General features: G+C 38.6%; 2 protein-coding genes, 1 long non-coding RNA gene and 1 pseudogene across 5 annotated transcripts; 2 read left to right on the top strand and 2 right to left on the bottom strand.

The window, feature by feature from the left end:
• Positions 1-1494: 1494 nt before the first annotated feature.
• On the bottom strand, positions 1495-9382 carry Gpr75 (G protein-coupled receptor 75). The gene is given in 2 exon segments (NM_001109096.2): positions 1495-4210; positions 9213-9382. A coding segment is annotated over 1 exon segment (1623 nt). The 5' UTR covers positions 4112-4210; positions 9213-9382; the 3' UTR covers positions 1495-2488.
• A 1565-nt stretch (positions 9383-10947) lies between these two features.
• On the bottom strand, positions 10948-114582 carry Psme4 (proteasome activator subunit 4). 3 transcript variants are annotated; one of them, XM_087584143.1, is made up of 48 exons: positions 114085-114529; positions 96774-96914; positions 95955-96071; positions 90205-90270; positions 88356-88400; positions 86940-87089; positions 86341-86404; positions 85026-85100; positions 83612-83734; positions 81642-81734; positions 80536-80801; positions 79475-79661; positions 78320-78409; positions 76736-76800; positions 76317-76467; positions 74007-74105; positions 73716-73785; positions 70010-70077; positions 68868-69083; positions 67728-67885; positions 66042-66137; positions 58753-58808; positions 57102-57158; positions 56847-56902; positions 56666-56764; positions 55153-55215; positions 54934-55029; positions 53836-53967; positions 51738-51947; positions 50231-50367; positions 49045-49098; positions 48552-48681; positions 47010-47091; positions 45363-45516; positions 44841-44910; positions 43300-43425; positions 42611-42763; positions 38333-38437; positions 37800-37891; positions 34839-34970; positions 34269-34477; positions 32345-32430; positions 26820-26948; positions 22480-22635; positions 17625-17787; positions 15315-15448; positions 13734-13872; positions 10948-12455 (listed from the first exon to the last, which is right to left on the bottom strand). In XM_087584143.1, exons 1-47 carry the CDS (start codon positions 114324-114326, stop codon positions 13738-13740), a joined length of 5598 nt encoding a protein of 1865 aa, XP_087440269.1. In that variant the 5' UTR covers positions 114327-114529; the 3' UTR covers positions 10948-12455; positions 13734-13737.
• On the top strand, positions 10949-21259 carry LOC148001501 (uncharacterized). The gene is made up of 2 exons (XR_015637676.1): positions 10949-14370; positions 14492-21259. It is a non-coding gene; the product is annotated as an uncharacterized LOC148001501 (long non-coding RNA).
• A 3128-nt stretch (positions 114583-117710) lies between the features above and the next one.
• On the top strand, positions 117711-118007 carry LOC148001500 (large ribosomal subunit protein eL21 pseudogene; annotated as a pseudogene).
• Positions 118008-121896: the final 3889 nt, after the last annotated feature.

Here is a 121896-nt window from a genome sequence, read left to right as displayed (position 1 = left end):
TATGCATGTCTATGTATCACTGTGCATTATGGTGGGTCACATGGGAAATGAACCTGTGTCCTTTAAAAGAACAAGTGCTCTTAACCTCTTAGCCATCTCCCAAGACCCAGAGATGTACACTTTTAAAGTGTAAATGACCTTGTTGTTGAATACAAAATTATTTGCTTTACTGGACTAAATACTAGGTTTGCAATTAAGATACATTCTAATGGTAATTTGCCAAAGTTCTTTAAGTAATTTGGGGAGAGGATTTTAAATGTCTTAATTCTTTTTTGAAAGAGCTCTGTACTTTATCTCTCTTATGGGAGTATTGGTAAAAATGATGCTGTGTTGAATCTATAAAAACACAGTTGAAATAGGTAAGAGTGATTTCCAAAAAGAGTATCCAGCTACCAAAACAAAGGAGAATGGATATGCTATCAAACTTTATAGCAAGAATAAAGAAAGGAAGAGAAAAAGAGGAAGAGAAGGAGAGAAGTGAATTTGAAAATCTTGTCCTCACAGTTAAATCTCTGAAACCGACCTGACTGGGGTGCATCAGAAGGCATTGTGGCTACAGGAGGCTAGGCCAGTTCTGGCTAAGGAGCTACTCCATCTCTCAGCATCTCCTGTGATCCTGGAGTCTGGCAGAGCCTGGGAGAGGGTGCTCTGAGCTGAGCACCTTCTGTTCCTTGAACTTCTGAGCTTTGAGAATAATAGTTGGATACAACAGTTTGTAAAGGTACCCTATTTTGAATCTCATAGTATTCCAAAATTCTAGTGAGATCACATCCTAACTGCATGAGGAAAATGTTTTTACGTTGGGAGCCAGAGTACCTAAAAAAATTAGTTTTAGGAGTAATAATAATATAGTTGCTCATTTCCAGCTTAATGTTAATGAGAGAGTATTAAACAATTAGTTTTGGGGCTCGGGATGCAGCTCAGCAGTAAATTGGTTGCCTAACATGCGTGAGCCTGGGTTCAAGCTCCAGCCCCATTAAAAAATGGGGAAAAAAGCCAAAACCTAAAAACGTCACTCTGAAAATATTAATAGATCTATTAATATTTCAGAAATTATTTTCCATAGCAATATTTAAATAAAAAATGCTATTTCTGAATATCTATGTGAATGCTGTCAGGTAAACAAGGAAAGCCCAAACCAAACCTCTCAATTGCATCTCTAGGAAGCTAGTGTTGAATGCATGATCAAAATGTACCCTGTCTTCCACAGACAAACTGCTGAAGCTGACACACCATGTCTGCTCTCTTGGAATGGTGCCCCCTACTGTAGTACAATCTTCTACTAGTGTAGGCTTCTGGAGTAAGCAAGGTTCTTCTGAAACAGCAATTAACTGGTGATACCAAAAACACTTTGTAAAGCTAGATACTCAACTCACATAGAACAATGCTGTATAGGAAAAGTGACAAGAATTATAGCTCTGTATTGTTAGGTTACTGTCTCATAAGGGAAGTGAGAATTTTAATGAGGTCAGAGGTACAGGTAACACATTGCTATTTTCTGTTTTAACAGTAAGTTTTTTATTTAAACCACTTGCCACCAAAAAAGTACACTGTTTGCTGTTTCAGTACTTCAAAGACACTAATTCCATATTTTTATAAAAATAACACTTCAGAAAGATAATTTTTTTCAAACACCATTTTAAAAATGTAGCCAAATTACAGCAGTTGACAGAAACAAATGCAGTCCCACAGCCAAACATTAGACTGGAGCTTGGGAAGTCTTGTGGAAGGGTTGGAGAAAGGATAGAGGAACCTGGAGGGAACAGGTACTCCTTCAGAATACCAACTAACCTGGATCCTTGAAGGCTCCCAGGTACTGAACCACTAGCCAAAGAGGCTGGTCCTAGGCCCACCAGCACATTTGTAACAGAGGTGCAGCTTGGTCTTTATATGGGTCCCCCAATGAGTAGAGTGCTGACTGTCCCTGACTGTTTCCTGTCTGTGAATCCTGCTCCTAATTGGGCTAGCACGTCTGGCCTCAGTGGCAGAGGATGTACCTAGTCCTTCAGTGACTTGAGGAAGGTTGTTTCCCCAGGAGGGACCTCCTCCTCCTCAGAAATAAAGGGGAGGAGAAATTGGGAGAGGGACCATGAGAGGGAGTACTGGGAGGAGAGGTGGGGCTTCAATCGGGATGTAAAGTGAATAAATAAATAAATTAGTGGAAAGAAAGAAAATGTAGTCAATACATATCTAAAATCCCATAATACTGACTTAAAAGGGTGTCATTAATAGAATAGTCCCTGACATCTTTTTAGCAGTTTAGTATAAAGTATTGGGACATGGGTCAGAGTATAAATTGAACTAAACTTTTACACTAAATCTTAAAATGTCAAGAAACCATGAAGCCAACCCGGATACTAATACTTCAGGTGAAAGAAAGTCAAGTCTTCAGTTGATTCCAGGTTTTGTTTTGCCATGGAACTCAAGCTCTTTTAAAGGTTTGTTCAGTCCAGAGAGAAAACCATTCCCTCCAGATTCTCTGGCTGTATTAAACAGAAGGGATAGGGATCTGTTTTGCCGACGTGCTGTCATAGTCCTGCATCAAGTCATTGGTGGTGTAATAGTGCATGGCGATGTAGGAACTGGCGAAACCAAAAGAGTTCACTGGCTGCAGGTTTGCTGGGCTGCTCTCCTGCTGGGACGGGCTGCTGTTATAGATGCTATAGTAAGGTTCAATCCGAGTGTTGATGGGTGTCGAGCTGCTCTGCCCACAGGGGTGATGTCCAGCAGAGACTTTGGGACTTGCTACACTTTCTTTTGAATGACTTGGGCCACAAGCCTGGTCTACAAATTTCTTCTGTGGTTTTGGAGACAGCATGTAGGCAGAGTTTGTCTCATGATGGGAGGATTTGTTTCTATTGATTTCAAGGTTCCCTTTCCCCATGGCCCGAAGTCGAGTTTTCTGTTTGCAGCAGAGGAAGCCCAGGCCAGTGTATCGCAGGCACCAGAGCACTTTCCTTCTCAGCCCAGCACTGTTCCGAGAATATATAAAAGGATTTAATCCTGACTTGAAAAATATCAGAGTAAATCCAAACAACTCAAACTGGTAAAGGATGAAGCTGCCACTGTCAGACAGAACCACTTGCAGCAGGGAAATCCCCAGAGGAAGACAGCACACTAGAACCGACAACACGATGACCATGCAGGTGACCACAGCTTTGGAATCCTTGGCAGTAGAGAGGTTGACCGCTGATACCAGCTGGAGCCGACTGGCTGAGGGGATTGGCATCTGGTTGGCATTCTTAGTGTATCCATGAGTTTGATTGTGCTGCAGTTTGTTATAATTCTGGTTCCTATACAGAGCTGGCATGGTGCACTGGATGGGATCTCCATTTCCCTTCACAGAGGCCCCCATGAATGGCTGTGGTCTGGAAGCATCAACTGTGATCACAGGGGGGCACTTTTTTACTTGGGCATTCTTCCGAAGGGTTTGAGCAATCATGATATAAGAGACAGACACCACGGCCACACAGAAGGTAAAGTCAACAACATACAGAGACAGAATGGCCTTCCCTTCCCCGTCCATAAGACTGGACATGGGGAGACACAGGTGGGACTTACTGGTTCTCAGTGTAGCCAAGGTGGCAAGTGTAAAGCTGGTGGCCCAGAGAAGAAGGGTAAGGAGCAAGATGCAGGAAAAGGAAGCGGTGCAATTAGGCTGCTTCCCCATCACCATCCGGAGCCGGTGCAGGGCAATCACAGCTACCATCTTGAGGGACATGATGATGAAACCTGAGCTGGTAAGGTGGAAGGTGAAGCAGAAACTGTCTGGGATGCTCCTGGCTGAGCTGAAGAACAGCACAAAGGTGAACATGGGGGCTGTGGCCCCACAGATGAACAGATCACAGAAAGACAGGTTCAAGATCATGAAATCAAAGTTAGTTCTGAACTTTCTGAAGGCCGGGTCAAAGAAAGACAAGAAGACAATAAAATTTCCATAAGAGCCTAGACAGAAGATGATGGCAAGCAGGACCGTGCAGGTCACCAAGGTGGCTGTGTGGATAAAATCTCGAAGACCCTCCTGGAGAGAAGTGTTATTTCCTCCCTGCAGGGGAGGTGTGTATAGCAAGGTGGCATTGGGAACATTCTGAAGCGGGGCACTTGAATTCATCTTCAGAGAAGTGTCTCTTGTGTTTTAAAAACATCAGCAGGAAGAGAGTCAGGATCTCAGCTCACAGACGATGGGCATGTATGGCGGAGGAAGATAAGCCTGCACACACACAAACACACACCCAGAGGCAGAAACTGATTAATGAGCTAACAATTGAATTCTGTTTTACAAAATTGAAATTTTTCATCTCAATTGCTGTGAAAACCATGGTTAAAGGTCTAATACAGAAAAGGCATTGAAACCATGCACTGGAGACACACAGGAACATAACCTCTCCATTGGAAGTCAAAAGTCTCTTCCCGGAAGGAGCTCCATCTGTGTGGCTCCAGAGACTACAGCCAGGAACAGGGGGAACTCAATCCATCTGAGGCAGAAGCTGAGCAATGGTGAAGGGAGCTTTGGTGTGGAGAAGCTAGCCGGGTGAAAGACGAGGGGCATGGAGAAGAGTGAGCATGGAAATGGAGCGTAGGTCTCTGCAACAGAAGGCGGGCAAGCAAGACAATGTGCTTGAAATTTAAACAGGGGAGTGTTGATACATAATGTGTCCCTTCAGTAACTGCTCAGAAATCACTGACAAATCTCATTTTTCTCTAGGGAGAAATCTTTATTTCCCAGCACTTATTTCCTTTACTAGTTTGAAAGTTAAGTTTTTGGCCAATTGAAAACCCTTCTTTGGAAAAGAAAATTTAATGTAGGACTACATTTGAAAGAAGAAGAAATCAAGTAATAAAACGTGTCTGAGATTATATTTGTAATTTCTGAGGTGCAAAGCAACACTTTGGTGTTTTGGAGCGATAATGCAATGGTGCTGCACCTGTCTGGCTTACAGAATGTTTTTGTGTTTGATCTCTCTCTCTCTCTCTCTCTCTCTCTCTCTCTCTCTCTCTCTCTCTCACACACACACACACACACACACACACACACACACACACACACGCCCCACTATGGGAGTTAGAGACATGGTTTAGTGATTAAATCTATGTACTGCTCTTCCTCACCATCAAATTGGAGGTATAGATTCTGCATTTATTCACTAAACTTACACTTAACTACATGTGTGTCTTGCTCTAGCTGCTGAATGTACATAAGAAACACCTGGTACCTTAAAAGACTAACCTTCCTGCTTCTTTCTATCTACAGTCATTTTTCTCTCTTATGCAAGGAAATCTAATATACACTCACACAAATTTTCACTGTTCCCAAAACGCCAAAGATGTGTATGGCCTGCTGTCTATCCTCTCCCAAAGAAGAATCCAGCAAGATAGATGACATTTAGTGCTCTGCTCTTAACAACTGGAAAACACTTGCTTTTATCTAATATTGAAGGGACAACCAATGGCACTTAGGAGGTCCAGAGCCTGTGCTATCAGCTGGAGCTGGATCTCAGTGGCCTCCAGGTTCCAACCTTTTAGCTCAGGGGTAGCAGATTGGACCCAGTCAATAAGTGATTACTGCAGCTCTAAGCACCAACTAAGGACTATCTAGAACAGGTGTCTCTCAGCATTTAAACACAAGCACAGGCTTGGCAGTGAGAATCAGTCAGATCAGTTCTGGGAGAGGCATGTGACCACCTTGTCCCTCATTAAGACAGAAACAATCTAGGTTGCTGTTGCACTGGCTGCAGACTGCAGAACACACACTATGATGAATTTTTCCACTGCAACGTGACATTCACTTTTCTGTAAAATACATTTTTTTCTTTTTTCTTTTTTTCGGAACTGGGGACCGAACCCAGGGCCAAGCACTCTACCACTGAGCTAAATCCCCAACCCCTGTAAAATACACTTTTAAAACTAAGTTATATGGGAGATAAAAGTATAAATTCAGAACATTTGCTTATCAATGATTAGAGGTAAGTAATAATGGAGAGCTCTTACTATTTCTAGTTTAAGACTGCAAACCTGTTTGTGAACCCTTTTGGTATTGTTACAGTGCAAGAAGACACTAGGTTAAAAAAATGTTTCTTGGAGTTAATTTATGAAAAGGGAGAAGACAAAGGAGAGTAGCAGGGATTTGGTCCAGGGAAATGACAAGAGCTTAGAAAAACAAAGCAGGAGATAATGAAACGAAACTGTGGCAGTTACAGGACCCAAGCTACAGATGTAGGAGATGAGATGATGAGACACCAACAGTAATAAAGGAAAAGAGAGGAGGGAAGTAGGGAAGTGTGTGTGGGGGGCTGTGGGGGTGATTGAGTGGTGGCATAGGCTACTCAGGACACTGAGGCAGAAGGACTATAAGTTCAAAGCCAGCCTGGGCAACTTTGTGTGAACCTGTAGCAAAAGAAAAAGTGAAAGAAAGGCCAGGTGTTACAGCTAGTGGTGATGTACTTTTCTGACATACACGAGGTCTTTAGGTTCAATCCTGGGGTTGGAAAGATGATTTGGAATTACTGTGGGGGCAAAGTTGCATAATTTAAAAGTATAGAAATGCACGGTAGGAAATAAGAGCAATACAACAGAGAGCATCTATCTCCCTAAATGTTTCCATAGGAACTAAGCAGTTGTTCCCCAACACCCACATTCTTTAACTCCATTCCCCACACACATGCACACACACTTACATGGCCACACTCAAGAGAGGAATCCTTAGGTCAAAATTAAATTACAACAGCTCTCATTCATTGCATGGCTATTACATTCTATGTCTCATACTCAAACTTTATATAAGCTATCAAACTTTACTTCACCATCGAAAAAACCTCCGACCTATGAAACTGCTGTTCCCCAGTAAAAGTTCCTGGAACACAGAACTTCAAAACCAATAAAGGAACTGGAAAAAACTCAACCCAGAGTTCAATACTAATTCTTGGGATTTTAAAAGAAAGTTAAAAACAAAAATGTAAGCCAGGCATGGTGGCACACACCTTTAATTTCAACACTTGGGAAGTATAGGCAGGAAGATCTCCATAAATTAAAGGCCAGCCTGGTTTACAAATCGAGTTCTAGGACAGACAGGGCTGTGACACAGAGAAACCCTGTCTCAGAAAACAAAAGAACACAACCACAAAAAAAGAAATTGTGTGTGTGTGTGTGTGTGTGTGTGTGTGTGTGTGTGTGTGTGCGTGCATTCAGTCCTTTAGAGCAAAGTCAGTAGAGGTTAAATATTCCTAAACATTAAATGTTATTTCCAATGCATACATATGTTACTTTTTATTTCTGGGGTTATAGTCAGGTCCTGGAAGATGTAAAAAGTCATATCAGAATTACATTACCAGCCTTATACATATTCATGTCATATTGTATTCATTTGGTGTGTGTATACTCTACTGTTATACTATGCTTTCTAGTTCTATGTGAAGTTGATACAGGTTAGGGTCATTTTAGAGGAAGGAACCTCAACTGAGATAACGCCCCCACCAGACTGGCTTGTGGACAAGCTTACAGCACATTTTCTTGATCGATGACTGATATGAGATGGCCCAGCTCACTATGCATGGTTCTACTCCTGGGTCAGAGGTTCTGAGTACTATAAGACAACAATAGGAAGAACAAACCATAGAAAGCAAGCCTGTTAGAAGCAGTTCTCCATGGCATCTGCATCAGTTCCTGCATTGAATTCCTGCCATGACTTTCTTGTGTGATGTGTTGTAAGATAAAATATACCTCTCTCTCCAAATGGCTTTGCTCACAGTATTTTATTATAGCAATAGAAACCCAAGACAGGCAGACATGTGGAGTTGTGAGGATAATTTGTGGAAGTTGGCTTTCTGTTTCCATTATGTAGGATTGGTGGCAAAGGCCTTTTCTGTGGAGCCATCTCACTAGCTCAGAATGCCAGGTTTAAGTATATTTATTAATCATAGCAAGATAGAATGAGCAGAGTATAATGACACGTAACTGGGGAAGCTCAGTCATTAGGATCATGATTTCAAAACCAGGCAGGACTAGTCTGGACTACATACATATAGTGACACTTTTCCTTAAAATGAATTAATATACATCTGATTACAGTTAAGGAAGAATGTTGAGGTAACTGGAAGCAAGAACCAGGAACAGGCCTTTAATCTCAGTGCTCAGGAGACAGGAGACAGATTTCTGAGTTGGAGGCCAGCCTGATCAACATAGCAAGCTCCAGGCCAGCCAAGGCTACATAGTGACACTCTATTGCAAAACAAATAAACAAACGAAAAAATGTGTGAAAAGCTGAATGTGGTGGCACAAGCCTGTAATCCCAGCCTCTTATGATCATGAAGCAATATCACCTACTTGAAAGCCAGCCTGAGGGAAGGAGGGAGGGGGATCAGGATTAAGTGTAAGGGGAAAAGGGGGAGGGAGGGAGGCAGAGAGAGAGAGAGAGAGAGAGAGAGAGAGAGAGAGAGAGAGAGAGAGAGAGGAAGGACAGGAGTGTTAGGTCCCCAATACTGTGCCGTCTTTTTAATTGTTTTGTTTATTTCCATTCCAAATGTTGAAGGATTGAAGGAGCTGAAGGGGAAAACCAACAGAATCAACTAACCCAGATCCCTGGGAGCTCCTAGAAACTAAACTGTCTTGATTTTTGAAGCAAACATTAGGACATTTACAAGTTAACTCATGACCTGGATTATTTCATTATATGAAATAAACGCAAAGTTTCTTCATGGAAGGCATTTTTTGAGCGCAGCCCTCACACAGGACTAAGTTCTGTCCCATTCCCCCTGATTCGAATGGATCTAGAAAACCTCAGGGAGGTTAAATAACTTGCCCAAGGTCAGTGAGGTATTTCAAACCTCCCATTTCTTCCTAACCACCTGAACTAGCCACTGAGGCTAGTAGTAGCTGATGGGGTGGGGAAGATCTGGGTCTCTGGTGGAAGGATGAGGAGATTGTGAAGCACAGTGTCCTAAAAACTAAAGGAGTGGGAAACTGCAGGTTTATCCCTGATTGGTAATGGGTACGGTGCTTCCTAGAATTGGAGGAAACACAGGCCTATAGGCTAGTCTAGGGATGCCTGGATGTGGGTAGTGGGTTGTGGTCCATATAGAGCCTAGGAGCATACAACGGGCTGCCCAGGAACACAGGTGCGCATCCCACCAGGCCAGGCCAAGCTCAGCCTTCTCCCAGTTCCCGCTAGCCTCACAGCCCTGGTGGGATCCTCCCGGTCTGGGCTTGCGGCCTCTCACCTGCCAGCTGGCCGCAGCGCCGCCCTTCCTCCTCCATGTCGCAGCAGCGACCCTATCTGCGCCCGGTGGCCTGGATGCTCGACCCTATCTGCGCCCGGTGGCCTGGATGCTGCCGGGCTAGAGTCATCACCGTCATCGCCGCCGCCTCCACGCATCCCGGGAGCCTAGGCGAGCCGGGCCGGCGGCGCAGTCACAGAACCCGGGGCGCAGCCCCTCCCTCTGACCGTGGCCGCCCCGCCTGTCGTCACCCTCCCTGCCTGCGGGCCTCAGCCTGGTGGGTGTGCACTCAGACCTGCCAGGGCTGCCGGAGAACTGGCCGCTGATACACAGCTAGGAAAACATGAAAGCCGCCAGGCAGTTTGAGTAGGTCTCTCTGCAGGCCTCTAGAGACAGCTGAGTGTGCGCTGCGGAGAGCCTTCAAACTGCCCGGCCTCCTTGGCTTTCTCACTAGGCTGTCACTTCGAGTTTAGTAATTATAACAAATTGAATCAAATCAACTTCAACACACTTAGGTGTATTAGATAATAGTACGAGGTTGGTGCAAAGTTAAAAAAAAGGTACTATTAAATAACATGTTGAGTGTAAAAATCTTGGGAAGTGATAGTGTAATTCAGCTAGGCCTATTTTAGTAAACACCAACATAAAACATTAGATCAGTAGCTTCTCTTAAAGTCGACTTGTCTAAAATAACAAACTCTTTAACTTTAGTCGAAGTCGTTACATAACAAACATTTTTAAGTATGTTATGCTCAAACATACCCAGTTAACTCCTTCAGGATTTTAATCTGGTATCTGATAGACTTTTCTAATCTTATCTAATACTTAAGAGAATGGTATTCAAATGTCCCTTTTGGCTGGTACTAGAAATCCAAGACTTTGATTCCATCCAGGTGAAATACTTCGTGGCACCATTACTACTACAACCTCACTCTATTTTGTTGAGTTTTCCTTTATAAATACAAACTAGTAATGAGTTTCAAAGTAATTTAATTTTCCCATACTTTTTGCTAAGAAACATGCTGGAGGGCTTTGTGAAATCAGAACTGCTTAGAAAAAAAAATTCAAGAAAAACCCCAACTAATTTACACGTAAATCATGTTCTACTCCCCAGATACTTGTCAATATATCAGTTCTAAGATATGTTGTTGGGTAACATATCTAGGGCTGGGCCCTATAAACATTTGAAGAAAAAAAAGGACTAAGTTAAGCGTGGAAATTCTGACCCAAATTATATGTCTCTCCAAATAAACTAAATATTGCTTGTATAATTTCAAGCAGTGGTCTTCAGAAGTCAGGTATTTGGGTTTGTGCTAACAAAACTTTTTTCCCCTCCTGAAACAAGGGCTTCTCTTTGTAGTCCTGGCTATCTTGGAACTCACTCTGTAGACCAGGCTGGCCCTCAACTCAGAGATCCATCTGCCTCTGCCTCCCAAGTGCTGGGACTATAGGTGTGTGCACCATTTGCCTCCTGCTTGTTTTAACAGAATGTTGTGTGATGACAGAGAAGTTCCTCTGTACTATCAAATGTAATAACTGCTAGTCCCACATGGCTGATAACCACTTGAAGCATGCCTAGTGAGCATGGCTACTACGCTCAACAGAGCAGAGTTCATTCATTCATTCATTCTGGCCAACTGGGAAGACAATCACAGATCTAAACCTAACAAGGCAAAAAGAACCCACAAAGTTGCTGCTATCCCATCTGTCTTCTCTTAATGAGGATAAAAGTCAGGTATTAAAAACAATCCATTTTATTAGGTTTTAAAACTAGTTACACAATTGAAAGTCAATTAGGTACTACTCTGTACAGGGACTGTGCCTGGGTATGCTCACACTTCAATACTGTACTAAGCCCACTGTGTAGATTGAGACATTCAGCATGTAGATACTAAAAAATAAACTGTAGTATTCCTTTAAGGAAGATTGTAAAGGGTGTGTCACAAGATGACATTCATCAACTTTGAATTATTCCAACTAGAAGATATTTTACACTCTAAAGTTGTGACAGGCAAACATGTTACTTAAAAATGCACACAAAAAGGTACATAAAAATCCAGATATTCTAATGATAAATGAACTTAAAAAACCACCTATGTTTCAGCTTTTGTAACATGAGAAGATAAAGAATATAATTTAAAAACACACATCAGAAAAAAGAAAAAAGAAAAAAAAAGGCATTCTGTAGGTACAAAAGCAAAGAGCTGTGTGTGAATCTTTATAACCAGTTCCAGACAATGGTCTGTGTTAAGGGCTGCATCTGTACAAGTCTTGTCATTGTCATCTCTACAGTTTATACAATCTTTTACATCTACATAACATACCAAACAAGTCAAATATCAAGTCTTATTAATCTTAATGATTCTGTAGGCGGGCATACAGGTAGAAGGGAGAGAGGGAGAGGGGGGAAGAGAATGAGAAGATGGGAAGGGTAGGGACAGAGAGAGAGAGATAAAAAATTACAATCTTCCATTCATATGAAGTGTAATGTATTTCAAGGTGGGGTATAAAACAATATTTGTGAGGACTATAGGGTAAAAAACAATCAACCAGGGTGTTTATTGATGTTCTTTTTTATTTTTAAAATCACACACTGTATACACATACAAATCCGTCTAAAATTTATTCACCAAACCCCCAGTTTTTCAGCAATTAGTTCTTACTCAGCACCAAAAACTCCAGTCTGTGGAGAAAGACAGACTTCTGCAGTGTGGTTGAGCATTGTCAGGTCCTAGGTTAATTCCGAGACTTGCCCCCTTTGATCCTTTTCTCTTCATGGCTCTCTAGACACAGGCTGTCAAGACTTCAGATTCATGAGCCATGACTACCACGAAACTCAACAGCCTTTGGAGAAGAACTCAAAATAATGAGATGACTGAAATGAGAGACGCTACATGACTGGTGAGCACTCTCCATTCCGAGGACATTGTTATTTTTAATAAGTTTCTAGACTGTTTGGTCATAATGCCATGATCGCACTAGGTTATTTCTAGCCTGAGACTCTGTGACTTTGTCATACATCTCAAAGAAAAAAGTGATCAGTATTGTGGGAACACTTCAGGACAAGTTAGGGAATCAAGCGGCAGCTGAGAACCTGTGAACACAGACTAATGAGGCCAAACACAGAAGCCACCAAAATGATGAAAGCTCAACAGAAGCTGTGTTCTGAAACTTGCAGAGTCACCACGGATGATACCTGAGGATCGGAATTTTTGATGAAATGAGCCCAGAATGAGGAATAGTCATCTGCAGTAAGAAAAATAAAATAAAAAATTATGTTAGGTTAACGAGACACTCAGTTTTAGAATTCTACCATATAGATTTTGTTTATTCTCCTTACCCTTGTCTATACAAAGACTTCCTGGCCCTCTCTTTTTTTTTTTTTTTTTTTTTTTTTTTTTGGTTCTTTTTTTCGGAGCTGGGGACCGAACCCAGGGCCTTGCGCTTCCTAGGCAAGCGCTCTACCACTGAGCTAAATCCCCAACCCCCTGGCCCTCTCTTTTTATAGAAAGGTAATAAGCACTTGGGGATTTAGATGAGTTGTGCATGATAGGGAATGTCTTTCATACTTGAGAAAGGGGAGAGGTGGAGGCAGGAAGAACTCTGTTTGAGGCCACCTGTTCAACATGGTGACTTCTAGGATACCCAGGGCTACAAAGAGACAAAAACTCTATCTGAAAATTAATAAAAAACAAAACAAAACAAAACAAATGAACAGAAGAATCCAGATGGTGAGGTAGAGAGATGGCTCAGCAGTTAAGAGCACATGCATCTGTCCCCAGCACTCACATGGAGGCTTACAACTATCCGTCACTCAGCTCCCTCTTTTGGCCTCCAGAGGCATGGCATGCTCATGTGTACAACACATGCGTACAAGTCAAATTAAAAAATCCAGATGATGTGTTCTCATGATTGTAGAACCACGAGTTGCTAGTATAATCCCAAAGTCCCACTCAGGAGGCAAATTGGCCTGTGATTTCTCTTCTTTCACTTGACTATCTCAGGTTACTAATGCAAGTTATTTATTTTCCAACTGTCTCAATGCAGTCACATAAACTGCCTGTCTAATAGTGGAAACAAAAATCATGAGAAATCCTATAGGAGTTATTTCCATTGACCACAGAAAAAGCCATATTTACAACCAACCCAACAAAATCCTCTGAAGGTACAGTCACAGGCTACCATGTTTGTTTACCTCAGCACTGGAAATTAAATTAGGGTCTCATCTTTGCTAAATTTGGCCTCTTCCTGTAAACTATATATTCCCCAACCTCAAAAGTCATGTTTAAAAGCATTTAAGTGTAGTGACACATAGCTGCAATCCTAGTATTCATGAGGCTAAGGCAGGAGAATCATCCCAAATTCAAGGCTAGCCTGGTCTACATAGCTAGCCCTACCTTCAGAAGTCAAAACAAAGAACACTCTTCACTTTATCTAAGCAGTTACATCTAAAATGTCAGCAAACCTTAAAACCTTATAGATATTCTTTCCTTGGCTATGCTGGGAATGTCACACATAACTCACCCCTCTATGCATAATAGCATGGTGACACAAGGAGGTCAGTGAGGACAAGCAGCTGGTCATCAGTGAACTGCTGCTTGTGTTCTTGCCAGTTGTCATGATGTGTCCTTCGGAAATTGGATAAGGTCTTCTTGACAGTCATCTGTAATCAACCCACATACATTTTAACCTCTAACAACCAGAGTCACATGTGGGTTATCTTCAGTTATACTATATCCACCTAGACCTCAGCTCTTACGATGTTAGAAAACCAAGTCAATTTTCTGTCACCAAACCACTAACATTCTATTAAAATTATTAGCTTCACTTCAGGACAAACATTGTCGCATTGCTAGACCAATTCAATACGTATTCCCATACATCTACAAAGGTGACCTGTTTAGCTTTGGAGCATGGATGCTTACTACTAGATAAAACAACCACTATTTCTACTTTAATATTAGCTTTCAGTAAGATGGGAGACTTTCCAGGTACAAAATGCAAGAATAATAGTAGCACGAAACCTAACTTCCTAGTTAATGCTGTCAGGATTCTTCATGCTGGGTTTGGAAGAATAGTAGCTACAGAATTTTATTTTGTTGTACACAGGAGAAATGTCTCTAGCTTTAATAATTACAGAGTAAACTTGACCAGATCAGTGGTAGCTTTTTTTTTTTTTTTGGTTCTTTTTTTTTTTTTTTTTTTCGGAGCTGGGGACCGAACCCTGGGCCTTGCGCTTCCTAGGTAAGCGCTCTACCACTGAGCCAAATCCCCAGCCTCAGTGGTAGCTTTTTAAAAAAATAATATATTTATTTTTTTTAAATTTAGGTTTTTCTGTATTGCCCTAGCTGTCTTCGAACTGAAGAGATCCATCTTCCTCTGCCTCCTGCGTGCTGGAATTAAATGTATACAGGAAAGTATTTATCTCAAGTGATACAAGTAAACTGTCAGAGAATTATATGCTCTGGAGTGTACATTATTTTGGTAGATTGTCATGTGCTGTTTGATTTCATTAAGAAGTTGGAAGTGGAATTGTCCATAAGGATGTGGATGCTGTGTCTCTCTAAGGTCCCTAGTCTGGGAATGGTTTAGCCTCTTTAACTCTATGGCAGGAAGGAGAGAATGGCAAATCAGCTCAAGAGTAAAACCATGTTTGAGGACACCCGGAAGGCAAATTATTTCCAGCAGAGGCTGCTCTGTTTGTCCAACAGTGTAAAAGCACCTGCAGTGGGAAAACTGAGGAGGAGCCATGGGGAGTTCGCCTTGACTGTGAACTCTAGCTACTTGCCCAGTAACATTATGCTGCTATAAGCACTTGACTTGACGATATTATCTCGATCTGCTACTTGTTCTTTTACTTGAAAGGGCATACTCTACTCTACCAGAGATTCATTCTTATGGGGTGCTCCGCGCTAAAGGAGCTTTACCAGTGGATTTCTGCTAGATGTGCTGAGCCTCCAATTTGATGGTATTTTGTTGCCTGTCTATCTGATATGTGCTTATTACTTGCTATTTATCCTTTGGCTTGTTGTGTACTTAAATTCACTCATACCAAACTGAAGATATGACTATTATAGATCATTCTTGGGACCATATAGAACATACTTCAATAGGCTGAGGATCATTCAAATGTGCACTGAGATTCATAAGGAGCTGGGGCATCCAGGTAGGAACATCATAAGGGCTAGAAAGAACACATGCACCAAGTCCAAGCACACCAGCATGACGTTTGACCAACTCTGCAACAAAAATAACAATATGTCATTTACGGTAATAAATTTTCATTTATGCTAGATGTACTTTCAGTGTGCATATTTCCCATTTAATATAAATTTACAAGTGTATACATAAAAGCATGATTTCTGGGGCTGAACTAGAAACTGCAAATTCTGAAGATATTCTATAGCTGTCTTTTGGTGACTGTATAATTGTTTCTAGCCAGGAACAAGTCATTGTTAAAACCAACATAAATACAATTTTTTTGATCAGTTCATTCATACTAAGTCCTGATCCTGAAACAATTTAAGAGGTTAGGTAATATCTTCTCTATTGGACTGTCCCCATACAAAATGCATGACACCCCACCATGCATGATATGAACTGCAACACACGTCTACCTTACAGGGTCTGTTCCTTCCTTCCAGTAGAATAAGTTCAAGTGTTGTCAAATGCCCACATTCTTGTTTCCTTTTTTGCTCGGCCCCTTATCCCTTGCAGTGGTGCTGGGATTAATCAAGCTCTATCTGCTCCATGCAGGCCTCAGTCTCCATCTCCTTTTTGGCGGTGACTGGGGTTGAGCTCAGGATGTGATGCATATGAGCCAAAACCTTACTACGCTGAGCCACAGTCCTAGCTCCTCTCAGAGTTTCTTAACAAAGCATGATGTACACTCTTTTGTAAATATATTTTAGGTGTGTCCATGAACAGAAGGAGAAGGTAATAAAATGAGATTTTGGAGCACAAAAAATTACAAATAATGCCATTTGGTATAAAAAAAGACTTAAAACTAATTGGTACTAATATTTAATATATAAATACTACTTGCTATTAAGTAATTATGATACAACTGTGGCTCTAAAGTATAATAACTTCATATTCTAGGTACTCTGTACAAATTAAATTTCATACTAATTTTTTATTTCTCTGGGGTTAGATCAGATGTTTATCTGTTGTCCCACTTAAATTTCTCTTTAAACAAAACATGGTAGTCAGACCTTTCAGCATCTGGCTTATGCTCAATTACTTTAGAAGCTCCTACAATGACTCTTCATCGTTTTATTAACTGACTAATAAATACAGTCTACACTGGGTTCACATTTTGGACAATGGATCACACAAAAAGAAATTAACTTGGTAATACATTTCTTTGAGGAGATCTCCCTCATAGAGCCACACATGACTATTCAATATTCCCTTTTCTAGACAAGCAAGGGAACTCTGGTTCCCTAAAACATCATCTTTTTTGTGTGTGTGTGTGCATATATTTATGTTGCATACATGTGTGTGCACATGAGCGTAGAAGCAGAAGTCAACCTCAGATGTTGTTGTTCCGCAGGAGCCTTTCGTAAGTTATTCTATTTCATGTTCATGTGTATATGTTATGTATGTTCACATGCATGCAAGTACCCAGAGAAGCAGAAAGGAGTGCTGAATTCTGTGGAGCTAGCTCCAGATGTGGATGTTAGAAACCATAGTACAGTACGCTTAACCACCAAGACATCTCTACAGCCCTGTGCTCGGTTTTTTGAGTCAAGGTTTTTCACTAGGATCTAGGGATCTGTCTGTCGCCACTGCCCCAGTGCAGCAATTATGGGCGTCACACTTGGCTTTTCATATAGGTGCTGGGAGTCAAATTCATGGCCTAAGGTTTGTAGGGCAACAAGCACTTTAGTAAATGGGCTATCTGCACTTGTACGCACACAAGTCTGTGGCATGCAATTGGAGGTCAGAGGAAACTTGTAGGGTAGGTCTTGCCTTTTATCACAGACCCAGAAATTGAACCCAAGTCCTAGGTGCGACAGCAGGTGCCTTTACCCAATGGGCCAAATTACTGGTTGCATTCCCCCCCCCCCCCCGTTTTCGTGTGTTAATGCACAAATTGTAAATTCTCAAAATAGTTTAATCCTATTACAGATACTTTGATCAAATTTTGGATCTGCTTTTACACATTTATATTTATTTGGGGGAAGGGTTAAAGAAATGCCTTATTAAAAAGTTATTGTTGCAGTAGTAGATAGGTTTCTTTGTCAGTACAATTTTAGCCTTTAATTTCAGGGCCTATCTTCTTCAAGCCAACTCCTAACAAATAGGAACAATTATTCTCTGCATCTAGTAAAGACCTGAGCACAAACAAACACTTCAAATGCTTAAGCAAACTGCTTATTTCTTCAAAGGAATGGGGATTTTTAATATTACCTGCAGAAGGAATGGTATCTCCCACAGAACCAGGGTCTCGTTTTCTTTTCTTGGGTAGTTTAGTTTTGCAAAGTTGCTCAAAATGACTCTGCATAGCACTGTCCATGGTAAGGAAGTTACACTGTAACAAACCACTTAAGGTAGTAGCAGCCATTTCTCGAACCTGGAGGGATAATCATTTCTATTAGAACTGAGATCCTAAGTCTGAGGTAGTAAAGGATCTCAGAGAGGTGTGGAAAGCTGAGTGGGGACCTTCCCAGAAATGTATGTAAAGTTTACTTTTTCTTTCTTTTTCATGACAAATATATCACCAGATTCCCCACGTATCTGTGGCCTCAAACTAGATAAAAGCTACATAAGGATTATAATAGTATAACTACTATAAAGAAAATAAAATTTCTCCACAAATTAATAAATAAACAAAATAACAAAACCTAATGTTAAAAATATAAACAAAATCCCCAACATTTTTCTCTGTATTCCTTGAGAGATTCCTTGTTCTGTCATTTGGTTGCCCTGTTTTCTATAAATATATTGTGGTCCTGGGAATGAATTAAGAGCGTCTTATAAGCTAAGCAAGTATTCTACCACTGAGCCTTCCTTTTATCTTTGCATTTGGAAACAAGGTCTCACTAAGTTGCCTATGCTGGCCTTGTGGTACTAGAGATTAAACCCACAACCCGCCTAGCCTATGTTAGGCTAGTATTCTACCAGTTTCATCCCTAAGCCCTTTTGGTATTTAGGTAGGCAGGATTTTGTTAAGTTGCCCAGGCTGTCTTAGTGTGAACTTGGTGTGGTTCAGGCCGTCTAGGAACTTTCAATCCTCTTTCCTCAACCTTCAGAGTAACAGGGATTACTGCTGTGTGCCACCATATCTAGACAAAATAGTCTACTTCATTTGACTGATTTAGGACAACTCAATTTGAAAGACTCAGCAATTCTATAACTATCAATTTCTGTTCAAAGGGTAATACTTATAGTATACTATGATAAAGAATTGGAATGTGGGCAGTAGTCATACTGGCCAGCAGCAACACGTGCTTTACTTTGTGGATAAAGAGAACACATATTAAAAGTAAGCAAGCATGTCTTGTCATTAGCTTGCATTTCTCTGGTCATTATTTGTAGTTTGTATTGCTTTTATGTGACAACTAGTCTACAAGGCTTGATGATTTTTATATGTCAAAGCATTGTTTTCTAGTAAGTTTCTAATATTCTTGTAGAGAAATTTATCTATTTTGATGTCCTCTGAAAGCTTAAAAAGTCATCTCTTAGGTTCCAATTAATAGCCAAATCTGCATTTTAGATTCTTTAACTTCCTTAACTAGTAAAGATGTGACCTAAATCTATAATATTACATTGTGTTCTAAGAAGTTATCCATATGTGTGTGTATGTATGTATGTATGTATATGTACATATGTGTGTGTATATACATCTCCATCACCTCTGAGACCTGCAGTTCCTGCACTGTTCTACTCACTGAACTTTATCTTAGGAAAAATAAGGCTGTAGGGACTGCAAGGAGCAACAGGAGCCCAGTCTCTGGCAAGGCAAACAGTTTTATCCAGCTCCTTACCACACCCACCTCACCTTCCCTCTGTTTTTGGAGATGAGTTCTTACTATATAGTCAAGGTTGGCCATGTCTCACCTAGCTAGCTGCCCAAGAGCTAGGATTCCAAATATGCACCAATACATCCATTTCATTTCACTTTTTAGTTTCAAGGAGTTATTTCTCACTCCACGATTCTCATTCTCATCCATCTCAGTGATAGGATGCATTTTCACTACAGATCTTGCCTGCCTCCTCCCACCAGCCACACTTACCTACTCTCCTCTCTCAGTCTGCCAAGTCCACCCCTGACCTTATATAGACCCATCTTGGTAAACACTATGACAGACAATGAAAGCTCACCAGCAGCTTGAGCTTTGGCAACATAACCTGTTATTCCTCTTGAGTGAGTGTGTGTGTGTGTGTGTGTGTGTGTGTGTGTGTGTACACGTGCATTTATGTTCTCAAAGAGCACAGCAAACTCTTTCCTGAGGCCTGAAACTAGGGTATTCATACTCATCTTAACTCTCTGCATAGTAACTGCAGAGTCCAAAAAGGCTAATCCATGCAATACTCTTTGACTTTGTATGAGAGATTCCCCACAAATACGCATCTCTTGCCTCTAGATGAGATTTAAGATACAAGATTAGTACAAATATGAAATCCATACACAAGCTGGACCCTAGTGTTTGTTATAATCTCGTGGGTATTGTAGTCAATTCTTTCCTAAATGTGGGTTTCAGGACTAAACTCAGGATGCCAGACTTGGCAGTAAGTTCCTTTATTTGCTAAGCTATCTCCTGGCTCATACCAGTAATTTTCTTCCTTCCTTCTGTCTTTTTATTTCCCCTGTCCTTTCCTTTTCCTTCCTTTCCTTCTTTTTGGAGATAAGGTCTCACTATGTAGCCTTGAACTTACAGCAATTTGCTTGTTTCCAGAGCAAAGTGCTGGGATTAAAGGCATGCACCATCAGGCCCAGCTCTATGACAGCAAAGTTTTAATCACACAGCATTCTTATAGATTGGATGTTGGATGTCCTTCTAAAGTCCATGTGTTGGAGGCGTATTCTCCTGGGGCTGCCTGGAAGTGGTAGAGCTGAAGAGGCTGAGCACATGCTCTCAGAGGGGACGGTGGAGAAAGTCTCTCTTCTATCTTTTGTACACTTTGGGACAGAAGATGAATGATTTTGCTCCACCACATATTCATACCACGATATACTGCTTTACCATATGCCTGCAAGCAACGAGGTCAATCTGCTATGACTGAACCCTCCAAAACTAAATTTGAAGTACACAAACCTTTTCTCTTGCTGTGGTACTATCTTCAGGCATTGTTATGGTCAAAGAAAGCTGACTAATCCTCTAAAACTGGGGACTGAAAGAAAATGTTATTTTTCAATTTCCACTTTCCCATTTTTATTCCTTTAGTTTCTAAGAAGCACAAGAAATATAAGTATTTTCACTGAATTTGTTATAAGCAGTCTGTCAGTTCCCTTGGGTCTGGATAATATTTCCTTGCTGAACACAGAAAAGCTGGCCAGGCTTATTAGGGAAGAGGAGAAACCACCATCCCACTTCCCTTTAGATAAATCGGTTTTCAGTACTTAGAAACAGATACATAAACACTGAAAGTTCTCTATTACAAACAGGTTTTAAAGTCTATAAAGTAAGCAATATTTTTATGAAAGTCTGTGTATTTTCTTTTCCCAAGGTCAATTATAGTCTATGGCTGCACCATACTAATTGTGCCCAATCTCACTTGCCAAGGTCAATTGTTTGTATGTATGTATGTATGTATGTATGTATGTATGTATGTATGTATGTATGTATGTATTTATTGCAGCCTGCTTTTCCTATATTGGGCTAACTGAGTTAAGAGATTATCTTTTGGTACAATATAACTAAAACCTCTGCATTAGTAGAGGTAAGGGTAGTGGTCATATTTTAACTTTACTGGATAATAGTGTATTCTGTGCTCTTCAATATGCCTTCATGTATTTCAACTAGTTCCTTAAGAATCTTTACTCTTACATTCTGGTGTCCTAAGTGTGGGAAGGTTATAGGCTACCAAAGGAGAAACATCAACCCAGCCAAAAAAACCTTTTGACCTACAATCTGTCCTACCTGCAAGATATGGTGGGGCAATGGTAGCACAAAACATGTGGGTATAAACAACCAATGTCTGATCTGACTTAAGGCCCACTCTATGGGCCATATTCAACACTGTTTGGGTGACCAAGAACCAGAGACTAGATAACTCAAGAGACCTAGGGTAAAGCCAAACACTACTGGTTAAAACAAACAAACAATCAGCAAATTGACTCTTAATGATATTCTGCTATACTCATAGCTCAGTGAATAGATCAGTGATCACCAGAGAAGCCTCCTCCTACAGCAGATGCATCCCACCACAGCCAGTACTCAGCACAGAGAGGGAGGCTGTGGGGGGGGGGAGAAGAAAGAAGGTGAAAGACAGACCTCATAACACACAACTCTAAATGTGAAGGATGCCTTTATCAAATCCCTCCCTTCAGAAAATCCCACTGATGAGGAGGTGGAAAGAGTGTAAGAGTCAGGAGAGATGGAGGACTGCAAGAGAGAAGACCTCTGAACCAACCAGGCAAGGCTCATATGAACTCAAGAGACCAAGGCAGCAAGCACAAAGTGTGCAAGGCAACAGCAGGTCCTGTGCATTAATTCACTAGCAGGTCCTGTGCATTAATACTACAGCTACTTAGGTCTTCTCGAATGTGTGAACCAGTGGGTCTCTGATTCTTGTGCGAGCTCTTAGATCTCTTTTTCTTCTGTTGGCTTTCCTTGTCCAGATGATGTGATAGTTTTTGTTTTGTTTTATTATGTTTGGTTTTTATTTCTTAGCAGCCTATTCTTTCCTAAAGGGACAGAAAGGGAGAGGATCCAGAGGGGAGAAGAAGAGAGGAGGAAATGGGAAGAGTAGAGGGAAGGGAAACTATAATTAGTATGAGAAAATAATGTTTTCAATTAAAAGGAAAAAAAAAAAGAAGAAAGAGTAATTACAACTTTCCCTTTACAGGCAAGAAAGCCCAGGTTTACAAGTGATGTGCTGAGCAGCTGTGAGAAGACACATCAAGACCACATCTAATAACTTTTATCTGTGCTACAGCAAATCATGACTCTTCACACAAAAATTAAATGTTTGAATAAACACATCTCAGGAACTGTAGTCAAGGCAGGGCTTGAACTTATGGAAATGCTCCTGCCTCAACCTCATAATCATACATTTTTAAAGGTAACTCAATTTCCATTTGTTCTAACTTAAATTTTACCTCTAACTGTTCATCCTCCAAAAGGCGTATAATCAGCCATCTGATGTCTTTAACTGCATCTTCATTGTTTAGGAAAATAAAGAGGTTATAAAATACCATGGTCTGGAGGTAGGTCAGCACTGTATATCTTGCATGCCAAGAACTGCTTCTTGCTGTCTGTGAATGAGAAATACATGATAGAGTATATATGATAGAACTGACAAGAAAATGAGATGACAATGACATTATTTATATACAAGCAATACAATATTTGAACTTGTCTCTGCTTTCACAGGAATAGCTGAAATAAGCTTAATCTTCTATTTCCTTCTAAGCAATGAGAAGCATGGTCAAGTTCCCAAGGCGTCAGAATGCCTCAAAGTTCTATAGTGGGAACAAAAGATACTGGTAAAAGTCAAAATATTCTCTTGGGAGAGAAATAGTTATAATTAAGACAACTGAATCCTCCAAGTATCATATATTACTTTATTTTACTTTCCATAGTAGTAGATAGGGCATGGAAAACAAAAAGAATATGAACCATTCATGTCAGTATGTACTCCATCTCATGCAATGGACTTAAATAAAAAATGGTTGGTTCCTCCCATCACATCTGTGCCACTACTACATCAGAATGTCTTGCAGGCAGGTCTTCTGCTATAGGTCTCAGGGCTTGCAGTGACTGGGTGGTTCTGATGATTACTTTCCTCCTCTGGTAGTGTGCAGAGTGCTTTCCAAGTACCATGAACAAAGACAGTAGGGTTAAAGCTTCTGGTTAAAAACTGGATCTATCTCTTGACGTTGGCTGACAGAAGTGTGGTCTTCAGCAAGAGTCTCTTCCAATCAGATTGTGGAGATGAGCCAACATCTTTCTTTGGCAACAGCCTATCATGACTTAGGGGGAGGTGTCTATAAATCCTTTTGGCCAACAACTTAATAAATTGTAACCCATTCTTGGCTTTGCAGGTTTTAACTGGTTTAGCAGGTTAATTTATCTGGGGAATCGTCTCCATCATATATGATGACTCCATTTAAATACTTATACGCAAATATTTTAGAAAGCTTCTACAATGATAGGTTTTCATATGGCTTTTCAAAAGGCCTTAGTTATCTCTTCTCATAGTCTCTGACCCCCACATCCCCCTCCCAATTTAATCCTCCTAGTCTAGCTTTCCCTTTCTCTTTATAGTACTACATCCTATTTGCTCTTCCTTGCCTAGTCCCTTACCTAAACTCAAGAAACAGACAAGACAGGCATAGGCTCTAAGGGAAAACACACTATTACTCTGTTAAAGGAACAGGAATAAAACAAATCCTAATGATACAGCCATATCCATGGATCAGTGCACTGCTCAATCCTCATCAGAGAAGCTTCTTCTTGCAGTGGATCACACACCCACAACTGGACAATGTGCAGAAAGTGAGAGGCTTTGAAGCATCGAATCCTAAATGAGATTCATCCATCCATCCATCCTTCCTTCCTTCATCCCTCCCTCCTTCCTTCCTTCTCTTTCCTCCCTCCTTCCTTCCTTCCTTCTTTCCTCCCTCCCCCTCCACACCCCCCTCTCTCTCTTTCTTTCATCAAACACCTATTTCCAAGGCTCAGAGATGAAGAGATTTTAAGAGTGAGAGGTGGTAAATGGTTCCAAGGAAATGGAATCTTCCAGACACAATAGGACTGATGCACATATGAATTCAGAAAGAATGTTGTGACGGGATGTGTACATGTTCAAACCAGACAAAGTCCCAAAATGGAGTAGGGGAAGTGGGCACATAGACTAACCCCTATCTAAGATGCTATCGGCAGTTGATGCCTACTAGGAAAAAGAAAAACAGTTTTCCCTAATAGTGTCAGGGGTAATTGGCTAACACAAAATGGAGTCCTTTTTTTGGGGGGGGGGGTGGGTGAGGTGGGGTGGGTGGGTGGGCGGGTAGGCTTTTGTTTCTATTTTAGTTTGGTAAGTCTTATGTTTGTTATAATTTTTAGCTTTTGTTTTGTGGGTGGGAGGGATGTGAAATTGGGTAGGGAAGATATGGGAGGAGTTGGAGGAAAGGGATGAAAAACAAACAAACAAACGAACTAAGTATATAAAAACAATAAATGGTTAGCCTGTTCATATGTATTTGGACACCCACATACACTGGAAAAGAAAAAAAGAGGTCATGAATTTGAAAGAGAGCAAGGAGGGTTGTTATATAGTCAACTTTGCTGGGATAAAAGAGAAGAGAAAAATAGTGTAATTATAATTTCACAAATGAAAAATATTTTTAAAATGCTAGTTAGCTTTAGTATTTATTTAACACAGGGTAGAATAAAAAAAAATTTTAAGGGAAGAGACAACACTCTTTTTAACACAATGGCATTCTAGGCAGTGAGGATCTATACAAGACTTTCATGACAACTGGAGCTATATTGCTTTACTTCCTATCATGGAATATGTAAGGTACATAAGAAATATTTGAAAAGTGGGAAAGAGAAAGGAAAGGAGGGAGAAAAAGAGAAGACATCAGAATAAACAGGAAGGACATAAGGACAGGAAGCAGAAAAGTGAAGGATTAAGGGGCTCCTTGAGATTAGGTGGAAAAACAATTCCAACTTCTTGAGGAAACTGATGGGTGGGAAGATTAAATGAGTCTTCAGAAGTCATACAAGTGAGTAAAATACAAGTTCATAAGGCAATAAAGTTTGAATTCAGGTCTGTCGGCTTCCAAATCCAAGATCTGCAGAGTCAGCTGAAGAGCAAGTAGGTACAGAAGGAGAGGTCGCTGCAGTTTGTACAGATAGACAACATTACCCCTCTACTGACAGCCATTACAGAAGGAATTCTCAGCCCCCCTCCCAACCTGGAAGAAGTATTCATCATCTAATTCCTAAAGGAATACTGGTACGTTTCATATTGATTCTCTAGTCACTATAATTGTTTGTTTGTTTCTCAATTGGGAACAAGGTAGAAATAAGAAGCTGTGGTCAGTCATTACAGTTAAATAATGACTGATTAAATAATTAAATAAATAGAATGACTAAATCCCATGCCTCAAAAATATCACTTTAGATCGTTGGGAAATATTTTTCAGTGAAAACTGCAAGAACAGCCTTACTTTTTCTATAGTGTGTATGACTGGCTCTGCTCTGTGACTGTTTTGCAATGAAGTCTTAGTACCTGAACCGCTGTTAAGTGTCTGTCACAAACCAGGAAGGAAAATGGCAAGAGAGAATGACAGATCCTTTCTTCATTAACACCTGGTATTAATACATTTTAACACATCATCTCTTGAACTCGCCTAAATTCTAAGAAGTCTGTTGCAGGATATTAAATCATACTCTGAACCCCAAGATTGTGTTGTTTACTGGAAAAACCTGTTTCTAATTGCTCACACCCTTAATCCATTTGGCTGGAATACAGACACACCCTTAGCACACACCTTTAATTCCAAACAATGAAGGTAAAGTTAGTTTGTAGAAGGAAGCTTTCTTTTATAAGTGATGTTTAACTGAGTGGCAGACAAAGTGACAAATCAGAGAATGATTTGACAGAATAGGATATGCCCAACTCTCACAGGAACAGAGAAAAAGAGAGAACAGCACAATGAAGCAGCTTTACTTAGAGTTTGTACAGAGACAGGTTGCAGAGAGAGAGAACAAGCTAGACACAAATGAAGACAGAATGAGACAGAAAATGAAAAGGAGCCAGAAGATTAGAAGATTGCCCAACTTAGTGTGAGGCCAATCACAGAAACTCAGGAGAAGCAGAGAGAAGCCAGATTCAATCAGTCAGGTCGGAGAGGAGTTTTGAGTCAGAACAGCTGAGTTGAACCAGGCAGTGAGAAATCAGAAAGAATTAGGAAGGCATGAGCTTATTCAGCATTAAGTCTCAGAGGCTGAAAACATTCTAGGTCTAGATTGCACGGAGGCTAGAAGCTTCCAAGACTAGATCTAAGTTAGCAGACGGAGGCAGTGAGTCTCTGAGATGACAATTACCCCAGGTGAATAAAAGTTACTTTTACAGAATTTGGCAGCTGAACCAGGTATAAATCAAAGCCTGGTTTTGGTTTTTTGTTTTTGTTGTTGTTGTTTGGTCAAAGAAAACGAAAAAATTCAGAGGCCTGATACGATACCACACATTTGATCCCACATGTTTAATCCCAGCACTTGGGAGACAGAAGCAGGTAGATGTTTGTGAGTTACAGGCCAGCTCTGGTTGGTGAATTCTGGGCCAGTTAGGGCTACACACTGACTCTATCTCAAAAGAAAAAAATAGGAACAAAAATCAGGTATTGTGTATCTACAGTTCATTGTGAAATACTCGAGAGTGGCAAAGCAGGGCAGGCAGAGGATGTAAACGCTGTAGCCATGCACTTACCTGGCTTAGCACCTGAAGTATCAAAGGCACTTGCTGAGGGTAGAGCAACCCCTGAGACATTAGTGATAAACAGAGCTTTGCATCTCTTTTCAACTCATCATAACTATTGTCATTTTCCACTGGGGCGATCTACAAAACAAAACTAAATGATTACCACATCCTACATCTTACATGAGAGAAATCCCAGCACCCAGGAGGCCAGCCCAGGCTACAGTCAATACGAAGCCAATCATGTCTAAAGAGAGACTGTCTCAAAATGAAAACTTAAAACAAAACCACATTTTTACTTTTAACAACTTGAATGTGAAACTGCAAACAAATATATTAGAAATACAGTGCACACCTTATGAGCCAATCACTTCTTAAACAGTGACAAAATCATGGATAATCTTGTTTCATTTTTGCTTCCCACTGTCCCCTTTTATCAACTAAAACATCTGACACAAGCCCGTAGATATTCCCTTATGTCATCTTAAAAATATATAATCTAGAATGACACCATCATACATGAAATATTGTTATAGTCACAATAAAAGTACTTGACAGTAGCTAGAACTAAGCCCTAGCACTCGGGTCTCTGTGAGTCTGAAGAAAGCCTGGTCTACTCAGTGAGCTCCAGGCCAACCAGTGATACATGAAACTGCCTCAAATAAAAACAGCAAAATAACCACAAAAATTCTACAGTGCTTAAACTACCCCCACGGCAGCACTGGCACAGCAGATACTCCGGGCTCACCCAACATCATAATAATCATATGATGCTGTGTTTCTAAATGTCTGAAAATTCCTTGCTATCTGATTTTTAACATATGGAGAAAGAAACTGAGGTCTCGTTTAGCAATTTCCTCAGTCATGGTCTCCCCCTGATTGTATCTACTTGACGGTGTATTTTGGTTTCGGTAAGTTCTGTACCCTGGCCAATGGATTTAGGTTTCATTTTACTGAAATATAATATTGGGCACAGCATAAAAATTGTGTTCTTTTTTTCCACAATATTTTTTCTTATGCAATAGTCCATCATAAAAGCGAAATTTACAAAGTGGCACTATTATAGCTCATAATCTTCACTGCTATCCAAAATATTTTGTATATGAAAGCTTTTGCTTGCTTAAAATATTGAGCTCCTTCCTATACTGCAATGGTGAACAGTTACTTTCTTAAAGGGTACTTTTATTATTATAAACCCACTAATTTCAACAAATCTGGTAACTTTGTATTACTTTTGTACTCTTTAAAGTGATATTCGCTAATTAAACTCAAATTGGTGCCTTGATTTCAGATATGATATGCCAAAATAAGCTCATTTATCTTAGATGTTTCTTATTTCTCCAAGAAGCCCTGATTTTCATAAGAACTGTTACTAAGAAACCAATGTCCGGGTAACAGAAATACTGTTACCACTCTGTGAAGGTTTCTTCCTAAGTTTTTTAGGTTGAGAAAGCTGGGAAATAAACACATTCTTTAAAGACAGAAAAAGCTTATACCGGGGGTTGGGGATTTAGCTCAGTAGTAGAGCACTTGCCTAGCAAGCGCAAGGCCCTGGGTTCCATCCCCAGCTCCGAAAAAAAGAAAAAAAAGAAAAAAAAAAAAAAAAGAAAAAGCTTATACTGATATTTTTCTATTTAAATTTATAATTGTTTTAAAGCTACATTGATTGATTGATTGATTGATTGATTGATTGATTGATTGTGTGTGTGTGTGTGTGTGTGTGTGTGTATCTATGTGTGTAGGCTGTGGAGGTCAGAGGAAAGATTTTTGCAGGAGTTAATTCTCTCCTCCACCATAGAAGTTTGAACTCAGTTAATTAGGCTGGGTGCTGAGCCATCTCACCAGCCCCACTATTTAAATCTTTTAAGGTAAAATTTATAAAGAGGAGCTAAAGATATGGCTTAGTGGTTAAGAGCATGTGCTGCTCTTGCAGAAGACCCAGGTTTGATTCCCAGCATTCACAATGCAGTTATTTGTAACTCCAGTTCCAGGGCATTCAACACCCATTTTTTCCTGGTCTTTCTGGGCACAAGTCATGTAGATATACATGCAAACAGAAAATATACATAAAAAAAACAAATGCTTTAGTCAGACAATGGTGGTGTACCTTTAATCCCAGCACTTGAGAGTCAGAGATATCTGTGAGTTCAAGGTCAGACTGGTCTACAGTGTGAGTTCTGTGACAGCCAGGGCCACACACACAAAAAAGCCCATCTTGGGGGGTCGGGGGAATGTATGAAATAGGTGTAATTAGGAGACTGTCATAGACAGAGCTAGAGAGATGGCTCAGTGATTAAGAGCACTGACTGTTCTTCCCAAGGTCCTGAGTTAATTCCCAGCAACCACATATGGCTCACAATAATCTGTAATAGGATCTGATGCCCTCTTCTGGTGTGTCTGAAGACAGCTACAGTGTATTCATGTGCATAAAATAAATAAATATTAAAAAAAAGAGAATGTCACAGTAATGAAATAGTTCTGTCTTTGTGGAAGTACATATAACATTAATCTGTACAGGTGATACAATGACACAGAATTATGTAGTATGTCAGGTTCCTAATTATGATATTATACTACAGTTGCGGAATATGTTTAGTGTTAGAGAAAATGGAGTGAAAAGTACCATAAAATTTTATTTACTTCGTAACTTCCTGTGAATCCTTAATCAATAATTATTAATTATCCTTAATAGGTTTCTGAGAATAAAAATAAAAATTCATAAAAATCAGGTGATTCGATTTTTTCCTAACATGTAAAAGACAGTTTAATGCATATAAATATGTGTACATCAATGCCAATAAATTCCCGCTACTGCAGACACACCAATTTCCTTTTTAAGCATTGTCCTCTTTTACATTCTGGAGGGCTGTCAATCAAGAGACCCCAGGTTCAAGAGAGGCAAAGGGTCAGTGCCTATTCAGTATAACCTTGGATTTGGGCATGTGGATCTTGAAGAGGTCCAAGGAGCAATGCCCAAGAGTCGAATCCTATTCTTTCCTGTAATCTAGATTCTATAATCTAGAACCTTGGAGTTATGGCACCTACTCAGCTCTTCAATTGGTTGTATAAACCACCTGGACATTTTCTGGTAATATTAATTTACTACCTTTGCTTTACAAATCAGTAGATTTCTAATGCTTGAAATTAAAGAACCTTTATCAAATGGAAGACTAGGGTGGAGAGGTAGAAGGTGGCTAAGAGCGCTCGTGGCTCACCGAGAGTACCTGGGGTGGGTTCCCATCGCCCATTACAGGAAGCAGCCCACAGCCACCTGTAGCTCCAGGTCTAAGGGATCTTACACTCTCTTGAAAACACATCAAGCATGCACAATGTGCAAACTTGTGTGCAAACATATATGCACACAAAACACGCATACACATAAACACTTTTTAAAAATTAAAAAATGTAAGACTCTCTATGTTCCAGAACCAGACTCTATTGATTGTTGTAAGAGCAGATTTAAAAAAAAAAAACATCAGAATAGAAAAGTATGCTAATTTTTGAGACATAAATTCACTCTGTAGCCCAAGCTGGCTTTGAACTAGATCCCCCCTCCTCAGTCTCTCAAATGCTGGGGATTCAAGGCATTCATCAACGTACCTAACTAAGAATTTCTTGATTTCGATGGGCATGAAACTGCTTTATGTAGTACATAGGTTCACTTTATGTTAAATTTGTGTGTGCATGCATGCACACACCACAGTAAGCATGTGCAGGGTAGAGGACAACAACCTAGGGCTATCTGTCCTCTCCTTCCATCATAAGGTTTCTAAATTAACTTCAGGTTTTCAAGTTTGACAGCAGGTACCTTTACCACTGAGCCATTGTGATAGCTCTAGGGTTAACCAAAGTGTCAATGTACCATATCTGGTAATTTATTAAAAAACAAACACAACATGCAAGTGTGAAATGCATGTTATACAGAAGATGTTTATGAATGAGTAAGAACACAGTGAGAGGGGCAAATGATTATACCCCACTCTTGACCAGTTTTAGTGTTCTCCATATGCCTGACGCATTCACTGAACACTTTGCACGGGCAGGCAACTTTGTTTTTTACTTGATTTAGAATCCAATAGATCAGTGTATTTTTTTTTTAATCTTGTCTTTGCTAATTTAATTTAACTTAATTTGGTCTTTGCTAATAGCAATGTGAGTAGTAGAAAATTCAGATAAAATGATATTCATGTTCAATCACAGAACTCAATTTCAAGAATGAAAGATATGTAATATTAATCCACATAATCTTTACTCCACCCTAAGAATGTGAGTAGATGCTACTCTCAATTTGCACATGAGGAAAAAGAAGTTCTAAAGGCCAGCAATGGAGCCAAGACAGATTCCAAGCAGCTTGACTCCTATTCCTGCCTCTTCCCTAGTAAATGTTTGTAATAATAAAAATGATGATGATGATGATAAAAAATTAAAGATACTATATATAGCAAATGATTTATTAAATTACAATAGCTACATAAATAATACTAAAATAAAGTCTCATTTTAATCATTCATATTTTCTCAAAGGAAAACTAGCCAATGGTTAAAAAATGCTTGCTCAGCAAAACATTTGTGTACAACTGGGTGTGGTGGCTCATGCCAGTAATCTCAACATTTAGAAGGTGGAGACAGGAGGGTGAGCAGTTCAAGGTCACTTTCTGCTACACAGCAAGTCTGAAGCTAGCCTGGGCTACATAGGATCCTATATTAAAAGAGAGAAAGACAGACAAAGAAAAGGATCTCTCTCTCTCTCTCTCTCTCTCTCTCTCTCTCGGCTGGCTTTCACACTGTGGTGGTTTGAATGGAAATGTCCCACCTAGACTCATATTTGAGTGCCTGGTTCTCAGGGAGTGGTAATACTTAGGTTAGGTGGTATGGCTTTGGGGTAGGTATGGGCTTATGGAGGAAATGTATTATTAGGGGTGGGTTTCAAGGTCTCAGAAGCCCAAGCCAGGCCCAGTGGCACTCTTTCCTTCCTGCTGCCTACAGATCTAGAAGTAGAGCTCTCAGCTATCATGTATGCCAGTATGCTGCCATGCTCCCTACCGTGAGGATAATGGACTAAACTTTAGAAACTACAGGCAAACCCCAATGCTTTCTTTTATCAGAGCTGCCATGATCATGGTGTTCCTTCACAGCAAAATATCATTGATTAAGACAATTGTCTGTCTGTCTGTCTGTCTATCTATCTATCTATCTATCTATCTATCTATATGTTAATAGTAACTATATATTATATGTAAATCTGCACACATATTTTCAATGTTAACTACTATCACCAAAGAATTTTCTGTGACAACCTATCTTGAGATGAAATAAAAATTCAACCAGTGCAGAAAAACATAGAAAATATCTTTCCTTATCTTGACTGATATGGATTACTTTAAGAGTGGATTAGGAAAGTATCAGGATAAAAAAAGTATGCAAACTTTCCGAGTTTGAGACAGGAACTTACTCTGTAGCTCCAACACACCAACCACTGAATGATGGTTATGAATGACAGCCAGTGGGAACATTTTTCATTTCAACTTACAGTCTTACCTTAAAGAACAGAGGCAGAAGCTGAAGCTGCTCTTTGACTGCTGTAGAAAATGACCTTCCTGCACTTGCCATAAGCCATTTCAATACTATTTGGAAATAAATACACAGAATCAGCCGAGCTATTAAGTTAGGGAGCATGGATAATGATGCAATTCTAAAATCCCTAACAGCTACAGTATCTCAAGTCAGACTGATTCATTAGCAATTAATAGCATTTGTAGTAATCAAGTAATTGAGGGTACTAAGGGAAGAAAAAAAAAACCTATGAAATATGAATAGCCTACTAAGAACTTTTAATATATTTCAAACTAGTCAAGAATTCTGAGGCAGTTAAAATAACGACAGTGTAGCTTATAGTTAATTTTTTTTAAAAATTAGCTACTAAAAAGAATACTGAGTAGCCAAAATATATTGAAAATTCTAAGACTCATACTTGGTGATTTTAAAAACTTACTACAAATCCAAAGAAATCAATAGTACAGCACTGACATGAAGGCATGCATACAAACCAATAGAATACAACAAATGCAGAAATAAATCCTCACAATGTGTGCTGATTGGGAGCACCAAATCAATGTAATAAAAAAGTCTTCTACAAGCAATGCTGGGAAAAGTTACTGTCCACATTCTAAGCAATAAAGTTAGATTCTAACTTTATAGTCATATTCAAACTAACTCAAGGTGGACTAGAGACATAAATATGAGCCCAAAGTTTATTTTAGAAAGATAAACAAACAAACAAACAAACAAAAAACCAAACCTAAGCCAGCCAGGCATAACAGCAAATCTGGCACTAAAAAGGAAGAGGGACCCAACTAAGAAAGATCCTGTCTGGAAAAAAAAAATGAAACAAAACAAAACAAAACAAAAAACCAAAAAACAACAACAACAAAAAAACAAAAACCAACCAACTAACCAAACAAACAAACAAACAAAAAAACCAAAAAACAATAATAACAAAACCAATATTCGGATGGCAGAGGAGGGGAAGGAAAAGTGAAGAACATATATTCACAGCAGAAAATATAAGTTATTTACTTAAAATGTAATAATAGCAAGAACATATAAACAACTATAACTTGCAATCAACAAAATACATGATTTTAAAAAAAGTGAAGAAAAACCAGGTATGATGTTACACTTAGGAGACAGAGGATCTCTTGAGTGCAAAACCATACTTGGTTCCAGGATAGTCAGGACAACAAAGAGAAACACTGTCTCAAAGAGAAGAAGAAAATCTTTCTCTAAAGAAAGTAGACAAATGACCAATTAAGCACATAACAAGATGATAAGCATCATTTGTCATCAGTTAAACAAAAGTCAAAATTACAACTTTCTAAACCTATTAGGATTAAGTGGGAAAAAGGAGGAAGATCCTATACAAAAAGTATAGAGTAGACAGGGATAGGGGATAGCATTTCATAACAAGACTGTAAAACGGGTGGCCACTGAGAAAAACAACAGTTGGGCACACCTCACAAGTAAGCACAGACATCTACTCTTAGGCATACACACAAAAAAGTTGAAAAATTTAAATGTCAACCAACAGATGAATAAATAAAGAAAATGCAGTAAAATGAATTTCTTATTTATGGTTCAACATGTGGTGCTTTAAATAGAATGGCCCCAATTGGCCCACTGGGAGAGGCACTGTTAGGAAGTGAGACCACTAGGGGAGGGGTGGGCAACATCCCAAAACCCAAACAAACACCCCCCCAAAAAAAAACCAAAACCACCCAAACTCAAACAAGCTAATAGAAAAAATTAAAATTAGAAAACACATACTGTTTTATCATAGGAAAAATTGTGTGTGTGTGTGTGTGTGTGTGTGTATGTGTGTGTGTGCACGCATTGGGAAAACCCCCCAAATAAACTAAAAAGAGCTCTGTTTTCAAGTGAATTTCTACCAATTTTAAAGACTCACTGGTTTTTAAGAGTTTAATGCCCTGAGTCCGTTCATCTTCTTCACCAATGCCATTTTCTTCCATGACATGGTTCTGAATTTCTTCATCCACATCTGTGAGAGGTTTCAGTTTTTCTAGGACTCGCGCAGTAAACTCAGGGATACAAGGAGATGTTGTTGGAGCAGTATTTGGCAAAGAAACATCGATCATGAATATGTAGGTCAGAACACTGTTAAATAAAATAGAGAAGAGTAGGGAGTCTAACATGAAAATGAAAACTGAGGTTCAAAAGTTACAGCTCAGCCAAACCAAATTTTCAAAAGATAATTTCCAGGGAGGTTCTCTGATTGCTCCCAGTGTAAGACATGCTATCAAATTCTGAGGGGCAACCCTGTAGTATGACGGCTGCTCATTGGTGGCTTCTGAGCACAGTGATCCTAATTCATATTCAATGTCTTACTTTTCAGAACATAATAATGAACAAAACATGAGGACAACACCACCACACTCACTGGGAACAGTGAGTATGTACTATTAGTATTAAAACGTAGTACAAAGACTCAAGACTCCAAAACAAAAACTACACATACCTCCCTATCCTTTCTCTGACATTTTTGTAAACCTGGGTGAGTTTCGGTTCCAGGTACTTCAGAAGTCTGTGCAATAGTTCAGGGACTCTCCATTCTTGCTGGGCAAGGCCACCTTGTAGCACATAGAGTCGGCTACAATTAAAGGATAGAGACGTTATGTTACACACTGCTTTTCTATGCTGAGAGTATAAACAATTCCTATATTACATTTTAATTTTTTCCTGCTTTCTCTTAGATCACCACAAATAGCTTCTTCTCACTAAATATACCATCCACAATTCAAAATAATAACATCTTGAAGATTGCCTTCCACATCCTTTTTCTATCTTTTTTTAAATGTTTACCTTTTTATATTTACATTAACAATGTTTAAATCTATTTTTAGCGGTATTATATTTACTACTATTAAGTTTTGAAAGAGCATATTCATTGACCTTTCTTTTAAATATTTATTTATTTATTTATTTATTTATTTATTTAGTGTATGTGTGTGTGTGTGTGTGTGTGTGTGTGTGTGTGTGTGTGTGTGTGTAAGTAGGGTTGGGGCACATGCATGCTGCAGCATAAGGGTGTAGGTCAGAAAACAAGTCTGTTTTCTTTTGCAACCATGAAGAGTTACAAAAACCAAACTTACGGTATCAGGCTTGAGACAAGTGCCTTTACCAGCTCAGCTCACTAGCCCCCCCACCACTGTACGCCTTCGTGTGTGTGTGTGTGTGTGTGTGTGTGTGTGTGTGTGTGTGTGTGTGTGTGTGTGTCTATGTATGTCTCCTTTTATCATGTGGTCACCATGTGGGTTCCAGGAATTGCACTCAAAACTGTCACGCTTGCAGGCAAAAAACTATATCGCTCAGCCGTCTCACTGGCACTTGACCTAATGTTTTGAGAATAATAATTTAAGTGTTCTCACTAACGAACATTCCTTTATTATAATTTTTAATAGCTCTTGCTTTTCTCTACCTTCACAAACTCTGCCACTAAACTCTCCTTTATATCTGTTTTGTTTCTGTGGTGATACAGAGCATATGTTAGGCAAGAAATTGAGAACTAAACTACATTCCAGGCCCTCTTCTTTAGGTTTTTGGTAAAGGAAAATATGAAAAATAAGATTACGACAAAGAAGTCAGTATAGCACCTCAAAAGCTATGGCAGCACAGAAGGCTGTGTGTGTGACTTATGTTGGAGCTGATACAAAGTTACAAAATGAAAATACCAAATTTCATGGGGGAGAAAACTGAACACCCAAAAGTGCGGACAATCACGAGACCACATGACAGAGAGTTACTCCTGCCCACCTCTGCCCTCATCCCTGGCCCAAGAGGAAACTGCATAGTGCCTCTGGATACAGGAATATAGGAGCAGTCAGCGGCAGGAATCTGCTGGGTCTGGCCTGTGCCCAGAACTGGAGAACCAGTCAAACAGCTCCCTGCACTCAAATCCCTTGGGGGAGAGAGCTGGAACTGAGACCTCAGAGGAAACTACTCTCTGCCCACTTTCTGGACTTAAGAGAAAATTGCCTAGTGCCATCTGTGCCCTACTGGGCACAGGAACCTAGAAGCAGTCAGGGGTAGGACACTTAGGGTTTCTACCCGAGCCAAGAGATGAAAGCCAGTTTCCAGGAGCACCTACACACCTGAGAGCAGAACTCTCTGTTCCTAGGTCCAACTGAAAGAAAACAGGTCTATAGAAGTGCTGACACACAGGTCTACAGGAGGGACAAGCCAATGTCAGAGACAGTAAGACAAGCTAACACCAGAGACAACCTGATGGCAAGAGGCAAGCACAGGAACCTAACCAACAGAAACCAAGGTTACTTGGCATCATCAGAGCCCAGTTCACCCAACAAAGCAAATACTGGATATCCAACACACACCGGAAAAGCAAGATTTAGATAAAAAAAAAAAAATCACATTTTATGATGAGGATGGAGGACTTTAAGGACATAAATAACTCCCTTAAAGAAATACAGGCCAACACAAGTAAATATATAGAAGCCATTAAAGAGGAAACACAAAAAGCCCTTAAAGAATTACAGGAAAACACAATCAAACAGGTGAAGAAATAGAAAAAAAAAAACCGTCTAGGATTTAAAAATGGAAATAGAAACAATAAAAAAAAAAGCACAAAGGAAGACAAACTTGGAAACAGAAAACCTAGGGAAGAGATCAAGAGTCATAGACACAAGCATCACCAACAGAATACAAGAGATAGAAAGAGAGAATCTCAGGGGTAGAAGATACCACAGAAAACATCGACACAACCTTCAAAGATAATGTAAAATGCAAAAAGCTCCTAGCCCAAAACATCCAGGAAAAACAAGACACAATGAAAAGATCAAACCTAAGGATAATAGGTATAGAAGAGAGTGAAGGCTCCCAACTTAAGATCAAAAACTCAGGTGACAATAGATGCTGGCGAGGATGTGGAGCAAGACAAACACTCCTCCATTATTGGTGGGATTGCAAACTGGTACAACCACTTGGGAAATCAGTCTGGAGGTTCCTCAGAAAACTGGACATTGCACTACCTGTGGACCCAGCTATACCTCTCCTGGGCATATACCCAAATATGTTCCAACATACAACAAAGACACGTGCTCCACTATATTCATAGCAGCCTTCTTTACAATAGCCAGAAGATGGAAAGAACCCAGATGTCCTTCAACAGATACAGAAAATGTGGTACCGCTACACAATGGAGTACTCAATTATCAAATATGATGACTTCGTGAAACTCATAGGCAAATGGATTGAACTAGAAAATATCGTCCTGAGTGAGGTTTTCAAATGTTATTCCCTTTCCTGGTTTCCCGGACATAAGCCCCCTATCCCAACCACCTCCCCTTCTTCTATAAGGGTGCTCCCCTTCCCCTGCCCCTCCCCCCGACATTCCCCTACACATTTATTCATTAGTTATTATAAAATCTTTGATGTAAACCATACAGGTTTTCTTTTTACATACCATGCATCTACAAAGGACCCCCCTTCACCACTCAATGGTGACTCCAAGAGCAGCTCAAAAAGCCAATGAAGCTTCCGGGGATCTCTGCTTTCCTGTGTTGAAGATATAAAGTAATAAATTAGACAAAAGACATAACTCTGTAACTCAATCAGACTCAGTTATATTACAAGTAAGTATGAAAAAGGCAAGTCAAACTCAAACCAAGGAGTGAAATACAAATTTAATTATCATTACTTGTATTAAAAGGGAGAAAACTGTTAGCAAAATGGACAACTTAAAAGCACATAAGCAATGGGCATACCTGGTATTAAGAACACATATAATTATTACATTGCTTTTACATTTCCCAAATTTTCTGAATAGACATGAGAACCAGAGCTACACTCAAAGACTGCAAGGAAGGCTGAAAAGCACCATCTTCAATTATGTACAAAAATAAAAGGCATAAACAAACTGTCGAGATCAAACGGGACACAGAATCTGATACATTTGAAAGCAGTGTCACCAGGGGAACTAGCAGAAAGTGTGCTTACACAGGATGTGGCTATACAGGTTCCCCAGTCATTGTACGTCTCCACTGTCATGTTGGACAGTGCTGTTCTCAGCAGCGGACATAGGAGCTCCCAAAGCTTCTCCACCTTCTCAAAGTAAAACACAGGAAAGTTAGTGGCATACACCATTCTGTAAACAGCTCCTCCTGGAAATACACACAAACAAATAGGACAGGACTTTGTACACCACCCAAATAAGGGATCTTACTATGTTATAATTCCTATAATGTAGTACACAAAGTATACATAATAAATACAATTTCTTTCTCACAATATAATTAAAAAAAGAGCTCTGATATGAAAACAGGAATTCACTTTAGGTGAGATTTTCAATTCAAATTGTGATAATCAAGGAATGAATGTATTTGTGACTTCAAAACTTCAATAAGCACACAAATCATCCTGTGATCTTCAAAACTTTGTTTAATCTCAAGGGGAAATTGAGATGGTCCCTTTCTAACAACTTCATATTTAATAACCACACTTCACAGCCATGTAATTTGTTTTTTTTTCTTATTGGCTACTTTTTATTTACATTTCAATTGTTTTCCCCTTTCCCAGTCCCTAAACATCCTATACCATTGCCCCTCCAGCTTCTTCTATGAGGGTGTTCATCCTCCCCAACCACTGCTCCTTCCCACCTCCCACCCTACTATTTCCCTACACTAGGGGATCCAGGCTTGGCAGGACCAAGAGCTTCTCCTCCCATTGGACAAGGTCATCCTCTGCTGCATATGCACCTGGAGCCATGGGGTCACTTTAAGTATACTATCATATCATCTGCAAATGGTGATATTTGGACTTCTTTACTTTCAATTTGTATCCCTTTGACCTCCTTTTGTTGTCTGATGCTCTGGCTAGGACATCAAGTACTATACTGAATAGGTAGAGAGTGGGCAACCTTGTCTAGTCCCTGATTTTAGTGGGATTGCTTCAAGTTACTTTCCATTTAGTTTGATGTTGGCTACTATTTTGCTGTACATTGCTTTTACTAGGATTAGGTAAGGGCTGTGAATTCCTGATCTTTCTAAGACCATTTGCTTGGAAAATTGTGTAACTAACCTTTTACTCTGAGGTCGAGGTCGTATTTATCTTTGTCACTGAGGTGTGTTTCCTGCATGCAGCAAAATGCCGGGTCATCTTTATGTATTAGTCTATTAGTCTTATGTATTAGTCTATTAGTCTATGTCTTTTTATTCGGGAATTTGATGTTAAGAGATATTAAGGAATAGTGATTGTTATTTCTTGTTATCAATGTTGTTAGAGATGGAATTATGTTTGTGTGGCTCTCTTCTTTTGGGTTTATTATAAGATTACTTTTCTTGCTTTTTCTAGGGTGTAGTTTCCGCCCTTGTGTTGGGAGTTTTCCATCTTTTATCCTTTGTAGGGCTGGATTTGTGGAAAAATATTGTGTAAATTTGGTTTTGTCAGACAGTATCTTGGTCTCTTCATCTGTTGAGAGTTTTGCTGGACATTTGTGTTCTCTTAGGGTCTGTATGACATCTTCCCAGGATCTTCTGGCTTTCATAGTCTTTGGTGAGAAGCCTGGTGTAATTCTTATAGGTCTGTCTTTATGTCACTTGACCTTTTTTCCCTTACTGCTTTTAATATTCTTTGTTTTGTGCATTTGGTGTCTTGACTATTATGTGATGGGAGAAATTTCTCTTCTGGTCCAATCTATTTGGAGTTCTGTAGGCTTCTTTTATGTTTATGGTAATCTCTTTCTTTTGGTCAGGGAAGTTTTCTTCTATAATTTTGAAGATATTTACTGGCTCTTTAAGTAGGGAATCTTTTCTCTCTATTATCTTTCTATTTATCTTTTCTATTTCTTTCTATTATCCTTAGATTTGATATTTCCATTGTGTCCTAGATTTCCTGGAAGTTTTAGGTGAGGAACATTATGTGTTTAGCATTTTCCTTGACTGCTGTGTCAATGTTTTCTATGGTAACTTCTGCCCCTGAGATTCCCTCTTCTATCTCTTATATTGTGGTAATGCTTGTGACTATGACTCCTGATCTCTTTCCTAACTTTTCTATCTCCAGGTTTATCTCCCTTTGTGATTTTTTTCATTGTTTCTATTTCCATTTTTAGATCTTGGATGGTTTTGCTTAATTCCTTCACCTGTTTGGTTGTGTTTTCCTATAATTCTTTAAGGAATTTTTGTGTTTCCTCTTTATGGGCTTCTAACTGCTTACTTGTATTGTCCTGTATTTCTTTAAGGGATTTATTTATGTCCTTCTTAAAGTCCTCTAACATCATCAGGAGTTGTGATTTTAAATCTAAATCTTGCTTTTCTGGTGTGTTGGGGTATCCAGGGCTTGCTGTGGTGGGGGAACTGGGCTCTGATGATGCCAAGTGGCCTTGATTTCTGTTGCTTTGGTTCTTGCCCTTGCCTCTCGTCATCAGCTTATGTTTGGTATTTGTTGGTCTTGTTGTCTCTGACAGTGGCTTGACCCTCCTGTAAGTGTGTGTGTCAGCCCTCCGGAAATGGGCTTTCTCCCACTGGGATCTGGGTACAGAGAGTTGTGTCCCAGGGTTAGGTCTGGGTGCAGGCAGAAACTGGAAGGATCCTGTCCCAGACTGCTCCTCACTGTGTCCAGTGGGCCAGGAATGTGAGCAGAACAGGTGGTCTTACCTGTGCTCTCAAGATTGTAAGCACTTCTGAGAATTTAGCTCTTTTCCCCATGGGATCGGAGTACAGAGGGCTGTGTCCCAGGGTCCATATACTTTGGTTTTGAAAGGACAAATAGGAAGGTAGTATTTGGGCTAAAAAGTACCAGATTTGTTTTTTTTTTTTTTAATATGTTTTGGTAAAATGCTAATTTAATATTAGCTCCACTAACAGAAATGACAAGGATGTGTGGGTTGTATATAAACCTCCATTTTGAGAGAAACATGCTTTCTGGGTTTTGTTTTTCTTAACATTTTTATTTATTTCAAAGCTGGGTGTGGTATATACATATCTTTAGTCCTAGCTCTGAGGTTGCAGAGTCTAACAGAACTCTGTGAGTTTGAACCCAGCTTGGTGTACCAGGATATCCACAGCGACATAATAAGACCTTGTCTCAAAACAAACAAAAACAAAACAACAAAAAGATTTTATTTTTTTACTACTGTATGTAGGTACATGGAATTATGTTATATACAGATCCCAGAATAGGGAACTGAATCCCCTGGAGCAGGCAGATGTGAGCTGCCCAATGTGGGTGCCAGGTATAGAACTGGGTACTTGAACAGTATACACTATGAACTACTACTGTCTTGACTCCTTTCCATGAACTGAATGTTACATACAGACCATGAAAAACTGTTTTTGTTGAGGCCTGCTCCTTTTAACAAAGCCATAGCCATTTTGTATTCAGTCTCCATCTTGCTAAAAAGGTGAAATTAAGTTCAGGCTCTCAGACTCTACTTCCCAGAAGGAATTATTCATAGCGGACACTAACGAATATTACTAATAAGCCAAAAAGTTATGGCTGAATCACTTATACCCTGTTATCTGAATGTTCTGAAATTCCCCTGCACCACCTGTCTGCTACCCCTTACCTCACTCAGGACCAATCAGCCTAACGGTTGGTTGATGATACTTTGTCTAGTTAGCCAAACTGCTGTACCACTTCACTGCTTGCCTTTGAACTTTTGAACCTTGTTTTTCGTATAAAATGCCTGCACTGAGGACAGACTGGTGCCACAATTAGGTTTTTCCTTCTTGTCATCCTGGATGTTCAGTTTTACGGCATCCATTCAATAAACTACTCTTGGTTAACTGAGATTGGTGTACATTATGGTTTGCGTGGCCATCCCCAGACACCAACAGTTTTCATTTCCTTTCTCCTTTAAAGAAAAAAGAATATCCCCTGTATCCCTGGCTAACCTCAAACTAAGTATGTAAAAGAGGATAACTTTCAATTTCTGGTCTTCTTGCTCTACAACTCCAGAGTGCTGGGATTTTAAGCCCATGTCACCAAGTATTAAGACCTAACAGAGGGCTCTGTACATGCTAAATAAAGTGTCCACCAACTAGACCATTTCACCAAGCTCCATTTTTGGCACATTTTATGGAGTTGAACCTGTTATATTTCAGGAAGCAATATCAATATGTGATGTGGATTACTACCTCTTTTTCCTTTTCTTCAGATAAGATCTCACCCTTGGCAGGCTGGCCTCTCAAGTCCTGGTATTACTTACGTGTCCTGGATAAATGATCAACAAAACCCCAAAACAAACAAAGAAAACTCTCCAATTATTGATCACATCACCTTCTCAAACGTCCAATGCTTAGAACCTCTGATTAAACCAGCTATAATTTCTGCAACACATCTCTGGGTACTTTCATGAGAATCTGCAACCAAACGTTCTAAATGGGGCTTCAGAACAGGCAAAAAAGCATCGTCAAAATTTCTAAATATACCCTATAAAAAGAAAGACAAAGTTAATTCAGTATTATCTTTTTAAAAAGATTTAATAATCTATTTTAAGTATGGGAGAACACTGTAGCTGTCTTCAGACACACCAGAAGAGGGCATCGGATCTCATTACAGATGGTTGTGAGCCACTAATGTGGTTGCTGGGAATTGAACTCAGGTCCTCTAGAAGAGCAGTCAGTGCTCTTAACCACTGAGTCTTCTCTCCAGTCCCCAGTACTATCTTTTTAATATTTAAGTTTGCAATTTATTCTCCCCATTAGAATTTAGCTTCTTTAACAAGGTCAGTCACAATAGTAAGAATATTGCAAACTGATATTACAATGAGTTTTTTGTTTCTAGTGCTAATACCATCAATAATTTAAAAGGTTGTCTTTAAAAAAAAGTAAGTCACAGCAATATGAACTACGCAACTTAAGTACCACTTTAGATTAAGGCAGACAATAGGTAAGTTCAAATTTATTTATAAGCCCATAAACTGGTAGTCACTAAATTTTATGAAAACGGTACACAAGCATAATTACCTTAAAGAGGCAGAAGCGCCGGGGACTAAACTTATCTCTTCCTTTTCTGTCTTCTAAAGATAGAAATGTGATTAACTGCTCAACAAACTTAGGGTCAGAAAAACGATCATATATAATCTGTTCTGCCTATAAAGGAAAAAAAAAACAATATTCAAGGTTTAAAACCTACTTGAGAGCACAAGACTTATAGCTGAAGTTTTGTTCTGGAAAATTTTCATTACCCATAGAAACTACAGTACTTTCTAGAACCAAAATAGTAAGTTCAATTAGATGTAAAGCTAAAATGCAACTCTAAAAATATTTAAATTTTTCCCTTTACTTCCCCAGATTTGGATGTCATTTTTCATAGTATGAATTAAAACCATTTTCATCTTTGTATAACACCAACCTTGGTGAGAATCAGGAAATTTAAACATCAACTTGAAGAAAACTTAGCTCTCCCTGCCCATTAATTAATTATTAATTAACTAACTGACTTTACATCTCAATCAAAGTCCTCCCTTCTTCCAGGCCCCCACCCAATTCTGGAACATCAATCACTGTAGGACTAAGCACACTGTCTCCGGCTGAGGCTGGACAAGGCAGCCCAGTTAGGGGAACAGGATTCACAGGTAGGTAACAGTCAGAGAGAGCCAATGCTCCAGTTGTTGTGGGACCTGCATGAAGACCAAGCTGTACATCTGCTACATATGTGCAGTGGTGGTGGTGGTGTTCAGCCTGTGTGTGCTGTTTGGTTGGTGGTTTAGTCTCTGGGAGCCCCCAAGGGTCCAGGTTAGTTGGCTTGTAGGTCTTCTTGCAGAGTGCCAACCCAACTTCACTTTTTAAAGCTAATTAATTTTCACAATGATAATGAAGTATATTCAATGAAGAAGAAATTTGTTTCATTTTTGTGGGTTCCTTTCTTTCTTTCCTTTTGTTTAGTTGATTACAGACAGTCTTATTCTACAGTCCAGACTGGCCTTGAACTCATACCAGTCCTCCTTAAAAAAGCCTTGGGTGCAGAAGTTACACTCGTCCTCTAAAATATTTCCTTAAAATCTAGATATCTGTGCTGGGGAGATGGCTCAGTGGTAAGAATAGCATTGAAGGTCTGAGCTTGTTCCCATCACCCAGATAGCTCATGACCTGTAACTCCAGCTCAAAGGGAAACCAATACCTCTTACCCCCCATCTACACCCAGGTGTACACACCCATACTCAGATAAGCATAATTAAAAACAATAAAAATAAATCTTAAAAAAATTAACACCTATTTCCTAAGAAGCCATGATTTATACACAATGGAAACCTAAATTGGCCATTATGTTGCTCAAGAGCCGCATATCATCCAGAACTAACACAAGCTGCTAGCAGTACAGTATAGACCTGTACTCCGTGTAATATTACATTCAGTAGTAACTTTAGGGCAAACCTAGAAATGTTAACAGTGGTGTCAAGTAGCCCCTGAGTGATGAGCATAGTATACATTTAAAGAAAAGGCTGGACTAAGAGCTAAATCAGCAGTCAAGATCCAATTACAACCACAACAGAATGCATGCTTACCTCTGTCATGTCCTCCCTGCTTCTGCCAAGTTTAGGCTGCTCTTCCACACCAGCATAAACAACCATGTTCCTGCACAGGAAGAGATTTCTTTATAATATCAACAGAAGAAAATGATACAGCTTCAACGGTAAATGTTAGAAGGAATTTTTAACAACGTTTGATTAGAATGAAGTGTAGGGATACGAGTAGATTATAACAGTCTCTGCTTTAAAGTCTATAGATCTCCATGCCTTGGTAACAAGTAACAGTGAGAGAAAAGTGTTTTTGGTTGAGAGCAGCTGTGCAGAGCCTCCCTAGCCACATAGCACGCATGGCACTAAGGAAAGCTCAGAACTGCAGTGTAACAACTGGGAAGAAATGAAGCACAGCATTGGGAGGAGCTCAAGAAAAACAGGAAGAAGGAAAAGGCCTTTAAAAGTGACTCTGAACCTAGAATTGGATCTAACAAAATTAAGTTCAACAAAAAAGAAAAAAAAAACATTCAATGATAAGGAAGGGGGTGGTGGAGGACCATGGCTTACTTTGGCCAGTTGTAGTATCCCCAGTGAGTTTTTTCAACAAAGCAACTTGACTCCCATTCTTTTTTTGTTCTTGGTATATTTTTGCTATCATAATGCAACCAATGGTTATCAGGTCTATCACCAGCAAGAACTGTGGCAGGTTTAGGACATCCACCTAAAGAAAAGGTATTCAGATTTAATAATTTGAAAACAATAACTCCATTAGCTGTTCCAGACTTCCAATACATAATTCTACTACCTTCTTTTAAAAAGGCAGTGTCACTTTATAGCCTTTGCTGGTCTAGAACTCAAAGATCCACCTGCCTCTGCCTTGAAAGTATTGGGATGAGATATGCACTACCATTCTCTGACTATAACTCCCTTAAAAATATATACTTGTATAAATTATAGTTGTGCACTGCCTGATATGGGTGCAGGAAATAGAACTTGGTTCTTGCATAAAAATAATGTATGTACATAAACACTGAGCTTCCTCTCTAGCTCTACCTGCAACACTTAACAAGAAATCACTTTTAAATAATGTCTTTAAAAGACCATATTATTGTCTATATGGCTCACCAGGTAAAGATACCTGTTAACAAGCATAGTAGCCTGCGTTCAAGCACCCTGACCCACACGGTTAAGAGAGAAAAACTCATTGTTGTACTTTGACCTCCACATAAACATGATGGCATATGTGCACCCGTGTACACAAATATGAAAAGAATTGGCATGGGTAAGGTTAGGGTTAGGAGAAAGGGTCAGGTGGGAGTTTGAGGAGGGAAAGGGGGTTTATGTTGAACTATTGAGGGAAAGATGGGATATATGGATTTGGGATTGTTAACTGTTAGGAGAATATGATTACTAAATTATAAGGGCTCGTTAAAACATTTGGTTCTGAATTAATTTCAAGCTTTTTACAAAGCTCAAGGAATTTTTTAACATTATTCTTCACTTACAGTCCTCATACTTTTACACATTACCCTATAGATATTTTAACATATTCTCTTTCCCTACACACATACATATTGGAATTGTTTTATGGGAATTGCTCTCATAATGTCTCTACACCCCACAGTACAGAATACAAAAGTATTTCCTAAGAATGTTCTTTTATATATCAAAACAGTTCTCAAAATAATTAAATTAACATTGATTCTGTGTCATTAATTTTATCAACACACCTTACTAAAATTTTAGTCCATTTATCCACATGTATGTTCTTTATTTCAAAAGAAAGTTTCTTGAGACATTTTTCTGTAGACTATAGTCTAATCCAAAATTAAAATATTACACTTTCAGGGCAGTGGTGCATGCCTTAATCCCAGCACTTGGGAGGCAGAGGAAGGTGGATCTCTTGAGTTTGAGCCACTCTAGTCTACAGAGTAAGTTCCAGGACACCCAGAAACCCTGTCTCAAAAAAACAAAAGAACAAAAAAATAAGTAAATAAATATAAAGGGGGAAAATTCCAAGAACACAGTAAGAAAAGTAGATCTTTTCTAATCTTCTTGCTCAGAAATACTCAATGGATTATGTTAACACAGCTCAAGCTGACTTTTGAAATCTGAACCTTTCTCCCTGTGCTACCACTCCTAACCCTGTGAATACTCAGGAAATGTTCTACGTGTTATTTAAAGGCATTGTTATTTACTTGGGGTATTACTTACTGATTTCATAAGGGTTGATGGTCAGCTTTTTGTGAGTTCTCTTTAGCTGCTTGAGAATACCAGCAACAGCTGAGATAGCCATCTACAAACAGGTTAACACGTTTATATCAACATTTTGAAAAAACTCTCTTATGACATGCTGTACCATAGTAAAAACTGATTTTATTTTCAAAAAACCCTCCTCCCAAAAGGAGCTTATATTCTCTCTAGGTAGGAGTGTAAACTCATGCAGACTCTGTGCAGAAGTTTCTCAAAGACTAGGTCCCCCAAAGAACTCTGTATCCTGTCACAAAGATACTTGTGTATCTATGTTCAATGGTGTACTTCTGACAATGGCAACGAAGTGGAATCAGCCTGGATGTCCATCAACAGACAGATAATGAAAATGTGCTACACATAAGTGAAATTTTACTCAACCATAAATGGAAAAATGGTATTCACAAATGGATGTAGAAATCATAGTAAGTAAAGTATCCCGGACGTAGAAAGACAACCAATACATTGCCGTCTTTTATACAGATCCATAGCTTCTAATTTATAAACAAGTTATTTATGTACAGTGAGCCCGAGAAAAAGAAGTCATGATGCTAGAAAGGGGACACGAGAGGGGAAAGGTTGTAAGAAAATGGGAAAGAGGGGGTGGCAAAACAGAAGATTTGAAAGTGGAAAGGGTAATACCAGGTGAGAGGTTATTGGAGAAATTAACCAAAAAAGTGCACATGAACACGTTAGGCTTCGCTGGATGGCTCTGCTGCATAAGCTCAATGACCGAGTTCAATCTGATCATCCAATCCATCAGTGCAAGTAGAGACCTATCTCCCAGGAGCTGTCCTTTGACTGCCACAATATACTGCAGTGTTTTGTGTGTGTGTGTGTGTGTGTGTGTGTGTGTGTGTGTGTGTGTGTGTGTGTGTGTGTGTGAGAGAGAGAGAGAGAGAGAGAGAGAGAGAGAGAGAGAGAGAGTAGATATTTAGATAAAGAGTTAAGAGTTAATTAACTAAAGGAATATACTGTCTACCACTTGCCACTGGTGGGAGGAGCACAAACATTCAACTAGGAATCTACCAGTGTGTCCACCTTTGAACCTCTGCTCAAAGAACTGCCCTTCCTTTTTAGGTCAACAGTAGCTCATCCCGTTTGTGTTGGCCTCTGGGCCTTTTAATGGGTTTCTTCCAGAAGTGGACAAAGCCAGAATCCTTCTTCAAGCTCATTTGTAACACTTTTAGAACAAAGCCAAAAATTGAACCCTTAGATTTGACCCTCTGCTTGCAAAATGGATTTTTGAATTTTTAAAAGTCAAACTTTCCTATTAGTCTGTAAGTTTATTCTTGTTATAGCTACAGCATTAAATGTATAAAATGCCTGATTATGCCTCCCAATATTTGTTGAACAAGTTATTACTGTTTCTGAGCAAACAGAAGGAGATGCTAAATCATTCCTTTCAAGGTACTGGTTAGACGTTGTCTATGAAGAATTTAAAGAGTTTGTTGAGGTAGATATTCTCAAACCGAACACAGTAACCAAAATAAGTAAAGTATGTACCTTTCGAACAACGATTGCATCATGGTTGAGATTTTCAACAAAAAAACGTATGGCACGAAGAGGCAACACTCTGTCATCCCTTAGGAGTAAAGACAGAAGCCCGATTCCTATATGCTCAAATTTCCAAGGCCTGGTAGTTGAGAGAATGAGAGAAGGTACTTACAAATCAGATTCCTCTTAAAACCCACTTAAAACAAGAATCTGTTCTGAAACTTTTTCTTTGCTTTGTAGCCTCAGACTCCTGAAAACTGGGATCACAGGTGTGTGAAACCCTGCATAACTCTGTTTGACATAATTTCAAGTTTCTCAAGAATTAAGACAGGCCTACTGAAGCAAACTGCCCCTATAATTACCCACGTCCCACCCAAATCTTCTAACACAAATTATTCCATTAATATAGTCATTCCTTTTCCCATGCACAGGATCAATAGAACAGTTAAGACAAATGTTTTGATGGTTTAAAACGTTTTAAAGAGAAAATAATTATACTTACAGATTTCTTTGCTCCACACCATCTAGTAAAGTATTTACCAAACATTCATAGTTCCTTTAAAAAAATTTCAGATAAAATATGATCTTACTATACTCTTAAGACAAACATCACATAATGTAATATAAACTGACTCTCCTCTTACATCTACCATTTTATCAAACTAAAAGTGAAAAGAGACACTGAAAAAAAGAACACAAACTACCAATTGTTTCTTTTCTATTATTATTCTTAGTTTTTTATTTTTATTTTACTTATTCATTTATTTATTCACTTATTTATCAATTGATTGAGATAAGGTGTCATACTACATACAGGCTAGCCTTGAATGCCTGATCCTCCTGTCTTGGCACAAGAGTACCAGCATTGTAAGTATGCCCAGTAAACTATTTCTGAGTGTTTCAAAGTAAAAATTAAAACTGTAATCAAAGAGTTAGCAGTATACTCTGTATAGTATGTTGCTATCAGAAATCAATTGAACTAGCTATGGGAATTCAGTATTTACAAAGACACTATAGAAAACAAGATTGGGGGGGGGGTTGTAGCTAGCTCCCATATTCATAACTGATTCATTGGGATACTAAGGCATGAAGAGCTCTTAATCCCATGAGGTAAGACCAGACTAGGCAATATTCTGATTTAAAAAAAAAAAAAAAAGGCACTTTCAAAAACAGTAGGTAGGCATAATCATGTACTAAATCATGTACATGGTAAACCCAAAACTGAGTTAGGAAGGCTATTACTTTGTTTCCACGGACTTGTACTGGTTTCCCAAGCTAAAAAAAAAAAAAAAAAAAAAAAAAAAAAAAAAGTTTACTCATATCCTAATACCAAATTTAATCAAAAAGAGATTACTTAAGAGCTATAAAGTAATGCACTGAACTTGAATTTAGGACTTAATAATAAAGTGTACCAATTATATTATGCCTGTATGTATGTATACATTAGTACCTAAAAAAACAATGAAAAAGAATTCATAGTGAAAAAGATACAACAATAACTGTTTTAGCCTTTTATTTTCAACTCAGTACCTAAAAGTGAAAATTCGGGCCCTTTACAACAATCATCTGCAACTTTTTGCATTTCCCCAGAAATCAATGTGCAAGTGGTTAAGTTACATTTATATTTTGAGCTAAAAAAAAATGTATCGACTGAAATAGTTTGTCTTAGCAGAAAGTTTATCAGTTACCTTACGGCATCAGCATTCTTATCCTGTTGACGCTTCTGTCCTTCTTTAATCTTTTCTGGGCTAAGTAGTGTCTGGCTAATGGAAGGATTCTTTGATTGTTGAAGTAATTCTGCTATTGCAGCACATGACTTTGGAATCTTATTAAAAAGAAAAAAGTAGAGTCATGATATATAATGTGTAGTATTTAATAAAATGATAGAGGGGAACTTGCTTTCAAGCATGATGATCTGAGTTCAATTCTTAGGACCATATCTACATGGGTAGATGGAGAGAAGTGATTTCTACAATATGTCCACTGATCTCTATATGTGCCATGGTATGTGCAAACATGGATGTGTATATGTATACGTAATAGGTCAAGAAATGTAACGATTATGCTTTCAGTTCAGGGAGCAAACTCATGTCACCAGGTTTAGGGACAAGCACCTATTCACTTGTTCCATTCTGCCAGACAGACCAGTGATTTGGGAATTCCATTTCAAGTTACTTTTATTATTAATTTATAAAGAAAAAAATCTACCTGGATATGGTGATATATGCCTATAATCGGAGCATTCAGGAGATGAAGGCAGGAGAATGAAGAACCCAAGGCCAGCCTGGACTGCAGAAGAGCATACATATTGTAGGGAGGAACCAATTCTAATATAAGGACAGCTTCAAAGAGCAATGGATGAATTTACATACAGCAACAGCTATAATTCTGGTCATTAGGATGAAAAGCATAGCCAACCTGAGGAAAGGAAGAACTCAACTATCCTTACCAGTCTGTCCATCCTGATGCACTGAGGAAGTGTGAATGTGAGCATTAAGCCATACTCAAGGAAGGTAGCTCATGCATGTGATTTTAGCATATAGAAGGCTAAGACAGGAGCATTGCTACAAGTCTGAGGCTAGCATGGACTACAGAATTAGTCACTGACTTTCTAGCTTAAGTGATGCCCTATCTCTTATTTGAGAACCAGTGAAATTCTTTTCTCATCCATCCAAAAAATTTTTTAATATTCGGCACTGTAAGTTAGGAATCTAGCTAATAGTAAACCTTCTGTGACTTTGGCTAGGATAGTTAACCTCCTAAAATACAATCAACTCTTTAAAATCCTGCCATGACTGGCATGATGGGTCATGTCTGTAATCCCATCATTCAAGAAGCAGAGTTGAGTTTGAGACCAGCCTGGTAAAGAAAGAAAGTTCTAGACCAACCAGAGGAGAGGAAATCAGAGAGAAGGGAAAGTGAGTGGAGGGGAGGGAGGATAATGCAATGGCAGCATCTATGGGAAAATGGTAAATGCAGTAATGTTAACCTGATTAATTCCCAGACATATTCCAACTTGGTGTCCCACCATTATCTATAATAGTGATCACTAAAAAGTACTAGATGGAAAGAGAAAGCAAATGCCTTTTAAAAATTATACTAACAAGCCAAATTATTAGTGAAAAAAGAAGACATGGAAAATAAAAGCCAGAATTTCCACTAAAATATGAGTGAACAAATAAATGGTTTGCTTACTGTGAAGTCTAAGCCAATTGTTTCATATTGTCTATGAATCTTTTCAGCAAGGTCATCAAATAGTCTCACTATTGATGGCTTTTCCAGTGACATTGCTTGGCTAAGTCCTGAAGAAACAAGTGCTGGCCAAGTCTGCACAATACAGTCCCAGTCATGAAGGTTTGCCAGGCACACGCCACTGTGATTTCCAAGTAGACAATATAGGGCGCCCTATAAGAACAAACACATTTTACAAAGAAAGTTGAGTCATGGTCAAGTTCAACATGGTTCTTAAATTTTTACAGTGATTATTTATATACTTAAAGCTAATTCGTAAATAGGTTTACATATTTTATGTGATATTTTTAAAACCGTGAACTTGAGGTATATATAACCAAGTGGCATTTAATAGAGGATTTGTTTAAAGAATGACTATTAAGTCTGTTTAAAAAGGTAGGCATGTTTGTAAAAAACAACTCCACTCTTACTTTCCTTAGACATGACAATGGCCTTGAAATGTACCACTGAATATTTTTAGGTCCTAAAGTTTGAAAGGATTTATCAAATACCAGCTAAGGCCAAGTTGCTAATTGTGTTACTGAGTATATAAAAGATAGGAGAAGGGTGGATATGAAGAGACATAGTATACATGTGTGAAAACAATAACTTAAAAATATCTGTTAAAAAAATCCAGCTGCTTAACTAAGTTTTTACTGCAGAAGTCTAATTAAATAATTCTGATGAAGCTGATACATTTTCTATTAATATCAAAACTTTTTTTTTTTAAATTTCCACAACACTAGGTCTAAACAGATCCTAAGCCAGACTGTTACCTACTATATATTCCAGTCTCCTTTAGGCTCTACATATAGGCACAGCTAACCTTAACTTCTTTAAAGTCCATATAAGCCATTCTTAACAAGATTGGTCAAATGAGGCAGACCTTCCAGAAAGAATATCTAGCACTGGGGTAGGAAGTCAGCCATCATAAATGAAGGAAGAAAGGAAATAGTTGGTACCCTGGCATAAGTTTCAACTATTCATCTCCAACAACGTGATTGAAGAAGATGTACAAACTACATAAAAGAATGGCTTGTTCTAACAAACTTTACTTTAAAAGTAAGTAACTAAGCCTGGCTTACAGCCTACTGATTCCCATCTTACAAACTAACTGCAGGAATATGCTTAGTGCTCATCTTATCCTCTCCAGAAAGCTGGCACTGATGAGTATTTTTTTTTCCCCTGAAAGGTCTATTTACTGCCTTCTGTTTGTTCCTCTCTTTTAATGGTATCTCAGTCAGTTTTATTCTTTTTTTTTTTTTTTTTTGTTCTTTTTTTCGGAGCTGGGGACCGAACCCAGGGCCTTGCGCAGTCAGTTTTATTCTTTGACCTCTAATTTTTCATTTTGTTTTGAAATGGGATCTCACCATGTTGTCCAGGCTTGCCCAAAACTCTTGAGTATGAGGGATCTCCCACCTCCCCTGTAACCACTAGTACTATCCAGAAGCACAGAGATGGAAATACCCATGCGTTTAGTCCCCTCATATTTAGCCATCAAGTGCCTACTCTTACCTATCCTTAATATCTCTCAATCTATCTACTTATAAAGATTCATTTACATGTCACCTCTGATATCTCTTAACTTTCTTTTTCTACTTTTATCTATTGCTCAAAACAACCTTATTTCTTTCTGTTTCTGGTCCTCCTATCACATTGGTTATGCTACTTCAACTTACCTATTTTCCACAGAGGCCTCTACCCTGTATTTTCTCCGTAACATTAATCATGATAAAATGTTCTGATACTGTCAACTTACACACATTTTAAGAGATAATGATAAGTGGGCTGGAGAGATGGCTCAGTGGTTAAGAGCACTGACTGCTCTTCCAGAGGTCCTAAGTTTAAATCTCAGCAACCACATGGTGGCTCACAACCATCTTAATGAGATCTGATGCCCTCTTCTGGTGTGTCTGAAGACACCTACAGTGTACTTACATGTAATAAATAAATAGATCTTTTAAAAAAAGATATGACAAGTAAATATAACAAAATATTAATTGCAGACCTTCAATGACAGATCTATGGATGTTTATGGGGAAAGTTAAACCACAACTTATACCTTGAACTGCTGCTGTGTGACATCCTTTCTATCAGGCCGTAAGAACTCCAAAACCAAGGGGATGATATCTCTGCAACAGAAGTTATAGGCTCCTAAAGCAGCAAAAAATGTTTGCTGAGCTTTGTTTCTGACCTGGGAAAAATTGACAAAGATTTAAAAAGATGTCTAATGAAGTATAAAAACAAAATGATTATAATTTAGATGTTTTCCTAAAAAACAAAAAAAGTAATGGAATAATTATTAAAAAAAGAAATATCATCATGTATTTCCTTTTGATGAGAGGCACGCTGAATGGCACTCATAAGCAATAGCTTATTATCATATCTGAAAGCAAACAGCAGACACTCAAGTTGCTGTTGATAAGAAGATCGTCCTATGTCTACACACAGGAAATTATCAAGTTAAAAGGAACTGGTAGACACACATCTTGTAATTTCTCTGCTGTGTGTTAGGTCATAATCTTTTGATCCCATACCATATAAACTGGTACAGTACATGTTACATTTTAGCAACTCCCTGAAGCCTGAGGATTATACACAGAAGGAGTTACACAGCCATTCCAGATTAGCCTTCGAAAGTTCACAGAATTAAATGGGAGCACAATTCTACTAGCGCAATCCTTAAAATTTAAAACATAGAGAAACAATAGAAGCTGGAGATGGTGGCACATATGCCACTAGTCCCCAGCACTGTTCAAGGCCAGTCTGGCTAAATAGCAAGACCCTGTTGGAAGAAAACACAGGAATCTAAAAAGAGAAATAATTAACCAGGCATAGAGGTGCACAAGGCCTGTTGATCTACAAAGAGAGTTCTAGAACAGCTAGAGCTACAGAAAGAAATCCTGTCTTAGAAAATGGAAGGTAGCAGGAGAAATTATACTACAAACATAAATGATTTTGTGCACTAAGGCAAGATTTCAATCCATTTGAAATTTGAAAGGTATTTCTAATGTCATTGGGGTGGGAGTGCTAGATTTTAGTTCTAGTTCTCGTTTCCTTTTTGGAAGACCTATATGAGGAAGTATTTAAGCTATACTGTTAAAACAAGGATATTAGATTGTATATAACAAATAAAAGTATAGAGAGTGTAGAACCTCACCTGACTGTATGAACTTGTTGATAATCGAAGAAGATCTCTGATCATATCTTGATGTATTTTTTTGTACTCACAACCCTCAACAGTTAGTGTTCGCAACTTTAAAAAGAAATAATAAATAAAGTTTTGAATTATTTATTGAAAGTCCATTTAATTGTGAAAAATACCACAGTAATTATTTCTTAGAACGGTGCATCGAGAGGTGACTACTGAGATACTCGCCTCGTGCTGCAGCATCACTCTGTCAATTAGTAGTGCTCTGATATGTTGCTTTTTTCCATGGAGCTGGAAAACAAATAGCAAACACCTCAACGTTTTCACTAAGTGACTTCAACAGTGGATTCCTGAATCCCCTAATGAATATTACTTCAAAACTAAGGGTAGAGCCAGACACAGTGGGACATACCTTTAATCTCAGAAGTAGATGGATCACTTTGAGTTCCAGGCCACCCAAGGCTACACAGATTGACCAAGTCTCAAAATAAAACCAAACAAGCCAATAACAACAACAAAACAGCCAAGCCAGACCATGAAAATGGACACAGGGCAGAAAAAGTGACTGAAGAGCAAAACCAACTGCCACATGCCTGACGACCCGAGTTCAGACCTGGGAGCTGAGAACGTTGTCCTCTGAACTCCACTCTCACAGATGCATGCCTCAGTAGATTTATAGAAAATAATCAGCAATTGCTATCCTTTAGTCATCAAAGCCCTCCAATTTTATCTTTTGTACAAACACTTCTATCTGCATCTTAAAAGCCTTGATTCAGGCTTTTCTCCGCCTAGATTCTAAATGTGACAGAACATTCTATAGTATATTTATGTATCTTCCCTATATTCACATCGAATCCATCCTAGCTTTCAGTTAGGTGTGGTGGCTCATGTTTACAATACATATTTCTTTTACTGGCTTTCCACTGCTGGATATAAAACCAAACTACTGACCTAAATTACCTTCAGGCCTTCTTCCACAGCCTGACATAGCTTCCACTCCTGCTCACATATTCTTCTATCTCCAGTGTCCAGCACAGATAATATAGGTATTTAGAGACTCAATGTGATCACCATCATTGTTCAGAAAAGCTTCAGACTATTTTTTCCTTCCACATATCTAAAGAAGGCTAAACTGATTCTCATATTGGATCACTTAATTAACACAAGAAATGCCTTTCCTTAGATTCACGTGAAGTTCATACCTGTGGGCAATTTTCCCTTTTTTTTTTTTTAAATTTTCTCATACTTTTATAAGATAGCCTGAATGCTAAAATGATGAGTAACAAATGTTATCACTCAATAAATTATTTTTAGGGCCTCACACATGCTAGAAAAGCACTTTTTTTTTTTTTTGGGTTCTTTTTTTCGGAGCTGGGGACCGAACCCCAGGCCTTGCGCTTCCTAGGTAAGCGCCCTACCACTGAGCTAAATCCCCAGCCCCTAGAAAAGCATTCTAAAAGTAAACAATGGACTAAGAAACAGGATTCGTTTGACATGTTTCATGCTTATAATCCTCATATAATATTCATTTTCTAAAATATTTTTTAAAAAGTCATATATTTTATTATTATATAGCAAGAATCCTATAGCAAAAAGGAAGAGGAGAAAAAGGCTGGTTTCATGCAATACTCTTAAAACCACTACTTATAGGGAAAATTTCTTCTATAAACAATAACCTTCAAATCAGGATTATGCTGTTTTTCAAAAATAGTAACTTAGAATTTCAGGTGAAAATACTGACCCGATTTTCCATTGATTTCTTTACTAAATTAAAGCTTTTCCAGCGAGAGTCAAATTCATGTTTATGAGATCCTTGGAATTGCAGAAGGTCTCCAATGATCTGTGTTAAAGAATTGTAACATTTATTCAGAAGTCACCAGTTAAGCACATTAACCATTATGGAGCTGTGGGGCCACTTCTACCTTTATGATAAGAAACAACGATTTGGTATCATCTTCTGAATTATCAAGTATGTGGCCTAAAATAGGAGAAGAAAAAAAGTTTTAGCTAATATCTTAAATTATTATATAAACCCCAATCTGCTGTCTAAATGGGGGGGGGGGGTGATATTCACCCTATTTCAACTAAAAAAAAAAATTAAGTAAAAGCACACCTGCCACAGGGTATAATTTTAAAAGGTGTAGGAATGCAGGGAAGTTACAGGTATATATACTTACTAAGAAGTTTCCTTATGACACTAGCAATTACTTCTCGGTGGTTTTCTTTGGATAGGTCTATTTAAGAAATAATAAAGAGAAGGTATTTTAGACATGGAAAGTTCCTGATTTTATTTGTTTTTAACAACAGCTTATCTGAAGGCCCTTCTGAAAAGAAAAGGGGAAGACAGATGACTTTGCCTTTAACATAGTTAAATTAGTGGCTGAGTATGACACAGACTAACATTCAAAACTTCAAGTTTAAAGCTTAAGCAGAGAATTGAGGCGCACACCTGTAACTTCAACACCTCAGTGGGTAAAATGGGATGGCAGATGGTTCAAGGCTAGACTGGTCTACAAAGAAAGACCCTGTTTCCAGTCAATCCATAAATGAATAAACAGACAAACATATCCGAGCATGGTGAGTCACATCTGCAATCTCAGCACTTGGGAATAAGAGGCAGAAAGATCAGGAGCTGAAGGCAAGATGAGCCGCAAAAGACTGCTCTCAAACAACCAAAAGAAAATAATTATTTATGAAATATTTTGTCAAGAAGGTAGGGAAGAGATGGTTTGGGGTTAAAAGCACTTGCTGCTCTTACACAGGATAGGAGTTCAGTTCTCAGCACCCATATGGCATCTCATGACCAGCTCTAACTTAAACTCCAGGGCATCTGACACCTTCTTCTGACCTCCATGGGAATGGTACACATACATACATGCAGAAAACACACATACATGTCAAATAAAAAATAAATATATACTTTTTTAAAGTGGGGGGGGGAGAGAAAATACTATTGGGTGGCCCACATCCAATAGTTACACACCTTAGAAACTAATGTATGTAACTAATTAACCCATCAGTAAGAAAATTTACTGTCTTTCTATTAAAGTTATAGTCCAAACTTTGAATTAGTATAATAGAACACAGTTGATGGGTGGGAGTATAACATCAAATTAAGTCTCAGTGGTAGAACACTTGTCTATCCTCCTCCAATCTCCAGCTATGATTCTCAACACCACATCAAAAATTTTAATTGAATTAAAACTCACTAGATGAACAGCTACAAAAATCACTAGAATATAAAGGCTCCAATATTCTCATCCACTTTAATGTATCATCCTAAAACAATAAAATATGGCTGGTGGAATGGCTTGGCTGGTAAAGGTCTTTCCAATGACTGACAGCCTAAGTTTGAGCCCCAGAATCAACACAATAGAAAAAGAATCCACTCCAGGAAGCTGTCTTCTGACCATGGAGTGTACCTGTACACACGCAAATAAGTAACTGCACTTTTAATTAAAAAAAAAATAAAATGTACATTATATAACAAAGCTTACATCTAGACACAGAAAGCAATGAAATTTACAGACCCAATCTCTCTTATGTATTGTCAATTCTTTATATAATAATTTCTAAAGCCAGAGGCAGAGACAGGAAGATCTCTATGAGCTTGAGGCCAGCCTTGGTTACATAGTGAGATTCTGTCTCAGAAACATGGACATTTAGTTTCTTCAGAGAGAAAGAAAACGACTGTTGTATAGTGCATATATTTTATATACTACAAAGAATCTAAGATTTATAACTACAAAACTACTAGTACCATTCTAATCCTTACAAAAAAAACCACACAGAACCTCTATAGATCTATGTCAATTAGTATTCACATACCATGTTCCAGTCCGGTATACAATTTTGTTTCCTCTAAGGACACCATACTTGGTACCCTGTATAAAAACAAGAGAGTTTGCCTTTATTAATAATATAAATACAAAAGGCCAAAGGGAAAAAAAACCTCATTGTTACAATGTTTACATTACAAAGATAATGCCCTGTATCAAATTTCTACTCTTTAGTACTTCAATTCCTTATACTTCTGAAGATTAATGCTGCTGTATCAGTAAGAACATATAAACTGACTTAAAGAAAATGTTAATTTAGTGCCTTCAAGAAAAAAAAATCTCTCAATAGACATTATATTGAGAACTGAATTTTCAAATGGAAAAACTTAAACACATTGATAAGTATTTATACATCTGCAAAAAGAAAACAGATTTATTATTTATATAATTATACTTTAAAACTCAGTCAACTTTTATTGCTGAAGTAACTAAGACAGCATACATGGCTCTCTAAATAATTATTACTCTTCCTGTTTTTAAATCACCAAAATTGACCTTTCCTAACATAGTAGTAAAATGTAGTTTCTAAATGAGTATTTAGAAATGTTTAATCTTCACTAAAGATGAGTCATAAGCCAGGCATAGTAGTCTGCAATCCCAGAACTCTGGAATGCTGAGGCATAAAGATCAGTGTGGCTGCAGAGCCTCGGGCAAGCCTGGATTAAAAAGTAAAACACTTGAAAACACCAAAAGAAATATGTCAAGTATAACCAGACCCAGCTAAGCGGAACAGATGGCTAAGAATTACCTTTAGGTTTATGAGAACCCATTTTATGGGAGAGTAAGAATTTATACATCTGATTTTTCCCAATTTCAAAGTTTAAGACTTGGCTCAAGCTACTTTAATATGAGGAGAAGATACATTCTAAGATGAAGAACATTGGCACAAGTGCAAAGGAAGAACAGAATGAACAAATCCAACATAGGGCAATGTAATAATACACAAAAACTGTTATTACCTAATACTATAAGCTTGCAACATGTCTAATGGAAGGAAACACCACTTTTAAATTAACATACCAAGGGTACCCCAAAAAGCAGCTAAACTCAAAGCATTATGTCTGACTTACAAATCCTAACCATAGACAGCTATGACTTAGAGTACTCAAGTGTCGGATCCTCAACTATGCTGTTGACCATAACTCAGGTCCTAGGAGAGCAAATCTTGAAACCAAACCTACAGAATATAAACAAGAATTGGTTCTTTTCCACTAATGTATTTTAAGATTCCTTAACATTTTATAGTATAAAATGCTACTTTGCTTTTATGAGATTTTCTAAAAGTAGGTTTTCTATAAAGAAACAAGTGTAACGAGTGTAAATTTCAGCATTTTTGTTAACGCTTTATGATCAAAAATTAGTATGTACCCACAAATCCAAGTCAGAAAAGCATAAGAAAGCCTTACCAATGAGCTTCAAGTCTCTAGTGCACTAAATAGAAAAGAACAATGACCAAGTGTGTGGGAGCCATTACCACCTTCTTGGTGGAACATGGGAAAGGGTTTGTTGTTATCCCTGGTGTATGAGAACAGAAACCTTCACTGAGGATACAAAACCACTAGTTGTTTCAGTAAAACTCTAGCTCTATTTGTTTCATATTCAGTACCACATAATACTAAATCAGTCATACTACTACCTTAATAAGATTAAAAATAATTTGTACTGTTATTTTCCAAAATTGTTCCTGCATAAAAAAACATATCAAATGTGTGTAGAGAAATCACGATCAATATAATGCTTGCTGTACCAGGCTATGAAGTTAGACTCCAGAACCCAAGTAAAAAGCTGACTGTGGTGCCCAGTGCTAGGGAGAATGTACAGAAGAAACTTGGAGGCTTATTAGACAAAGCAGCAAACCCAGGTAATGGAGAAACCCTATCTCAAACACTAAGGTGGAGAATGATGGGGGAAGAGGTCCAACAGAAACCTCTGGCCTCCACGTGTAGACCCCACACAAGACACACACAGCACATATACTACACACACACTATCACTTAACAGTCTATAGACCCCACACAAGACACACACAGCACATATACTACACACACACTATCACTTAACAGTCTATAGACCCCACACAAGACACACACAGCACATATCTGCACCCCACACTACACACACTATCACTAAACAGTCTACAGAGAGCTTCAATATATGGATCTCTGGCTCTTCTAATAGCAATCATATTGAAAAACAAGGACTACCTGAAAAGCCTGCATCTAATTTCTTAAATTTATGTGTCAACTCTGAATTGCTTTCTATCATTCATCCTAAATGATACCCTGCATTATTTCATGGTCTGTTGCCTAATATCAAATAGGAAAAATAAGAAATCTACTTTTTAAAGATTTTAAAGTATTGAATCTTAAAAATAGTTTATTTATTTCCTACTTTTGGAACACAAATTAAAATACAACTTCCATATCACTCATATATAAGATACTTAATTATATTTAAACTTCAATTATATTTAAAATTTAAGGTACTAAATTAAAATACAACTTCCATATCACTCATATATAAGATACTTAATTATATTTAAACTTCAATTATATTTAAAATTTAAGGTACTAAATTTTGTTACCAAGATTTCTCTTTATATTCACTTATCTAAGAATCAACTTTAATTTGATCTCATTCTACCTATCACAAATTAACTCTAGTTGGTTTGACTTATTTTACAGCAAATGTATCTGAATGAGTATATACATCATATATGGTAGCAAAATGTCCATATACTCGAGGTCAGCCTGTGTTACACAGAGAAAACAAACAGAGCAACAGCAGCAAACTACAATTTAAGTTCCATATTCCCCTGGTATAAAGTCCACTCTGCTCACTCATTCGTTCATTAATTCATTTTAGCAGCTAGTATCATTTGCCTTGAAAACTAAACACAATTCTGGAAAAACAATTCCAATATGTCTCACTATAAGCAGTTTTACATGTTAATAATAATGGAATAAAATCAGTTCCACTGTTCCTAGACCAGGCCACCCACTTGAAAACAAAATATCTTAGACTATCATATTATCTGTCTTATTAGATAGCAATTGTCTTACACTTAGGAAGAATTAAAACACTGGTGGCAAACAGAGGATGCTAAAAAAAAAATGAAGAAATGACAAAAATATAAAGGCAAAAAACACAAGTCAGATGTGTACAAAAATTGGATCAATTGTCATAAAACAGGCACAAACGATATTATATATAAGTATTCCACCTTGCTTTCCCAAGAACCCTTTCCCATCCTGAATAAATAAAAAGATTTGCAATCAAGCCACTGGCAGGTGTGCCCCCGTAATATACAAGTGTTTCACAAGAGACAGTTGGCCATCTCTGTGTACCCAGCTCTCTGCATCAACAGCAGATGAAACTAACACAACTGAAGAGCTACCAGGGGACAGAGGACTGCTAGGAGGAACTTTATACGCTGGATCTTTAAAAGTAAGTGTAAGAATAGATTTTCATGTCTGACACACAAAGCTTTTAAAAATCAATGAAAACAATCAGAAGGTGAAGTAAGGAGAAAACAGGGTTACTCACCGTGGAGTAGTAACTGTTTCCTTTCCTGTGTGCAGCTTCCCCAGCAGTGCTGGGTAGTTCCCTGGAGGTGCCAAGAGAGGTTAGCTAGCCCTGCCCCTCATTGTATATGCAACACAACCTTTCACACATCAACGAAATGGTCTCAAGCTTAGATGGTAAGAGCTTTTTGAGTGGACAGTTAGTAAAAGCTGAGATCCCAAAAATGATTTGACTATGATGTAACAGATCAGAGGAAAGGCAAACAAAGTAAAAGAAGTATTTGGAGATGAAAATGGTGACTCCTCTACCTTGAGTAACCCTGTTTTTTAGATGTTAGTTTCTGCATCCTGTAATATCTGGTTAGGCCTAAAAGATGATAACAGAAATTGAACTGAAAAAGGAGAAAACTGAGGATTTCAGGACTAAAGGTAATGTCCAAACTTCCTGTGTGACAACGGAAAGACATAATACAATTTTCACATCTATACAGGTAGAACTGTACCTCCTAACTACTGTAGCAGTAGTGCCTCTCTCAAAGTCCCAGTAGCAATGAAGGGAGAAATTCCATTCTAAGATTCATTCAGGAATGTATGGCATCGAACAAAACTGTGAAAACTTCAAACTGTTTTGTTTCAAGTTGTATTAAGCTGAAAACATTTTTAGCCTTAATTACCCTCAAGGACCTTATGCATACACTTTGACACTCAAAAGTTTATGGCAATTACAGGCATTAAGTGACACCCCCCTCCCCAAACACACATGCTCCATCTTCTACTTTTAAACTTTGGATTTAGCTTTTTGTATTTGTCTGTCACTCAGTGTCTAGCATAGAAAAAAAGTTTTGCACTTAGTAGCCATTTCCCTAATAGTGAAATGAAGACCGTCAGATAAACTCCATTAAAAACAAAGCTACTTAGAAGTAAAGTGGGCTTCCGTTTTCGTCACAGTTTTCCAGAGGACAAATACAATATCACCAACAAATACAGAAACCAGACCTGATTTGATACTGAGTCACTTGACTAACAGAACATGATACACTTTTTTATACATAAAACTTAGATGAAGAATTTAAACACACATTGAAAAATAGTTTTTGAGTTACCAATAGTTTCCCGAATTGATGTGGTATTTTAACACCTGAGGCTTAACACCACTATAATGCATATGTGGGTTTTCCTCCACTGCCTTCCCACTAAGAGTATATCTGCCTCAGTGTTCTTTTCCTCTCTCAGCTTCTAACTGCTGACAGTCTCTGTGAACTGTACTCTATGCACTCTTCACACTTGGGTGTCACAGATGCAGCCATTATTTAATTTTTTTTCCAACTCAATTCAGATGATTTTTAACAACTATTTTACTATAGGAGAGTAAGCATTTTAGAAGTTTTAAAGGCTATTTTATTAGTTTCGGATTCAAGTGAAAATGGTGCACAAGGGAAATAAAAGCACAAAGTTGTGCTCCACATTTCTGGATAAAAACAATTCAAATTACTGCTAGAAATATTTTGTTAATTATTTAAAAGCCAATGGAAAGTTTTTGTTTGCTTGTTTTCTTTGGTTTATATTTTTAATTCCCACTTAATAGATAAGAGCCCTGGCTACTTCTCTAGAGGACCTAGGTTTGATTCCCAGCACCCACATACATGACGGCTCACAGTTACATGGAATCTATAATTCCAGTTCCATGGAGATATGTTGCCTATGCATATAAAATAATGAAATAAAGTAAAATATTCAAGTTCATGTTTGGCAATTTAAATCAAAGAGATGATGACCTGTTTCTACTCTAAACAATGTAGTTATTATTCTGCATAGATACAGAACCTGTGTTTTAACATGTAAATTGTTCTTTGACTTTAAAAACTATATTTAATGCATTCTGTATGACATCATTATATTTTGTATTAAATTTTTATCCAAAAGTGAGGGTTTCTGCATCTCCCTACCCGCAAGTTCTTTCTGAGACAAAACCCAACCTTCTGCCTCAGCCTCCTACAAATTCAAGCCTGGCTAAATTTAAAAAATCTAAAGCATAAAAGTTTTCAGTCTATATTTCTGGTGGAAAACTTCATGAATAGAATTCAGTGTCTATTTCAGAGCTTAAATAGTATTGTATTATATTATGTGGCATTTATTAATATACTCTTTTTTTTTTTAAGGAAAAAGCATCTCATAAAAATCAAATGGTCATTCGTTCAAACTTGGAATTTTCCTGCCTCAGCCACTTCAATACATATGTGAAGCACTGAATCTGGTTTATAAGGAATTTTTGTCACAATGAAAGTTCACTTCGAAAGAGAAGACACAGCCAGGCTTGGTGGCTCACACCTGTAATCCCAATATGCTGGAGGCTTAAGGTAGAAGCACTGGTTTCAGGCTTAGCCAATTCTACAGAGGGACCTTAATCTCAAAGAAACAAAGAAAGAAAGAAACAAACAAAAAATCCAACCAGTCAAGCAAAGAGAAGACCCCAGAAAGACGAAGACTTGCCTCAGTTCACTACATGCCAAGATGTGCTGCAAGGCAAGCCCTCCAGCCTCCTCATCCAACTGCATTCCAACCATCTAAGACACATGCTTGAGCTCTCAGACCAATCACTACATCAGATGGCCACAGTACTTCCTTATCAGCACTTCCTGTACACCTCTATTGACACACCCAATTTGGTAAACGTGAAACAGCGCTTTGTGTGCTATGCAAGGACTGTTTTTACAATATGGCACAGGGTTAAAATCATTAGAGAGAAAAGGTTCAAAGGGTTCTCATTTTTAAGTATATTTGAAAATTAATCTTTCTTAATAAAAATAAACATTGATAAAATAGATGAGAGAAAAAATCTAATTCCTTTTCAAAGACTCACCAAGTTCAAAGACTCACAAGCTTAAAGAAGATTTTACCTCCTAAAATTATACTATTATTTCTAAACTTAACACTCTAAAGTTCTGTAAGAAATGTTTTTAGGATGGAATAATAGGTATGTTTTGTAAAGTATAATTCCTAGCGACCATACAAAGTATGGTCATGTCCCTAAACACTCTTCCACCAAAGCCTTCTGTGTTTCTATTAAAAAACAAAAAGCAAAAAACTGCAAATAATCTCTCTGATCCCCAATTTTTAAGGATAGCTATCTACTCACTTTTTTTTTATGTGATCTTTATTAGCTTTCTCAGCAATAAAATAGATGCTGGGAGAGATTTCACAATAACTCAGCTGCTAACTTCTCATGCTAAGCAGTACTTCATGGCACCCCCCTTTGCACCGCCCGGATGGCAGCACCAGCAGCGGGTTAAATATTCTATATGATGCACCAAACAGCAACATCGAAGGAAATGTTCGTAAAGACTCTTCTATAGGATTGGTTTTGGCTGCAGGATCCTAACTCGATGCTGACTATTGGCTAAATAGGATTTGTTTTGTTTGTTTGCTTTTTTAAAAAGAAGAGTATAATCTTAAATTAATACTTCCTGTTGTTTTAAAATGTACTATCATGTAAATATATTCTAACTTGCAACAATAAGAAAAATCTGATTAAAAACCTTAAACAATTTCACAGACCTAAATTATACCCTAGGTATTTATTTATTTATTTATTTTTGCCCTTAAACCTACAAATACGAACGATTAAATAATTCAGAAACAATATCAAGAACAAAAGCAGTAGCCCACGAAGTAGGTAAACTTAGTCAAATATCAAAAGAGTAAGACATGTTTTTTGGTTTGTTTTTTTGATTTGTTTTGTTTTGTTTTTACTTACAAGTTAGTAACTGGCTCTCCTTTCAGTGGAGGTAGAAGGTTCCCTGAACCAATCAAGCAGTTGTGTACTATAGTCAGACTCTGTAGAATATCATCTCTAGACAATACAAGAAATAGTCATATTTTAGAAGATATCTAATATATTTTATCAAGTTTATCACTTACACAAACATATTTATTGCTAATATTAGGCCTACTTACACTTAATCAGGCTTTAAAGAATCACAAATAATAACTAACTAAACTCTGAGGCTAGTTTAGTTTAATTAATACAAAGATCTTTACCACTAATAAGAAGTAACAAGAGAAAGCATGTCTACCTTATTTCAACTTTTAAACATAGAATTGGGGGAAAAAAAAAAAATCTAGCTACAGAAGAATCGGAAAAAAAAAAGATAAAAGATAAAAAAAAAACTTTACATATGTGCTTCCAAAAAGCAGTTCAGCATATTGTATAAGTAGGTGCTAGTCAATGAAACTTCTTCCACCAAATCTTACTTATGTCTATTAAAGATTTCTGGCATTTGATAAATACTAAATTTCATCTTATTATTATTTCTGGAACTTTCAAAAATTTAAACTATAAAGGCCCAAAGGATTAAAAATAGCTATTTCTTGTTAAATTCCTATGGAAAATAAAAATCTCAGTTAAATAACATCAATGTCGGGCTGGAGAGATGGCTCAGCCGTTAAAGGCTAGGCTCACAACCAAAAATATAACATCAATGTCAACAATGAGAACTACTAGAAAGTATCAATGAATTTCTATATTCAGTAGAGATAAAGGTATTTCCTTTGAAAGGGATATACCTCACCTAAACTTTCTAATACAAGCAAAGGAAATTGCTCAGTAGAAAAGTGTTTCTGCCAAAAAAACAAAAAAACAAACAAACAAACAAAAAAACCTGGGATGGTAATGTGGGGTTAGTTTTCTATTTAAGATGTTTCGGTTTTATCAGTGTGGTGGGTACAGGCCTTTGCTCCTAGCACTTAGGAAACAGAGACAGACAGATCTCTTAAGTTCCTGGACTATATGGTAAGAACCTGTCTCAAAATAAAACAAAAACAGAAAAAGAAGATATAAACAAACAATACAAAAACCTTAAAATGTTTAGATGGGACCGGAATTATTAGCACAATGTCTATCTAGCACGCATGATGTCTTGGGTTTGACCCAGCGTTGACCTAGGTATGAAGGGACGATTATGCTACTAGCATTTGGGAAGTGGAGGCAAAAGAATCAGAAGTTCAGGGTCTTCAAAAACCCAAACTAAACCACACATCCAAAACAACAGTTGAAACATTGGTGAATTTTGTTATATAGTGTTCAATGTTTTTCTTAGTACATTTAATGTACATTTTGAAAACAAACATTGGATATGTTTATGTATCATGTGGCTACAGATGAAATAGAGGTTAAGAGTACTTGTTTCTCTTGCAGAGGACCTGGGTTCAGTTTGAGCAACCACATGGTGGCTCACAACCAGCAACTCTAAGTTCCAGGGAATCCAAAGCCTTCTATGATATGCACATAGTATAAACATACAGGGGAAACACTCATACACATAAAAATCAAATAAACCTTCAAAAGAAGATTTAAAAGAAAAAGGAAATATATGCATATAACAAAGGTTGGGGCAGGCACTGAGGTTTTAAAAATACAAATTGATAATAGAAGAAGACTAACCTAGACATTTCAAGTTCTCCATCTCCACAACGCTGGAGTTTGATAAGCTCAGGCTGAAGAAAGGATTGTAACAAATAGAAGGCAAAAGAGACCTCCTCTGAAGAAGGAACATGCCACTGTATCCCCAGATTCCACAGATCTCCAGGCTTTCCCCAGTCCTAGAAAACAGAAGCTTTTCACTACGTTGTTGAGTCCAAGAAAAACATGTACATATTTCTAAATACTCCTAAAGTTTAAAGGCAGACATATAAGTAATATGAGGCAATATATACAAAAGAGACTTATAAAATTTCATTTTTAATTACTCCTGAATGTCTCCATAAAAGGCACTTAATAAGCATTTACTGTAGGAGAGAAAACAAGTTTATATGAAGCCAGCTAGTTCAGGACTAAAATTATATATAACTCTTGAAGTTAGATATGGCACACACAGCTACTGCAAAAAGGTAGAAGACTACCCAGGCACCAGCTATCACAGCACAGGAGTAGATGACACAGGAAGATCACAACTTCAAGGCAGACCTAGGCTACATAGCAGGAAGGAAGGGTAGAGTTTTAGCTCTGTGACAAGTTAAAAAGCACAAGGTTACTACATTCCAGTAACAACTTTTTCTGGAAAGTTTTTTCATTTTGTTTGTTTATTCATTTATTTATTATAAGTAAACTGTAGCTGTCTTCAGACACACCAGAAGAAGACATCAGATTTCATTACAGATGGTGGTAAGCTACCATGTGGTTGCTGGGATTTGAACTCAGGACTTCTGGAAGAGCAGCCAGTGCTCCTAACCGCTGAGCCATCTCTCCAGCTCTCTAGTTACAGCTTTAAACAATGTACGAATTGGGACTGCGGAGATGGCTCAACAGTTAAGAGCACTGAATGCTTTCCCAGAGGACAGGGGTTTGGATTCCATCATCCATGTAGTGGCTCAAATTCTCTAACTCCAGCTTCAGATCAAATGTCCTTTTTCTAGCTTTGTGGGCAACAGGCACCTATATGGTTCAAATCTAAACACTCACAATTAATAAATAAAGAAAAAAAATTTTTTAAAGACTGGGCATTTCTATACTCAGCTAGTTCATAGAAAATCATCACTGAATTACTTATATATTCTTTAATCCTAAATGATTGAAAATGCTTGCCTTGATAGGGAAGTATTCAGAAGGCGGCTTGTTAAAGCCACCTGGAACACTGCAGTACTCTGTGGGGTAGATTAGTGTCGTAGAACGAAGAAGATGATGCAAAAGGTTGCAAGACAGTGTGTAGCCTTGCTTACAGGTCAGGTGTAAGGTTCGTTGGAGAATCTTTACAAGCTGCTCCCTATATAGAAGTAACTTCTTCCCATCCACACGAGTAATCTGAAAAGACAGGGAGAGAATACTTGAACGCATTTGGTTTTAAGTCTAGAATTAATAATCAGTTCAAGGTTCATTCAAAACTTGACACTACAGTAGCTTAAAAACAATGTTTCTATAAATGGCTTTAACTCATTGTAAAATCATTTTAGAAATGTCATTTTTAACTATACTTTAGTAGTTAATTTTTTACAAAACAAAACACATTTTCTAACTTTATGCGTTGTTATGCCAAGGTAACATACCTTTCAAAAGAATCAATATTTCTTCAAAGGGACAACATGTCTGTATTTAAATTTCTAAACTATCTCATAAAGAAAACTCAAGTTTGAATGATGTAAAAGATTTAAGAGTTGGGCATGGTGGCACATACCTTCAGCTTCAGCATTCTAGGGGCAGGGGCAGGGGCAGGGGCAGGGGCAGGGGCTGGGGCAGGGGCAGGGGCAGGGGCAGGGGCAGGGGCAGGGGCAGGGGCAGGGGCAGGGGCAGGGGCAGGGGCAGGGGCAGGGGCAGGGACAAAGTCAGGCACATCTTGGTGAGCTGGAGACCAGCCTGGGTCACAAAGTAACAGTCCTTACCCCACAAAAAACAAAACATAAAATTTAAAAATCCCAATCTGTTAAACTCCCAAATAAGTTATTCATCTTTCATAGAAACATGGACTGGGAACATTTCCATTGTATGTGACAATGATAGACTTTTAAATATTCCATCTTCCTGAAGCTAAAGCCTGGCTTGGTGCTGTGTGTAAGAAAGAGAGATCACCATGAGTTCCTACAGATTGGATATATATGAGAACTTGAGTCATCAAAACAACACCAATAATATTAAATCCCAGTGTCTGACTCTCATATGCTTTACACCAGTATGACAAAAATAAAACTAAACTACAGAAGCAAACAGTGCTTTCTTCCAAATGCTTATAATACCTCAGACAGAAGCTGAAGGTTCCATAGCAACTCCTTGTCTAGCTCTTCTTCATTCAGTACATCATCATCTACAATGGCAAGATAGCATCAGGAAAGAATCATATGAGCCCAATGGATATACTACATTAAAGTATTTCTATTTTCTATTTCTAATAGTTCAGAAAATCTTTCAGGGAGATGTAAGTCTTCATAAAGGTAAAGTCACTTCAGAAAAGTGAAAAACTACTTTTAAGAAAGTCGCCAGGCTGTGATGGCACATACTTTTAATCCAAACACTTAGGAGGGAGAGACAAGCAGATTTCAGAGGTCAAGGTCAGTCTGGTCTATAAAACAAGTTATAGAATAGTCAGGGTTACACAGAAAATCCTGGTTTCGAAAGAAAGAAAGAGAGGGGGAAAGAGAGAGAGAGAGAAAGAAGTGGGGTGGGGTGGGGGGAGGAAGAAGGAAAGGGAGAGAAGATGGAGAGAGAAAGACAAAAAAAAGGAAAAGAAATACACTATATAAACAAAGAAAAAAAATACACATGATGATCTCATTAGATGCTGAGAAAGCATTTGACAAAATTCAATACCCCTTCATGTTAAAAGTCCTGGAAAGATCAGAAATTCAAAGCCCATACCTAAACATAGTAAAAGCAACATACAGCAAACCAGTAGCCAACATCAAACTACATAAAAAGAAACTTGAAGCAATCCCACTAAAATCAGGGACTAGACAAGGCTGCCCACTCTTTCCCTACTTATTTAATATAGTACTTGAATCAGACAATCAGACAAAAGGAGGTCAAAGGGATATAAGTTGGAAAGGAAGAAAATATCACTATTTGTAGATGATATGATAGTATACTTAAGTTACCCCAAAAGTTCCACCAGAGAACCCCTACAGTTAATAAACAACTTCAGCAAAGTGGCTGGATATAAAATTTACTCAAACAAACCAGAAGCCTTCCTTTACTCAAAGGATAACAGGCTGAGAAATAAATTAGGAAAACAATACCCTTCATAATAGTCACAAATAATATAAAATACCTTGGTATAACTCTAACCAAGCAAATGAAAGATCTTTACGACAAGAACGTCAAGTCTCCAGAGAAAGAAATTGAAGATCTCAGAAGATGGAAAGATCTCCCATGCTCATGGATTGGCAGGATCAATACTGTAAAGATGGTCATCTTGCCAAAGCAATCTACAGATCAAATATCCAACTCAATTCTTCATAGAGTTAGAAAGAGAAATTTGCAAATTCATTTGGATGAACAAAAAACCCAGGATATCGAAAACTACCCTCAACAATAGAAGAACTTCTGGGGGAAATCACCATTCCTGACCTCAAGCTGTATTACAGAGCAATCAATAATGATAAAAACTGTACAGTATTGGCACAGACACAGGCAGGTAGACCAATGGAATAGAACTGAAGACCCAGAAATGAAACCCACACACCTATGGTCAACTTGATTTTTGACAAAGGAGCTAAACCCATCCAATGGAAAGAGGACAGCATTTTCAACAAATGGTGCTGGTTCAACTGGAGGTCAGCATGTAGAAGAATGCAAATCAATTCATTCTTATTTCCCTGTATAAAATTTAAGTCCAAGTGGATCAAGGACCTCCACATAAAACCAGATACACCCAAATTAACAGAACACATGGGCACTGGAGGAAATTTCCTGAACAGAAGAACACCAATGGCTTATGCTCTAAGATCAAGAATTGACAAATGGGACCTCATAAAAGTGCGAAGCTTTGGTAAGGCAAAGGACACTGTCCTTAGGACAAAATGGCAGATTGGGAAAAGATCTTTCCCAATCCTACATCCAATAGAGGGCTAATATTCAAAATATACAAAGAATTCAAGAAGTTAAGACTCCAGAGATCCAAATAACCCTATTTAAAAAATAGGATAGAGAGCTAAACAAAGAATTCTCAACTGAAGAATATCATGGCTGAGAAGAACCTAAAGAAATGTTCAACATCCTTAGTTATCAGGGAAATGCACATCAAAACAACCCTGAGACTTCACCTCACATCAGTCAGAATGGCTAAGATTAAAAACTTGGGTGACAGCAGATGCTGGCAAAGATGTGGAGAAAGAGGAACACTCCTCCATTATTGGTGGGATTGCAAGCTGGTACAATCACTCTGGAAATCAGTCTGGAGGTTCCTCAGACAATTGGACATGGCACTACCTGAGTACCCAGCTATACCTCTCCTGGATATATACCCAAAAGATGCTCCAACATATAAGAAGGACACATGCTACACTATGTTCATAGCAGCCTTATGTATAATAGCCAGAATCTGGAAAAAAACTCAGATGTCCCTCAGCAGAGGAATGGATACAGAAAATGTGGTACATTTACACAATGGAGTACTATTTAGCTATTAAAAACAATGTCTTCATGAAATTCTTAGGCAAATGGATTGAGCTAGAAAATATCATCCTGAGTGAGGTAACGGAATCACAGAAAAACACATGGTATGCACTCTCTGATAAGTGGATATTAGCCCAAAAGCTCGAATTACCCAAGATGCAATCCATAGACCACATGAAGCTCAAGAAAGATAGCCAAAGAGCAGATGCTTCAGTCTTTCTTAAAAGAGAGAACAAAAATATTCATAGGAGGACATATAGAGACAAAGTTTAGATCAGAGACTGAAGGAAAGGCCATCCAGAGCCTGTCCCACCTGGGATTCCAGCCTATATACATACAGCCACTAAACACAGACAATATTGCTGACGCCAAGAAGTGCATGCTGACAGGAGCCTGACATGGCTGTCTCCTGAGAGGCTCTCCCAGAACATGACAAATACAGAAGCAGATGCTTACAGGTAGCCATTGAACTGAGAACAGGGTCCCCATTAGAGGAGTTAGAGAAATGACTGAAAGAGCTGAAGGGGTTTACAACCCCATAAGAACAACAATACTAACCAACCAGAGCTCCCAGGGACTAAACCACCATCCAAAGACTACACATGGACAGACTCATGGCTCCAGATGCATATGTATCAGAGGATGGCCTTTGTTGGGCACCAATGGGAGGAGAAGCCCTTGGTCCTGCCAAGGCTGGACACCCCCCCCCCCCGTGAGGGGAATGTACGGGTGGGGAGCTGGGATGGGGTAGGTGTATGGGTGGGGAAATACCCCCATAGAAGAAGGGGGAGGAGGGATGGGATAGGGGGAAACTGGGAAAGGGGATAACATTTGAAATGTAAATAAGTAAAAAAAAATCCAATTAAAGAAAAAAGAAAAGAAAGAAAAGAGGAAAAAAGGACAGACAGAAAAAATAAAAAAAGAAAATCAACAAACCAACCAAGACTTCTGCCAATAGACATCTTACAAAAAGACTGACATTTTCAAAGTAGTTCCTGACAGCTGTTTCATGAAAATATTAATTCAATCTGGCATGACTGCAAAGTTACTTATTAATCTGTATGACATATTATGTGGAAGGGGGACATAGGGGCGGGTACATCTTTAATGCCAGTACTTGAGAGGCAGAGGCAGGTGGATCTGTGTGAGTTCGAGGATAGCCAAGGCTACATAGAAACCCTCTCTCAAAAAACAAACAAACAAACAAACAAACAAACAAAATATAAATGCTACCTAGACTAAAGATCTATTGATATTATCAGTGTTCTAGGAACAAAAAAAATTTATTTGATATTACACAGACAGAATGAGGTTTTACTTCTCGAAACTTACTCATTGTAAGCTGAGTTATAACACCATAGCAGTGGGGAACAAAGAGCTTCAGGGATTCTTCTGGGCAACACTGAAAATGCATTATTAATAATAAGGTGTCATTTATTTAAAGTAAACACTTAACAGTCATAAAATATGAAGCAGTACTATTTCTATGGCAAGAACAATTTGTCTTAGTAATAAGTACTCATAAACCAAAGAGGTTGGAGAGGAAGAAAGAATATTTGAGGCCGACCTGGACTAAAGCACGATACAGTATCTAAACAAAAAGTAAAATACAACAAAACTTGCCTTTACAGCAGCTCGGCACATGTCTGCCACCATGCGACCTGCAACTCTTGTTTCAAATATATGTGAGACAGAAAAGTTAAAGACCTTCTGAAGGGCTACCTGTTGATACAGAAGAAATGAAAACACTTAATCAAGTGTTAGAAAGCAAACATCTTGTGGAACATTAAAGAAAATAATACTATTCCAACAGTAACTAAGAAGTAAAATTTTAACCATTGTTTACATTCAGGTCTAAAACAGTTTCTGTGGATGGTAGCTTAAAACACTTGAAGGGGCTGAGAAGATAGCTGAGCAGGTAAAGGTAACTATCACCTTTACTTGAGTTTGAGCCTCAAAACTTGCACTGTAGAAAGAGAAAACAGACTGCCAAATGTGGTCTCACATGCACAGTGGCACACACACCCATATACACAGAAGAGAGGGAGAGAGAGGGAGATAGGGAGGAAAAGTTAAAAACAAAAACCATTTTGACAGCAGGAGTTGTTTTGAAATAGAAATGATATCTACCATTACAGTAAATAGACGCTAGCAATTTAATCACCTCCAATAATTAATACAATAGAACAGAAAAGTTTTTGGATATCTATTTCTTAAAATTTGTCATTCTGACAAGTATAAACTTTAAATTGCAGTATCTACTTTAGAGAACTGAAACATGCAAGTGTGGGGGCTTACATCTATAATCCTAGTGAGTGAGAAACTGAGACTAGAGGATCACTGCATATTAAGAGCATCCTGGGATACATAGCAAGTTCCTGGACAACCTGAGTACAGATCCAAGATCTTGTCACCAAACCAAACCAAACAAAACCCACAGAGACTTGAAGCAGTTTACTTGATTTTACAACAATGTCACAAAAATTTTAATCTACATGAAGGAATGGATTAATACAAAAAAGTTAGGCACAAGGTTTTCTGCTAAGAGATGGGTTATGTTCACTTCTTTAGATTCTTTAGTCTTTCTCTTTTGTTGCTGGGTTTTTGTATCTTGGTTTGCTGTTTGTTTTTCTGTTTGTTTTTTTTTGTTTGAGATAGTCTCACGGAGCCTGATTGGCTTGAGGATGACCCTGAACTCATGTATTTCCTGCCTCCTCCTCTCAAATGCTAGGATGAGGGCCTATGTAGCAGCTCCTGCCTTTAATCCCAGCATTGGAGAGGCAGAGGCAGGTAGGCTGTTATGTTCTAGGGCAGCCTGGTCTACATAATGGGCTCCAGGACAGCCAGAGCTACATAGTGAGACCAGGTCTGGAAAAGCAAAACAAATGCTGAGACAACAGATGTGTACTACTTACTAGAACTGACTATGCTCATAAACTATTATATGTGGGTGCAGTGTAGCTGAGTTTCTAATCAGGATGAACATATTAAATGTTCATTAATCTTGAAGGAAGGAAGGAAGGAAGGAAGGAAGGAAGGAAGGAAGGAAGGAAGGAAGGAAAGAAGGAAAGAAGGAAAGAAGAAAAGAAGGAAAGAAGGAAAGAAGGAAAGAAGGAAATAGAAACATATAAAGAGCATATACCTAGAGGAATGAGATGCTCTCAGGTGAATGGATGTTTATGCCTTAGAAGGACATCACTTCTAGTTTATTATAAAATTATCCTGCCAAGAATTTAATTCCTATTATGAGATGCAAATTTTTCTAAAACTTCTCTCAATTAATTACAAATTTACAAAATATGGCCAATATAAGGCAAAGTGATACTCCTCTATGTAAGTACTTGAAAAGGATGTGGGAATCCTCCTTCAACACTCTTCTTCTGTTTAGACATTTAGTATATTCATTAACATTGACCCCAAAGTCAATAATAACTGAAGCCTGTTCAAGCTTACCTAATGTAGTTATTATTCAGCTAGGACAATTCTCTTATGCCTAGAAACATCAGAACTCATGCATTATGCTTTTTTTTTTTTTGGAGCTGGGGACCGAACCCAGGGCCTTGCGCTTCCTAGGCAAGCGCTCTACCACTGAGCTAAATCCCCAACCCCTATGCTTCAGTTTTAAATTGCAAAGTCACCAAAGAAAAGCTTAGAAACGCGAAGTATGTATCACTCTGTGCTCAGTTTAAAGAACATTTGTGTCTGCATATAATCTGTAGCAGAGGGATGCATGACAATTAACAGACTCTTTTTACCCCTTTACATGCACAATGATTTCTGCAAATATATCTGCAGATACTTTTTGCATTGAGGAACAACAAGGTTTTTTAAAACCTTCAGTTGAGCATAAAGGATAAACTGGCTGATACTCAATGCAAAAACACCAGTTAAATAAAAAGATTGAAGTTACTTTTGGTAGTAGTTCTCTCTTACCATAAATATGTCTTTGGAACATTGTGTGAGGATTGTACTAAACGTAGAAGACAAGCCTAATTCAACCAAACTCTCCAAATGAGTCATTTTCTCTGTTTCTGTCTCTTCCCTTGTTTGCTCCAATGTGCTACTTTCTATTAGTCCAAAGCATCTGAACAATCCAAACAAAGCAAAGTTTAGGAACAAAAACCTGGTGACAGTCAGGTAAACCTCTATTGTTATTACTACTCAAAGACACATCTATTCAATTTCTTCATAACTCATAAAAAGACTGTACTTTTTACTTCACAGTACCAACTTCAGCTTTGGGTAAAATCTAAATAAAAGATTACAGAACTAAAGAAACCAATTTCAAGGTAACATGCACCCCCCCACCCCCCATTTATCTGAGAAAAGAAAGAACTGAGTTATCAACTTACCTGTCCATAAATTGTAACACAAAATCCTCAAATTCAGCTGTTGCTGAACAAAGTTCTTTTTCAATCTATAACATTGTAATGTGGGAAAAAAAATACAAATATGCTTAATTCTCCCCCCCTGAAATAATGAAATTCAATCATAACCAAACAAGCAGATTGGATACAAGTTTTTTTGCGTTGAATACTATCATAAACACCATAACCACATATATCAAGTCAGAACTACTTCACTACTTTATTTGAATGAAGACAACCAACTTTGTTTTCAACTCCAGTTTTCAAAATGCTTCTAAAGCTGTAAAAGATAACATTGAGCTACTCCATATCCAAATGATACAAGTTTCACATGCTTACAAAAAAGAAAACATTTGACAACCTCAGAACACTGCTCTCACAATGGAGGGTAGGGATAGACTGGTGCTACTACTGTCTAGGATAGCAGAAAAAGTCCATATTTTAATATTTTGTGTGTTTTCCATAAATATTGTACAATGGAAGGACAATCTTCCATAACAAAGAATTACTTGGTTCAAAGGTATCACTGTTAAGACACTATGTAAATCTTAGGCTTACAGCCTCCTGCTTGGAACTTTTAAGAATTAGGGTTCTTAACCCTCCCCTATTTACTTGGCACTTTGGTTGTGTGTAGTTACAGGCTCTAACTTTAGTTTCAGTAGTATTCGATGTGTGTGTGTGTGTGTGTGTGTGTGTGTGTGTGTGTGCGCGCGCGCGCGCACGTGTTCTTTCCTTCCATCTTTACAAGGATTCTAGGGCTCTATTTCCTATCTCTAGGCTTGCACACTAAGTACCTTTCTGGCTGAGGTATCTCATTGGTCTCAGAACACAGTTTGTGTCTCTAATTTCTAAGACTATTAGAAATTTCTGGTTTGTAATGAGAGATTTAAATGATTTCCTTTTGGTAAAACTTCACTTAACTCTATGCATCTTAACAGTTCCATAACAACCACAGAAATGAAGAAAAAAACCCTCTGTATTAAATGCCACTGTTCCTGGAAAGTTATTTACATAGACAATGGATGGAAAAACAAGGCAACACAGTCTACGCTGAACAAACTTTGCAAACAATGACAACCAACTGAAATATACCAGCAGTTATTTGGAAAAAAGGCCTGTGCTTCCCGTACTGGGTACTAAAGTTATCTCACTACCAAAGATTACATGGCTCCTAGTCATACAGGTAACTCTAGTCCCAGAATAACAATTATAGTTTCTATAAAAACAGTTACTTATTTGTAATGGGGACTGACCCTAGATCCTCATGCATAGTAGGCAAACACTGTACCACCTTTTATGATTTTTATTATTCAATTTTTGAGCCATGATAAGTGATACAGGTTTCCCTTGAACTAATTAATTCATGACCCTCCTATCTCGGTTGTCTGGGCACTGTGATTGCCAGTGTATGCACCACACCAGCTTCCCTGTCCTTTTAGTAATTGTACTTTCTGGAACCTACCCAAAACCGTGTATTGTTTTGTTTTTTTAAAAGAATTAAAGATTACTATGCATACAAGGAAATATCACATTTCAGGAAAGCCTCTTATAACTAGAAAGCATCCTTACTTCTGTGAGGTCATTTCTTTCTTGCAGTACAGATGAACAGTCTACTAAAGGCACCAGAGTAGAAAATGTTCCTATAAATTGGAATGTGATCTATGGGAAGAGACAAAGGATTTTTAACATTAATTATGTCACTCTATTTCAGCACAAGTTATGCCAAAAGCTAAGTATAAATATTTAAATTATCATAAGGAAAATCTCATAGTGATCTTTCTGGGTAATTTTCACTTAGAATTATTATTTTTGCCTATTTGGGGGGAGGACAGGAGTGAGGCAAAACTAACTGACACAAACCTGAAACTCATCATACAGTCAAGTATGAACTCAAAATCATGGTGCCCTTCTTGGTCAACCCCCCAATTGCTGTGATCATGTGAGTTAACCTGACTCTAAATATTTAGAATTCCTAATAATCAGCTAGCTGCTCTCTTAATAATGGTTATAGTAAAATTTATTGCCATTATATATTAAGTTTAAAGACATAGTTCTCCAATATTCTATCACTAAAAATTTACTTTTCCTTCCACCTGAAAAATATAACATTACAGGGAAATGCTAACCTGTCAGAGAATAGGGAGAGGGAGAGAGAGAGAGAAAGAGAGAGAGAGAGAGAGAGAGAGAGAGAGAGAGAGAGAACGAGAACAAAGCAGTAAGACTAAGTCAGGAAAAAATATGCAGAAGTAGAAGCTGGAATTTTATATCCTGCAATTTTTTTCCATTGTTATTCACAGGGGAAGGAGATTTTTGTTATTCTGAGACACAGTCTCACTATGAAGTCCAAGCTAGTCTCAAACTTTACTCAGTCTCTCAAGTGCTTGGACTATAGGTGTCTGCCACTATGCCCAGCTTCTGTAACCTGTAACTTTTTACCACACTTCCTTGGTTACCCATATAGATAAATAAAAGGGCAAGAGACAACATCCTAAAACTTTTACTATATCTAAGAAAAACTGCAAATATATAATGAGTTTTAAAAATCAACAATAGACATATATAGGTCAAGGAAAATTTCAAGGGAAGGTACTATGGAAATCAATTGTGCACAAATCTCAACTTAAGCATTTATAAACGTAACACTATCTAAAGGTATCTAACTAAAAAGAAAAGATATTTATTTAAACAATAACAGCCACAAAACATAATCATCAATATGCTTACCATGCATTTACTGAAGTCGTTTGGATCTACCCCAGGCAATGCTCTCATCAACAGAGGTAGCATGTGTGTTGGACCTTCAGGAAACCATTTGCTGCCTGATACCAAACTTCGGGCTACTCCAATTACACAATTTAAAGTAGCTGTGAGCTGGTGAGGTTCTGTTAATGTCTCTAAAGCAGGGTATGTTCTATAGTTTAAAACAGAGTACAGTTTCAAGGTTAAATATACTAAGTTCATAAACTGCATTTTGACCTGCCTAACTGTAGATAGCAGGATGCTGAGTGGAGATTTCCTACTTACATGAACAGCACAGATATAATTGCATCCCTATCTGATCTCCATATAAACTTCAGTGAAAAAGAGCATAAACTTTCACTGTTTCAGTCAACTTAATTAGCAGCATACTGAACTAAGGAAGACCAAGGTACAATTATTCTACTCAGTCCTCTTACAAATATCTTTTAGTCTTTTCTTTTTGGAGATAGGGACTCCTGCAGCACAGGCTAGGATGACCTTGAGTTTCTGATCCTCTTTCATCATCTTGTCTTAAAGTTCTGGAATTACAAGCTTATTTCTGCCCTGGCAGGTTTTACATGCAGTGAACCCATAGCTTTGGACATGTTAACAAAGGGCTCTACCAACTCAGCCACATCTCCCCACCTTACATCCCTGAGACAGGGTCTCACTGACACTTGAGGTCACTGACTGGCTACACGGGCCAGCCAGCAAATCCCAAGGATCTGCCTGCCTTACCTTTCCAGAGTTGCACTTGCAAGCACCTAGCTTTTAAAGTGGACACCTAAGATCTTTACTTAGAACTTCAATTATTTCCCCCTACAAATCTACTTAATACAGAAGAAATATGTAAGCACTGATTTACACAGAAAGGTAAATAATAACAATAGTGTCATTTAATTCTTTTAGATTTAATTATTCTAATTTTATGTGTATAGGTGTTTTGTTCAAATGTTACGCTTATAGGGCATGTGTGTGCCTTGTACCCATGGTGCCAGAAAAGAGCATTAAATCCCTTGGACTTGGCGTTACAAAGCTGAGCTTACCTTTCAAGCACAGGAGGTATTACTAACTCCGGTCTCATGAGTGCAAGGTTCTGCAGCGCCTGGGCTGCTTCTAGACTACCAGTTTTGCTGAACATAGCCAAGAGGACAGGCTGAATAATGCATTGTACAAAGTCTGTAACATCTTCATCCGTAAGCTTATGGCTTTCAGGCACAGGAGTTAACCAGGAGGGCTTCTTGAATCTTTCACGATGTAATCTCCTAACAACACTATTTGGCAACCGCTGAAGGAGTTTCATTAACTTGTTCTGGGAACACAGAAACAATAGGTTCAAATTTCCTATAGGTTCTACTCAGGTTCAATTTTCCTACACAGATATTTACAGTTTTTTCTCACACAAGAAAAAAGAAAAACAAACACTCTGAATACAAAGAACTTTATGTTCTTACTACACAGAACAGCATACTATACCAACTAACAGAGTGACTTCTAAATTCAAGGATTTCAATTGTTTTGTTTTCCTTTAGACAGAGTTATACTATGTAGCATAGCCTGGCTCTGTAATCTTCCTGCCATAGTCTCATGGGTGCTAAGACTTCAGTTATGTGCCTCCCTGCCTTGCCTTAAATTCACGTTTTAAAACAGCCAGGCATGGTAGCACACACTAATAACAGTGTTCAGGAGGCAAAGATACAGGGAACTCTGGTAATTTGAGGCCAGCCTAGTCTGCATAGTGGGTTCTGAGCTAACCAGGGATAGACAGTGAGACCTTGTCTTAAAAGAGAAGGGGAGTGAAAGTACCTTGCTACCAAATAAAATTTTCCAGTATTTATTTTTTAAAAAGGCACTTAATCAGTCAATTAAAAGATAAAACAAAGCTAAAATAGCGACAAGATAAACTGAAGTGATGTTTCTTTGCTTTTGTGGAATTATTATTTTGTTGTAATTATTTTGTCATTAATACCCATGTGCATCATGCTAGTGTGTGTGTGTGTGTATGTCAAACACACAGATTTGAGTCTAACCACTTACATATAGCCAAGTCTATACAACAGACAAGAAATATTACAGTTCTAAGATAAACAATAGTAAATATGACTGTATCTTTAAATCTTCAAATACTACAACACAAAATGAACATACTTACCAGCCAACGCCCATTATTTGAAGGATGATAAAAAGATGTGATGCTGTTAAACAGACCAGCCAAATGTTTTTGTACTAATTTACTTGGTCCACCCTGTCCAGACACCGCCCCCAAAAAGGAGAAAGAGAAACAGAGAGAGAAACATTAGTATCGGTAATATACTATATATAAAGCGATCAATAAATCAAATCCTAGATATAAAGGTCTAATGTGGATCCCCTTTTTCATACAGTTGTACCTGTAAATCCACAATCAAAATGTAACTTCCTAGTGATCTTTGGACAAATCAGTTTAAAAACATTCCAATAAACACAAAAATAATTTACTTAATTCTAAATAAAGCTGAAAAGGTGTCATCTTTGAACGTAGGGGAACAGTAGATTTTACTCTTCTTAAGTAAAAAACAAGGATACTATAAATTAACATAAAGACTGTCATCTTTGTATAATCAAGAATAGGGGCTGGTGAAATGACTCCTGAGTAAAAACAATGGCCTCAAGCCTAACAGCATTTGAACCAGGACCCACATGGTAGAAAGAGACAACAGACTCCCTATGCTGTTTTCTGACTGTCCCATGGATAAAGTGGCTCCCATGTACGAGTACACAATTAAAGAAAAAATAAAGGATGACAACATAAGCCATACAAAGCACTCCTTAAAATAAGCCATTAGAAAAGTTGCTTAATTGTATGAAACAAAATGATTTACACAATACACTCATATACATTTTATGAGGCCCATTTTGATTAAAAAACATATTTTTATTTATTAATCTATTATTAAAACAATTAAAGAAAAAGGATAAAAGGAAAAATAAGCATTCATTGAAAGGGCTATAACATGGGCTCATACCCTCCACTTTGACTCAAAATGATCTTTTAACAACAGCAAGGAAGACAAAATGTCAAATTATATTAAGAAAGGGTATACTGGCTCATACTTATAATCTCAGGCAGGGGCAAGAAAATCTCTCCAAGTTAAGAGGCTGGGCTGATCTACATATTAAGTCCTAGGTTAATCAAGGGTACATACATAACTAGACCCTGTCTTGACCTCCCTCTCAAATCAAAAAAAAAAAAAAAAAAAAAAGCCTGTTACTATTAACAAGCCTTCCCACTCAAATGTGGGCATAAATGAAGCCTATGTCTGTGCTTCTAAATATAAAAACCAGAAGAAGCCAAACTACTCAAGAAACCAAAATGATCCCACAACTCAGTATCACGATTTTCAAACTTTCAATAAAATAATTAGCATAACTTTTTAAAACTATACTTCCACATCACAAAAAGAAGTGGCAATTAAGAACGAAGATGTGTGTGGGAAAACGAGAGCAAAATTAACTCAAGGTTGACACTGCCCAATTTAGTGAGACCTTCATATTATGCATTAAAATACTCTTTTCTCCTTGAATACAAGAAAAAAACTAAAGTTCTATATAGCAATGGGAGAAGTTTCAACTCTAACTGTAATTCTGTATGAACATTCTATCTTTTCCACAAAAACATTATTAAATATAGACTAATAATTCAAAAAGGTAAGAAACATTAAAATAAATCCTCTAATTTTAATGTAAAGTTTCTTTAATAGTATATTTATATTTTAAAAGTAACACTGAAAACCATATGGAAATTAACAAGTAAAGGATTATTACATATCTGAGATATGGATACACAACATTAGAAAATAGCTGAATCTCGTCATATACAAGGCCCTAAGTTCAATTCCCAGCAAAATTGTAGGTAAAATGAAAGGGGAAAAAAGGGGGGGGGGGGGAGGAACAAAGAAAGAAAAGAGAGAGGTAAAGTGAAGGAAAGAGAGATATAAAAAGTAAAGAAAAAAAGAACAAAAACTATTTAATAATCAAGTGACTATTAAAACTATTTAATAACCAAGCAATTAACATGGGCTTGGATCAAAAGGTTAAAGAAAATTTAGATGTATTTTATAAAACACGTAATTAACTACAAACCATCATTGCGGTGATCCATATTACAGCATGTCCTATATCATAAGCATTTGTTAAAAATCTTGGGACTAACACTTGACTACTTCCCACTGGGAGGTTCAGGCTTCTCAGAATTCTTGTAAATATCTTTTAAAGCAAAACAAAATAAATATAGGAATAAAAAGGTTCATAAGTATCACAGTAAGTCCTTAAATAGCTAAGTGAATGTTAGGTATTAGTCTTAAATACACCTTCATCCTCTACCCCCACCCCCATGTAATTCTGAGCAAAATCATCGGTGACTAGTAATTTGCTTTATTCTTTAGAAAGTACATATAACAGATTTATTGTATGACACTCCGAGGTTAGTGACAACAAATATGAAGCAGCTGAGTCAATGTACTCAAACAATGAGATATTTAGAGTTAAACATAAAGGGAAAAAATGAAGCTTGTGCAGTTAAACATGAGCCTTTTCCTCCTTTCACCTTCTGAGTACACACATTACTTTCCTATGCTCTCATTCTATGCCAGTGATGCTGGACAGAAGCAGCTCTAATACAAGCAGCTGGCAGACCACTCTCCTTTCAAACTTTAAAGCTGACTTGAAGTCTTCCCTAAGTCTTTGCATGTTAGACAGCATGTAATAACTGTATTTTAATTTAATTAAATTTATACTTTAAAGCTATCATTACTGATAGGGTCCCAAATGAGGGGGAGGAGCTCCTTCTGTTCCTTAGTTTTTAAAAGCTAACTACAGTGGAAAAGAACAAAACCAAAGACAACAAGAACCTTTCTGTTGATTACCAATGCTGTTCTAATGTCAATTTTCACCTTCTGAAAGATTTTCCAAGAGGTTTCTAATACAGATGAAATGATACTCCTCTGGAGATATTCTAGCTTTAAGTACTAAGGGGTAGGGGAAGCTGGTAACACTCTAGAATGCAATCAAATTTAATACAGAAAACTCTTTGAAAGGAATGAATATGATATTCCTTTTTTTTTTTAATCTTCATTAACTTGGATATTTCCTATTTACATTTCGATTGTTATTCCCTTTCCCGGTTTCCAGGCCAACATCCCCCTAACCCCTCCCCCTCTCCTTCTATATGGGTGTTCCCCTCCCCATCCTCTTCCCATTACCGCCCTCTCCCCAACAATCACGTTCACTAGGGGTTCAATCTTGGCAGGACCAAGGGCTTCCCCTTCCACTGGTGCCCTTACTAGGCTATTCATTGCTACCTATGAGGTTGGAGCCCAGGGTCAGTCCATAATGATTTACTTACTACTTTCTAAATTATTCAGTCAAAATTATACTTCATGTCCTCCAATGCAAGACATGTATAACATTTGATACTAGAGTTAAAAAAAAAAACCCTTTACCAAATAATGTTAGTTATCAATACTATGATATGCACATATTCAAATGTTCTAATTACCTTTGGTACATATGGATCCCAATCTATGTATCCTATATTATCTGTAGCCAATCGAGCAAAGAGATTTACTAATTGCTGAAAGTAAACAAAAACAAAATAATGTTAAGCTGATGCTGTTGTTTTAAAATGTTAATTATAATCCTTATTCTGTTGTTTATTTTCTTGAGGTGATTCTCACTATGTGCCAGAATGGTCTTGAACTTATGATACTCTTGCCTCAGCCTCCCAGGTATTGGGATTAGAGTAGGTGCAATCATACCCAGCTCCTCATTTGTCCCTTTCAGCAATCATTAGAACAATGGATATAGTTTATGACTTTTAAAACTTCAAAATTTAAGATCTGGTTCATGCTATGCGTTTGAAATCAATTGTAACCAAAATACTCCTCAAAGGGGGAAAAAGAAGTCACAAAGCATTAGGCACAACGAAAGGTGAAAGGAATACGTATTTATCTCCATCAACTGTCCAGTAGCACCTACAATGACTACAACTAAAACAAACAGTAATCATGTACTTTATACATGTGTACTTGTTAGAAAATAGTAAGTTGAAAGAAATTAACTGGACCTGGAGAGATGGCTACATGGTTAGGAACGCACAACGTGCTTGCAGAGGACCCAACTCAACTATCACCCACATCTGGTGGCTCAAAAAATACTTGTACCAAAAAGCCCCACCGCTGTTCTACTTGTGACAAGGGCTATGTTTATCCTCAAAGCTTCAAGTGATCAGTTCAGCCACCAGCCTAAGTCTTCCTCCAGCTCTTCAATGCCTACTGATGTTTCTGAAACCATCATGATGTTCCTATAGATGGAGCCAGAACTGCTGGACACATGAAGCCACCAGGAAGTGTCCTGGGTGGGGGTGTTTTAGAGATCACCATTTCCAAGGCTCAGGATAAGTACTTTGTGGTGCTGAAAAAGCCAGGCCCTACCCACAGCCTGGTGGTGAACCAAAAGGACATGGTCTTTGGTGGTTGAGCAGAGGTGGAAACAAGTACCTGATACCTGCACTCCACCCTCAATACACTAAGCACTGCAAAAACAAAACACCACACATGGCAAGTCCCAGCTCTAGGGAATGTGATGACTCTCACCTCCTCGGGCACCAGTACCCACCCACCTGGCCACCAACAGAAAGACCCACAGGTGTGAGCACATGTACATGTATACGCACTTATAAAACTCTTTCTAAAAAAGGAATTAACTGTAATGTTACTACTAGAAATTCTAAAAAAACAGGAGTTAGCTATTAAATGATCTACATATTTAACTCCAAATATAAAATTAAAGAAGTGGGGGGACAGAATACTTACCCCCTCCCACTGTGGGAGATTTTGCACTGAAACCCAAAGGCCAATTAATTCATCAAACCAAAGTCTGAAGAAGAAAATGTTGTTATGAATATCAAGTGATTACAGAAAGTGTTTCAAAGCCAGGTAGTCTTTGTACTTCTAAATCTATTATTCTTACTGCTAACTACCCAACCTAGAAAAAATAATACTGAGTTTCAAACTTATTGGATCAAAGGAATACTTTTTGTCTGAGTGTTACCTTTCTTGTTTATTTGTACTATTAAATGTAATCTCATTTACTGTTCTGAATTGTTACATAGCTACATTGTTACATTGTCCACTCTTACTCAACAACTGTAACAACTTTCTCCCTTATATCCTTTGCCTTTCTGTTTTTCTGGCATTTTTCCATTATAGTTGTTCTATTTCTTTTCTCTTCTGATATCTTAAAACCATCATTTCATTGGGCTTGTTATATAAGGATTACTCTCTTTAAAATCATATGCTTAGCTCTTAACCTTCACACTTGAATCATAATTAGAAAGAAGCTTCTAGCTATAGTTACTGGTATTGCTATATTTCTTGCTGTATCCTAGAGTATGTCGAATATGCACACTTACTTAAAACCTTTATGATGCAGTTCTGGAGGAAGGGAGGTAGGAAGAAATATTTCAAAATAACTGACGGCCTTTTGCATTGTTACATCAAAAGGACACATTAAAGGCCTCCATTCTTCTAACATTTCTGCTGTTGCATCTGCTGGAAAATATCTAGTAAAAAAAGAAAAGGTTTCCATATATCTGACTACTGAATTAAAAACCCTACAATACTTATATATGATTGACAAAAGTGAAAAGAAAAGGCCTAGAGAATTAGCCCAGTACACATAGGACCTGGGTTTGTTCCCCAACAGCAAAAGAAAACGAGCCTCATGAAAGAAGGGAATATATGTCATAGGATATCAGTCACACTAGAAACATCAAGGTTTCCATAATAAAAACATACTTTTACAAAGATACAATAAATGACCTCCCACACTCACTTAGAAGAAAGTAAACTTTTTTTTAATCTAGCAGACATTCAGAAGAGGCTTTGGGGTTGAAAAAACACTGTTACTTAAGTTGCCTACAAAGTTCAGCAACTGAAAAACTCAATAAAACTCGTTCCCATAGAAGATAAATAATCAGTAAAAATAAAAAAGCATTGTCCTAGGAATTTCTGGAATGAGTCCATGGGACCCTCAAGAAACCACAGGTACTTCTTTATACCTGAGAGGATTGAGAAGACCTGTTCTAAGGCTCTGATATTCTACACCTATAATCCTAATACTGCAAGGTGTAGGTAGGAGTTCAAAGCTAACATGGCAACTTGAGATGATCCCGTTTCAACCTCTCAATCAATCAATATGAGGTATAAAGTACTGTATCTGAGAATTCTGTATTCTTCCCAAAGAAATCAACTTTTAGGTTTGACTTAATAGCATATTGTTAACCTATCATACTTTTAAAAACCTGTTAGCTTAAAAGCATATTTTATTACTTTATATGAAAAATAAAACTACATTGCTAAGAACGCTTCTATTAAGTTCACCACACATTTTCTGTCAGGTACTAATGTAGCAAATTGCAAATTAAAACAGAACTACCACCAGTAAATTACGTTCTATCTTCAAGAATCGTATATATCAATTCCCCTTCCCAATATTTCTGAGTCAGTTCATAGCAAAGTAATAAAAAAAACTCCATCCTCTGCTTTCTACATATGTACCCTGGTACAGATCCCTCCCCCCGTCCCCATACTAGACACCTACACATACAGACAATATTAATGAATTAATTAATTAACTTTTTTAAAAAGTAAATTTTTAAATACTCAAGTAAAATTTTAGTTAAGAACTGGGAATACTGTTGTGCTCAATGACTAGTACTAAAATATCAGAAACCATTTATAACTTTAATTTCCTCTTCAAAGTACACTAAAGATGGGGGAAGGCCTAGAGGTAAAACAAGAGGTTTTATAGATTGAGTGCTACTTACGGTCGGCAGCTTTTCACGAGGGTTTTGAGAACATTTTCTATAGAACTAGAGGAGAAAAAGCCATTTGATATATTAGCTTGGGGTATTTAAAGAACACAGTTAATTCTGCAACCTGTACATCAAAGATAAACACACAGGTTCATATTATCTGTTTATATATAATTGCTAAATCTTCTCTGCTATATTCAGAATTACAAGGATTATCTACCTAGACCTCTTAGTCTGCTTTTTTCCTTTACCCTCATATTTTGTTCTCTCTCTCTCTCTCTCTCTCTCTCTCTCTCTCTCTCTGTGTGTGTGTGTGTGTGTGGTGTGTGTGTGTGTGTGTGTGTGTGTGTCTCTATGTGTGTATGTGTGTGTGTGATAAAGAAGACAATTAGTTAACAATGCCATAGTACACATACAGAAAGTAAGCCCAATGGCTGAAAATTCTAAAGAATAATTTTTATTATACTGCTTTTGCATCAAAATATGAACTGTGGTATAATGAAATACGGAATATGGTGTGCTTCTTTCTGCCAGCAGTGGCAGAAGTCTTGATAATCAACTAATCAAGTTGATTATCTTAACTCATCTTTAACACTCCAAGGTACTTCACTGTAGTAACAATTATCAAAATCAACAGCTGTTCTATTTAAACAGCTCCTCAAAAAGTTAATTGAAAAAAAAAATAAGAACTAACACAAACTTTAATGAAAAGGCCATGGATACTGGTTTAAATACATGACCAAGATAGAATATTTAGGATATCAACTAGACCATAGTCAAAACTGGTCAGATGCAACAAAACAAAGTGGTATCATGAAGTGAAACTTAAAATGAATCTGTGACTACTTACAGCATGATAAATACAAATAGAAACACCAGAGGTGTATACAGTTTTTCTGAAAGCTTATGAACTAAACTATAAGGAAATTCCAAGGAACAAGCACCTAATATATTATGGTAACATTAACCTAGAAAACAAACCAAAACTGCAGCCTCATTACTAACTACTTTAGACATCATCTTCCACTTTCAAACCGGGGGGCTTGGGGGAGAGGCTGAGGGTAAGTAATTTACACACACACACACACACACACACACACACACACACACACACACACAAACACACACACATACAATTAAGAAATATAGTATACTGGGCATAAACTTTTCTCTACATTTGAAGCTTCCTGAAGCCTATGGCTGTACTTATTAGTCAGGATACCTAATGTGCTTCTAGTAAGGCTATTCAAATCTGCAGGGACAGTTAAATTATTTCTGCGTGCTTACAATACTCAATAAACACTTTTTATCAGGGGGCAAATAGCACAGATCTTGGATCTTCTTTCAGTTTGAAGAGCCAGTTAGTAACAAATTATAGAATCAACATGTGGAAAGCCATCTGGTTAATTTAAGTTTAGAATTTAAAAGTGAATTCTGAAACATAAACCGTCTTTCTAAGGAAAAGAAAAGATAAATGACCCCGTGACTTCCTAATGTCTGTGCTTACATTACCTTTCTATTTTACTAGTTTGGTAGCAATTGATTTCAGATTTAAATGTTGCAGAAATACTGCTATTTCTCCCAAGTAACGTCACTACACCAAGAAAGAAACCATTCTAACATTAGAAACTGTTCCAAAAAGTAAGTCATTAAAGACTGCACAGCTAAGTGTTGTCTTCATTCTAGAAGCAAGCACAGGAAGTTAATGATAACATTCCTGTAACTTGTTACCAACTCAAGGGGTGAGTTTTAGAGTGTGTGATTTCATTCACATAAAAGTCAATTCCAACCGATCTTCCACATAAGGCCTGCACCATGGAATTTATGCTCTTTATTCAGAAAAGGGTACAATCTCTCTAACCTGTGATATCTGTATAGTGACCTTTTGTGATTCTTGTAATCTCTCAAGATGAAGGGAACAATGTTTCTGTTTAAAAATAAAATAAAAGGTTAAGGCTAGATGCTACTAATTTTTAGAGGGAGTGAATAATCACTACATAAATTCCAAATGTTGGAAATTTATAGTACTCAACTAGTAACTCAAACTGCTAATGTTTAAAAGTGACTAAACTTTAGATGGAGTTTCTCACACCCCATTTTCTCTTAGAAATGAGAGTTCATTTACAAAAGAAGGCCATGGAGTACACAATGCTTCAGTTTGAACCTAAGAGTCAGACAAATCTGAATTTGAAAACCAAGTCCACTGTTCCTAGGAGTATACTATTACAGTTTAGTACTTTTCATCATGACAGATAATACCTACCCTCTCATAAAGCTATTTTTAAATTAACTGAGATAATATATTGAAAACTGTTGGGTAGCTCAAAATCATTTATTAGGCATCACAGCAAGTATTAGCAACTATTAATTCATACTTTGCAAAAACTATTGCACGTGCAACTTCCCAGAAACAAAAAATTGTGCACCTTTTACTGTTACAGCAATTCTCTTGCTATCAATCAAGAATCTATGATTCAGAACATAACACCCCAATGAGAAATTTCTTTTCATCACCTTACTATTCTGTACTAAAAGTGAATTCCTAAGCTCTTGTACCAGTTTGAGCCTCATGTGAATTTTTCTCTGCACTTCAATTTCCTCATGATGGCACTAATGTTCTCTGATTGTACCAAGACAGGACAAGGAAGAGTCAACTATTTCTGTTCCCAGTCACTAAAAGGTGAACTTCAAGGTCATAGAGGTTGTAGCCTGACTCTCCTAGTTCTTTGTATCTATCAAGATAAGATGAGCTTTTATTTTTTAAAAAATTAAAGAATCATTTATTTTATGTGTATGATTGTTTTGTCTGCATGTATGTCTCTGCATCACTGCATGCCTGGTCACCATGGAAGACAAAAGCTGAAGTTGCATATAGACGGTTGTTAAGTTACCATGTAGGTACAAGGAATCAAATTCATGTCCTCTGGAAGAAAACACTTAACCACTGAGTCATGCCCAAGATTTACTTATAAACCCCCCCCCCAAACACATGACACATGACACATGATGTATTCAAAATAAAAATAAGCCCAGAAGTATTCATAGATTCAACTGAACTAAAATTTCTGTCAGACTAATTCTATTTGCTCTTTTTACATATGAATTGGGAAACAATAATAATGGTATATTCCTTCTTTCCCTGTCTTGAACTCATAATTAAGTAGTATTTTTCCCCCTTAGTGAGACTTCCAGGTCATAGAAGAAGAGAAGGAAAACAAAGAAAAAGGGATTCAGATCAGGTTTTGGAGCAAAGAGGATGCTACAGACAAGTAGGTCTTGGGGCCCCTAGAGTTTGTAGTCTCTGCCCTGAGTGGGGGCAGAGGAGGACAGAGGGAGCTAGTTGATAAGATTAGGACAGGAAATTCTTCCATCAGTCATTGCATTATCTGGCTAGTTTTAAAATAATAAAACTGTCTACTGTTTTCTATCCACTGGGCAGTTGTTGGTGGCTTAGCAAAGCCCTTGCCTGCTGAGTGAAACCAGCGCTGACTGATCTTGGAGCCTAGCCAAGAGCACAGGCAGAGTTCCTGGAAAGGCGGAAACTGATTTTTTAAAAAATTGCATGAATAAATGTGTCTCAAAAAACAAAACCAAGACAACAAAAGCAAATGAACCTTTGTTGAATGACTAGAGAAAGCCAGATGAGGGTAGATCTCAGTGGTACAACACTTGCCTAGCAAGTCAAGGCCCTGGGCTCAATTGCTAACAACCGCAAATGGGAATGGGATAGAGATACACAGGTAATTAAAAACTGAGTACCAGGTCAGGTGTGGTGGCAGAACTGTTGGGAGCTGGAGGCCAGCCTAGGCTACACAGCATGGCCCTAGTACCTGCCCTTCAAGAGAGAGAGAGAGAGAGAGAAAGTAAGTTAGTTAAGCAAATTTTTCCTACAGGCATATTACTATGAAAAATAGTATACATGGTAGCTTTAAAATATATAAGGGAAAAACACAAAGGAAAAATACTAAAATCTGTTTTCACAAGAACATTAAGTTGTGACAGGACATGGATAGAAAACAGGAATCAGAAATACAATTTTGTATTTTGTAATGAATTAAAAACCCTACCAAGTCAGGTAAGGTGGTACATTCCTTTGTCCCAGGACCCAGGAGACAGAGACAGACAGTTCTCTGTGAGTTCAAAGCCAGCCTGATCTACATAGTGAGTTCTAGAGCAGACAGGGCAACATGGAGGCCTTGTTTTAAAACAACAAAAACTCTAAAAACTTCTTTCAATTACCAACAATCTCAGTACTTGGAAGTCTGAGATGGAAGGGAAGGGAAGAGAAGGAAAGAGAGAGAAATGTTTTTATTATCTTTGCTCTAAGCAGGACCAATTTTTAAAACAGAATGAAATACATGGCACTCTAAGCAGTGGTTTCCATAAGAACAAAACACACCAGGTACACACAGAGCTGAAGAGCTGAAAGACCAACACTTAACAAATGAAGCCCTTCTATTTTTAAAAGTCATCTAAAAATAGTACAACAAGCTGTCAAATGACAAAGCTGTTTCAAATATGTCAAAATACATCTAAGAAATATAGAAAGCAAAATATCAAATCTAAGAAAGCAAGTCAAATAAAATGGTTCCTTATAAGTTAAAAGATGTTAAGAAATAGTGTTGGTAAAAACTAACAACCTTATTCTAGACTATAAAAGCTTGCAACATTACTATGCCAAAACAATGTTAAGCAAGAAAAACAATAACTATCCAAACAGTTCCCTTATTGAAATTCAGCAGAACAATGAAGTGCTGGGAAGAACAAGCATTGCTGTGTGACTCACTGGTTACTCTGGCATTTCTGCTTAAGAGTCTCTAACAGTAGTCTTCAATTCAAGGGAAGCAGAAAGGAGGTAGGTCAAGAAATAAAAAAGTATTTCAAAACTGAATTCATAAATTTAATATTATTCCTTTGTTTAGGAGACAGCTGTGTCCCCAGTGCTGATATAAAAGCTGTGTAATGTAATTAATGTACACCCAGACTTTTCAAAACTGAATTTCTTAAAGAGAGACAAAGTAACAAATCAACAGGACACTTTACAATGTAGTCCCTGAAAGGTGGTTACACAATACTATGTGTCAATCACTGTAGGTCAGGGGCTCAATATAGTTAGACTTTCTAAGAGCACCAATTTTAGTCTGAGGCATATATGAAGAAAAAACCTAGTACAGATAGGAATGTGTAAAACAAAACACTTTATAAACGTCCACAAAATACCTCACATACTTTATCTCAGAGCCCTGGGAACATGGAAGGGTGTATTAAGTGAAAAGAAGACCAGACACAGAAAAAAGGCTCACGTCCTAGAAAGACCTGTTCTTACAAAATCAAAAAATAGGAAAAAGGGCATGATTAATCATAGCAAAAGACTGCTGGGATGGTGGCATGTGCCTTCAATTCTGGGGAAGCAGAAGCAGGTGGAATATTGTTGAGTCTTTGAGCCACATATGGGCTCAAACAAGATGGGCTGAAAGGTGGGCATACATGTGTGTCAGTGTTGGCAGGGCAGAATATTTGAACCTAGTGTTTCACACATGCTAAGCATGTGCTCCACCAGAATAAACCCCAATCTCACAGGGTATTTTTAATGACTTTTAAAAAAGATTTATTTTTATTACTTTTAAATTATGTGCATGTGTGGGTGTGGGAATAGGCACACAAACGTAAGAGCAGGTACCTATAGAAGGCAGACACATCCAATCTCCCTGGAGATGGAGTTACAGTAGATCACTGTGAGTGACCCAAAAAGACAATGGGAACTGGGGAACCAAATTTAGGTTCTCTGCAAAGAGCAAGATACTGAGCTCTCTAGTACACCATAGGACACGTTTAAAGGATAGTGACTGAGGAGAACCTAAACAACCTCTAGTGGCCAAAAGCTAGATACATAAAATACCCTATAATTTGTGATCTATCCCAAAATAATAACAACAACGAAATGTACGAAGCTAGGTATGGTGGCATACTTCTATAATTCCAGCACTGAGAAATATGTTTAAAAGCAACTATATTTTGTTGCTTTTTTTTTTTTTAATCTGAGTATCTAGTGGAACATCTGAAAGTCTTAATACAATGTGTTGTTTTTAAAGACTGGTTTTCACTTTGTATCCCTAGATAGTTTTCTACTTAGTGTGTAACCCAAGCTGGCCTCAAATTCATGGCAAACCTCTTGCTTCAGCCTCTTGATGTTGGAGTTTGATGCATGAAGGATCATCAAATCATTAAACTGGCAGTTGGTAGAGACACAGAATCATGCCAGGCTGAAGACAGTTTAGTTGGTATGAGCACCTGACCAGCAGGCACAAGGCCCTAGGTTCAGTCTCCCGCAATTCTCACACACCCTAGTCCACATGAGTTTCATGTTGCTGGCATTCTTCTACAACATAGTATGAAACACAGCAACACAGACCAGCTCTAGCAAAACGGGGATAAATGATCTACAGATCAAGGCTAATTGTGGTTCTGGAGTGAATCTGAAACTTTATCTCGAAAAGACAACACTAGACAAGGATGAATTTTCTTTTTTCTTTTTCTTTTTTGCTATTGTTTAGACAGGGTCTCTAGGTAGCCTTGGCTGCCTAGAACTCGTAGACCAGATTGACTTTGATCTAACAGAGATCTGCCTACCACACCTAGCTATGTGTTATTCTATAAAGTTGTAGTTTTAAACCCTACTAGGAAATGACAAAAACCAAGGACTGGCAAAGTTTATATCCTAAGTGTAGTTAACTAGTAACACTGATACTTGTTCAGGCATGTGAAAATCCAGCCCTTGGAGGATGAGCAAGTCTGTTCTGTAGTAGGGGTGGAAGAACCCACCATTTCTCTAATTTTGTATAGTGAATCCCCCATGAAAGATGTAAGGCCCCTTACTTAAAACATTTACTTAATGAATTAAAATACTTAAATTGCCAGGTTGGGTGGGGTGTGGGAACTGGTTTGTAGAAAGATGGCTCAGTGGTTAAGAGCACTTGCACCTCTTACAGATGGCCCAGGTTCAATTCCTAACCCACACAGAGGCTTACAACCACCTGCAGCTCCAATTCCAAGACTCAATGCCCTTTTCTGGCCTCCAAAGTCTGCTAAACACATGTAGTGCACATGCGCTCACACAATCTCACACAAACATGCACAAATGAAAACAAGTAACTTTTTAAGGAAAAAAAAAAGACTGGCAGATAACCATTGCAACTAATAACAAAAGAATGATGAGAGTGAGTGTCCGAAATGTCTCAGTGAAAAAGCTTTGAGAAAAAAAAATACAGATTCAAGTAGTTTTTAAAGGGAAAAGTCAAGTTACATAGAAATGAACACATTAAAATATGAATTTGCACTGGGCACAGTAGTACACACCATTAATGGTATTACTAGGGAGGCAAAGGTAGGTGAGTCTTGGTGAATTTAAAGACAACCTGGTCTACATAGGTAGTGGGTTCCAGTTCCAGAACAGCCACAGTTATGCAAAGAGAGTTATTTCAGAAAAATAAAAAAATAAAAAAAACAAAACAAGGAAAATGCATTTGCTTATTTTAACCCATTTTTGCTCATTGTATTCAATCCCCTAAAAGCACAGGTGGCCAGGCCTCAAAGAAGTACTTTAATACTTACTTAGGAAATGAATTTAATCTCAGGTGCTCTGTCTTGGAATATAATATTCTTTCTACCATGTCATAAAGTGGTCTCCATGGTAACTCTAAATCATCTCTTGAAAGAAGTTCCTTTTTTCTAATTAAGAAGAGAAATATATGCAATCATTTATACAGGTGCATGGTTATCAAGTATATTACACAAAAAGGACAGTGTTTTACTACACAAAATATCACAGTGTTTGTTTTGCCCGTCTCTGCCCAAAGCCACTCACTGGTAGAATGATGTAAGGAAGCACTTGGTGCTCCTCAACACCAAGCAGTGCCTATTAAAGAGCACATTTAAAATTGTGCCACCATTACTACTACTCTAAAGAGATTTCATAATTTTACATTTTTTTGGAAGATTTATTTTCTGTGTGTGTTTTGCTTGCCTGTGTGTACAACATGCACACCCGGTACTTTCAAAGATTGAAGAAGGCGAGAGATATCCTAGAAATGGAATTATGGATACATGTAGGTTCTGGGTCCTTTGCTAGAGCAGAGAGTGGCCTCTTATCTTTCTGGCTCTGAAGTTCCATTTTGGTACAGCACATGTGTGGTTTCTACTCTTCACTGGGTACAACAATGGCTTATACCCCGTGGAGCAAACAATTAGCATATATAAAATCTAACCACCAATAGCTGAGCATGTACAACTAAAATCTTCACAGAGAAAATAAACTTTTAAATCAAAACATACAATTAAACTTTGGGAAACTGTTCTCTTCTCAAAACTGATTCTCATTCAATAAAGTTTAAAAAGCAAAATCTTTCCAGGAATAACAGAAAGTAGACTTACTTTAATAAGTTGATCAAGAGACGGGCAAATCCCTGCATCATGCTGATTTCTAGTTTTGGAATTGATACCAGCTCATACAATAACTTAATAAAAAGAACATGATCTTCTTTGCTAAATTTTCTCCCATAAAGTCGAATATAACTGCAAAAGGAAAACAAAGCTGTTAAAAATTAATCTAGACATTCATATTCCTTACTACACTGTCTATACTAAGCTGATGGTCCATGCTATAATAAATGGAAAAACACACAGAAACGCTCACGCGCGCACACACACACACACACACACACACACACACACACACACACACACGATAAAATCTGTTGCTCAGTCTATAAAAAAAGGAAATCAAATAAGTGTAAAAGCTTATAAAGGAAATCCTGTAATGTGCTATATAACATGGACGACCTGCCAGGCATGGTGGTGCTTATCTAAAACACCAGCACTTGGGAAGTGATAAAGGAGGATCAGGAATTCAAGGCCAGTTTGGATTACATTAGACCCTTCAAAAAAGAACTCCTGCCTGAGAAATGTTAAGAAATTAAATTTATAACGCACAGCTTTAAAAAAAAAAAGAATAAAAAGTCAACCATGAATGTGGACCTTAATTTTAAAAACTACTAAATATTTTATATTTATACAAAACAATTATTCTGTACTTTAATCAACACATTATCAAGCATTTAATAATAAAGCCAATTTAGAACATTGTTGTCTTATCAGATCACATCCCCAGCATTGTAAGTAAATTTAAGGCCTGACACATTCTACCACTAAGCTGTACCTCCATACCCCTACCATTTGTGTACCCACATAATCCCAGCAGTAAAAGGACAGGTAATATCAAAAGTTCATAGTCAGTGATTTACACAGTGGGTTCCAGACCAGTCAAGGCTATATAGGGACACTCACTCTCCAAAAAACAAATTAAAAATGAACCGACAATTTATCTTAAAAGTACACATATTCAATTTTTAAACTTAGAAAAAGTTTTGGCAATAAGCAAGCTTAAAATAATGAAGAGTGTTCGTGTCCCTTGCTCTCTTCTAGGCAGGGTCTCACTATATAGCTGGCCTGGAACTCACCATGTAGATCAGGCTGGCTCTGTGAGAGCCAAAGTTATGTTCTAAGTTTTAATAACTACATAAAAGATCCACAAAACGAAAAATGTCTCTCACCTAAAAGCCCATTGGTCAAGGACAGATACTTAGATGCTGGTAGCTGCTGTTCATGTGAGATAAGGCAGGACCAGACTGCCTCCATCTTAGGTTTCAAAGCTATCTTATAGCAAAGACTATCAAGCCTCATTCCTATTGCCTGTCTCTTGTCTCTATGTCCCAGCTGCAACCTTAACTACAAATGGTTCTGGTAGTGCCAATTCCAGGAAATGGCAAGCATGTCATTGTTTCAAAAAGTTGTTTATAAACATCTTGCAACCTTAGCCTTGTTTCTAAGGGGTTGTTATGGTTATCTTATTAACCCTACCCACCCCTACATACCCCGCCCCATCAATTCCCCCATTTGGAAACCCACTCACATCCAATGTTTACCTCTCAAACCCCACCCTTGGGGTTTGGAGGGTAGTTCACATACACAAATAAAAAACCTTGATCTAGCCTCAACATATAAAAGAGACACGTGCTCCACTATGTTCATCGCAGCCTTATTTATAATAGCCAGAAGCTGGAAAGAACCCAGATGCCCTTCAACAGAGGAATGGATACAGAAAATGTGGTACATCTACACAATGGAATATTACTCAGCTATCAAAAACAACGACCTTATGAGTTTCATAGGCAAATGGTTGGAACTGGAAAATATCATCCTGAGTGAGCTAACCCAATCACAGAAAGACATACATGGTATGCACTCATTGATAAGTGGCTATTAGCCCAAATGCTTGAATTACCCTAGATCCCTAGAACAAATGAAACTCAAGACGGATGATCAAAATGTGAATGCTTCACTCCTTCTTTAAATGAGGAAAAAGAATACCCTTGGCAGGGAAGGGAGAGGCAAAGATTAAAACAGAGACTGAAGGAACACCCATTCAGAGCCTGCCCCACATGTGGCCCATACATATACAGCCACCCAATTAGACAAGATGGATGAAGCAAAGAAGTGCAGACCGACAGGAGCCGGATGTAGATCGCTCCTGAGAGACACAGCCAGAATACAGCAAATACAGAGGCGAATGCCAGCAGCAAACCACTGAACTGAGAATAGGTCCCCTGTTGAAGGAATCAGAGAAAGAACTGGAAGAGCTTGAAGGGGCTCGAGACCCCAAAAGTACAACAATGCCAAGCAACCAGAGCTTCCAGGGACTAAGCCACTACCCAAAGACTATACATGGACTGACCCTGGACTCTGACCCCATAGGTAGCAATGAATATCCTAGTAAGAGCACCAGTGGAAGGGGAAGCCCTGGGTCCTGCTAAGACTGAACCCCCAGTGAACTAGTCCATGGGGGGAGGGCGGCAATGGGGGGAGGGTTGGGAGGGGAACACCCATAAGGAAGGGGAGGGGGGAGGGGGATGTTTGCCCGGAAACCGGGAAAGGGAATAACACTCGAAATGTATATAAGAAATACTCAAGTTAATAAAAAAAAAAAAAAAAAAACCTTGATCTAATTGATTGCTTTAATTAATTTGTCCATAATGATTTAGATCAGTGGTCTTTCTCTTCCTAGCTTTGGGATTAGCTTAACAAGCCACATTTCCATTTCCCTAAACAAGATTGGTTGACCCAAATGCACACATGACAAGCATCAGGGTATGTGCTTGTCACAACTGGATAAAGGAGAAAGATATAAAGCTTTGTGCTTTTGTCTTTATAAGCAAGCACCTGGCCAACATGGCTCATTGGCCACTGGACTCTCTTTTTAGGAACTCCAGCCCTGCCTCGGTTGTTCTCCATGACTCTTTCATATTTTTAAAGCCAATACCACCTGGGTGACTCTTATATTACAAAGTTTGGTTGCCAGTGCAAGGTATATTCTTATTTATGAACACATGAAGGTGCAATTTTAATACACTATTAAGCAAGCGTTAATTTTAAATCCTCTTTCATAAACCTTCTTTTCAGGACAGGAATTATCATATAAAAATCCATCCTAGTCCAAAATATCCTGGAGATGTTGCCTCCTTCATTGGTTTATACCAGGTTGCAGTGAGAATTTTGGAGTTTTGGTTTCTTTAAAAACACAATAATAAGAATATGTTTTCATTTTGGGGCTGCTATGGACTAACCACAGCAGCTGACTATATCCTGTGCACTAGAGGACATGGTTTTATCAGCTGCAGATGGTTTCTGGGAGAAGGGGTATGTGTGCTTGCAGTTTGTTAGTAGTCGGCTCAAAAAAGAAACAAGAAGAGAGAGAGAGAGAGAGAGAGAGAGAGAGAGAGAGAGAGAGAGAGAGAGAGAGAGAGAATGAGAATGAATATGAATTCAGAGAATTTGTCAAAAAAAAAAAAAAACAAAAAACGACAAGAAAACAAAATGAGAGACTTCTAACTTCCATTCCTCCATAATATAAGCTGTTCTTGGGATGTGCTTCCAAGCCCCTCCTCTCAAGTAGAGTGAATAGGAGTGGATTTACTTCATCATTATTATTAGATGATGTTTCCAAGCACAAGTTGTCCTTGACTGTATATAGCCTAAACATGTGACCTTTGCTCATATGACCCTGTTCAATCTTCAAAATAGCCTCAGAATATAAACTGTCCAATGCTCTGAATAAAGTTGACTACTGCAGGAGACTTTAGTGAGCCTCAATTTCAGGCTCCACTCATTCAGGATCATACCATCAACTAGAGTGGTAACATTGAATACAAAAAGTACTAACCATAAAAAAGAAAAAAATCTGAATTGGTTTTTAGATAAAGTAAATGTATGTTAGTAAAGTGCTTGTTTAGGAGAAAGAAAAATATCAACCCCAGAACCCAAGTTTGTTTAAAATAGGTATAATAATGACCCCTGCAATCTCAGCACTGAAGAGGCAGAGACAGGCAGAGTTTTAGGACTTGCTGGCAGTCAGCCTTGCCCTCTGTTCTAGGTCAGTAAAAGACCCTATCTCAGGAAACAAATAAGTACATGGTGCTTGAGAAATCATACCGTTAATATTATAGTATCATTAAAAATTAAAAATCAAACTTAATAATTGGGATACATATCTGACAAAGAATGTTTTGCAGGTAACCTATTGGGGATTGGTTCTAATGCTTTGATTTAATTGGGAATCTGCACGTCCAAAGGCTGAAGGTCCCTGCCCCCAGTTGGTTTTTGATCGATCAATAAAGATGACAGCAGCCAATGGCTGGGCAAAGGGAGACAGGGTGGGTCCCTTAGATTTGCTCCAGTCAAGACTCAAAAGAGGGGAGAAAAAAATCTCCATGATTCTTAGGGAAACAGATCAAATTTAGAGCTACAGAAGTAAAAATCATCCAAAATGTAGGTGAGAAGCAATGTGGTTCCCAAAAGGGCTTACACAGAAGTGTTCTGGGCACCAAAATTTAGGGGGCCACCCAGAAGGAACAGGGCAGCAAAGACTGATCATGGATTTAGGGGGAGTCAGGAGTACCGGAGGGAAATCTAAGATAGGCGGAGGATTAGAACTGCCCAGTCTTTGAGCTAGCCAGGGCATTTCAGAAACAAGCGTGCGTGTCACGCACACAAGCTCTTCCATTCACGATCCAAAGGGTGCCTTTCAAAAAAGACCATTCAGATGACTGCCAAGCAGATATTTAACATCATCACCATTATAAATGGTAAAAGCACATTAAAACTGTAACAATTCGCAGCTGCAGACCATCTAAAAACATCCAGTTTGGGAAACATCCTAGATCAAGAGGACCTTTGACATGATACTGATGGAAAATGCAATGTCTCCTAAAGGCCTGCATGTTTTAAAGATGCAAGTCTCCAGCTTGGCATAACTGGGATATAGTGAAAACTTTCAAGCAGAAGGGCCTACTAAGTAAAGTTTTATGCCATTAAGAGCATCCCCCCGGGGGTTGGGGATTTAGCTCAGTGGTAGAGCGCTTGCCTAGGAAGCGCAAGGCCCTGGGTTCGGTCCCCAGCTCCGGAAAATAAAGAGCCAAAAAAAAAAAAAAAAAAAAAAAAGAGCATCCCCTCATAGGAGGTGATATAATCCTTCCCTACCCAGCAAACTGTCAGCAGCATTTGTTGGTGGACAGTTTGCTGTGCCCTAGGCCTCCCAGTTCTACCTCTATTACCAGCAATGGCCTAGCAGGAATGGACCCAGTCATGGACAGGAACCCAGAAAACTATGAACTAAAAGAAATGTTCTTTTTATGTTGATTCAGCTCATTTATCTGTTACACAAATACCCTAGGAAAACTTGCTTAACCCTATCTGGCAAATTAAATACAGAGCCCTCTTCAATGACCCAGAAATTCCACAACAGTGTGCATACAATGAATACATGTACCAAGATGTACATAAATTGCACATTATGTTAAGCAAAAGTAGCCGAAACATACTAGGTGTGGGAGCATACTGTGTAACTCTAACACTTATGAAATAGAGTATAAAGGATCAGGAATTCAACGTCATCCTCAGCTACTCAACAGATTGGAGGCCAGCCTATGAGATGTGAAGTTACACACCCAGACAAGCAGCTGAGAGGTCTATTTAACATGCCAAAATGGACCTGGCTTCCAGACTCTCACAGCATCCCTTAGTCCTTACCTGTTACAGAGTGGCTGGCACATCCCAACCTCTACTCTGAACCCTCCAACCCAAGGCCTGAGATGCCATTCTCCCAGATGCTCTTCCCAATATAATCCAGACATTTTGGTTACTTGCTCTGTTTTGTACCTTTGACCTTCTAATTGCTGTGTTTGGTTCCCCTCCTCCTCTCTCCACATGGTTCAGGGAGGGTTATGACCACCCAGGACTCTCCTAGATGTTCTTGCCTCTGGCTATTCCTTATATCTACAATAAACTTTCTCCTCCACCATACCTAGGAACAGTCATATCCTTTTCTTTCCCTTTTTTTTTTAAGATTTATTTATTATATATGAGTACACTGTAGCTGTCTTCATACACACCAGAAGAGAGCATCAGATCTCATTACAGATGGTTGTGAGCCACCATGTGGTTGCTGGGAATTGAACTCAGGACCTCTGGAAGAGCAGTTAGTGCTCTTAACCGCTGAGCCATCTCTCCAGCCCCTTTTCTTTCCTTTTTATTTCTTTTCTTTTCTTTTTTTTTTTTTCATTCGTGAGCTATAGAAGACCTTGTCCAAAATACGAAGAACCACTAAACAGCCAAGAAGCCATTTTAAAGAATAAGTGATGTTAATCTATGGTGTCAAAGTGTTATGTTAGGGCTCAGTTGGGGGAAGACTTGACTTCTGAGCGCAGTCCAGGATAAAACTAAGACTGTTTCAAAAACAAAGAAAACTAGTAGTAGCTCCTAAGTAACACGGAGACCTGGCATGGTAGCACGAGCTTATGAACACAGGAGTCTTAGCACTTGGAAAGATGAGACAGGAGCTTTTGAGCAAGGCTAAACTGGGCTACAGAGCAAAATTGAAAACCTCCCACGAAAAAAAGCCCTCAAACTAACAATAAAAGTTGGTCACAGTAAACAAACTGGTTCTAAAAGACAGCTTCTAAAATACTACTCAGCAAAATTGACCTTAATGCTACTCTTCTTTTCTAGTTATTTCTCTCTTGAACTATGGATAAAAGAAATCTCTTCTTCCAACCAGGAAGAGTCCTGGGATTACAGACATATACTGTGATGCCCTGTTTTACTTTGCTCTAGAGCAAGAACTAAAAATTTTGTGCGTTCTATGCAAGCACTCTAAAAAAATTGCAGGAAACAATTTCTTGAAATGCTTTATTGGATGTTATTTATGTGCATCAGGCAATGGAAACATAAGAATAAATAACAAACAGCCTCGAGGGATACTGCATCAAAAGTTAATCATTTCAGTTTGATGCTCCTGAATATAAATTTTCATATTTATATGGCCCATTTACCCATTCACCCATTTCCCCACATTAAAATCCCCCAAATTAAAAGACATTTTCTGAAGTTCACTTTACTCAATTAAAAATCCTACCTTAATCCCACCAGAGCCCATCCATGACATCACCAAGACCTTGAATTTCAACCTCCAGAACAGGAAGAAAGAAATATTTGCTCTAACATCATCCCATTTATGGAACTTACAGCATCCCAAACAGTCTGAGTAAGCCTCATTCTTTCAGGGGCAATATGGAACAACACCAATAAAATAAAATAAAATAAAATAATAAATAAAAAATTAAATTCATGAATAGTCCTAAGGGTGTTTAGGAGAATTAAGGGAAATAGAGACTAAACAGCACTCTGCTGGTTACTGGCATAGTAAGACCTTTATAGTGTGTAACACAACATCTGTGCCACTCACTCAGCATTCTACCAATACTCTCTTCTAAGACGTTTCATGTTACAGATATTAAATTGTAACTTTATTTTTATTTCTTGTATTCTTGTAACTCAATCAGTAATTGATGACTATATGAGCTAAGAACAGAAAAAACAAAACTGTCATGCCAGTAGCAAAGAGGCTGTGAGCTGGGGACTGATTAGTGCCCTGTCAGATATCACTGTCTACAGCATTCCAAGACAGCACTTGCCCCACCACAAAAAACAACAGGCCCGTGCTGCAGGGAAAGATCTGAGGCTCACCACTGTAGGCTGATGTGCACACCAGCATTACAGAAGTCCTTCGTGTTCCATGTGCTGTAGCAGTCCTGGCCCCAGAGTCAAACCTCACAGCCCATGTTTGCTTGTTTGGTGGGTTCTTAATTATCAAAATTCCCCAATTCAATAGCTGAGGCTAGCCTTTGAGTTTCTATACAGCCCAACCTGTTCTCAAACTACCTAAACTACCATACCCAAAGAACTTCTTTCTACTTAACTTCTTTCTCTTTTTCTCTTTCTTCCTTTGGAAATATGGTTTCTTGTGCAGCTCTGACTGTCCTTCCACAGAACAGGCTGACCTTGAACTCAAAGATCCTCCCTGCTTTGCTTTCCAAGTGCTGAGATTAAAGGTATGTGCCACCATGCCTAATTAATTTATTTTTCTTCCTTCCTTCCTTCCTTCCTTCCTTCCTTCCTTCCTTCCTTCCTTCCCTCCTTCCTTCCTTCCTTTCTTTTTTACCTTTTAAATCAATTCTTTGGGTGTTTCACATCATGCACCTCAGTCCTACTCATCTCCCTGTCCCCTTGCAACCTCCCTATGAAAATAAAACACGCAGACAACTACAACAAAAACAAAGCATAGAAAACATTTCACCATGGAAGTTGTGGTGTGTCAGTGTGTCCCACAATATATTCCTCTGTTCACACATCTTCACTAGCAAATGTACATTGCAATGAGTCATTGGTCTGGTTAGAGACTCTGGCTTCTATGACACCATCAATATGGGCTCCTAGTCAAGACTCCTCTCAGTTATCCTATTATTACCCTGTGCCATGACAATTCTGCCCTTTCCACATCTCAATCATTTGTAGATGATAAAGATTTTGGATGGGTCAATTCAGAGTACTAGAGGCAGGCCTTGGTGGCAGCTGAGCTGGTCAAAATTGCTGGCTCTTCCTTACCTGCACTACCAGGGCATATATTCTAGCACTGCTCTGGCTAGGCTACCCAATGTGGACATCTCCTGTTCTCATGTGCTTGGGGCCAGCTCACCTGCACCCACACTTCCAGAGCCAACTCCACTAGGCTGCCTAGTTAAGGAATGGGGCCCACTCTCCCAAGCTCACAGACTGGCTCACCTTCGTCCCCTTCATGAAAGACAGCTCTACTGTGCTACCCAGAGGAGGTATAGAGCCCACGCTCCTGTGTGTTACAGACAATGAGGGGGGCAGAACTACCTCTCTCAATTTCATGACCCTAGGGTCAGCTCTCCCAACTGCATGGGGTGGGGAGATGGATCACCTCTCCCCTAACAGACCACATCACAGCAGGGGAGTACAGTGCCTAATTTCCTAAGTGGGTAGAGAAAGTCCCACATACAGGCCAGCACAGTATCACAATGTGTTCATTTAAAATGAGTTTATAGACCCTAAGGTCTGTAAAATTCCTTTTAGCTCCAAAGTTCACTAAAAGTCTGGGCTGGGAGGACATTTATTCCACAACGAGAGAGACACAAGTTGGGAGGGGAGGAGAGGAAAGAAGGGGATTCAGAAGAGGGCATGAGTTCCCTTAGAACCAGAGCTATGGATGGTTGTGATCTAACTGATGGGGGTGCTGGGAACCATACTCAATCACTGAACCACTTTTTCAGTCCCTTGTTTCACTGTCTGGATATTTTGTTGTTGTTGTTTTCTTTTGTATGTTTTTTGTTGTTGAGACAGGGTCTTATTATACAGTCTTGGCTGGCCTAGAACTCAGATAGACCAGATAGCTTCAAACTCATTGAGATCTACTTGCCTCTGCCTTCAAGTGCTAGGCTTTAATACCAATACACCTGTCTCTTATTTATTTACTTATTTATTTTTAAGATATGGTCTCAATGTTAGCTTAGGCTGTGCTCAAACAAACCTCCAACCAGAGCAGCTAAGACAGGCAACAATACCAGGAGAAAACACACAGGAACTTGGTTCAGATTCCTGGTTTATCAAATAACTGATGGATCTGATCAAGTTTAAGTCACATTTAAATAAAGGATTAACTTTTGTCTATAAATAGACACCATGACCAAGCCAACTCTTATAAAGGACAACATTTAATTGGAGCTGGCTTACTGGTTCTGAGGTTCAGTCCATTATCTTCATACCGGAGAGGCATGGCACTTGAGGAGCTGAGAGTTCTACATCTTGTTCCAAAGGCAAACAGAAGACTGACTCTTCCACAATGGGCAGAACTTCAAAGCCCACCCCCACAGTGACACACTTCCTCCAACAAGAACATACCTCCTAATAGTACCACTCCCTATGGGCCAAACATCTTCAAACCACAACTCTCCAATTCACTGGAAGGTGAAAAGCAATGAACACTAAATTGAGTCATACAGAACAGATTTCTGAAGCAGGGCCTCCACAGGGCTGTATGTAAACCTGAGAGCTGAGGAAGACGGACTTCAAGGTCAAGACTAGGCAGAACTGTAGAATAAGTACAAAGAAAGTCTGGCAGTTCAGTGAGATGCTGGCTCAAAATACAAATAAAAAGGAGTCTGGAGAGATGGCTCAGTGGTTAAGAGCACTAGCTGCTTTTGCAAAAGACCCGGGTTCAGTTACCAGCTGCCACACAGTAATTCACAGCTGCTAACAACTACAGTTCTAGGAGATCTGACACTTTTTGTGGTTACCAGGAACTCATTCATACAGGTAAACATTTATACAAATAAAATAAATCTTTTTAGAATGTTTAAGAAAAGCTGGGTAGGGACACTTGCCTAACATGCATGATGTTCTAGGTTTAAATCCAGAGGAAAAACAAAGATAAGTGGGATAGCAAAGGGGCACAGTGGGGTCCACCTGTAATCTTAGGGGGACAGACCAAAAGAATCAAGAGTTCAAGGACTGCGTCACCTGTGCAGGCCAGTGGGAGACTCCAGAGATCTTATCTAAAAAAGAGATTCAGCATGAATACATATCGAGCTCAAGGACAGCCTGAGCTGTATATTAGGACCCTGTCTCAAATAGCACCACCACCAACAAAACCTATTAGCTACCACCAAATGTATCATAATATAGAATACATCTATATAAAATCTAGTCATTAACAGTCCATCTTGAGTTACTAACGTGCCTTAATGATTATTTTCTCATCTTTTCATCCTATTATTTGGAAATTAGATGATGCAATGAATATGTATATCAAAGTTCCAACTAGCCCCCATTTTAAAAAGAGTAGGCCAGGGGTTGGGGATTTAGCTCAGTGGTAGAGCGCTTGCCTAGCAAGCGCAAGGCCCTGGGTTCGGTCCCTAGCTCCGAAAAAAAGAAAGGAAAAAAAAAAAAGAGTGGGCCAGGGAGATAACTCAGTAGATAAAGGAGGTGGGATACCAAGCCTGATGGGCTAGCTAAGTTTGATCTCTGGAGCTTACGAGGAAGAGCTGAAAATAGACCTTTGACTTCCAACCTCTTGGGGAGCCACCCTCATCTCAACACAAACACAAAAGTAAAAAGGCCTTAAAATAGTTTTTGGGTTGAAGATATGGATTAATAACAGAGCACACAAAACCCTCAAGGGGCTGAAGCAGAAGGATGGCTGTTAAAGGGTGAGTTCCTGTACAGCTGAGGAATAAAACTTGACTTTATTGTAAGGAATACAATGAAAAATAAAATGGAACATTTAAGAATCACCCTGCATAAGGGACCGCTGTAAGTATGTGTGTGTGAGCTCCATAAGAATGTGCCCTGAGGGAGAAATGTATACGCCCCAAATAAGCTTGGCCAAAAGTAGTGGCCACCGCAAAGCATTTGCTCCCAGAGTCCTAAAGAGATGCGGTCACTCTGAGAAACGACCTATTTACCCAGAGTCACTGAGTCCACCGACCCAGAGGAGTTCATGCAGCAGGAGTTCCAGCAAGCAGAAGGACATGTTGTCCTTATCTGACGCGCCCACACGACTATGGGCCAGGCCGGAGGTTAGTGAGGAATGACTGTTCTGGGAATGTGATCCTATGTCGCCATCTACTGGGCAAATAAAGAACTACATCCTTTTACCTTACTTCCGAGTCCTAGGCTTCTCGCTTCTCCTGAGCTACAATAGTGTATCAAAAAAAGTACCTATCCAGCTTCTTTTACAAGGTAACTTTTTCCTGCTTACATCTGGGAACTCCATCTGCTACATGCTAACAAGAAGTTGTCATTGTTTGCTGGCACCTCTGCAAGTATTCAATTTGCCTTCAGAACACAAACTATACAAAGCTCTTTCAGAGATTTAGAGGTGTAACTCAGTGATACTTGCCTAGCAGGCTCCATTTACTCACTGCAAAAGTAAATCAATCCATTCACTCTAAATCTACCAAAACAGGGCTAGAGAGGTGGGTCAGAAGTTAAGAACACTGGCTGCCTTTTCAGAAGATCAGGGTTCAATTCCTAGAACCACATGGCAGCTAACCAATGTCTGTAACTTCAGTTCCAGGGCATCTGAAATCTTCATACAGACGAACATGTAGGAAAATCACCAATGCAGATAAAATAAAAATAAATTATTTTTTAAAATGAATTTTCCAAAAATCATGAAATCCATTCAAGTGGAGAAATAAGAAAAAATATGTATCTATGTTTATGTTTCTAAAATGTCTTGCTGTAGAAAATGTCTACACTTCATTGTTGACAAGACAAAACAAAACAAAACAAAACCACTAAACACCTAATGAAACCGTTAGTCCAGATTGCTAACATAGTCATTCCTTTGGATGGTCAACAAGGGGAGATGGTGAAACATTTGCAACAAATCTTGTTTATAGAATACTATTCTCACACCCATTTCACAGCAGCAACGGCAATCCACAAGTGACACAAAGGACAATGAGCTCCTGCTTCCTCATCTTTCCTGCCATGAAACCCTAAAATCTCTATGAAGATTTTTTGTAAGACAAAATAAATCTTTACTCCCCAAAAGGATTTTTTCTTTTTTAAGTATATATTCGGCTGGAAAGATGGCTCAGTGTTTAAGAACACTGACTGCTCTTCCAGAGATTGACTTCAATTCCCCGCAACCACAACCATCTGTAATGCGATCTGATCCCCTCTTCTGGTGTGTCTAAAAACAGCTATAGTATACAGCTAAGTTAACAATTTTAGTGATACTACTATAATTTTTTAATAAGTAAACTTTAAATACAAGTAAAAAAACTATGATAGATTAATTTTAAAACAAAAGTCTTAGGATCTGTAGTTGAGTAAAAGAAAGCCCAAATAACATGTATGTAGAAGGCCCTGGGCCCAGTACCCAATTTTTGGTTAAAGATATACTTTCTTGTGAGCTCAATATTAAATGGATCTAAATTACAATTCACTTTTTAAATTTTAAACATAACATTAAGAATATTTTTGTTGGGCTGGAGAAATGGCTCAGTGGTTAGGAGCACTGATTGCTCTTCTAAAGGTCCTGAGTTCAATTCCCAGCAACCACATGGTGGCTCACAACCATCTGTAATGGGATCTGATGCCCTCTTCTGGTGTGTCTGAAAACAGCTACAGTGTACTCATATACATAAAATAAATAAATCTTTAAAAGAAAAGAATATTTTTTTTTGCTAATGCTTTAGGTTACAGAAAACAAAAGACTAATTCTAGTACTAATGAGTACCTCTCTCCTAAATACTGGGCATAGAAGGCTGCAGGGGTAAAAATAAATCTCAAAGTAGACGAGGGGAGATAAGCACAGAAAAGCATAAGAAGGAGATCAAAAGAAAAAGGCTGGGGAGAGATGAAATATGGAAATAAGCCAAACCAAGACTCCAAAAGGGAATCCACACGCTATGTGTTTCTTTAATATCCCATTCCAGTACTAAACCATACAGGGGCTTTGTTTGCTACTGCTGCTTGTGCAAAATAAGGCCTTAACTGGCTTTCTATAAGTTTCAGTGAAGAAAATATAGTAAAATTTTTTATTAACAAGAGTCACTACAAATGAATCTCACTTAACAGAAAGTTGACAATTAGAAAAATGGTTTCTGAAGTTTAGTTTATTGAAAAGCACCTCTCAGTATTTATTCATTCATTCGTTTGTTTATTCACAGTAGGGTAATGTGTCTCACACTCTGTAAGACTATGGACAGAAGACCACTACTCAGCATGTACTTCAGGGTGGAGGTACTTGCTTAGTTTGTGAATGAGTCTCAGAACCAGCACTATGTGTGTGTGGGGGGGGGGGACCACAACTGGGTGTGCATTTCACATACAATGATATTCTAAAATCCTGCAGCAAAAACAGACAGTATGTCTCGCACAAGTGACATCCAGGCTTCAGGCCTTCTAATGGCACTATCTGTGGTTTACTGACTGCCTTTCTTGATGCCTCAATACAGGTGTTAAATACATATATTTAAAACGCTACATTTAGAAATCATATTTTCTCACCAAATTTTTGGTAGAAAAAATTTCCTTTACTGGTGTGTCCTGAACAACAGAAACAACAAAAAACTGGGACACTAAGAGAAACAGCATATTGGAACATCCTGAAGACAGAAATCTTTCACTGATATGTCTCACAAACCAAAGACACTTCCTAATCCTTTAAAAGAACCAAAAAAAAAAAAAAAATGGAAAAAGATTGGATGCTACTTTTACTATATTGTGTTAACCTATCTGTCTCAATGTTTTCATTTTTTAAAACAGAAGTAATACCATGCCATACTTGTTGTCCTTGAACTGTGTCTAATCTCTAAAAGGATAAAAGTTTCAGCATGAAACTTTTTTTAGACTTCATTAGACTTCATTAAGAAACCCTTTTTAGACTTGTGAGACATTTGCTACCCAGCCTGATACCCTGACTTCAAGCCCTAAAGTCCATATGGTATATCTTCACTTACTGACTTATTCCAGCAAGTAAATGGCACAAGTGCACATTTAGCAAGACAAACACACTAATCAACCTTTAAAAGTATTCTGCCCATGAGGTCTGACTATAGTAAACCTTAGACAAAGTAATGCAGATAGAGGGAGAACTCAGAAGTAAAATCAATCACAAATTTTGCAACTCACTATAGGTGATAAGTGATGTTCATTATATTACTGTTCTCTTCTCCATATTTTCCATAATATAAATGTTTCTTGATATTTTCCATAATAAAAATGTTTAGCATCAACAAGTTTGTTCCGCAGGCAAAAGCCATTTGGCAAGCAATTCTAAAGACCTGACTTTGATCCCTGAAAGCCACAGTAAAAGAGCAGGAGAGAACTGTTCCTTACAGTTGCACTCTGACTACCCCTACATATACACAATAATAATAGAGCAAAAAAAAAAATTGAAAATGTGTAAAGCAAAAGGTTTTGCATTTAAAAAACTGAGAACCAAAAGTGAGGTTCTGGCACAAAGAACCAGTTAAAAGGAAAATTTGCCATTTCTAAATGATTAACTGCTGGCTGGCTTTTGGGAGGTGAAGGCAGGAGTCAGAAGTTAAGACCAGCAAGTTTGAAACAGGTCTGAGGCAACTAGAGATCCTGTCTCAAAAATAAAAGTAAGCCAACCATGGTGTCTCATGCTGGTAAGTCCATAATCTGCAGCCTAGCCTACCTAAAACCTTGGGGGAGGGGGTGTCATAACTCCTTTACACGAAGCCCATTTTTAATCTTTAATAAATATTAAAATAATATCAGAGAAAAAATAGTTCCCAGGAAACATTCCCATTTCATTCACAAGCAAACAGAAGGACATGATAAATAACCTTTTCACTTCTTCAGAATTGTTGGCAAAAAATGAAATCTACTACTACATTTCTTCTAGGACATAGCAAATATGATCACTTGAGGATTTTGTAGATGTTAAGCAAAACACTAGGCTTTTAAAAATGGGGAAGAGGGTGACACAACTATAAACAAACAGGTCACCTTAATAGTCTCAGAGAAGAAACACACCCAAGATCACAGTGTGCCCTATCAAATTAAAAATGTCACATGGCAATGCAATTCCAAGAATGAGTTTTCAGTATTTAACTATTCCAAAATTAAATTCTACATGATAGCACTTCTTGCTGGTTATCTACATAAAACGAGTCACCACCCTTAAGCCATCTAAACAGCAACAAAGCCTAGTGCTAATTTAACAAATTCATTAACCAGAAATTAAAAAGTAAACATTTAACTCTACTCACAAATCCAGGCTGGATGTCTTCACACATTGACATAAACATATATTGTACAGCAAAAAAAGGTTGCATATATTCCATATAAACAATATTCTTTGGCAAGGCTATCAAACTAACAAATTTTATTTTTACTGTGCCCAAGATACACAAACACCTACGGAGAACACACAAAAAAGTATCTCAATTTTAGTCCTTTAAAAAGTGGGTTTTCTTTGATAACACTGTACTACACTTTTATGGATCCTAAATATCACAAACTTCTTTATAATCCAGTCAAAAGAGCGGCTAATCTTAACATTTTATGGTCACTATAAGAAAGACAAATTAAATGCTTTAGTTTTGCATCTTTTAAGTAAAAGAGCTATTTTCACCCTTTCCGTTGGAGAGTTCAAAAAACTTGTCAAAGGCGCCGCAATAATTAGCACATAAGAATTGTCCCATAAAGAGATACAGCCGACTATTGCATTATAAAACCCTGAGTCATCACCCAGTTCACTCAGCAGATCCTGGTAAACACAAATGACATGTCCTGTGCAATCACTCATCGGTAACCATATGCATAAACATAGCCTTACCAAATTATATGTAACGCACCAAACAAAACAGCAAAAATCTTATATAAAAAATTCTGCCAAAGTAAAGGTGCACATAGAGCAAATGACCTCTCCAAACTTTTTGCTCCAGCATTACTTTTCCCCAGCTCTAATTCCACTGACACGGTAATTTGCCGCTAGTGTGTGCAGAAAACAAAAGAACCCCTAAAGTTGAGGTTAATGTCGTTAACATTCATCTAACCAACTCAAAACTGCACAGTTTGGCCAACAAAGTCCGGGACAATCTAACAGCACTCTTCACTATTTGCCTTAGAATCAGCTAGGTCTTGGCCAAGGAAATGTCACAACAGGAACATATACTTTCCTAGAATTCTAAGACAACATTCTCAACATCAACGTCTACTCAATCCGAGAATGCGCTGACTGCCCATTTAAAACGAATCGTTTCAATTAAATCCAGGAAGCCAGAAGAGCAACCCCAGTCCCACAAGAAACAGTAACACAGAAAAACACACACATCTCTTACTGTCCCTACATCCTCCTTCCTACGGTGAGAAGCGAAAAGGCGTGGATCAACAAGGAAGAAAAATCCAGAGGAAGCACAGAAGCGAGGACAGGATTCGCTTCCCCAAAGACCGGACCTCTCTATCCCGCAGCTCCACGCGCAAGAACCCCAGGGAGAACCAATGGAAGCCACTCGTCCCTGTACCCGGGGACGCCGGTGGCTCCCCAGAGCCTGGCAGGTGAAGAGAAAAAGGACCGGAACGCTGATCCTGAGAGGCGAACAGCAGGACCCAGAGGTCCCACAGAAACCAACCAGGAGACTGAGCGCCCCCCCCACCCCCCCACCCCCGGCTTGGCCGCGCCCCTAGAACCCTGCACCAGGCCAGCGCAGCCTGGACAGGACAAAGTTGAGCAGCGGCAGCGCAGACAAAGAGCCCGGCCCTCCGACAGCTTCAGCCCACTTACGTGGAGAGTTTCCGCGTCCAGAAGAGGCCGCCCGGCCACAGCTCCTGGAGCTGCACTGCCCGGCCCAGGTTGCTCTTGATCTGCGCCAGCTGCAAGTCGGACTCGGCGTCCAGCCGCTCGGCGTAGGGCAGAAGCTTGTTGTACACGATCTCTTTCTGCGGGACGAAGGCCCGCGGGCCCAGTACCGGCCGCCCGCCAGGCTCGGGGGGCTCCCCGCCACCCGCCCGCTCCGGAGCCTCCATTAGCCCGGGGCCGCCCCCGGCCCGCCCCCTCGGCCCCCGCCCCGCTGCGGGCTCAGCCTCCTCTGCGTCGCCTCGCCCTCGGCCCGACCGCTGGGGCCCCCCACCCCCCGCCCCGGCTGCCCGGCGCGCTGCTGGACCCCGCGCGGCACCCGGTTCGTTGGCGGTGGCAGCGGCTGCTCTGCCGGGACCGCTCCGGCTCGTCTGGTGACGCTGCAGCCGCTGGGCCGGGAGGTTCCGGAGGGGCCTCAAGTCACTTCCGGGGCGGGGCGGGGCGGGGCGGAACCAGGAAAGAGGCGAGGAGGTGACCCAGCGGCTTTCTCCCCGACAGCTGAGTTTGGTGTCAGCGGCTGTGGTTTCCACGCGAGGCTGCCCGCGAGGAACCAGAGACACTCCCCACACGCTTCTCCTGCAGGATCCAGCAAGATACCCGTTCACGCTGGAGGAGGGTTGCGGGGGTGTGGACAGCGAGGCAGTATGAGCAAAAAGAGTTCTAGGCCAACCTCCGCTTGGTACTGAGTTTCAGAAGATCTGGCAACATAAGACACTATCTTAAAAAAAAAAAAAAGTTTATGGAATAATCTGCATACACTATAGTACCCTGTGTTCCTCAGTCCCTTTTAGCTCCCACCTTTCTGGCCCCCCTCACTCCAAAAGAGTTACTCAACAAATACTATACTTTGTGTGTCATCCTCTCATTTTAGATCCCGTAGTAAGTTTAAGAACGCCTAGTTCTGCCCTTAAGTACTTAGAGGCTTGCTGAGCTACAAACTAATAAATTACAAGACAATGAATTGGTAAATACTGGATAAGTACCAAGATATCTGGGAATTCTAAATGAAGGTATATCACTTCCCTAGAAGTTATTTTTAAAATAATCTGTAAGGTTGAGTGCAATGCTATTTCGATTAAGAAAGGAAGAAGATATATCTGTCAGCTGACAGATAAGAGAGGCTGCCAGCTTGTTTTCTGGTAATTCAAGATTCAGGCTAGTTAAAGATTGCTTGTCAGAAGGGAGTGAATATATTTATTGAGACTATTCAGTAAATGCTGGAGAGTCGAGATTGATCTTAAAAGTAACAAGAAATTTTCAAGAGAGGACATCATTTGGGAACTCAAAATCAGGAGGGTTGTGAGTTTAAAGCCAAAGTGAGCTAAAAAAGAAAGAAAGAAAGAGAGGAAGGGAGAAAGAAAGAAAGAGAAAAAAGGATTGAAAGGATTGCCAGCTGGTCTATGAGTTTCACTAGTGGTAGCCCACTTTCCTAAGCTGAGTCACAACCCTAGGACTTCAAGAAAATATTTTACAAAGAGTCACCATCTCAAAAGAAAATGTTTAAACCATAAACCTAAGAGCTGCAAATACTATGTAAACCAAACTGACCTTGAACCTTGGGCAACCCTGCCATTTCTGGTATGTACCACACCTGACAAATTTTCACATTAAAATGTTTTATACTACATTTATTTCTTTCTATGTGCACATGCTGAATGACTTACAGGAATTTGTAGTGGGTTGGCCTAATGTCATTTGTATTTTAGTGCTAATTTAGGTCCCCTAAAACTGTTTGCCCCAAAGACAAGACAGTCTGCAGGTAAGACTCTGAGGGACACTGCCCCTAGTTAGTTCTGATTGGTAAATAAAGTTGCCAGCAGACAGTAGCTGGGGGGAAGAGATATAGGTGGGGTTTAGGTTTTCTGGGCTTGGTGCCTGGAGGAAGAGGAAGGAGGAGTAGCAGAAAGGAACCTCTGTGGAAGAAGAAGCACACAGGAGGGGGAAGGAGAGTCACAACAGAATAGCTGAGCCATAAAAAATGTGGCCATGTGAGCTGGCCAACTGGAGTTAAAAGCAGCCCAGACAGAAGTTAGCAAGAAGTAACTTGAAGTTATCAGTAGAAAGGTAAGATTCTAACAGTATGGAGGGTAGGCAGTTGTCCAGCTATTGTACAGCCTAAGGCATATTTAAAAATATAAGGCTATATATGTCTTTCATCCAGGAACTTAAATGGTCTAAGTCAGAAAAAAAAACTCATGCCAGGATTTTTTTTAAAAAAAAAATATTTTTTTACAACAATTATTTCCTTTACTTTGTGGTGCCTGGAAGTTGAACTCAGATCCTCAGGCTTGGCTGCAGGTGCCTTTACTAACTGAGCCCAACATTTCCATTTTTAAAGAACCTCTCTGGCTTTGTGTGAAAACTGCATTTGTACAGATAAGATTGAAAACTGGAGGACCCTTTTAAAAGATGACATATTAGGCCAGGTGTCATGCATAACAGTAATTCTAGCACTGGAAAGGCAGAGATGCGTAACCACAATTTCAAGGTCACCCTGGTCTATATAGATGCCACCCACAAAAAGGATACTAAAGAACCGATGTTCAGTGAAATCGAGAGGTATTTCAGCAGAGTGGTCTGGGCTTAGTATTTGAAAGTGGAGAGTAAAAGAGAAAAACAAGATAGCATGATGCCGTAAGTGTAGCTTGGGAAGATAGGTTATAAAAGTATCTTTTTTCACCTGATAAAATTGTTTCCAAAACTTACTGCCTCAGTCTGCTAACCTAGGCCTAGTTCTGGAAGCTTCTAGCCTCCATACAATCTATTCTAGGCCTAGAATGTTTTCTGCCTCTGAGATTTATTGCTGAATAAGTTTACCTTTTCTAGTTCTTTCCCAATTCTGGCCGGCTGGTTCAATTCAGCTTTTCTGGTTCAAACTCCCCTCTAAACTGATTGATTCAATCTGACTTCTCTCTCAGCTTCTCCTGAATCCCTCTGTTTGGACTTAAACTAACTCTTCCAATCTGTTCTAATCTACAGGCTCTCTCTCATTCTCTGGCTTGTTCTGTCTTCAACTGTGTCCAGCTTGTTCACTCCTTGTAATCTATCTTTGTAAAACTGTCCCAGCAAAGCTGCCTCCTTCCTCTCTTCTTTCTCTCTCTGCACTGCTCTCTTAAGCAGCTTCCCTTTCCTCTCTCTTCTCATGAGAGTTGGGCATATCCTATTCTGTCAAATCTTTCTCTGATTTATCACTTTGTATGCCGCTCAATTAGATGCCACTTTCAAACATAGGTGCTTATTTCTACAAACTAACTTTATCCTCATTGTTTGGGATTAAAGGTGTGTACTAAAAGGGTATCTATATTCCAGCCAAAGAGATTAAAGGTTTGTGCTAAGGCTGAGCCATACCTCAACTAGAAACAGCTTTTTCAGAAAATCACACAGGAAGGTATCTTCCTGTAGCTCACCAAAATGATGAACACAAAGGGAAGGAGGAGAGGCACTCAGCATGTTCTCTAGACTTTTTAGGGAGCATGGAGTTGTGCCTTTGGCCACATGCATGTGAGTTTACAAGAAAGGTGATATTATAGACATCAAGGAATGTTCAAAAAGAAATGTCCCATAAGTGTTACCACAGCAAAACCGGAAGAATCTACAATGTCACCCAGCATGCCGTGGCCATCATTGTAAACAAGCAAGTTAAGGGCAAGATGCTGGCCAAGAGGATCAATGTGCGGATTGAGCACATCAAGCACTCGAAGAGCAGAGACGGCTTAAAGAAAGCCAAAGAGAAGGGCACCTGGGTTCAGCGGAAGCCCCAGCCTGTGCCACCCAGAGAAGCACACTTCGTGAAGACTAATGGAAAAGAGCCTGAGCTGCTGGAGCCCATTCCATATGGATTCATGGCCTAATATACAAAAATAAAATAAAGGACTGGGACTGCAAAGTGTTTTCCTTAGGGAAAAAAAAGGGGGGGGGGATGATACAATCTCAGGATTCACAGTGTGACCAAATATCTTACAATAGTGAGTAGATAATAAAAACCCTTCACAAGAAAGACAAGCAGGAATAGCTTTGGGCAAAGGAAGTATATTGAGTATGTGAATATACATGAGTTGAGGAGGGACTCTAAGCTGATATATAAATGAAGTGTATAAGTATATAGGAATGAGAAAAGTATGAAAGTAACAGACCTCTAAGGCAGCCCACATTTAAAGATGGGCGATAAAGAGGAGGTGGACTACAAGGCATATTCATTCCCAAGAAGCAATAAGGAGCAGAAGAGATGGCTCGTGACTTTAAAACATGCACTGTTCTTGTAAGGATTATTTTGGTTCTCAGTATCCAAAGCAGGCTGCTTACAAACATTTGCAACTCCATCTCCAGCTGGTCCAGGGCCTCTAGTCTCTAGGCACCTGTAGTGACAAGTTCACAGACCCACACCCACACTCACATACATACGCATAATTAAAAAAACTTTCAAAAAACAAAGATACGAAATATTTAGGAAGAGTGAGTAGGGATTATTAAGACTGCAGTATTTCAGAGGGAAGAAGTGATCAGTCTGTCGTGTGTTTGAAATGTCATATGGTTGGAGTGTAAGTGAAGAGTAAAGGACTGATAAGGAGAAAACAGAAAAATTAATGAGCCAAAATCCCAGCCCTTAAAGTCCCAGTAAACTTGGTCTGACACACACACCAGTGTGACAGCAACTGCACTAAGAATGGTGACAAAGCAATGAAAAGAAACTGGAGAGACGGTGCTGATCCCACCAGGCCAGATCAAGACCACTACCACTATTTTTGAGCCAAATTTGAAGCAAGCTTTATTAAATACTGTGGGTTGGTGGGCAGTGAAAGGACCCTGATTCCTCGTTGAGATAGGTCGAATCCCCAGGGATTCTAAAAGGGACTGCAGATGCATTCCCAGTCTCCCAGAATATCAGGGCCTCACGTAGCTGCGCCCCCAAAAGACCCCTGTAGAGAGGTTTGAGACAGACCAGTCCTGTAGGGCAATGACTCAAGTCCCTCCTCCACAGGTGAGGAGTGATCACACACAGGTTACATAGGCCCAAGACAGATCAGTCACAGGACAAGGCCCCAAACCCCTCCTCCACAGGTGAGAACAATCCTAGAAGCAGGACCACACCTCCAAATATGTAGATGAGGTCTTCCCAAGCTCTCCGGCCAAACCTGCGGTTAGACACTGACGGGTCCAAAAACTGTAAGAGTCGTGTTCAAAATTAAAGGTGTGCAGGAATTACTCCATCTTCTGAGAGCTTCTGTCATAAGAGCTGTGCGGCTTGGGGAAGAGATCTGCTCTCCTGAAATCGTCCTCGCCGGGTAGTTAGTCCCGCTGCGAGCTTAGCCTGGCCTGGGCAACCTAAGTGGCTGGCAGCAGCTGAAAGGAGCAGAACCCGCAGCGGTGGCGGTGGAAGCTGTTCTCCCTCCCCGCCTGAGTTCTCTCCCCCTCGCCCTAACCTAGCCGGGCAAGAGATCGCTGTGAAGAGCACCCAGGCGCCTGAACCCTACAAAACACTGGACAGAATGACAGCAGATCTATACCCAGCAGTCCCAGAGAATAGCCTAGAAATACATTAGTCCAGTGCTTATAACGGTCAAATCCACAGGGATATAGCTCACTTTCATCCAATCAGGTGCAATCATAAATCCTGATGTATGTATTTCCTGCCTACATACCCCGGTCTGTGTGTGATCAGTCACATCTTACACAATTGGGGCAACCAAGCTTGTTTACAGAAGCAAAAATACCACAGCTTATTATGTTACATGACCAACACACCCAACATTCCTGGAACTTATCTGTCCTTGGGCAAGTGGGACTTACAGGATAGAGGCATTTTTGTTTATAGATCTCTTAAGCACAGTAACTTAAACTTAAAACATAATTTTAGCTCTCACAATGGCTCAGCACATGTTGCTTTTTCGGTTTTTTTTTTTGTTGTTGTTTGTGTTTTTGTTTTGTTTCTTTTTTCTTTTTCTTTTTCTTTCTTTCTTTCTTTCTTTCTTTTCTTTTTTTTTTTTTTTTTTTTTTTGCATTTGTTGAAGTCTGTTTTGTCTTTCCCACCATGTGGGTGGCAGGGATCATGTTTAGTGTCAAGTGCCTTTACCCAGTAAGTCATCTTACCAGCTAATAATTTTTGTTTGTTTCTTTTTCAACACAAGGGTTTTCTGTGTAGTTCTGGATATCCTGGAACTCACTCAGTAGACCAGAGGCAGAGATCTTTCTGCCTCTGCCTCCTGAGTATGCCGCAATTATTTGGGAACAAATCTTTTTAAAAAGAATAGTATTGAACCACTGTATTATTACTGCTGTATAACCTGACTCAACTTAGCAGGGTCTTGTTTTTGCCATTGTTCCACCCTCTTTTAAAGACACTATTTCACTTACCTCAGAATGACCATAGGCTGATCTTTAATTCCTGATCCTCTTGTCTCTGTTTCCTCAAATGTGCTGAGCTTTCAAGCATGTACTACCACAACAGGCTCTCATTTTATTCTTGCCTAATTGGTACTGTTAAGTACTGACAAAAATTTAATTAGGTTTAAATTCCCCTATTGGTTCTGATTTGATAAGGACTTAGCATAAGTGACTCCATGCTTTTTCTACATTCATTCTACATCAGTCAAGAAAGTAGGGTGTTTTGGGGCATAGCGACCCACACCTTTAATCCTAGCACTCCATAGGCAGAGGCATAAATATCTCTGTGAGTTTGAGGCCAGCCTGGTCTACATACTCCTGGGCCAGCAGTAACTACAGAGTGAGATTCTGTCTTAAAACAAACAGAAACAGCAATAACAAAAGATGGTATGTCTAAAAATGAGGCAGACTAAAGTCTTGGGCACTAGTCAAGTTTATTCGGAGCATCAGACAATTTATACCTTGAAGGTTAAGAAATCACCTGAGTGACGTGTACAGTCACAACAACAAGCCACATGTGGCAAAACCATGTTTTTTCCCAGAGGGCACATGAATAACAACAGCTGAGGTAAATCCACTCCTATCCACTACACCTCAGAAGAGCATGGAAACATATTTCAAGAACAATTCCATTTTTAAAAAACTAAGGTCGCAAGACTTTTGTCTTGATCTCTTAGAGTTTTCTCACAAGTACTCAGAATTCTCTATGACTCCATTCTTGAACTGTGTCCTGACAGTATGTGCTTTGTTGTTTCCTGTGTGTATGTGACACTGAGGACTGAGTGAGTTGGGTGGGTGAGTATGTGCTTCACCACCCCACTACTAGTCTGTATCTCCAGACATTTTTACTGTCTATAAAACAGCCTCACTAAGTTGGCCAGGCTGGGCTTGAACCTACCCTGTAGCCCAGGTAGATTTTTGTTCTTTTTTTCTTACTTTCTTACACATATGCTATGTATCTGTTATGGTGTTCATGACATGGTGTTCAAATAAAAGTGAGAAAACAACTTTTGGGGAGTTGGTTCTATCCTTTTACACGAATTCCAGGGATCCAACTTAGGTTTCCAGACTTGCATAGCAAAATGCACACAAATATTAGGTTTCATTGATGCATTTTCAAACACAATTTATGTTACCTACCTCGTTTCAATACCTTTGCCCTTAAAGGACTCAACTCCCTGCCCCTTTAAACCCATCCCCCTTTCTGCTTTCGTGTCACATGTGTTCTATTGCCCTTCCACGCCACTTTAAAACCTCTTTTCTCTATGTCATGGTTTCCTTCCTAGGAATATTTAACAGATTGTAACAATAGCAACAAAATGGAATATTTCATTTCTTCCTGTCCCACTAGTCAGTGAA

Source organism: Rattus norvegicus, chromosome 14 (genome assembly GCF_021556685.1).
Source record: "Rattus norvegicus strain SHRSP/BbbUtx chromosome 14, alternate assembly SHRSP_T2T, whole genome shotgun sequence".
NCBI classification, from domain to species: Eukaryota; Metazoa; Chordata; class Mammalia; order Rodentia; family Muridae; genus Rattus; species Rattus norvegicus.
Note: the sequence above shows the minus strand (reverse complement) of the source record. Positions and strands in the feature narration are given on the sequence as shown.

Coding starts and splice junctions, on each gene's coding strand:
- Psme4 (XM_087584143.1), bottom strand. CDS start 114,326: ATGGAGGCTCCGGAGCGGGCGGGTGGCGGGGAGCCCCCCGAGCCTGGC. Junction 17,788..22,479: donor TGGAGGATGAACAGTTAGAG/GTAAAATTTAAG, acceptor TTATCCCTCCAG/GTTCGAGAAATGGCTGCTAC. Junction 15,449..17,624: donor AGATACCATTCCTTCTGCAG/GTAATATTAAAA, acceptor TTTTTGTTGCAG/AGTTGGTCAAACGTCATGCT.